At 38.6% G+C, this 128,966-nt stretch overlaps 1 protein-coding gene across 1 annotated transcript; it reads left to right on the forward strand.

The window, feature by feature from the left end:
• Window positions 1-31,478: 31,478 nt before the first annotated feature.
• Window positions 31,479-121,548, forward strand: LOC114665664 (polyribonucleotide nucleotidyltransferase 1, mitochondrial). Its single transcript, XM_028820272.2, has 28 exons — window positions 31,479-31,710; window positions 45,751-45,811; window positions 46,139-46,213; window positions 46,325-46,430; window positions 47,165-47,214; window positions 47,505-47,568; window positions 56,641-56,688; window positions 58,463-58,576; window positions 59,370-59,556; window positions 60,847-60,898; window positions 63,416-63,473; window positions 65,956-66,052; window positions 66,677-66,779; window positions 71,501-71,571; window positions 85,035-85,071; window positions 85,337-85,403; window positions 85,487-85,576; window positions 85,692-85,745; window positions 97,491-97,600; window positions 98,224-98,295; window positions 101,129-101,192; window positions 107,253-107,336; window positions 107,430-107,513; window positions 112,784-112,890; window positions 112,974-113,029; window positions 116,605-116,683; window positions 117,507-117,554; window positions 121,167-121,548. Exons 1-28 carry the CDS (start codon window positions 31,517-31,519, stop codon window positions 121,317-121,319), a joined length of 2,385 nt encoding a protein of 794 aa, XP_028676105.2. The 5' UTR covers window positions 31,479-31,516; the 3' UTR covers window positions 121,320-121,548.
• Window positions 121,549-128,966: the final 7,418 nt, after the last annotated feature.

A 128,966-nucleotide genomic window follows, 5' to 3' on the forward strand; every position in this document is an offset into this window, starting at 1 on the left:
TTTTTTTTTAAGATTCTTTGCTATTGTTAAAGCCTTAACTACCATCTAAGGCCTGTTTTCCTTGGGTCAGACTTGCCTTGGGGTGATATTTGGTTTATTTTCTATTTCGGAGGCCTCATCTCTTTGTTGTTTTGTACTGTTAGAACAATCATAACATAGTCAGCATTTTATCCCTCGATCAAATAAACTTTTATTTGATGTGGTTTTATGTTTTGTTATATATTACTTTTATTTTTATTATTATTTTTATCTTTATGTTTTGAATATTGCTTTGGTTATTTATTGTGTCAAAGGTTTTAGTTATGTGCCTTGCCCCTGTAAGATAAAGTGTCAGGGATTGTAACCACCAAGACGTGAATTTGGAGGACCACCCCTCTACCTGTATATTCTCAGGCAGAGTATTAGGTTCCACAGATTAGCATTATGTGTTGCAGTTAAAACATTGTTTTGTAAGAACTGTGGTGGATTTGTGTGTGTGTGAATGGTTTTTTAAGCTTTTAAAGTTCTTATTGCTTTGTTTTGTGGTTATTGACTTCAGGATTGTGGATTAGCTTTGTTTTGTTTCTGGTCTTTTTAGGCATTTCATTGGTACCCTTCTTTTGATACATTTGTATGTATTTATTCTTTGTAATAAATCACTATATTTTCAAAGAGCCCTTCTGATTAATCCTTTGATACTGAAGACAATAATGATAGCTTTGATGTTAGGCTAGGGTTTCACAATATAATGGTAAAACTCAATTTTTAAAATGGCAAAATGGTGTCAGAATTTGGGGATTTTTTCATACCAGAAGTAAAAAGTCAGCTTTCCATTGAATCTCCACAGTGAATGGGGAAAAATGAGCTTAGACATGCTGGAGGCATCATGAAATCATGGGCTTCATCTAAATCGAAACTTCACAGGGACCTACCACCCTTTTTGCATTGATGTGATCAGGATCTCTCTCTCCTTCCCCCCTTATTGCTTCAATGCACACTTTATGCTCTCAAGAGGGAAGTGGTGCATAGTGAAGTTATGTGATATTTGCTTCAGAAACGTTTTGGCTCCAGAGCTGTGGTCCAAAAGCTGGTATCAATGCCAAAGTCAAAATTTTAGCACCAATCCATTGCTAGTGTTTGCATTTCAGACCTAAGAAAGTAATACTCAGTTCTTCCCCCTGTCAAATAAGTGAACCAGCCACTATGGTGCAATGTCTCATGTGCTAACGTCCGAAGTTCGATCCCTGTAAGGGGATGCAAAAGTACATACACCTGATCAGCCCCAATAAGAACGAAATACGTGTTGTGTACTCTTCGTATTTTTTATATATATATATATATATATATATATATATATATATATATAATCTATACAGTAATCCCTCCTCGATCGTGGGGGTTGCGTTCCAGAACCCCCCGCGAAAGGTGAAAATCCGCGAAGTAGAAACCATATGTTTATATGGTTATTTTTATATTGTCATGCTTGGGTCACAGATTTGCACAGAAACACAGGAGGTTGTAGAGAGACAGGAACTTTATTCAAACACTGCAAACAAACATTTGTCTCTTTTTCAAAAGTTTAAACTGTGCTCCATGACAAGACAGAGATGACAGTTCTGTCTCACAATTAAAAGAATGCAAACATATCTTCCTCTTCAAAGGAGTGCGCGTCAGGAGCAGAGAATGTCAGAGAGAGAGAGAGAAAAGCAAACAATCAAAAATCAATAGGGCTGTTTGGCTTTTAAGTATGCGAAGCACCGCCGGACAAAGCAGCTGCAAGAAAGGGAGCAATGTAAAGGTAGTCTTTCAGCATTTTTTAGAGGAGCGTCCGTATCCTCTAGGCCAGTTTGTGAACAGCCCCTCTGCTCACACCCCCTCCGTCAAGAGCAGAGAATGTCAGAGAGAGAGAGAGACAGAGAAAAACAAACAATCAAAAATCAATACGTGCCGTTCGAGCTTTTAAGTATGCGAAGCACTGCGCAGGAAGAATATCGCGTGACAAAGCAGCCACATGTAAGCCCAGCAAGGAAGAGAGCAATGTGAAGGTAATCTTTCAGCGTTTTTTGAGGAGCGGTCGTATCCTCTAGGGGTGCGAACAGCCCCCGTGCTCACAATATACTTGAGGAGTTTTATTTAATACGTAATACGCACTCTGGTTGGGTAGCTTCTCAGCCATTCGCCAATAGTGTCCCTTGTATGAAATCAACTGAGCAAACCAACTGAGGAAGCATGTACCAGAAATTAAAAGACCCATTGTCCTCAGAAATCCGCAAACCAGCAAAAAATCCGCGATATGTATTTAAATATGCTTACATATAAAATCCGCGATAGAGTGAAGCGCGAAAGTCGAAGTGCGATATAGCGTGGGATTACTGTATATATATATATATATATATATATATATATATATATATATATATATATATATATATATATATATATATATATATATTATAAAAAGAAATCCTGTCCTGGAAAGCAAAAAGCAAGCCTACGATACGTGATCTTCTCGTAAGACATTTTAAAGACCCACGAGACCAAAGACACGCCCTACTTACAATCTATCAAATAGGACAATAGGCAGCAAAACATTCAGTCTTGTGAAGGATTTGAGCACACACAGATCCAGGGCTCTCAGCGCATATAAAGTGTATAAGGACAGTACAGTACGTTATAAATTAAATGTCAACATCTAAGCGAAGAAGAAAGCAGCGCGGAGAAAAGAGACTCAAATGCGTTGGACAGAAAAAAGAGCAAAAAAGAATAATCGAGGTGCAAATTCAGAAAATAAGGAAAGTAATTATCAGCTCGGAACAAGTGGAATTGAAAAAAAAGCACGTCCAATCCGGCTCAGAATTAAGACAATGAGTAAAAGAAAGTAGAACTTCATAAAGATGTTTACAAACGTTGGTGCTAAACACATGCAGAGCAGGTTAGAGACTATGAAACCAGGGAAATTAGAAAGGCTCAAAAAAAAAAAAAACTGCGCTATACACACGTGGAGAAAGTTAAAGGATATGAAAGTAGGAAAATTAGAAAATATAAAAAAAGAAAGTAAAGATCGCAGTAGCGCAAACAAACAAACTGCCTCATTTAACTATGCACCAGTCTAACTTTGGTTTTGCACAATAATTACTACACTATTGCACCTTAACACTTAATTCTACTTTATTCACATAATTGTACTTATTTATTATATTCTACTATACTGTTATCTTTCGATCTGTGACTTTTTGTTAATCTAACTGATATTCTTCTAACTTTGCACAGTTTTTGATAAAGCGGATCAGGATGCATTTCACTGCGTGTTGTCCTGTATAACTATACATGTGACAAATAAAGAATCTTGAGAATTTCAAAAACGGAGTTTACCGCACATGCATTTATTGGTTGCTTTGTTAGTGTATATATATTTATCTGTCTGCTTATGTAAAAAGCTACATTTACCCCAGGAGTCAAAAACGTTCTGTCTAGCCCTTGTACAAAAACCTAGACAAAAGCTGGGGTATCACCTTGGTAACCCCATGTACCTTTGGAACTGTGAGAGGAAAATAGCACGACTTTACAGACAGGAGTCCAATGCAGAACTCTACTTACTTTTTTACTTTGTAAAAAAAAATATTAACTGCTGATGATATAGATTGTTTTGTCTGTGCTGAAATTCCAAACAGAGAAACCTATCCTGACCTCATTAAAAAGATTCAGCATATTGGGACTCACAAGATTACAAATATTGTTTTTACAGAAGTTCTGAAATAAAAGTGAAACTAATGAAATAGGAACAATTCAAAGAAAAAAAAATCTTAAAAGTGTGTATCCGGAAAACCAAACACGGGGGTTGGCGAGCGTATATACACAGTGTTCATAATTTTCCTTTGATCTAAAAAAAAAACAATCCCCAAATTCTGACACCATTTTACCATGAAGGACAACCAGAAGAGGAAAAAGTGAGATTAACACCACCAAAAGAGCTCATGGCAATAGCTTAAGGAGCACACTTTCTGGCTATACTGGATGCAACGTGAAAACATGATTCTGAGGAAACTTGCTTTACATCATAACTAGAATGCTGATTATGAGTCTGCTGTTGAAACCCATCGGGAAAAAAATATCAGCCCAGGACACTGAAGAGTAGAAAACAAATAATCAGTGATCTCTGGTTTTAAAACATTATCATAGAGTCCTGACTCATGGTTTATAGAGCACTGCCTAACCATTAAACTACTGATATGAAATATTTTCCAAAGTTGGCTTCTATTGGGCTTTGTGTTTTGGATTTTAGATATTTGGTTCCGTTGTACTTTTTTAAAAACATGTTAAGTGCTTTTATCATAGGAAGAACAGTTCTGTAAATAAAAACAATTTACTGCTAGTACTAATAGAAATAATGATATGATCAGATTCTTATGGAAGCTTGCTCTGTCAATTACTAATAATACATTTTCCTCCATCCATGTTTGGGCCCACTTAATCCAGTGTAGCATGAACTAACACCAAGATGGGGTGCTAGTTCATTACAGGTACACTCAAAGCACAACCGCACACACTACAGACACACATTCAAAAATTGCATAAGTAGCAATGGTTAACTTCTGAGAATACCATAATTGTGGACATTTTTAAAATTTCAAATATGTCACTCGCTTTGGTCCTGGAAAATTTCAATGCCTCAGTTGTGGTCTCGGAGTCTGTGCTTGGTCAGGAATTGTCTCTGTTTAGGATGGATTTATTTTAACAAGATACTTGCTTTAGTTTTTTGTAACTTTCCTTTTAATGGCTCAAAAAGCTAAAATTCTGTTGACTCATTTTAGGCACAACAAAGCTTTTAATTATAAAAAAATAACATAGCAATCTGATGACTCCACTGTCGCTTTTTTTCTAAATATCCTTTCTGTTGAACTACGTAGCTGCCAAATCCTTACTAGCCTCTAGGTGGAAATTCCCTGATTCAGTAAACGTTCAGCACTGACCTCTGTCCTTTTATGATTTAGTCCATCTGGAACCATTGACTGCCAAAATGAACGATGCTTCTACAAGCTCCCTGTACCTCTGGCTGTTAGCAGAAGCTGCCTTCACTGCTTTACTTCAGTGCTTATCATTTCAGGAGCTTGAACTTTGATTTATTCTTCCTGCTTTCTCCCTTTTCCTTCCTTTCTTTTTGCTGCCTCTTTATTATTCCATGCAAATGAAACTCCTAAGAGTGGGATGTATGGATAAGTGATGATTGGTATTGGGTGTGGGTTGAAGATGTCCTTGCTCTGACTGACTGCTTGAAATGTAGTGCCATACTGTTAAATGTTGATTCAATGAAAGTGATTATAAGAACATACCATAGACTTAATATGAGTAATTTTTTTGAACCTGCCATGAACTGGTTTAAGCAGATTTAAAAAATATATGCTATTATTGCTGTTACCATTATTATTTTATATGCCTTTATCCCATACGAGATCAGAAACTTGTTACGGGTTGTTTCCTCTTATTTTTCGAACTCTGGTTTTCATCGGATCTCGACGTTTAAGGGTTCCCGATACCAAAAACATCAATATCTCAATGATGGGTGTGTGTCTGTCTGTGTGAGTGTGTCTGTGTGCCAAAGTTTCTTCATAGTGGTCTAGAGCTAAAACGTCTGGACGGAAAAATACCAAACTCGAAACTTAAACCTGTTATGAGATGACGATGTGTTGATTAGTTTTTTGAGCCAAATCATGCAAGAGAAAGAGACACTCTGGAGGAACCCTCAAATGCTGTAATTCTGCAATTAATTATGAATTCTCATCAACTGCAATTATAATGACCTGTTTTATCAGTATCAGAGTGGTAAATAATTACTGAAATGTTATAGAATAGTTTGGGTAACTTGGTTCATAGGGCACAAAGCCTACTGACACTCACATCCAAATGTTTTTACAATTGGAGCATAAGCAGGTTAAATGACTTGTTCAGCATCACATGGTGCATCAGCGATGGAAACTGATCAGTACAGTGTGTGTGTGTGTGTGTGTGTGTGTGTGTGTGTGTGTGTGTGTGTGTGTGTGTGTGTGTGTGTGTGTGTGTGAGTGTGTTGTGGGACAAGAATGGACATCCTGGCCAGGGAGGAAAATGGGTTATTACCTGGACGTAAGGCCAGAGAGGAACAATGGACAGAATGGCTGGCTGGGTGGAAAGAAAACTCCTTGCTCAGTGGTATAAAATAATGGATGGACCAGCAGAAGCTGGAACTTGGGAGTAGTTCCATTACCCCTAGTGGTAGGTGGCAATGGTCTTCGTATGAGAACCCAGCCGGGACATGTGCAGGGGTGTTGGGGAAATGGAGTCTGGAAGTAGAGTCCTGTAGGGGTGCCTTGAAATCGGTAGAGGGAGCTGTGAGGGGAGGGGGGGTTCCACTCTACTTTGTCTATGGAGTGGAAGTGCTTCCTACAGGAGGCAGAATGGCACAGGAAGCATTCCCAGGACCGGCATAAAAAGAAGCCCACTGCCACACATGGAGGAGTCAGAGTCGGGTGGCAGCAGGCAACACTTAGGAGAGGAGACAAAGAGGAAGAATTGTGTGATTGGTGTTCAATTATTGTATAATTGTGTCTTGTTATTGGGAGGACTGTGAAGAGGTGCCTGGGAAAGGAACACATTCCTTTATTTTACCCTATCAACATGTGGTGCTTTACTGTGTCTGCAGTTTAGGGCTCTCTGACGCCCCCTTGTGGTTATAGTGTGCATGTTATTTATATTTTTATTATTTATTTTTCCTTGTGGCACACGAAATACCAAATCCTAAGCTGGCGATGATACAACCTCCACACAGTGGCCACTGGCCAGGATAGGAATGGAACTTGCATCCTTAAATCTGAGAGGCAGCTGTGCTGTCCACTGCACAGCCATGTCTTCCCTTAAAGCATTTTTGTGATTATCCAAATTGATCTCTCTGTTGAATTGTTGATCACAGCAAGCCAGTAAATAAATGAATAACAAATACCCATAAATTTGAATTAAATTCATCAATCCTTTGATTTCACCTGATTAAAGTATATCAAACATACATTTTTTAGGATTAAAAAAACCTAACTGGTGTATAGTCAATTAAAGTATGTGCAGCGATTTTTTTTATCTTCAATTATCATTTTTCATGGGTGTTGCAAAATGACTGCCTTAGGCTGTTATTATCTTCCTGGTTTCAGAAGTCATACCCTTGCTGTTATTGCCAGGAAAAAAAAAATCTCAAAGAATGTTTAACTTGGCATCAGGTATAGTAAATGACTTAGTCAAAAGCTGCCTTTTTATACAGCTGGGGTTTATGAAGATAGAATCTGCTTTGATGGTGATGGCTTTGAACGACGCAGCTATTACTAAGAAGAATGAAAGTTTGGTGTTCAGTGAACTGTTCAGTGCACTTTTTGCTCTCACTCTGGGGAATTGGTTCTCTGATAGATAGATCCCTGCTTTAAAGATAGTATTAGAAAATTGCTGTGAATGTTCTGTTATTTATGATGCATTTTCTTTTTTGTTTAAAAATGCAACTCTAAAATACAGAAACAAACTTAAAACCTGGGATGTGAAACTATGGAGTGTTTCATGAAACCAAAATCATTAATTTTATTTTAATTACTTAGCATTATTGATGCTCTTTTAATTTTATACTGGTTACTGAATGGACATTTATAATGCTACGGCAAACAAAATGGAAAGAAAATTTTGTAAATACTAAGCAGGCCTGAGAAAGTTACAGTGCCCTCCATATTGTTTGAGACAAAGACACCTTTTTCCTTGATTTCCCCCTCTGCTCCAAAATTTAAAATTACAAATCAAACAATTCAGACATGATTAAAGTGCACAATACAGTTTTTAATTTAAGGGTGCTTGCATACATTTCAGACACACCAAAGCCAGAACACTCCCACTACCATGTTTAACAGATAAGGTGATATGCTTTGGATCTTGGGCAGTTCTTTTTTGTCTCCACGCTTTGTATTTGCCATCACACTGGGTCAAGTTCATCTTTGCCTTGTCTGTCCAAGAGACGTTTTTGCAGAATTCTGCAGGCTCTTTTAAGTACATTTTCACAAACTGTAATCTGGCTATCCTGTTTTTGTGATTAACTAGTGGTTGGCATCTTGCAGTGTAGACTCTGTTTCTGTTCATGAAGTTCTCCACTGTTAGTTGGCTCTGACACACACACAGCTGCCTTCTGAGGACAGTTTCTGATCTGTTGGACAGACGGTTGGGACTTTTTCTTTGCCAGAGTAAAGATGATTTTGTCATTGACAGTGGAGGTCTTCCTTGGCCTACCAGTCCTTTTGTGATTACAGAGCTCACCAGTGCATTCTTTCTTCTTAATGATATTCCACACAGTTGATTTAGGTGATCATAAGGTTTTACTGATGTCTTCAATGGTTTCATTCTTGTCTTTCAGCCTCATAATGGCTTCTTTGACTTTCACTGTTGCAGCTCTTGTCCTCAAGTTGAACAGTGTCAACTACGGAACCCAAAGGGTAGAAGCAAGGCCAGATATCTTATGAAGCAATGAAATACACCTGAGGAATCGCAAACACCTGTGACACCAATTATCCCAAACATTATGGTGCCTTGAAAGGGGAGGACCATGTATAAAAAGTGTCATTTCTTTGTGGTGTGTCAGAAATGTATGCAAATCCCCTTAAATGAAAGATACACTTTAATCACATCTGAATTGTTTGATTTGTAATTTAAACTGTGGAGGAGAGGGCTAAATCAAGGAAAATGTATCTTTGTCCAAACATCATGGAGGGCACAGTATGTTAAGTTATGTAATGTAATGTTATGTTATGTTAATTTAAGGTTGCTGGCCAACTTTCAAACCAATGGGTATCCTTTCAGAAAAAGTGCTGCTTAAATCCAGGCATCTAACTACAATCAGAATGCATCAGATAACTTTGAAGAATGTGGTGGATCAATATTGTGGTGAGAAGTTAAGCAAAATGACATCTTTTATTGTCTAACTAGAAAGATTACAATATGCAAAACAAAGAAACAAGAGAATTCTGCCTATCAGGTGGCATGACTTGCACACTCAGGCACAAGTGTCCTTAGCTCTCGCTAATAACAGTTTACCTCTGCCCCAAACTCTTCTTCAGAATCTAACTTCTAGCTTTAAACACCGTCCTGGGAACATTTTCAGTTGAGCCACAGGGTAAGTTCAGGGGTCAGGGACATGAGATTATCTCTTCCTTTATGAGCACCTAATGTTTCTACATCCCTGAGAAATAGTTATCTTCTGACTTAGTTGCCTTAATTCTGCAAAACAATCCTTGTCAGGGACCATGTGTTGCCATCTAATGAGCTAGAGGGAAATGAGTGACTTCTGTCAGTCCATAGCCTTACAAGCACAATTTTATGGCAGTTCTTCTGACACTGAACCTATGCTGGTTGGTGTCCTTGTCTATGGTGCCGTCAGGTGTCTTGCTTCTGTGGCACCCATTACATGTCGGGGGCTTACCACTCCTGTCCTTCCTGTAGTGCTCTCTCTGTTTCTCTCTTTTTAGTCTGCACTGGACCCAGTTCATATCTTGCAATCCATAATAACAAGTTTGACCATGGAAACACTTTTCAGTTTTGTATCTGAACAAAGTACTGTTCCAAAATAATGCAACTCTATTACTAAAATGAGTGTTGGCTATGGAAAGGTTTTATATAACATAAAGTGTGTGTGATTGTAAAATGCATCCTTCAAAAGACCACATGCACAACAGGTGATTGTGTTAAGCTATTCAAACTGAATATAGTCAGAGAGAAACCTTTGAATTGTGAAGACATTATGCAAAATATATAATCTTGGGCTGCCCAAAAAATATTCTGAAAATGACTAGAAAAATGACATGTTCAGTATCTAGTCTAGGAAATGGAAAGTTCTATTTGATATTTGATATATTTCCTTAAAATTGGGTCCCTTGAGTTTGCCTAACTAGTAGATGACTGCTTTAGGACAAACCCTTGTGTGTTCAGATGGCAAAGGAAGTTCAATACACAAAGCACAACAAAGTGCTAACTAGGAGCATTCATTAAATTGCACCCATTCAGTAACATACTTGAATGTATTGCTGCCTCTTTCTTTAAGCATTGTGTATATCCAACTGATATTCTAAGCAGTTTTGGAGAACACAGAAAAGCAAGCTGTAGATAAATGTTTATGGTAACCATTGCATTATAACAAGTTTTCTTTCATCACATTTTATGGAATGTCAATGTGCTGCAGATTTTTGCACCATTTTAGAGAAACTGTAAATGCTATAAAATTCGGCTTTTATGTTTAAAAAAAATCAATTTTAGATCCAATATTTGTTTTTATTTCCAAAACATGTTTATTGGGCTTTTGCAAGCAAAGACTAAGTGAATTTCCATGGCTGTGCCAAAAGGTGATTTTTTTTTTTTTTTTACTTCTAACAGAAAGCTGCAGGCTTAAACAACCTCTGGTTGAACAGCGCCCTCTATTGAGAAAAAATAGGTAATGAAGTAATAATATATTTGGATTCTGAAAAAACAAAATTACTACTACTCCTGCCTATTTGGTCAGTGCATACATAAGGATGCTTTTTCCCTAACTGAAAAAAAAATATTGCATTTTTTTAAAATTACATAATGTTAATGGTAGATATTTCAACATAATCACCCTCTGAAAAACCTTAAAAATAAAATATGATCCTTGTCCATTACAGTATTTGATTTTGCCTTTTTTAAAATTTGTCTTGAATGCATTTTCCTAATCCAGTCCACAGTATCGCATCCATGTTCAACAGTTTCTTATTTATACATTTTGGCATATTATTATATTCAATAAATATAAGTCATGCTACCAAAAGCTACTCCTATTGTTTTGTTATAGAGATGTTTTTATTTCTAGTCTGAAACTGAATGGTGCCAGTCTGGTTCTTTTCTATGAATGTGTGTCTTTTAAACTGTTTGCATAAAATGTACAAATGGTAATCAAGACTTTGGTATCCTTTCACTTAGCAAATGAGTTTAGCATTACTGGGAGAGCTGGAGTCCATCCCAGTTGCAATGGGTATACAACACAAATGAGCCCTGCTCTAATCATAACAGCTAGTCAAGTATTTATTACCCAAGAAGGGATTTCCTGTTATCATTTTAAGTAGAGCTGGGAAGTTGGTCCATACATTTATACTTCCATTGAACTCAATGAAGGTTACCAGATTCTAAAAAATATATTTGTTCATATAACTAAACAGCAAGGTTTTTCTTTTATATCTCACCTGCTTTATATAGCACAACTCTAACTTATCTGAGGCAAAGCTCACTTTTATTGGTTAGAAAATATCAACAATATTGCATAACCTGTGCCTCATTTTACACAACCATAGGTTTTAATTCCCAGTCTGGGGTAAGCTTGGGGTTCAAATGAAGATTTAATTATCTTTTCATTAAGAAATCAAATATAAATAGAATATTGCTCTTGAAAACAGAAAATGATAATCTGCAATACAAACTAACCTCATGTTACTGGTCTTAACTGCCACTAGGTGGTGGTATAGCCACAATATTCACATGTCTTTTACTGTTTGAGCTGTGAGATATTGTAAATATTTCTACAGCCATTTCATAATTTTAAACTAGCCTGAGTTACTTCACAGATTTAAATTTTTATGCCATTTGTAATTACAATATACTGCACTGGGCTCATAAGTGTTAATTCACTTATTACACTACACTGAATAAGTAGAGTAATTAGTATTTACAACTTGCCTTAAGAAGGGGCCAGAGTTGCCTCGAAAGCTTGCATATTGTAATCTTTCTAGTTAGCCAATAAAAGGTGCCATTTTGCTTAACTTCTGAGAGTAATTAATTACAGAGTTAGTGCCCATTCCACTTCTACAGTGAAGGATATGACAAAAAAATATAACATTTGGACTGGGCCCTCCATGACTAATATAGAATTTTAATCAATATTTTAATCAATACATGATATAATTTTACAATTTAATACAAGTATATACTTATATAAAGTTATGACAATGAATTATTAAACATAAGGATAAAAGTTCAATGTAACTAAAGGGTTAACTAAATGTTGTTTTAAGCTTAGGCATGTGAGGCTTTTTCCTCATCTTAGAGGAGCCACCAAGATAATTGATAAGGTTAAAATGAAGTAGATGAGTAACAAACACCCCTCAAGAAAGCAGGAATAAACTAATGTGAAAGCCCAAACACCCATCAATAGAAGAGTCCACAGATCACCCCTATTACAAGCGATATTCAGATTAATGGGAGGGTAAAAAGGAGTTATAAAACACTGGTGGCACTTGCTGATTGGATGAAGCTCTACATATTAGGCGTATTAAGAGTCAGATGATGTGATGTATTAGATGAGGTAGCATAACAAAAAAAGCATAAAGCAGATACATTGTTTTATGATCACTCACTCCATGGACTGAGAGATTTGTGTATACTTGTGTACTTACAAAGAATTGTTCTGCATTTTGATCTGGTCTCCAAGAATGACTTCTTTGAAAACAGAGAAACATTTTTTCCACAACACTAAATGCTACATTTTGGCAAAATTATTAATTCAGGATCTTCACTCTATCCATTACAACCAAATTTTACATATTTGGGTGACATCAAAAATCATAATGACAATGTCAAAGTGTGTTTTTCTACTACATTTCTAAATTCACAAAACATTGATATACCATGTTAAAATCAACATGCCAAAAATGTATACTGCAGATTTGCCTAAACATTAAGCCTTCTTTTTGGTGCATTTATTTCTAATTAGCAGGTCCTCAAAAAGAAACAGAAAGTGGGGTGATAACTGTCTACTTGGGTAAATCCAGAAAAAAAGCAATCTGGATGATAGTATCTGTGATCACATGTGCAAGGGTCTGAAGAAACAATGACAACCTGTAAAAATTTCAACTGTGTTTGTGGTAGGATAACAGAAGTCCACACACTATCATACTCACTTATTCTACTTCATGGTCTTTTAATGCATCTCTAATCAGGAACTGTACACCAAATGATCTTGTCTCTAATACATTTATAGAAAAAGCACACATGGACTTGCCTCTTGATAGTATTTGTGATTTTTTTTTTTCATACTTGACAACACCCAATTTTCTTCACTGGAGCCCCCATCTACTTTCAGCATACATAATTTGTAATTCAACATCTTTACAGCAGAAGACAAAATACAGTATTTGTTGAAAACACGCATTTTGACACAAAATATAATACTCATCTTACCAAACTCCGGCAGACCACAGTTTGTGAAACTTAACGACTGTGTCTCTGATGTTGATGCAAGCAACACAAGAGTACCATGAGGAACAGTCCTGTTACCTTTTCTGTTCACCCTGTCCACATCGAACTATATAACACCAGGGACCTCAATTATAATCGGTGCATACGTACAAAAATGTTGTGTATGCACATTGCCACTTTTGTCCGCATGCTGTGTTTTAGTGTGAGTTCTATGCACGGCATTATGCATGAGACCCCAAGTCATGGCACTTGCATAAATTCTCAGATGATTCTGTATGAATGGGGTGTATTGACAAAGGGGGGAGTAGAAGTCAGGGTGGGAACTTTGAGCATTGTCTGCAACTCAACATTAGAAAAAACAAAGAACTAGTTATTTACTTTACCACACCAAAGAACCTCTGTGCCTGGTCACTATTCAGGGAGAAGATATTAAAGGGATGTACTGCTACAAGTGCTTGGGAGTCCACATCAATTACAGGCTGGTAAAGGGTTAGACAGTATTCTTTTAATGTGGGTAGTGACAACCTTTACATGTTCTACAACTCTGATAGCCTGTGAGATATACAGAGGAGAAACATTTGATGGAGATTCAGGTTGAGATGGTGGGCATTCTTATTCCCCAGCTGGAACTATTAAGGGGATGGATTACAAAATTTGGAGGCCAAGTCAACACCTTGAACTCTTTGTATATTCCTCAGGCTATCACTGAAAACATCTTTGAAGTGTGACAGGGTGTATTATCCTACTGAAACAGGCCACTGCCATCAGGAAATATCATTGCCATGAAGTAGTGTAAGTGGTCTGAAAAAATCATTAGATAGGTAGCACTTGCCAAAGTGACATCTACATGAATGCCCAGACTCAAAGTTTCCTAACAGAACATCGCCCAGAGCTTCACACTACCTCCACTAACTTTCTTTCATCCCATAGTGTATCCTGTTGCAATTGCTTCCCCAGGTAAATGACGCACATGCACCTGGCTGTCAAAGTGATGTAAAATAAAACATGATTCATCAGACCAGGCCACCTTCTACAATCTGTGCAATGGTCTAGTTCTGATGCTAACATTCCCATTGTAAGCGCTTTCAGTGGTGGAAAAGGGATAGCATAGGCACTCTTACCGGTCTGTGGCTATGCAGACCCATACCCAGTAAGATGTGATGCACTGTAAGTTCTGACACTTTTCTCTCATGGCTAACATTAAGTTTTTCAGCAATTTGTTCCAGAGTAGCTGTTCTGTAGGATTGGATGAGACATGCTAGCCTTCACTACCCAAGTGCATCAATGAGCCTTGGGTGCCCATGACCCTGTCACCAGTTCATGGGTTGTCCTTCCTTGAACAGTTTTTGATTGGTACAAACCACTGCATAGTGGGAACACCCAGTCATCTAGCCATCACAATTTGGCCCTTGTCAAAGTTACTCAAATCCTTACGCTTGCCCATTTTTCCTGCATTCAACACATCACATCACCTTCAAGAGTTGACTGTTCACTTGCTGCCTAATATACCCCACACCTTGACAGGTGCCATTGTAATAAGATAATGTCTATGTCAATGTCAAGTTATTTATATAGCACATTTAAAACAACATAGGAATGCTGTGGCCAAAGTGCTTTACAGTAATAGAAGAAAAAAACATACAATTAACATAAATAACATAAATAGAAATAAAATAAATGAACATAAATAAAATAAATAATAAACAGAAATAATGTTACATAATCACAATGAAGAAACCATCAGTATTACTGAAAGTCATGGAATGCAAGTGAATGAAATGAGTCTTTAATCTTGTTTTGAACAGTTCAATTGTAGATGACTCCTTTATGTAATGAGGTAAAGAGTTCCACAGGCGAGGCGCAGCAGCTGCAAAAGCCCTGTCCCCCTTAGTTTTACACTTGGTACTTGGAACAACAAGAGACAACTGACCAGAAGATCTAAGCACGCTAGATGGCTGGTGTAAAGCACACAATTCAGATAAATAGGCAGGAGCAAGCCCATGTAAAGATTTAAAAACTAGCAACAAGATTTTAAAATCAGTTCGAAAACTGACAGGCAGCCAGTGTAAAGAAGCTAATATTGTGGAAACAGAATCAGACTTTCTTGCCCCAACCAGAAAGCGAGCGGCAGCATTCTGGACCAACTGTAACCTGCGTATCAGGGATTTGCTAATCCCAGAATACAGCGAGTTGCAGTAATTAAGGCGAGAAAAGATAAAAGCATGAGTAGCTTTCTCAAGATCACTAGAAGATAATAAAGGCTTGATCTTACCTAATAGATGAAGCTGGAAAAAGCAACTCTAAATACAGAATTAATCTGTTTCTCAAAAGAAAGGTTACTGTCAAAGATAACACCAAGATTGTGGACTTGAGGTTTGCAAAAGACAGAGAAAGAGCCGAGAAGTCCAAGACCAATTTGGGCTTTAGCTGATGGACCCAGTATAAGTACCTCCGTTTTATTTTGATTCAGATCAAGAAAATTATTAGCCATCCAGGATCTTAGTTCAAAAAGACAGTTGTGCAGTTGATTCATTGCAGAGCTGCAGACAGGAATATAAACCTGTGTATCATCAGCATAGCAGTGAAAAGAAATGTTAAATTTCCTAAAAATAGCTCCAATAGGGTGAAGGTATATAGAGAATAAAATAGGACCTAAAATGGATCCCTGAGGAACACCACATTTAAGAGGAGAAGTAGACAAAAAAGAGGAATTTAAAGTCACTGAAAAGTGTCTACCAGTTAGATATGACCTGAACCATTTAAGAGCAGCCCATTTAAGGCCAACAAGATGTTCAAGCCGCAACAGCAATGTCTCGTGGTCAATAGTGTCAAAGGCAGCGGACAGGTCATGGAGGACAAGGACTGCAGCGCCACCCGAGTCAGTAATAATACAGATGTCATTAAATACTTTCAGGAGGGCCGTCTCAACACCATGATAACGGCTAAAGCCAGATTGGTAGATCTCAAATAAATTATTGGAGTTAAGGTGATCTACCAATTGATTATAAATAATTCTTTCTAATATTCTAGCCAGAAATGGCAATTGGGAAATCGGGCGAAAACTGGCTAAAACTCCAAGATCGAATTCAGCCTTTTTTAGACAGGGACGCACCGCAGCATGTTTAAAAAATGAGGGTACAACCCCCTCACTAACAGAACCATTGATAATGGCTAGTAAAGGTGGACCCAAAACATCAAAGGCTTCAACTAAGAGGCAAGGTGGTACAATAGCAAGAGGACTGAGAGTTGATTTAAGGGTGTTAATAGTACTTTTTAACTGTGAAAGTGAGACAAGATCAAAAGATTCCAAGACAATGCCATGATTAACAGTAGGAAGTTCACAGCCAGTTGGAGCAATACCACAGCGGATTGTATCAATTTTACTGACAAAGAATGAAAGAAACAGCTCACATGAAAGAACAGTACTATTTAATCCCATCACAGAATGAAGGTGAATGGCCACATTTATTGAATTAAATAAGACCCTAGGATTCTTAGAATGATGGGATACTAAATCAGTGAAGAAATCATGCTTAGCTTTTTTAACTTGGAAGTTGAATTGAGAAGTCCTAAAAATCTGTTTAGAAATAATCAGTCCATCTGTTTTTTCATCTTTTTTCCAACGCCATTCTGCAGTTTGACAGGCGCGGCGCAGCGGTTGCATAGTTTCATTTAGCCAGGGAGCAGGGGCCTCATGTATAAACGGTGCATACATACAGAAATGTTGCGTACGAACGTTTCCACCCTCAAATTGTGATGTATAAAACCTAAACTTGGCGTAAAGCCACGCACATTTCCACGGTACCTCATACCCTGGCGTACTCAAGTTCTCCGCTCCGGGTTTTGCAGACTGGCGGCACCCAGCGTCAAAGCAGTGCTACTGTTCCTGTGTGGATTCCTTTTCTTTTTTAGATCCTTTATAAATACACTGAAATTAACCGCATATTGTTTATTAGTTTAATGCATCTGATTGTAATTAACCAGTAACAATATAATGGTCCACGGAATGGTCAGACTATTCCAAATACCATAGCTGCTTTAGCGTTGTTACTCTCACTGCACCTTAATTTTCTTCTTTCAGCTGCTCCTGTTAGGTGTTGCTACAGTGGATCATCTTTTTCCATATTACTCCCACTGCACCACTCGGAGCAGCTGATCGGAAAGAGAATTATTGGTATACAGCATCAAGCACACGCTGCTTCAGCCATATTTCCTATTTGAACTGCTTCTTACACGGCAATAGTTTCAAAACCGTTCCTGTACGGACGTCGCGGTTCAGAAAGAGTTTCATCCCAAGAGCTCTAAACGCACTCAATCAGTCCATCAAGTGCTCCTCGTAGAACTGTTTGTACTTATAAGTACAATCACCTCACTATAAACTTGTGATACAGTTATAATATTGCACAACCTGAGCCACTTTATAAAGTGGGTATTTACATATGATGATGATATCATTTTTAAGATGAAATGCAGCAAAATATGTTTATTATATTATACAGATAAAACTTTAACTTAATTTAAATAATCTATATTGTTAATAATTAAAGGACACAATGTCGCTACGGTAGCAAGGATCTGGCGCTCCGTTCATGGATTGTTCCTGCCTTGCACTGTGTGCTTCACTGGGACTGGCGTGAAGGATAGAATAATTAAACATGTACTAGGAAGATATTTCAACGTTCCTTAAAAGTTAAGGGCATCACTTTTTCCACATTTTGTTATGTTACAGCCTTATTCCAAAATGGATTAAATTCATTTTTTTCCTCAGAATTCTACACACAACACCCCATAATGACAACATGAAAAAAGTTTACTTGAGATTTTTGCAAATTTATTAAAAATAAAAAAATTGAAAAAAGCACATGTACATAAGTATTCACAGCCTTTGCCGTGAAGCTCAAAATTGAGCTCAGGTGCATCCTGTTTCACCTTGTTCATCCTTGAGATGTTTCTGCAGCTTAATTGGAGTCCACCTGTGGTAAATTCAGTTGATTGGGACATGATTTGGAAAGGCACACACCTGTCCATAATAAGGTCCCACAGTTGACAGTTCATGTCAGAGCACAAACCAAGCATGAAGTCAAAGGAATTGTCTGTAGACTTCCGAGACAGGATTGTCTCGAGGCACAAATCTGAGGAAGGTTACAGAAAAATTTCTGCTGCTTTGAAGGTCCCAATGAGTACAATGGCCTCCTTCATCTGTAAGTGGAAGAAGTTCGAAACCACCAGGACTCTTCCTAGAGCTGGCTGGCCATCTAAACTGAGCGATCGGGAGAGAAGTGCCTTAGTCAGGGAGGTGACCAAGAACCCAATGGTCACTCTGTCAGAGCTCCAGAGGTCCACTGTGGAGAGAGGAGAACCTTCCAGAAGGACAACCATCTCTGCAGCAATCCACCAATCAGGCCTGTATGGTAGAGTGGCCAGACTGAAGCCACCACTTAGTAAAAGGCACATGGCAGCCCGCCTGGAGTTTGCCAAAAGGCACCTGACGGACTCTCAGACCATGAGAAAGAAAATTCTCTGGTCTGATGAGACAAAGATTGAACTCTTTGGTGTGAATGCCAGACATCACGTTTGGAGGAAACCAGGCACCGCTCATCACCAGGCCAATACCATCCCTACAGTGAAGCATGGTGGTGGCAGCATCATGCTGTGGGGACGTTTTTCAGCGGCAGGGACTGGGAGACTAGTCAGGATAAAGGGAAAGATGACTGCAGCAATGTACAGAGACATCCTGGATGAAAACTTGCTCCAGAGCGCTGTTGACCTCAGAATGGGGCGACGGTTCATCTTTCAGCAGGACAACGACCCTAAGCACACAGCTAAGATATCAAAGGAGTGGCTTCAGGACAACTATGTGAATGTCCTTGAGTGGCCCAGCCAGAGCCCAGACTTGAATCCAATTGAACATCTCTGGAGAGATCTTAAAATGGCTGTGCACCGACGCTTCCCATCCAACCTGATGGAGCTTGAGAGGTGCTGTAAAGAGGAATGGGCGAAACTGGCCAAGGATAGGTGTGCCAAGCTTGTGGCATCATATTCAAAAAGACTTGAGGCTGTAATTGCTGCCAACGCTGCATCGACAAAGTATTGAGCAAAGGCTGTGAATACTTATGTACATGTGATTTCTCAGTTTTTTTATTTTTAATAAATTTACAAAAACCTCAAGTAACTTTTTTAGCGTTGTCATTATGGGGTGTTGTGTGTAGAATTCTGAGGAAAAAAATTAATTTAATCCATTTTGGAATAAGGCTGTAACATAACAAAAGGTGGAAAAAGTGATGCACTGTGAATACTTTCCGGATGCACTGTATTTGAGGTAATAAAGTCTTGCAGAATAAAAGTTTTATTAGACACTGATCTCATGTTCAAAAGAGCAGCCTTGATGGAAGTAGAAGAGCTTGCTGCGGGGCAAACACAGGTGAGCGTGCGAAGATTAGCAGCGTTTACTCCCCAAGAGCACACCGAGGAAGAATGATGCCGCCTAGAGATGGAGAAATTAAATCTGGGGCCTCATGCATAACGCAGTGCGTAGAATTCGCACTATAACATGACGTAAGCACAAAAGCCGAAATGTGCTTACGCACAGAAAAATCCAGATGCAGGAATCTGTGCGTTCGCTAACTTCCGTGTTCTTCAGCTACATACAGTAAATCCCGCTCAGCATGGAAATAAACGCACGTGCACACGCTTGCTGTCCCACCCCAACTCCTCCCAGAATTACGCCTCTTTGAATATGCAAATCAATATAAATAGCTCTTAAGCCCAGCATTCTGTGAAAAGGCAATGGCAAAAGTACAAGGAAAAATAGAAGAATTTCAGTGAATACCAAATGGAGGCAAAGAAAAAACGTTACTATTTGTTGGTTCAAAACAGTTATATAAGCAACAAAAGGAAGTTGATCGAGTGACATAGCGTGTCGGAGAAACTCGAAAGTTCAAGTTCACAAAGTCGCACAGTGCCTGAAATAAAAAAGTTGTCACATATCCAAAGTCGGAATGAAAAGGCGAGTCGTTTAGCCCACCGTCTGAGTGTCATATGAAAGCTTATTAGGGTACAGTGAAAAAAAAAGGCACACACTGTGAAAAAAAGCACGAAATGTCAACTTTAATCTCAAAATTTCCACTTTAATCATGTAGTTTATTTTGTCATTAAAGTAGAACATCATAAACTTCATCTTAAAATTGTTTAATTTACTAGTTTCTCAAATCCCATCGTAACTAAAGTAGCACGTTAAATGCTTTGTTTTGTATTTGATCTTATATGTGCTCTATGTTCCTGAATCACTATGTGCTCTTCCTCCGACAGGACACAGAATCCATTACGTTTGTAATATTTCAGCTCTCTGAGTAATTAAAATACTGAGAAGTATACGTGATATCATTTTCATGATGATATGCATTAAAGCATGTTATTAAACATGGGAACACGGTGGCACAGTGATTATTCATGTCTTACAGTAAGATGCTTGCTGCGCCATGCGCGACCTTCAATGAAATGCTTTATTACAGAAGTACTGTCTTTTTCAAACATACTAACCCCCAATTCCTGTCCTTACTTTTCTTTCTCCAAATACCCAATCGCCACACAATCAGCTCTGTAATAGACGTTACGCCCATCTGTAAGCTTAGAACACTGATTCTTCAAAACGTTTTAAGGAACATCGAAATATCTTCGTAATGTTTAATTATTCTATCCATCTATCCTTCCAGTGTCACGCCAGCCACAGCATGAAAACAGCACGACGCAGGAACAAACCGTGAACGAAGCTCAAGCTTGCTAGCGCTGCGGGCACCATGTAGTTAAAGTTTAAAGTTTTATCTGTATAAAATTAAAGTTTTATCTTAAAAATGATATCATCATCATACATAAATACGCGCTATATAAAGTGGCTCAGGATGTGCAATATTATAATTGTATCATAAGTACAATTACCTCACGGTAACTTGCAAGTACAAACAGTTCTACAAGGAGCACTTGAGCCGCCGGCGTGGATGTGGATCTAAGAAGGGTAACCACACAGGAACAGTAGCACTGCTTTGACGCTGGGTGCTCCCAGTCTGACAAAACCTAACGGAGAACTTGCATACGACAGGGTATGAGGTTACCGTGGAAAAGTGCGTGGCTTTACTCCAAGTGTAGGTTTTATACATCGCGATTTGAACGTGGAAACGTTCTTACACAACATTTCTGTGCGTACGCACCGTTTATACATGAGGCCCCTGGTATCCAGCGCCCATAGACCAGGGATAGAGTCCTGTGCAGGAGAAGATGGGTCATAGACGACTGGAAGCCAATGAATGTGGATTCACTGGCTGCATAACTAATAATGTGCACCTGTGGAAGTTAGAGAATATATATTGGGATATCTGGACTCTCTTCATACATTAAATAAAGTAAAGTAGCTGGTGATCCATTTTGACTATAGCCAGGGCATACTTTGTCAAGTTTAGGTCATCAGTGATAGTCACGGCAAGAAATTAAAAGCTGCTCTTCAAGGCAAATGAGAGTATGGTATGCCTTCTGCGAAATCTATGACCAGCTAATTGGTTTTACAGACATTGAAGAAGATATTGCTTTCATGGAAACCAAGCATCACAAGACAAATCTTGTCTCTGTAAGCCATTTTGTCATTAAGATGGCTTGTAATGGTAGTGTCATCAGCAATGATGAAGCTAGTGCTGTGTTTGTCCATAGGTGAATAAGAATTGTGGCTCTCTGGGGTACATGTGTTATGGAGGAAGTGATGCTGACTCTGCCAGTTACATAATTCAATATGCAGTTACAGGGAATTAAAACAAGTAGTTAGCCTTGTTGGTACAACTGTGTTGTATGATGAGGAACAGTCTGTAACTAGTATTCTGGCATAACAGTTTTTAACATTCAGGTGTGCCGGGATGGTATGAAGTATAAAGGATATGCTAACCTCCGTAGGCGGCTGGCTGTGCAAACTATCTGGAACATTTCATTTAACGTGTCCAGGCACCAGTCTCTCAAAGCATTTCATTGCAATGGGAGTGAGTGTTACTGATCTGAAGTTATTTAGACAGTCCACATGTGTTTCACTTGGCACAATGATAATTCTTGTCTTTTTGAGAGAGGAGTGGACTCCAAAGTCTCTCAGTGTGATATTAAATATGTAATTGAAAGTGCCAGTTAATTGGTTGCTGCAGGATTTTAAAATGCTCCTTTAAATCCCTTCCAAATGGGATGTCTTATGGACATTGATATCATTTAAAATTTTCTTTATGTCTTCCACAGAATGGACGATCAATCCTGTGAAAAGTGAAAAAATAGTCAAGTCAAGCCAAGAGTATTTATTGTCATTTCAATCATATACAATAGTACAGCATACAGTGAAATAACGTTCCTCCAGGACCATGGTGCTACATAAAACACAAGACAACGAAGAATCCATGACACCTAACATAAAGACACATAATATATAACAAAGTGCATGTGAGTCAAATGTGCAAACATGTGCAACCATGTGCAACACTGCAGAACAGAACACATATATCAGTGCTTCTTTATTTACGGTGAAAGGTCAAAAAAAATATGCAATCAAAAAAAGACATATTCAAAATATGTTATTGCAGTGGCATCAACAATAATGTACACAGTCCTGATGACAGTTAGAAACGAATAGTAACAGAAAAAAAAAATCAAAACAAATATTTACAAAAAACAAACCCTTTTTGTCTTCCTTTCTTCTTAGTATATTCAAGAAAAAGAAAAGTGATTATCTACAGCTACAAACAAAGGGAAAATGAGCACACAGATTACCCAATTAGCCACTCTGATCGTGTATTAGGGCTAATTCCCCAATACTGCCTCCTCCAGATAGACATTTATCATCTAGTCTAGTGATTCCCACTGGGGGGCAATTTGATTTTTTAGGGGGGGCAATTCAAGAATTTAGGTACATTAAGCAATTTGTAAAATGAAAAAACAGAAATTCACTGTTAAAAATGGTAGAAAAAAATAAACAAATTTTTATTTTTATTTTTTACAGAGACATTTATATATTAATATAAACATAGAAGTGATGGTGAAGAATCCTTTAATTTATGATTTTACAACCAGCTTGGGTTTTTCTACTTAGAAATCGTTTTTACCATTAAAATAATATGAATTGTAACAATGATTATAAAATTTTGCAATATAACAAAAATATAAAATGATCAAATTATTACCAAAAAAGCTGTCTTTAAAGTTATTTTGTATTTATGAATATCACGTTTCTTATTATATGTTTATATGTAACTGTGTTTGCTGTATTATCATATTACTTCATATTATATTTGTTTTGTTTTTTTAACAATTTCTTATTGATTTCTTTGTCAGTACTTCAACTATCCTTTCCCTCTTTTGTTTCCATGTTCTTTGGAAGCTTATTTAGACCAAATTAATGACATTATGGGCTTCCTCCACGTGAGTATGAGTTCACTTTTTGAATAGGTAATAATAAGAATAAGGTATATGTTACAGTGGGGGACATCATGATTTTAGAGAGGCCTAGGTGGGGCATGGCCAAAAAAAGGTTGGGAACCACTGATCTAATTGATCTTGGCAGAAAGACCACTATCAGCTCCTAACCCCTGGTCTTTCATAGCAGCAGGACAGCTACAACCAATCATACTATTGCCACATCAAAAACCTCCAATGGGGCACCATTATAGCTACAATGCACCATGCTCCCAGAACTCCCAATTTAACTGAGTCCCTTCACTTGTGCATGTACTCACCTGCAGATGGACAAGTCTTCTCTTTTTTCACTCTCTCTCTTTCTCTCCCTCTCTCTTTTTCTGGTAAGTATATTATAATATACTGTATCTTGGTAACCCAGGTCTTTCTTCTTGATTTACACCTGCACTGAACTCAGTAATGTTCTTTCTCTTTCAGCATTTCACTCACAAGAGTCTGCCTACAGTATATAGAGGCCATACCTCCACACTACCTTGTGCCTTGGGCTTATACATCCATGAAGCTGCATCTTACTCATGCCCTTTCCTCAGCATTTCCTTCTCTGCCTAAAGATAAGTGCTGCTCATAATGACTATTTTTAAACAGAAATAAAAATGGCTATAAATAGTTATTTTTATTTCACAATTCAATTCCTATGACATGCTCCTTCTAAAAACATACAGTAGAAAGACGAATCATGCAGGGCTGCAGGCAAATGAATGAAAGGTGGTTATTGTGATCAAAGCGGACTTAAAAAGCATTAAACACAGCTGGGAGATAAAATGTGGAGGTGATTGGATGAGTTTGGTAGAGACTAACAAAATTTTTCATGTTTCATTCAAAAGCATATTATTGAATCAAAAAGTCAGATGTGAGATAAAGAAGATAGGGTGATCATGGGGATTTTGAAAGTTCCAAACATTGATTGGGAAATCCCACATCATGCACATGGAACTGACACCATGCACATGGAACTGATTTCTCAGTTTGTCTGAAAGCTCAACAAAAGGTAAAACTTTCCTAGATCTCATGTTTGTGAACAAAAAGAATACAGAGGTTATTGATCATTTAAGCAGCAGGGATCACAACATGGTCACATTTCAAAATGCATTTGAAAAAAGTCAGAAATGTGTATCACAACAAAGACTCAGTGTACAGAAAGAATACCTATGGGGATTTGAAAACAACTAGGAAAGCAGAAAGGTAAAATAAAAACTTTGTAAGTATAAATTCAGTTTGGAGGCATCTTGAACCAGGCCCAAAACAAATATAATGAAAAGACTGAAGAAATATCTGAAGGAGGTAAATAGAGATAATATTAAAAAGTCTGAGAGTAAGGATTGTTCTTCAACAATTTTTAAAAACCATCAAAGAAATAGACAGACATACAGACATAGAGGAACACCAAAAACTACAGCAAGGAACTAAAAAGCATTCAAAAGTTTCCAAGAGAAACTGATAAAATGTTAATAAAGCTTAGACAAGCATTTTTGTAGTATTGCTCAAGTAAAAAATGGTATTAAAAGCAAGTTGAAGAAACTTCAGAAGGGTACAAGGATAAGTAACTGAAATGAAAACCAAATAGCAAATGACTAAATAACTCTCACTTTGAGATGCTGTATATAAAAATTTAATTTGGCATAAAGCCCCACAGATTTTTATGGCAGCCTCACACCATATGTATGTACTTTTCTGCTTGGTTTTGCAGACTGGCAACACCCAGTGCCAAAGCAGTGCTACTGTTTCTGTGTTGTAACCCTTTCTTTTTTAGATTTACATCTATGACTCAGTCTTTATCAAATACACTAAAATTAATTGCATATTGTTTACAAATTTAAGGCACTTGATTGTAGTCATTCTGTAACAATATAATAGTGCATGGAATGGCCAAACTGATCCAAATACCACAGCTGCATTAGCGTTGCTACTCTTAGTGCACCACTGAGAGTATTTTTACCCATGGTATCTCTGTGTGGTTTCACAGCTGCACAGCAGCTGATCGGAAAGCTCTACAGCAGGTTGTGTCGAGGAATTGGATGTTGGTATGTTTGACAGAGACAGCACTGTTGCAGTAAATTATTCCAAAATCCTTCAATGCTCATTGCTACCACTGCACTACTGTGCCCCTACATGTTTAATACATGCTTTAATGCATTTTATCAAGAAAATAATATTAAGTATACATCTTAGTATACTAAAATGTTCAAAGAGCTTAATATCATGAATGTAATGTATTTTGTGTGGTGATCACTGCCTGTGCATTCCTGTAGGCATAAGAGAATGTCCGTTTAAGAAGCATGTAGTGATTAATGACTGGGTACGAAGCATTTAATGTACTACTTTAGTTATGGTGGGATTTGAGGAACTCTAGTAAATTAAACATAGATTTTAAGATGAAGTTTACAACATTGTACTTTAATAGCAAAATTAACTATGAAATTAAAGTGGAAATTTGAAGATTAATGTTGACATTTTGAGTTTAGTCTCGATATAGACCTTTTTTTATTCAAAGTATCCCTATTTTTTTTCTTCTTTTCTGTGGCCCTAATATATTTTCATATGACACTCATACACTCACCTTTTCACGCCGACTGTGTAACATCTGACTAATGTTTCTTTTATTTTGGACACAGTGCGACTTTCTGAACTTTTTGAGTCCCATCAATTTAATTTTCTTGCTCACACCATTGCCAAAGCCACCAAACTGTACATTTTTTCTTGTCTCCACTTCACTGAATAGGACCTCAACTTCACATTTGGTGAAACTCTTCTTTTTTACACATACTTTTTCCATTGTCTTTTAGCAAAACACTGAACTGAAGGTGCTATTTATATTGATTTGCATAATCAAATATGCAAAATTCTGTGAGGAGTCAGGGTGGAGCTGTAGATTGAGATTTTTTTTTAATTTTATTGATTTTATTGTAATCACACAACATTCCATACAAATAGATCAATTTTTACAAAAATTGAGATTTATAAAAGGAAGTGTGTGAAACTTAGTTTATGCACAGTTTTATGCATGTATGTTTTTGTCTGTACACCATGTTTTAGTATGAATTCTACAAACAGTTTTATAAATGAGGCCCCTGGTGACTGTGGGGACCATTTCAGTACAGTGAACTCATTGTCGTGCTCACGAAACCAGCCTGAGATGATTTCAGTTTTGCAACATGGCGCGTTATTCTGCTGGAAGTAGCCATCAGAAGATGGGTACATTGCAGTCATAAAGTAATGGACATGGTCAGCAGCAATACTCAGGTAGGCTGTGGCATTTCAACGATGCTCAATTGGTACTAAATGGCCCAAAATGCACCAAGAAAATATCTCCCGCACCATTTCACCACCACCATGAGCATGAACTGTTTTTTAGATACAAGGCAGGATAGATCCATGCTTTCATGTTGTTAATACCAAATTCTGACCCTACCATCCGAATGTTGCAGCAGACAACCATGCCATCTTCAAAGTCAATTAAATCACCTTTCTTCCCCAATTCTGATGCTCAGCTTGAACTTTAGCAGGTCGTCTTGACAATGTCTACATGCCTTAATATATTGAGGTGCTGCCATGTGATTGGCTGGTTAGATATTTGCATTAAAAAGCGGTTGAACAGGTGTGGTAATAAAGTGGCCGGTGAGTGTATATGTATAATTAGTCATGCATGTATGCCTAGGGATCAACTTCAGGGCTTAAGTAAGATAAGTGATACCACCTTGGACAGGAAGGATGTGCTGTCACTAATTGTCTTTTCTGTTCCTTCCGAAGTACCAAGAAGAACCCTGGTGGCAACAAATGACGTCCACCTGCAGAGCTTGTAGAAGGCCCTTTCCCTTCTGGTGATGATCAAATAAAAGGAGGCATACCTGGAGTGTCAGGTTTTACACTAACCCCAGATATGGACGTGGAAGGAGTTCCCGATCTGCCTGAAGCAAATCTTTTACTCCTACAACTTTTTTTGTGTAAACCTAGAGGTTAAATTGGCTGAATTGTCTTTGTTTAGCCAGAAATAAGTTTATTTTGCTAACATTAAATAAGGTTGCCTGGCTGGCTCCCCAGTATTTATTGTGGTATATAGCGATTGAGTACAGGAAAGACAGGTGAACTGTTCAATATTTGGGGAGCTAACTGGGTCATCCCGTTTATTATTTGTCCAAAACAAATAAACCTAACGCTAATCTTGATGTGTTTGCCTTAGGCTAGGGCTAATGAAAAGCAATAGAATCAATAAGAAAAAAGAGAACAAAATTTGTTGAGAAGTTTGTTAATGCTTCAGGAGTGACAATCTCTTCTGGACACCCCGGGTTTTTATAGGCGACACACTGGAAGGGATGGAGTCAAGTGCCCTCACTGGCCGGCTTTGCATTGATGCAGGAGAAAAGGAAGAGGATACTGTTAAAGATAGTGCCCCCTCCCATTTCGGTGGGTTATTGCATACCTTGGTTAGGTGCAGGAGAAGATCCTCAGACGTCCAATGCATAACAATATATATTTATATTTGTATGTTTGTATATATATATACTGTATATATATATATTTATATTTGTATGTATATATATATATGTAAAAAAATATATATATATATATGTATATATATATACCGTATATACTCATGTTTAAGTTCTCCCGCAGATAAGTCGGGGCTTGATTTTACCGTATAATTTCCCGTATTTTATAATATCGGTTGTATAAGTTCCATCCATCCATCCATTTTCCAACCCGCTTATAAGTTGAAAGTGAAAAACTCACATTATTGGTCCAAGAGTTTATGATATGCTAACGACCACCTGAGAGAGTAACTATGAAGCACACTGACTTTTTTTTTACGCGTTGTTCCTACGTGACCACATGGTAATACCCAAACTATTGCAAAGCGACGTTTGCACTGTTGAGTGTTTTTTGTATCTCACACCCTCATACACCTTTATCATAACATTATCCCTTATCTACGATGGAGTGTTCGATCAGAAGAAAATTTGAAGCTGGTTTTAAATTAAACGTCGTTGAAGTGGCGAAAGAAATTGGTAGCTGTGCTGCTGCAACAAGTTCGATGTGTCTGAGAAGCTGGTGCGTGATTGGAGGAAGCAAGAAGATGTAAAAAAAAAAACAATAATAAGTGTCGTATTTTTGAATGGGAGTAAAAGTCAGGGTCTGATTTTATGATCGATTTTTTGGGTTTCAAGACCCAACTTATACGCAAGTATATACAATATATATACACATATGTACTGCGACGGGCAGCCACAGCTATTACCTGGCAGGGACGCCAATGGAATGGAAGGACTGGGGGAAAGAAGATCGCTGAGGCAATACCTCCACTGGGATGCTAGAGGGCAGCCCTCCTGGGTGGCTGTGGCACCACAGATTCCTGCAGGGCATGCTGGGAGCTGGAGTTTGGTGCAGCCATGTTGGATTCCGTGGGAGCAGCCAGGAGGAGCTGCACAGCCCTATAATGGACTTCTACCACACCTGAGAGTGATTCCAGGTAATCCTGATGAACCACCTGGAGCACTCCAGGAGCCGCCTCACTCCACATTAGGAGCCAGAGACGGGAGGTGGAGGACAAAGCTTGCTGGGAAAGGAGTGGAGGCAACAGAAAAAGAGAGAAAGAAGAAGAAAAAGAAAGAAGGAACTGACCATTACTGCTGGTGCTTTTTTACTGTGGTCTGTGGTGGAGAGCGGGGAAAAGCACTCTCCAACTGTAAAATAAACATTTATTGCTTTGGACTTGTGTCTATGTGCCTGTCTGTGTTTGGGTTTGGGGAGCTGTACACCCCCGGTATTCCACAATACATATACTCTATATGCTACGTTAGAAGGACACAAATTATTACTAAGGACTCCAGTACAGTCACTTTTCTCCCTCTTCCATTCTGGCAAACAGTAAAGACTATTAGACTATGTACCATGACATGACATTCCATGATATTCAGGGTCATAAGGTTACAACCACTCATACTGACAAGTGTGTGTTTGTTTCCTGCATATGTATTATACAGAATATATACAGTATGTTGCTGTCATATATTGTTGGTATTTAACTGCTGTCACTAGACTATGAGAATATGCATATAAGAATGTCATTGTACTGTGTAAACAACAATAGACTTAATAATAATAATTCATTACATTTATATAGCGCTTTTCTCAGTACTCAAAGCGCTATCCACACAGGGAGGAACCAGGAAGCGAACCCACAATCTTCCACAGTCTCCTTACTGCAAGGCAGCAGCACTACCACTGCGCCACCTGTGAGGAACTTAAACATATAATAACAAGGTGAGTACTGTTGCTGTATGTATTACAAAGGCTTTAGATACAATATAGCACTGGATAAAAATGACTGCAATAACACAGTATCATATTTCTAAGAGACAAGAACATAATCCCCCCCATGACCCTGTGTTCGGATTCAGCGGGTTGGAAAATGGATGGATGGATGGAAGAACATAACCTAGGTACTGTGAAATTATCCACTACAGCTTTAAAAACTCTGTCAAGCTGAATGAAAATTTAGAAATATCTCAAAATGCATTTTAGGATATCTGGAAATGCATTTATGGTTTCTTAAAATGAATTAGATATTACAAAAATATGTACATTTCAAAATATTTCAAATGCATTTTGAGGTATCTCAAAAAAAGATTTCAAGACACCTTGAAATGATACAGTGTTCATTTTTATATGCTGCATATCAAATGCACTCAAATAACTCTCACATGCAACTCAAGATATTACATGGCCACTTTGTATTAAAAGGTGTCTTGTTTCTGATTGTGTTTATCTGTGACACACAGCGCACTGCATCTATTAACCTGTAGGTAGAATGGGAACAGCACCCAAAAGACAAAACTGAAAAAAAAAAACATGTCATGCCACACTGCCATAAAGAAATTTTGTGTTTAAAAATGATGCCAAAGACACAACAGTCTGATGAAGGAGCTGCACCCTAACACACTGCCCCACTTTTTAAAGCTATGCAGGAGTTGGGCTGGCCACCTTTTAGCAGCTTTAGTCGATGTCATTTTAAGTAACATTTTGTCATGCAGTATGTAAGTTTTACTGACTGCACCTGCTGATCTCATCTCTGCACCATGTCAAATTACATGACTGAAAATCACACGCCATGTCACATTTACCAATTTGATTGTTGTATGGGTAGAGATAATGTCTTTGCATTCCACCTTGCATTATTGCTGATGGAGACCCTCCACTTCTAAATCCATAGTATAACAAAGTAGCTTCTGCAATTAAATTATGAAAAAAGTCTTTGAAAATTGCTTTCAATTTACTTTTTTTCGGAAATATGTAATTATTTTATGCATGAATTAACAAATATTACTTAAGCCTAGTGGGTAGGGGAAAATGTCTGCAAATTCTGTATTTTAGTAATCACTGGTTATTATTTATCCCTAAAAATGCCAACTATGTTTAAGAAATTAAAGCACCAGTAAAAAATTGATTTTACCTAATAAAATCACACAGACTGTTTTTAAAATGGCTTCTTAATTTTGTTTCATGTTTTAAAAATACAGGCAGTGTAATAGCACTGGGAGCAAAAATGCATTTTTTAATGACTATAAATGTAAGTTCAAAAACAAGCACATTTGTTAAGACTGCAACAAAGGGAATATCATGGGCCCTAGCACTGACGTGGTACACTAACACTGGGGTCCTTGGAGGATTAAAGGTTGAGAGCCCTTGCTCGCCTCGCCATACACTGCAGCCTCGTTTCAACTGCACTACCTTCGAGCAGGCCAGTTTGTGCGGGCGTGCACGAGCTCGTTACCCAGGTTGCAACGCGCGCCAATGACAGAGTGTCATGGCAGCCTCCAGGCATTACGGATGGCACCCGGTTCGCCTGCTGTCTTATCTTCAGATTCCTTTCGCGGGCAGAATGCAGGATCTATTCAGGTTGCCCTCAAAGTTAGCACGGATTCGGTCACGATGTTGTCATTGCAGTGCGTGGACGAAGCACTCGATCCAGAACAAAGTAGTAGTTAATCTCGGTGAAAGGTAAGGACTTTACATATAACGTGAAATGTACACTATTCATATTCGTGCAGGTTTGATTTCACGTTTTTAAAGTAGAAGTGTGGATCGTTTTTCTACTAAATTCTGTCCATTCAACTGAAGACGTGGTGTGCGAAGAGAACAGTTTTTCTCTGCACGGACTTTGATTTTATGACAACTTTAAAGTTGAACGCCACAAGTTACAGTATTGTCTGCTTCGCCATGCAGTGACACAGAAGTGCACTCGAGGTTAAGAATTGGCTATAGTTTTAAACTGCTACTCAGTGCAGAAAATGTTTTAAACCGTCTTCTTTTTCTAGTTTAACGTTTGCGATCGATTTATTGCGTGGCCCCACGTATTGTGGCAGCTGCATTCCACAGCAGGCACAGACTCATTTTTTTGGTTTAATCCGTAAATTGTTATGGGAAATATATTTTGCCATGTCCTTTTTTTTTCCACAGTTTATATCTGTTATTTAGTGTTGCTGTGTAAGAATACTGGTGTTAATTCCACGGTTTGTTCCTCCCTTGCACGTGAGGTTGCAGGGGTAGGATTTCTCTGAACTGTGGTAAAATATTCAGGTTAAACAGGGACAGATTTACAACCCCAATTTAAAAAAAAAAAAGTTGTGACAATATGGAACATGCTAATAAAATCGAAAAGAAGTCGCTCAGTACTACTTTGAAAACTCTAACAACACATTATGTAGTGTTTTACCTCGATTTTATTTAATTTTTTAAAAATGTACACACGTGACGATTCTGGTGACTGAAAAACGCTTCGAAAACGTTGGGACAGCCTAGAGTTTCTCATTGTGTAACAGCACCATTTCTTTTACCAACACTTATTAAACATTTGGACACTGATGACTTACAGGCGCCTAACGGTTTTCAAGACCGATCAAGTGCACCCAGAAGAGGTTCTCTGCCTTGTCTTTTTAAGTGCTGAGATTTGACTGGATTCCTCGAATCTTTTAATTGTATAGATCAATGTAGAGAGTGAAATGCTCCGAAATCCTACTGATATGTCTTTGTGAAACATTATTCTCCGATACATCTGTTGGCAAACTGGCAAGCCTCGACCTTACTTGCTCTTGAAGAACCAAGCCTTTTTAGGAGGATCTTTATGTACTACAACATGATTACCTCACCTATTTCACATAACCTTGTTATTTCAGCTTGTTACATTGTTTAAAATCCTAACCTACCCCATCCTAATTTTTGGAACATTTCAAGGGCATCAATTTCAGAATAAACCTATATCTCTAAATAACAATACAGTTGATTGGGTAAAACATGAAATATCTCTGTACAGTTTGTATTTGAATACAAGTCAAAGTAAATTTACCAATCACTCCTTTTCTTTTTATTACCATTTTCTATACTGCCCTAACTTTTTTGGAATTGTAGTTTTTCAATACAGTCATATGAAAAAGTTTGGGAACCCCTCTTAATTCTTTGGATTTTTGTTTATCATTGGCTGAGCTTTCAAAGTAGCAACGTCCTTTTAATATATGACATGTCTTATGGAAACAGTAGTATTTCAGCAGTGACATTAAGTTTATTGGAGTAACAGAAAATATGCAATATGCATCATAACAAAATTAGACAGGTGCATAAATTTGGGCACCCCAATAGAGATATTATATCAATACTTAATTGAGCCTCCTTTTGCAAATATAACAGCCTCTAGACGCCTCCTATAGCCCTTGATGATTGTCTGGATTCTGGATGAAGGTATTTTTGGCCATTCTTCATACAAAATCTCTCCAGTTCAGTTCAATTTAATGGCTGCCAAGCATGGACAGCCTGCTTCAAATCATCCCATAGATTTTCGATGGTATTCAAGTCAGGGGACTGTGACGGCCATTCCAGAACATTGTACTTCTCCCTCTGCATGATTGCCTTTGTAGATTTCGAACTGTGTTTTTGGGTCATTGTCTTGTTGGAATATCCAACCCCCTGCGTAACTTCAACTTTGTGACTGATGCTTGAACATTATCCTGAAGAATTTGTTGACATTGGGTTGAATTCATCCGACCCTCGACTTTAACAAGGGCCCCAGTCCCTGAACTAGCCCCACAGCATGATGGAACCTCCACCAAATTTGACAGTAGGTAGCAGGTGTTTTTCTTGGAATGCGGTGTTCTTCTTCTGCCATGCAAAGCGCTTTTTGTTATGACCAAATAACTCAATTTTTGTCTCATCAGTTCAAAGCACTTTGTTGCAAAATTAATCTGGCTTGTCTAAATCAGCATTTGCATACAACAAGCGACTCTGTTGGTTGCATGAGTGCAGAAAGGGCTTATTATGTATAGATACACCATCTGCAGCAAGATGTTCTTGCAGGTCTTTGGAGGTGATCTGTGGATTGTCTGTAACCATTCTCACAATCTTGCACATATGCCGTTCCTGTATATTTCTTGGCCTGCCAAACCTGGGTTTAACAGCAACTTTGCCTGTGGCCTTCCATTTCCTGATTACATTCCTTACAGTTGAAACTGACAGTTTAAACCTCTGACATAGCTTTTTGTAGCCTTCCTCTAAACCATGATACTGAACAATCTTTGTTTTCAGTAGTGATGGGCAGCTCGATACTGAGGTTTCAACACTGTGTCGAGCTTTCGAAGCACTGGAGCTCAATGCGCTGCTTCGAGGCTTGTTTCAAATGCACCCGTCACGTGATTTTGAGGCACGCTAGCGTAATGATGTCATTTATATCTGAGAAGTCAGCAGACGATTTGGTTACTCACTCGTTTGCTGCACTGCTTTGGCTCAAAGCGTAAAAGCAGTTGTCTCTGCTGCAGCGGTAAGGTGTGCTGACGTGAGATCAAATCCTAATTGGGGCTCACATTTGGTTCTTGCCTAAAGTTAAAATAAGGACTTTGTAAAAAAACAGTTATGTAGTACTTGTCTGTAAGTTAACAAATATATTTTGGAGACATTATGAACGATTTACATGGGGCACCTTTTTCCTTGGTATGGAATCGTGTCCACTTAGAATCTGTAAAAAATTGATGAGCATGTTTTGCATAAGGTAGCACATATTATAACAATCCAGAATCTATTCTACCCCATGTCGATCATATCAGAGAGGCTAAGAAACGCTTCACTAAAGCCAACGTGGTCATTACACCAGTATATGCGCAAGACACTCCTTATTAAACTTATTTTTACTATTCAGTGATTCCCAGATCAGTAGCTGATATGTATTATTGATTTCCAAAAAGCAATGTAAGTAAAAGCGTGTGCTGCATAACTAATTACAACTGTCTTTAAAACAGAATAAGTGCCATCAACAGTGTCTTCTGCAATTTTAGGAAAGCATCGGGATTTCTGCATTAATCAGACAAAAAAGTTGTAAAGAAACTGCAAATTCATCCAGAGGTGGACATAAAGATCACTCAAGTACTGACAAGAATGAACAGCTGGATAAGCACATCTGGAGCCAAACTTTCAAAAAGCACCTGACTTTGTCAACAACATCCTTTCCTTGTGAATTCATCTTATTAAAGGCTGCGGTGGGGGGTAAAAAAATAATCTTCCGAACTGCAGCACAACAGAGTAAATCATTGATGTAAATATAATTATTGAAAGACTAATCTTTTGTCGTTTCTGTATTCTTAAACCATCTTCCAGTTCCACAATCCCCCGTAGTCACTGTCACATTTAATGTTCCCTGCTCCTTAACCTGTCTTGTTACCCAAAGCATCAACACTGCGTTTCATTCAAGGCTTTGCCATCTTTCCTTTCATACACTTAAGACACACATTTCCTCTACATACGTGTCCAATAATAATAGTAAACTGGCAGGTGCCTTGTCTCCCAATACGTGAGCTTGTCTGCCACACCTCAGTTGCACTGGCACACATTACACTGGGGACAAATGCAATGGAGAATACTGACAATGTACACCTTCAGAAGTGGAATACATCGACTGTATAAGTAGAATACTTCAGATAAACAATGAGTTTTGTTAATCATAAACAATGCAACATAACTATTATATGTGTTGTTAATTTTTTATTAATTCTCACCCAACATTACAAATCAACATGGGTAATATGTTTATAATCATTCTCATTAAAATACACTGTCAAAATATATTAATGAGCAAATTAAGACACATTGGCCTTTAGGAAATATAAAAAAACGTGTGCGCTGTCCTTTAGGACAGAATGCATTGTTACTGTCATGCACTCTCTACTGACACGATGTCACAAAAAAAAAAAAAAGGAAACGGCACAGTCCATGCAAACTCATATCCTCCTTGATTTTTGATCATATGATTAATTGTGAATATCAAATAAATAAAGTCATTTTAAGAAGATGACAAGTCTGCTATTAGTCAGTTCAATTAATGCTCCTTTTATAAAGGTTGCATATACAGAATATAAAACAGAATCTCAATGATGCGGGACTTGCGAGTAGTAATGAATAATATGTGACACTGAGGAATTATAATTCCTAATAACGGGAATAAGTAAAAACTACGACTTCCTAAAACGAATACTGTAAACATAGGCATTTCAATAAATAATTTAGGAGGCTTGTGTGTGCATTTCAATATTGATTTAAGAACTAGGTGGGCCACCTGTTGTACTATAAACGGTAGCTCAAGCAGCACTTAACAGTAAATAGTCTATAACAGGACAATGACTGACTGAAACAAAGAGACTGCGCCACCGACAATGAAGGTTCACACTGTCATTCTGCATGTTTAGAAGACGCTGATTGGCTGAAACTGCTTATAGTGAATTGTCCCAAATTGGAAGTGCTGTATAGCGATCAGAAACGAAAAGACACATTTCAGCATGCTGGACAGTAGTTTGTTTTTCTACAATACAAATTCAGTACGACACCAGGGTTTCCAAACACACAAATGTGATGCTTATTACATTTTACAGTGAAACTCTTTACATACACAATATAATTAGGGATGTGTACACCCTGGGCAACTACGGCGGCCCAACCTTCCCTCGATAGCTTGATTCGCTCGCTATCCATCCAAGTTGGAAGTTTTTGTTAAATGGAGGAATTGGAAAAAAAAACTTTTCACAAGAGGGGGATCAACGACATGAAACCCAGGTGTTTTTACTGAGAGACAGTTGCAATACCATTGAGCCACCTAATCGGGATAATTAACGAGTTCCGCACAACTGAACTACTACTACTGTTCTTCCTGCAGCGGATGTAGACAATATATGTTGTTTGATATATGCACGTTAAATTGGTTTAATTGACACAAGAGTATCATTGTTGTATTCTCCTAATGAAGACGAAATAATTATATTTATATATGTATACAATATGACGTATGGTTTTGAAGAAAATTAAGCATTGCATAAAAAGGTTGAACGAATTACCCAATCTTTTTATATATTTATATAAAAGTTGATATATGACAGTATATCTTTGACACTATGTATCAGACAATCTACAATAACAATAATGAATTTTCAGCAACTACCTGAATTGTCATTTCAGGCCATCACTTAACTATATCAACTGAAGTGTGCAGTGTCAATACGAATTACAAAATATAACTAGAGAGTTAAGTGTCAGATAGACTCTCAAAAATATAGAGCTCAATGCCTTTGAGTGCATTGAGGCTTCACAAAGTCTCCTTTAACTACTCATGTCTGCTCAGTGCTTCAACCACCTTGACGATTCAGTAACCAGTGTGCATGTCTGCTCGGTGCTCCGAAGCGGGTGTCATGATGCAATCCCAGTGCGCATGTCTGCTTGATGCTTCGAACCGTGTGTCAATCCAGTACGCATGTCTGCTCGATGCTTTGAAGTGAGTGTCATTATGCAATCCCAGTACACGTCTACTCGATGCTTCGAACCGCGTGTCATGATGCAATCCCAGTGCACATGTCTGCTCGATGCTTCGAAGTGCGTGTCATGATGTAATCCCAATGCGCATGTTTGCTCAGTGCTTTGAACCAAGCTTGACAATTCTAGTACGCATGTCTGCTTGGTTCTTCGACTCATTATTCATCGAGCTCCCATTTGAAGTACATATGGCATCAGCAGAGTTCAAAAACTCGACAGAATTGACAGGCGAAATGAATGTTTGTGGATGATCAATACATTTTAAATGATTGTGCCTGATAATACTTAGTGGCAAAAAATAAAACTATAAATTATACATCATACAAATGCCGACTTGTAGAATGCATAATGCTGCAAAGAAGAGCTTTAGTAATACAGTAATCCCTCTCTATATTGCACTTCGCCTTTCACGGCTTCACTCCATCGCGGATTTTATATGTAAGCATATTTAAATATATATCGCGGATTTTTCGCTGCTTCGCGGGTTTCTGCGGACAATGGGTCTTTTAATTTCTGGTACATGCTTCCTCAGTTGGTTTGCCCAGTTGATTTCATACAAGGGACGCTATTGGCAGATGGCTAAGAAGCTACCCAGCTTACTTTTCTCTTTCTCTTGTGCTGACTTTCTCTGATCCTGACGTAGGGGGATTGAGCAGGGGGGGCTGTTTGCACACCTAGACGATACGGACGCTCGTCTAAAAATGCTGAAAGATTATCTTCACGTTGCTATCTTTTGTGCAGCTGCTTCCTGAAACAACATGCTGCACGGTGCTTCGCATACTTAAAAGCTCGAAGGGCACGTATTGATTTTTGCTTGCTTGTTTTTCTCTGTCTCTCTCTCTCTTTCTGTGCTCTTGACGGAGGGGGTGTGAGCTGCCGCCTTCAACAGCTTTGTGCCGCGGTGCTTCGCATACTTAAAAGCCAAACAGCCCTATTGATTTTCCTCTGCCTTTATGACAGTCTCTGCTCCTGACTCCTTTGAAGAGGAAGATATGTTTGCATTCTTTTAATTGTGAGACGGAACTGTCATCTCTGTCTTGTCATGGAGCACAGTTTAAACTTTTGAAAAAGAGACAAATGTTTGTTTGCAGTGTTTGAATAACGTTCCTGTCTCTCTACAACCTCCTGTGTTTCTGCGCAAATCTGTGACCCAAGCATGACAATATAAAAATAACCATATAAACATATGGTTTCTACTTCGCGGATTTTCTTATTTCGCGGGTGGCTCTGGAACGCAACCCCCGCGATGGAGGAGGGATTACTGTAACGACACCTCTCTCACTATAATACTCTCATAAATATCCATTCTTCGCTTCTTGCAACTTTTTCAAGCAACACTGAACGTACGTCATATAGTATACATCAACATATAATTGTTTTCGTCTTCATTACATACATAAAAAAAACATACATTATATATACATCCACTCTGCTAAAAACAGTAGTGGTGCAACTGTAGTGTTGCCGCCCCATAATAAGGCATGCGTGGGTTCGGTTCCCACGTCCACCCAGTGTGAATTGTTACCCAAAAGAGTCTGTTTTTTCTTTTTTTTTTTATTTAACAGCAAATTCTGCCATGGACCGAGTGGGGTTGGATTGCCATAGGCGGCCAAGTTTCACACACCCCTAGTAAAGATATATCAAACATATATATATAATATATCAATGGGCATCTTGTTTTGTTTATAACAAAACAATTTATTTGAGTGACGATTTCAACAGTTATTGTAGTTGTTGATGGCCGGTTTAGCAGTTTAAAATTTTAAATATTAAATTAATCAGGTGGAATGTGTTCTTGGGCGGCACGGTGGCACAGTGGTAGCACTGCTGCCTCACAGTTAGGAGACCCGGGTTTGCTTCCCGGGTCTTCCCTGCATGGAGTTTGCATGTTCTCCCCGTGTCTGCGTGGGTTTCCTCCGGGCTCCGGTTTCCTCTCACAGTCCAAAGACATGCAGGTTAGGTGGATCGGCGATTCTAAATTGGCCCTAGTGTGTGCTTGGTGTGTTTGTGTGTGTCCTGTGGTGGGTTGGCACCCTGCCCGGGATTGGTTCCTGCCTTGTGCCCTGTGTTGGCTGGGATTGGCTCCAGCAGACCCCCGTGACCCTGTGTTTGGATTCAGCGGGTTGGAAAATGGATGGATGGATGGAATTTGTTCTTACTTTGAGTGTTGGGGGGAGGGCTACACGGTATATGCGCCTCTGTAACTGGAAGATTGCTTAGGAATGATACAGACAGGACAACTATCATATGTGTTTTAGGAAATGTTTTATTATTGCACTGCGCTGTGACTAAGACAACTTTTTACTGATCGCCTATCCGGACCTTGAACAATGTGTTCACGAGGGAGGGATGCTGCTGGCAAATGCTTTGTCGACCACAGGTCCAGATGTGTTTATCCCGCTGCTTTTTGTTGCCTCAGCACTCAAGAGGATCTTTAATGCCGACCTTGATACATGCAGTGCTCACCTTGGAGTGTCCCGTGTGTGTCTGTGTGCCGGTGAGTGATCTGCGCCGTGTCTCTGATGTGCTCCGGATTGACACCTTTGAATGTTTGGTGCAGCAGAGCAAACTCAACCTAATCTACCAGAGTGGGTTTGTTATCATCTTATTCAATGGAGGGATTCATAGATGTCAAATGGCAATGAATAGAACATGGATTAATGTAATGTAATGTAATGTAAGTTCGTGAGCTGCCTTACGCAGTTAGTCATCGCATTTTGATGGCGATTCTAAGTGGGGATGATTCCCGAACAGATCTCTTATGCAATCCTTCCACAGTATCTCTGATAATTCTGTAGTTCAAATTGGTTATAAAGATTTCACTCCTGATAGTTTTTTATTATTATTATTATTTTTGATGAGTCTTTAATTCGGATCGAACTCGGACTATGCTCAGAATTTGGAAAGCAACCACCTTAGTCAGTTGAGCCACTGACAGCGTCTTTTCTTCGTAGCAGACTCGTTACTTTTGTGCTCTTCAAAATATTATAAAGTATTAGTAAATGAAATATCGCAGTACTTGATCGAATAATAACATGTGATTTAAGGGTTTCACCTTTTCTTTCTCAAATGCGCTTTCCTATATCATGACAAAGTACAGGGATAAACCTTTAATTTCTGTCTACTCCATTTTAATTAAGTCAGAACAAAGAAAACATTTAATGCTATTAAATGTGATCTCAAGAAAAGATGAGGGTTAATTATAATACTAATAACAGGAGCGTTAATAATGATACAGTGCAAAAGTGAATATTCATTGAAAGAGCCAGGGATCCAAGAGTGAGGCGTCTTATTTTAACTCTTGCTATCGTATAGTGCATTCTGCCTGTTGGCGTTATATATATATAAATAAAACTATTATTTTAGACATCAGACCCTAGAAGCCACTGACGAACCCTTCTCTTCGTTGCCAGTCTGTAGCAGCGAAAAAGTAAAAGCAATAAGACTATTAACAGACATCATTGAAGTAGATCATGAGTTTGTGTAATATTAATGAAAATGGCCAGGAGGTGTCACTAGAGAGGCGAGTGTCAAATGCTTCGAAGCTTCGATACGATTTCTGACACAATTGCTTCAAACGTTTTGATGCTCTGTGAGGCTTCACTCCGCCAATCACTAGTTTTCAGATCTTTTGAGAGTTGCTTTGAGTATCCCATGCTGTCACTTTTCAGAGAAGAGTCAAAGGGAAGCACAACTTGCAATTGACCACCTTAAATACATTTTCTCATGATTGGCTGCACCTGTCTATGAATTTCAAGGCTTAACAAGCTTATCCAACCAATTTGGTGTTGCAAGTAATCAGTATTGAGCAGTTACATGCATTCAAATCAGTAAAATTACAAGGGGACCCAAGTTTTTGCACAGCCAGTTTTTCACATTTGATTTAATTTCACACAACTAAATACTGCTTCACTAAAAATCTTTGTTCGGAAAACACCCAGTACTCAGATGTTCCTAGGAAATGAAAGATATACAACTTTTATCTTTTTTGTTGAAAGTAGAGTAAATTATTATGCAGGCTGAGAGGGGTTCCCAAACTTTTTCATATGACTGTATATACTGTAGCTTATATTTTCTATATGGGTTATGTAAAATTCACTGGCCAAATTAATAATACAGTTATGTAACAAAAAGTCCAGTAATCCATCAATTCATCTAGTTTAGAGCCACAAGTGACTAATGTTCATCTCAGCAACTGCAGACACAAGACTGGAGCTGAATTAATCAAATGCTAATACATAACAAATATTACACTGGGCAACAAAATATAACTTTTTTTCATATGAATCACTAAAACTGAATTTCACAGTACTTTTTTGCTGAATTTAATTTAATTTGTAAAAGATGTAAACACATATATGAAAAGGCTCCTGTCCCAAAATGTCTAAATTTGTTACGGCCTGCTACAACAGATTTATTTTATGTTTTTTTATATTTTAAGTTGTAAAATATTCGCAAACATTAGTAAAACAATCCTGAATTTAGCTTTAAAAAACATGTACACCGGAATAAGGGTTTAGTATATACTAAATATGCAGCCTAAAAATACATAAATCATTTGATAGAAATGTGTCAGCATGATAAAGTACCATTTAAAAACTCCTGAGATGTTCTGTGTCAAAACCTTTGTTAACCAGTGGTATTACTTACCGTATTTTTTGCACCATAAGACGCACCTGACCATTAGGCGCACCTAGGTTTAGAGGAGGAAAACAAGAAGAAAAATATTTTGAACCAAATGGTGTACTAATACGTTTAATAAAATATAGCAGAATAATATTTCAACCATGTAAATTCAACAGCAGTATTAAGAAACATCATCACTGTCATTAACAAATAAGGAGAGACTTTAAGGTTCAAGCACTCTTCTAGTTTTATGAAAACCCCAAGAACTCCTCATTGCTAGTGTCAGAATTTATTAAGCTCAGTTGCTCACAATCAGTTTGCAGGAGCACGTACCTATCATCACGCGGCATAACCTGTCCAAAGCCACCAGGGGACAAAGCACGTTTGGACCAATGCTCCCTGAAGTTATATCGCCAGTCTAGTCCCATCTATATCTGTAATGCCACAAAGCCCTTCATCTCGTGTTTTGTTGTGGGTTTCCAGTTTGAAAAACGAGAATGCGGTGCAAGCACAGCCCTCGATTCAAAAAATTGCTTTGCATACCTGTTTGTCTCGTCTGACAGTAGCTGAAAGGCAGCTTCAGGAAAGAACAGCCAGAAGTAGTCCAGCGGCTGGTAATCTGTCGAGTCCAACAGCAAGCCATACTATACTGTCTTGTGAAGTCCGGTAGCCAGTTTGGCTCCCACGGATCAATGTCTAGGTATTCCTCCCACACGAACCTTGCCATAGGTGCACGAATGCGCTCAGTTGGGGCGGCATCGGCTGGTGTCCCGATCAGCTGATGCCAGTTCCTCACTCTCTTGTTCGATCTCCTGATCACTCTCAACAAAAGTCTGACTCAGTGATAATGCGCAAAACAATTGTTTTCTGCACTCGCTTCGCTCCCTCGTGAGATGTCGATGCCATCTTGCCATTGTTTACATTTCGCAACTCACGCACACGCAAGGATTGGATGCCGAGTCAATGAGTCTAACATTCCTCCAAGCACAGAGGGAATGCCTGTAACGTAACAGTGAGTTTTGTCGCCCTCTACCCCTGGATGTCAACTTTTGTCAGGTAATACACATCATGGTCTGTGACGCAATATTCACTCCATAAGACAGACAACCTTATTTTGGGGAAAAAAAAGCGTGTCTTATGATGCGAAAAATACGGTAATAAAAAACAGCAGCATATATGAAGCTATCACCTTTCTTGGCATGAACAGCACATGGCTCAGTGTCTTGTGGCCTGTACATTGTCTGTATATAGTTTTTACTTTCTTTCTTTGATTTTTGTTATGATGCATAAGTTTCTGTTTGGATTCCAAAAGTGAACATTGTTCATTGGAGTCTCTTAATTGACCCGTGTATGAGAGTATGATTACGTGTGTATGAGGAACCTTGTAATGGACTGGAAACTCTTCTATGGTTGGTTCAAGGAATACACTTCGTATCTTCATAGCCATATAGTGAAAATATATGTTCAGAAAATAGACTGATGGATATTTAACTTATGCATTTCACCATTGTAACTTTATTTTAAGTATTCCTGAAATCAGAACCTTAGCAAGTTAAGTACCACGTGGTGAGTTAATAGTAGATACTAACCCAGATACAAATTGGTTTGCAGTTTAATCCTCAGCCAAATTATTGATTGCTTTTGTTTGATAATTGACTACTCCTAAGTGGCTAAGAGTGAGGAAGTAGGTACATCGATGTGTTCTGCAATCAACTGGTGCCACATACAGTATTGATTCTGGCCTTGCAACTAATGTTATCAGTATATACAGGGTAAGAATCTCCCGGCAACACTACACGCTTGAATTACAGTTTAGTATTTTATGCTCTCAATTAATTTATTTTTCAATTTTACAATAGTCAGGATTTTAAAAATTGAAATGGAAGTCCCATTCACTATAATAGATACAAAATGTCCAGTCGTTGTTTAGTTTAATAATATATGGAAGAATGTAGTGTAAAAGGCCTAGTGCACTTTGGTTGTCATGTCATTGCACTAAAATAAAGAGGTTCAACTCTCTACTTACCACCTAAAACAGAAATTAAACTATGGTGCAAAATGAGGTTAACATGTATAAAATGCCATAGAAAACTGCAAAGCAGAACAGAGTAGGCTTGCAAAAGTGAACTGCAACCTTGAACGTCTGTCTGGTTGAACGTCTGTCTGTTATATTTGTCAGAGTGTATTTTGTCAGACAGGACTCATCCCCTACATTCTCAGTTTTAGTTGTTGCCATCATGTCAGGCGTTTTAAAATTCCAAGGATAAAAAGCAACCAATACAAATAATCTTTTATCCCAACTGCTATTAATCTTTTAGATAAGTTCAACTTTAATAAACATCTGTAGGCTTAAATAATGGGATGAACAACTATCATTTGCAGCAATCACTTGGCAAGCCTAAATGTTGATTTAATTTTCATGTACAACTAGAGGGCTTTGCCCCCTGCTCACTCGCCAACCCATAATCCCCATCCCCCAATGGCCTGTGCTATACGCCAGCCACTTCGCGTCTCTGTCACTCACATATGGGGATTTCACTTTTACCAAACTACACATATTTTAAATCTCGTGGTTACGCCTCTTTATTCGGAAGAAACACTGCTTTTCCCTGATGGCAACATGAATTAGACGATCTACAAGTCTCCGACTTAAAGTTTAAATCTGAACAATATACTCGATCTCTTTTCACTGTTCCATTATTTCACCGAGTAATAATTTCTGTTTGTTTGCGCTAATGCGATCTTTACTATCATTTTTTTGAGACTTTCAAATTTTAGTACTTTCATTATCTCTAACCTGCTCTGCATGTGTATTGCGCTAACGTCTTTGAATTCTTTGCGATGTACTGCTTTGTCATGTACTGTTTGTCTTTTATTTCCAGCCCCGGGCGTGGTTAAATCTCTTGGCACAAAGTCTCGTCTCACGGGACATGAAAGTATCTCTCTGAAAAAGTCACTTCGTGTCCCAGGCTAAAAAGTCTCGTCTTGTCCCAGGATGTTTTTTTATTATAATAGAGAGATATGTATGAAGTAAGGTTTCATCATAAGTGCGCACTGGTATATTATATTTATTTGTACTCACCTTATTTTAATGTCTGTGTTTTTTGTGATGTGTTTTTAATGTCTTTTTGTGGTCTCTCTGTTAAACCTGCTGACAAACCAAATTTCACTCTTGGGACAATAAATCTTTATAGAATGGAATTGAATTGATTTGAATTGTCAAACCTTTAATAATGGTGAACTCTGATGATGAAAAACACTTAGCATATTTTCTTTTGGCATAAAGTAATTTATAGCATATTTTGTTTTGGCATTAAATAATTTAACAACTAAATATATGCCTTATATTTTACAATAGATTAAACTGTAATATAAGTGTACCTTTCAAACTCTTTTATGTATTGTAAGGGTAATGTGGTACATTTATAAGTTTGGTGAGATAAAAGTCTTTGGTTAAAGAGCCAAAATAAAGTACAAGTAATAAAATGCATTTATTTGTTACATTGGCAATGTTTTTTCCCTTTTTAATAACGACCTAGCATTATAAATAAGAGATTACATGTTATTTTGATATTACAGAAATATAGAGATTTCATCTGGAAAATTGGCTCGGTTTGCAGATGGTTCTGCAGTTGTACAGGTGAGAATTGGTCATGTAAAATTTATCATTGGAATTTTTTTTTTGTCTTTAATGCTTATCGCTTTTACATGCAAAGAAAATTGTATAAATAGGTTTTTCATGAAACATAACACCTGAACTGCTTATAAGTAAGTATCCAATATTCATTAAGGCAAAGCGTTGACAATACAGTATGCACCTAGAGGATGTGATCTAGCTCTGCCTGCAATGTGTACAAGATGATATTTATTCAGTAAGCACAGTAAAATGCCTATATATAAAACCTCTCTAAAACAAAGAATTCACTGTTGCTTTTTTATTATTAACTTTGCTTTCTCTCTCACCCAGCAAGGGGAAACATCTGTGATGGTGACAGCTGTTAGTAAAACTAAATCATCAGTTTCTCAGTTTATGCCTTTAGTTGTAAGTATTCAAGTATCTGTCATGATATTTTAGTAGGTTGTTTGACTATAGGTTATTATTATTATTATTTTATTGTTAAACTGTCAAATTTTTGCAAAAAAAAAAATTCAGGTTGATTATCGACAGAAAGCAGCAGCATCTGGAAGGATTCCTACTAATTATCTCAGACGGGAGCTCGGCTCAACAGAAAATGAAATACTTAAAAGCAGACTGATAGGTGAGCCACTATAGCATTACTGTAAGGTTATCATGGTCCTATATTATTGACCATAATACATAGTGTACAGATCATAGCATTTTTTTAAAAAATTGTTCTCAATCAAATATTCTGAATCATATTATCCAAACTGAAGACAATGGATGAAGTAAAAGCAGAAATTGGTGTGCAGTTGTTTTTTGAACCACAGGATAACTGGCCACCTGCTCTACATAGAGTGAAGGAAGGTCTTTTTGGATTATTATGAGGAAAGTATTTTGTGTTTTAACACTCCTGCCATGCAACATTTTTTTAAATTATCTAATGTATTTAAATGTATGGTTGGAGTGAGTTCTAGCCTGGTCACTGTCTGTGTGAGGTTTGCACATTCTTTCTGTGGGATTCTTCCTTCAGGTACTTTGTTTTTTCTCATTCATCCCAGTCAAGTGCATGTAAACTTATTTGATGACTTTAAATTTTCCCCATATGAGTGAGTGTCCTCTGAACTCAAAGTTGGATTAAGTGGGTCTTTAAATGGCAGGATTTGTACATATCTTCTGTATGGAAATCTTCCAAGTATTCAGAGTCCTCTATTTCTGGAATTCCAAGCTAAAGTGATGAATATGAAATATATACTTAAAATCCAGTTGCTTGATGCGTGCAATCGTTTTCTTGGTTTCTCAAAGGTTTATTGAACGCATTTATAATGTGCATATTAAAACAAGAAAATGAACTTTATTTTGTTTGTCTTTTAGATCGATCAATAAGACCACTTTTCCCATCAGGCTATTTCTATGAAACACAAGTAAGTTTTATTTCTCTTAAAAATTGTGTTAGGCAGATTTGTGTATTTTGAAAATATACTCGGATCCAATAGGAATACATGTTAAGAGATGGAAGTACCAGATTTAGTATGCTAACTTTAGCATACTAGTATAACTGGAAGATAAATGAAGATGTCAGATGATTTAGCGAAGCTTAATTTTTAAATTTAAAAACATAAACACATTACTAGTTGTTCAGTCATATATTTATATTTGTGTAACTAGTGTTTTATACAAAGTGTAAAATTGTTTTTTTTTCTGGTATTTCTAGATAGCATGTAATCTTTTAGCTGTGGATGGCATCAATGACCCTGATATATTAGCAATTAATGGAGGTAAGAAAATCTTAATTTTGCCAAATAGAATTTTCTCATAGCTTATTTAATTTATCTTTCAGTGCTGCTGTTAGAATGTCTTTAGCATTGCATTATTCAATTGTATCTTGATTTATTGATAAATAGATACTTTATTGATCCTGAGGGAACTTTAAGTACCACTAGCCAAGAATTATACTAAGTTAGATTTACACATTTAAGTACACACTATGCAAATAACACTTAGTAAGTACAGGCTGCCAAATGTAATCGCAGTACACTGGTGTTTGAATCATTTAGTCCAATACAGGTAATATAGATGGTGTGTATAATAATGCCAGTGCATTAGGAATTGTGCAGATAATATAATACCATAGTGACAGGTGTCACATAATATTAAAGTGACAGATGCTAAGTGACATAATATTAAAAATAAATAAAATAAAGTGATGTGGCTTATGCTGATAGGGTAACATGTTTAAAGTGACACATTATGAAAAAGGTTATACAGTGATGACCAAGTAATGAGATATCGGATGTAGTGCATAGCTAATATTGCTTATGAGGTAGTCTAGTCCCCACAAGAGCAGAGAAGGAACATCAGGCCCAGAACTCAACCACAACCACCCCTACTGGGAAGAGTTAGAGTCTAATGGCTCTGAGGACAAAAGATCTCTTGTATCTGCCCGTACTGCAGTTCTGTGATAGCAGCCTACCACTAAACACATTCCTCTGCTTAATTATGGTGGTGTATAGTAGCTAATATTCATTGTCCATAAAAGATAGCAGCTGGAATAGTGTCCTCCTCTCTACTGGTGTCACCAGAGAGTATATTTCCATGCCAAGCACAGATCCTGCTCACCTGATCAGATTGTCAATACATTTAGCATCTCTCTTCTTCAAGCCACCCACCTCTCGGCACACCACAGCATAGAAGAGAGTACAGTAATCCCTCACTTATCGCGGGAGATAGGTTCCAAGGCCGACCGCGATAACTGAATTTCCGCGAAGTAGGGACACTATATTTATTTAATTATTTAACGTGTATTTGGACGTTTTTAAACCCTCCCCGTATTGTTTACAACCCACCATTTACTCTATTAAAAACAGGGACAACTGCTAAGCAATATGAAATCGGTAGATAAGTTTACACTTACTGTATAGCGAAGTACAAGTAGCAGCTTGTAGGCGGTCATGACGTCGTCGACCTTGTTGCAAAGATTCCTAAAGCAGATTCCATCCAGACTACTGCCTTATCATGTCCACTTGCAACTCATTTTGCACCCTGGTTAAAGGACACTGCGGCCGTAGATCTTATATGCTTTTCCTCCTTTTTAAATAAAAAGAATCGATGTCCTGCAGCGGTGTAGCTGTTCCCTTCCTTCAACATATCCAAAACTTTTACCTTTTCTGCAATCATTTGCATCTTCTGTTGGTGCTTGGACACGGCCCCTGAAGCATTAGCACATTAATGATGAATGAGTGAGATGAGACTTCCTGGTTAATGCAACACTCCGTCGCTGAGCCAATCAGCAGCACACAGGAACTTAACTGCTTGCTCTGATTGGGTAGCTTCTCAGCCATCCGCCAATAGCATCTCTTGTATGAAATCAACTGGGCAAACCAACTGAGGAAGCAAGTAAAAAGACCCATTGTCCGCAGAAACCCGCGAAGCAGCGAAAAATCCGCGTTATGTATTTAGATATGCTTACATATAAAATCTGCGAAGTCGTGAATCCGCGAAAAGTGAACCGCAAAGTAGCGTGGGATTACTGTATTGGCAACCACAGACTGATAGAATATCTGCAGGATTTTCTTATGTATATTAAAGGAGCCCAGCCTCCTCATAAAACAGAGCCGGCTTTGCCTCTTACTGTACAGAGCCTTTGTGTTCTCTAACCAGTCCAGTCTGTCATCCAGCTGCACTCCAAGGTATTTATAGGACTTGACCCACTCCACATCAACCCCTTCAATGGAGATAGATCTCAGTGGTGTTTAAGACATGCATGTCTAAGTGCACACGGGAGTGACAGTGAAACTGCGAATGGCTCATTACATGGTTTTGGAAGTATTCAACAGCAATTGATTTGACTGACACTATTCCTCAAAGTCACTCACCAGACCCCTGTACTTCTTCAATTGTCCATCCCTGAAACACCCCACAATGGCAGTGTCATCTGAGAACTTCTATGTGTGCCATGTCCTGAGTTATAGCTAAAGTACGATTTGTACAGGGTGAAGAAGAAAGGAGAAAGAACAGTCCCCCGGTGGAGCTCCTGTGCTACTGATTACAGCCTATGATGTGTAATTCCCCAGTCTGAGAACCTGAAGCCTACCAGTGAGGTAATCTGTAATCCAGTTCACCAGGTGCGAGTTCACTCCAATCCTGGACAGCTTGTCCCTTAGTAGGGTCTGTACTGGAAAGCTTGTCCCTCATTAGGGGCTGGATGGCGATGAAGACGCTGGAAAAGTCAAAGAACATGATCCTCACAGCACTACTGTATATCCTTTGTCCAGATGCGCCCATTATTTACTTTTAAATCATCCAATAGCCAAATGACTTTAACCATTCAAATAAGTTTTGTTTATGTGTTTTTGCTCATGACAATCTTAAAAAGTATGCTGTGAACTGAAAATCTGCCTTAATTCAATTTATGCTTAGATCTATTCCTCGGTGAGATACAGAATTAATAAACTGATTAGTGTGAACTAAGTGCGTCACAATACACGGCGGCAGCCCACAAAGAACAGTAAGCTCAGCAAGTAAACATCAACAAAAGAAAGGCTGAAAGAAAGAAAAATACGACCAACAAAAAGAATGAGGTCAAAGTCCCTTGCCATTTAATATAGACTGTTCCTACTAATGTTTATGCACTACTGTTCTAGCGCCCGTTATTGTAACGGGCTAAATGACTAGTTAAATAAATAAATAAATAGATAGATAAATATATATACACACACATACTGTTGCTGCGTTTGTCAGGGGCTTCCAAATAGTTCAAAATGCAGCTGCCAGAAAGGTTTTCCAGGGTTTTTCAGCATTAGTGTTACTTGTACACAAAAAACTCTACAGTCTAAGTGTCTTCATTTTAAAAGTTTTAGTGAAATTAGAGCATACAGTTCACCCAGAAATTAAAGAAGAAAATTAATAATACAAACAACAAGAAGAAAAGAAAAACTTCTTGTCTATGATGTTTTGTTTAAGGTTTAAATGTCTTTGTTAAATTTCTTAAAATTCCTTTATGTTATCATACGTACTAGGACCACAAGTAGGTAATGCTAACATACTGGTCAGAAAACTATGTGCCTTTGTACCATTCTGTCCAACAGTTCATGTTTTTTTTTTCTAGGTGTCAAAAATCAATTGTCACAATGCGATATAGCTATACATTAAGGGCATTCCATTAACATTTGAGATAAAACATAATCTTCCGTTATATATGTTAAAGCTAAATTCTGTTCAAATTAAGCAAAGCCTTATGTGAATTTACCATTTACATTAACTTGAAATGTTAGGCTTTTGCACACACTATGGTCTGAACATACACTGGAAAGACTAAAAAGAAAAAAAAATCTGACTTGGCAGTTACAGCCACATTAACGCATTATGCAGGCATATTGCCGTTGGAATAAAAGAGCCCCGGTAGCGTTTTTTGACACAGTTCTGCTGAATATTTCGTTGAATGAAAGTACCCAATGCCAGTATGCCAGAAAGAGGATGTACAACATTGTTCATGATGGCACTCGGTTTCATTTTAATTCTCTTTTTCGCTATTACCTCCATGGGTTCCAGAGTGCGCCCAGTAACTAAGCCTGCCCTTTTTGATTTGGTGGTCCTCTCTTGAAATAATATTATCGACCCAGCACAGAGAATTGCGCTGGTCATCACAGAGTTATAGAATATGTGAAGGATGTCACTACACACATTAAAGGAACACACTATCCTAAGAAAAATAAAGCTTGCTGTGATCCTTCTTGCATAGTTCATCTTTGTTACAAGACCAATCTAATCTGTCATCGATGTGGACTCCCAAGTACTCATAGGAGTGTACTACCTCTACATTCATTCCCTGAATAGTGACTGGACATAGAGGCTCTTTGGTGTGGGAAGAGTCAATGACCAGTTGCTTGGCTTGCTGGTGTTAAATGTTGCAGAGAATTCTTTCTGCACCAAGAAACAACGTTCTCCACCTGGCTTCTACACTCTTTCTCATCCACCATATCGATACACCCCATATGTGCAGAATCATATGAGAATCATTACAAGTCACATGACTTGGTGTTATATTTATAGTCTGAGGTGTACAGAGTAAAGCGAGAAAAAGACGGGACTGTTCTTTGTGGTGCTCCAATGTTGCTCACATCAACATCCGAGACACAGTCCTTGAGCCTCATAAACTGTGATGTGCCAGACAGATAGTCCATTATCCAGGACACCACAGGCTCATCCACCTGCATATCTCTGAGCTTACCTTTTAACAGGGATGACTGGATGGTACTAAAGGCACTGTACTAAAAAACATAATCCTCACAATGCTGCCAGCTTTGTCCAGGTGAGAATAAACCTTGTGGAGCAGATAGATAATTGTATCCTCCACTTCAGTCTTTGTTCATAAACCAAACTGCAGTGGGCTTAAATGTTACATTGCAATATGACTCATATGGTCCAGGAGCAGCCTTTCAAAGGTATTCATGATATGAGATTTAAGTACCACTGGTCTGTAGTCATTAAGTGAAGAGGTGCCTTCCTTCTTTGGAACAGGAACAATGCAGGATGTTGACCACAGCAGACGCACTTTCTGGAGCCTTAGGGACTGAGTGAATCAATTTTGTATTGTGAGTCCCCATTTGCAGACAGATGACACATTCATAAGGATGTCGTAACTTCTCTGAGTAAATAACACAGTCAGAATTTCATTGTCTGAATTATAAACTGTAGTTATAACTGTAATATGCTCCTTTTTACACCATTCCTCGTTCACATAGATGACCTGGTCCCTAAAAAAAAGACATGCCAGCTGTGTATGATCTATTTGTGCAGATGCTTAGCACTTCTATTTTCCATCAAAAAAGAAGAAAAGGATGTGTAAATAGTAATAAATCTTTTGCTATTATTTCACAGGGTTTAAAGTTTGTTTTGACTTGGCTCTGCATCGCGTTCTCTTATAGGAATTTGGAGCATGGCTGCTGAGATTCCAAGATTGACTTGCGCTACCCAGTTTGTGGCAGGGTCAATCAGTGCTCCAAATATTAGAACTACATGAGCACAGTTATCCATCCATCCATCCATCCATTGTCTCCCGCTTATCCGAGGTCGGGTCGCGGGGGCAGCAGCTTGAGCAGAGATGCCCAGACTTCCCTCTCCCCGGCCAATTCTTCTAGCTCTTCCGGGAGAATCCCAAGGCGTTCCCAGGCCAGTCGAGAGACATAGTCCCTCCAACGTGTCCTGGGTCTTCCCCGGGGCCTCCTCCCGGTTAGACATGCCCGGAACACCTCACCAGGGAGGCGTCCAGGAGGCATCCTGATCAGATGCCCGAGCCACCTCATCTGACTCCTCTCGATGCGGAGGAGCAGCGGCTCTACTCTGAGCCCCTCCCGGATGACTGAGCTTCTCACCCTATCTTTAAGGGAAAGCCCAGACACCCTGCAGAGGAAACTCATTTCAGCCTCTTGTATTCGCGATCTCGTTCTTTCGGTCACTACCCATAGCTCATGACCATAGGTGAGGGTAGGAACATAGATCGACTGGTAAATTGAGAGCTTCGCCTTGCAGCTCAGCTCCTTTTTCACCACGACAGACCGATGCAGCGCCCGCATTACTGCGGATGCCGCACTGATCCGCCTGTCGATCTCACGCTCCATTCTTCCCTCACTCGTGAACAAGACCCCGAGATACTTGAACTCCTCCACTTGGGGCAGGATCTCGCTACCAACCCTGAGAGGGCACTCCACCCTTTTCTGGCTGAGGACCATGGTCTCGGATTTGGAGGTGCTGATTCTCATCCCAGCCGCTTCACACTCGGCTGCGAACCGATCCAGAGAGAGCTGAAGATCACGGCCTGATGAAGCAAACAGGACAAAATCATCTGCAAAAAGCAGTGACCCAATCCTGAGCCCACCAAACCGGACCCCCTCAACGCCCTGGCTGCGCCTAGAAATTCTGTCCATAAAAGTTATGAACAGAATCGGTGACAAAGGGCAGCCCTGGCGGAGTCCAACTCTCACTGGAAATGGGTTTGACTTACTGCCGGCAATGCGGACCAAGCTCTGGCACCGATCGTACATGGACCGAACAGCCCTTATCACGGGGGCCGGTACCCCATACTCTCGGAGTACCCCCCACAGGATTCCCCGAGGGACACGGTCGAATGCCTTTTCCAAGTCCACAAAACACATGTAGACTGGTTGGGCAAACTCCCATGCACCCTCCAGGACCCTGCTAAGGGTATAGAGCTGGTCCACTGTTCCGCGACCAGGACGAAAACCACACTGTTCCTCCTGAATCCGAGGCTCGACTATCCGACGGACCCTCCTCTCCAGGACCCCTGAATAGACTTTTCCAGGGAGGCTGAGGAGTGTGATCCCTCTGTAGTTGGAACACACCCTCCGATCCCCCTTCTTAAAGAGGGGGACTACCACCCCGGTCTGCCAATCCAGAGGCACTGTCCCTGATGTCCATGCGATGTTGCAGAGGCGTGTCAACCAAGACAGTCCTACAACATCCAGAGCCTTGAGGAACTCCGGGCGTATTTCATCCATCCCCGGGGCCCTGCCACCAAGGAGTTTTTTGACCACCTCGGTGACCTCAGTCCCAGAGATGTGAGAGCCCACCTCTGAGTCCCCAGGCTCTGCTTCCTCATTGGAAGGCATGTTAATGGGATTGAGGAGGTCTTCGAAGTACTCCCCCCACCGACCCACAACGTCCCGAGTCGAGGTCAGCAGCGCACCATCCCCACCATATACAGTGTTGACACTGCACTGCTTCCCCTTCCTGAGACACCGGATGGTGGACCAGAATCTCCTCGAAGCCGTCCGAAAGTCGTTCTCCATGGCCTCCCCAAACTCCTCCCACGCCTGAGTTTTTGCCTCAGCAACCACCAAAGCCGCATTCCGCTTGGCCTGCCGGTACCTATCAGCTGCCTCCAGGGTCCCACAGGACAAAAGGGTCCTGTAGGACTCCTTCTTCAGCTTGATGGCATCCTTCACCACCGGTGTCCACCAATGGGTTCGGGGATTGCCGCCACGACAGGCACCGACCACCTTACGGCCACAGCTCCGGTCAGCTGCCTTAACAATAGAGGCACGGAACATGGCCCATTCGGACTCAATGTCCCCCACCTCCCTCGGGATGTGGTTGAAGTTCTGCCGGAGGTGGGAGTTGAAGCTACTTCTGACAGGGGGCTCTGCCAGACGTTCCCAGCAGACCCTCACAACACGTTTGGGCCTACCACGCCTGACCGGCATCCTCCCCCACCATCGAAGCCAACTCACCACCAGGTGGTGATCAGTTGACAGCTCCGCCCCTCTCTTCACCAGAGTGTCCAAGACATGTGGCCGCAAGTCTGACGACACGACCACAAAGTCGATCATCGAACTGAGGCTTAGGGTGTCCTGGTGCCAAGTGCACATATGAACACCCCTATGCTTGAACATGGTGTTCGTTATGGACAATCCGTGACGAGCACAGAAGTCCAATAACAAAACACCGCTCAGGTTCAGATTGGGGGGGCCATTCCTCCTAATCACGCCCTTCCAGGTCTCACTGTCATTGCCCACGTGAGCATTGAAGTCTCCCAGCAGAACGAGGGAGTCCCCAGAAGGTATGCCCTCTAGCACCCCCTCCAGGGACTCCAAAAAGGGTAGGTACTCTGAACTGCTGTTCGGTGCATACGCACAAACAACAGTTAGGAACCGTCCTCCCACCCGAAGGCGAAGGGAGGCTACCCTCTCGTCCACCGGGGTAAACCCCAATGTACAGGCTCCAAGTTGGGGGGCAATAAGTATACCCACACCCGCTTGGCGCCTCTCACCGGGGGCAACTCCAGAGTGGTACAGAGTCCAGCCCCTCTCAAGGAGATTGGTTCCAGAGTCCAAGCTGTGCGTCGAGGTGAGTCCGACTATATCTAGCCGGAACCTCTCAACTTCGCTCACAAGGTCAGGCTCCTTCCCCTTCAGAGAGGTGACATTCCACGTCCCAAGAGCCAGCTTCTGTAGCCGAGGATCGGACCGCCAAGGTCCCTGCCTTCGGCCACCACCCAACTCACACTGCACCCGACCTCCTTGGCCCCTCCCATAGGTGGTGAGCCCATGGGAAGGGGGACCCACGTTGCCTCTTCAGGCTGTGCCCGGCCGAGCCCCATGGGTGCAGGCCCGGCCACCAGGCGCTCGCCATCGAGCCCCACCTCTAGGCCTGGCTCCAGAGTGGGGCCCCGGTGACCCGTGTCCGGGCAAGGGAAAACGCCGTCCAAAATTGTTTTTCATCATAGGAGGTTTTGTTTAACCGCTCTTTGTCTCATCCCTCACCTAGGACCAGTTTGCCTTGGGTGGCCCTACCAGGGGCATAAAGCCCCGGACAACAGAGCTCCTAGGATCATTGGGACACCCAAACCCCTCCACCACGATAAGGTGGCGGTTAAAGGAGCACAGTTATATTGATATGTATATTTTTTAATTTATTGCTAGTTTGTGGCTATTTCTTGTAATTTGTAATTGACCACAATAACTGGTCCAGCATAGCTGAAAAATGCAGCCCTAGACTTCATGGACATTTAAAAGACCATTGCACCATTATAATCTTCTGAAAACTAGCTTAGTTCCTCCTTCCTGATTAACTTCAATGCATTTTGCCTAGTTTGGCTAAGTTTCCAAACATCTTTGCGATTTTGCCAAACTCATGGCAAAGTAATTTGAACAAAGTTCGCTCATCATTATTCATTACTTTATTAAATGTACTAAAGAGGAAAACATTCAGTTTAATATCTGTACATCCCATTGTTTACTTGATTCATGACAATCTTCTAAAATACAGAAACAAATCTCACTTTCTAATAAAATAACGTGATATATTTTTATGTTTTTTATTTGTAATAATAGCCTCAGCTGCCCTTACACTGTCAGACATTCCATGGAATGGACCGGTTGGTGAGTATAGAGCTGTCGTTCTATTTTTTTCAGTTTTATTGTGTAGTATAAGACGCAGTAGGAAAAATTAGAATAGCTATTGCTTGTTATTATCAGTGTTATATTGCTGTTAAAAGTAGATTATTTATGTTTTTTCTTAAACAATAAAAGTAATTTGAGCTGTTCAGGTTTATTAATCATGTGTGGTCCTATTAATGCATGTCTGCAGATTTCATACCTCAACAAAAATAAGTTTGTTTTTTGTAGGGTGTATGACAGCCTAATGTAACACGGCCTTCATTACACTTTTATGCCATTTTTCATTTACTGTTCTTGAAGGTGATGAAGAACACAGCTCTCTTTCAAAGCAATGATTTTTGCAGTTTGTGTATCTTTTGCTACTTGATATTTAATCTAATTAGTTGCAGTTCTGAGAGGAGATTTATGAAAATACGGATTTATGAGAATGTTGTTCTAGCATTTATCGGATATTGTCTATGAATAAATTATAGTTTTTTTGCAAGTATATTAAAATGCATTCTGTTAACTGTAATGGATTATTTTTTGCTATTTGAGGATTTCGTGTTTTTTTCTGTCTCCTCCTAGTGTGATTCTTTTTTATTTTTATTTTAAAAAAATGTATTATTTGTCAGCTAGCCTGTTTACCATCATTACATTATTGTATTTATTTTATTGTTTTTTTTAAAATATGTTATTTTATTTAGATTTGAGTGTACACTTAACAAATTGATCTCTCTGGAGTTTGTTTCAGTTTGGTAAAAATATCTCACTTTTTTTTAAAGCTTATTTCACACCTTATGCTTGAACACAGTGGGTCTGGATGCAAGAACTCCTCTTGCAGGACCTCGTCTACCTCGTTGACAGCACTAAAATGTTCTTTGCCTATACACATCTCTGCAAAATGTCTGTCATTTTCTGGAACAATTACATTTCACTATATTAGGATGCTGTTCCTATTGAATGTTCAAACAATTAAACAGGCATTGCTTTATACAGGGAATAGTCCTAGGATGCAGCATAATTTATTTTTTTCTCTTTAAATTTTGCTGGCTAGGAATGCCCATGCTTTTACTATATCTGGATTTCCTTCTTACTTGAACTGGTTTTGCTTTCGAAACATGAAGTTTGTGCATCCCTCAAAGTCAATCTAGCACCGCCACTGATTTTATTCACTTTTCTTTTTTTTGTTTTCAACATAAATTAACATGGTACCCTTAAACAACTTTGCATCCAATTAGTGTCATAAAGTTTAAATAATAATTTCTTTGCAAAGTAGCTAACTTAGTCTTTTAAAAGTATAAATAATATACCTGCCATATTATCCGGACAATTTAATGTGTATTTTATTATTTCAGAGTTATGAAAGATTAGCTTTGAAAATTAAGACTATAATAGGAAAGTTTGAACAGCTTTCGTTTTTAATAAAATACAAAAAAGTACAGAATATTTAGATGAACCTAGCCCTTCTGGTTAATGAATTTGATTAATGCAAAGAGGTATCTTTTCGTCAGTGCCATGTTTTTTTTTTTAAACAAATTTATTTATTTTATTATGGTGACCTGTGATTTTTCTACCATTTTTGTGTTTTAGTGATTAGTCATTTTCTCATTTTCAGTTCAGAGCACACGCCAGTTCCAATTAAAATGTGTCTATACTTTAACATTTAAGCCAAGTAGCCTACATTTCTTAAACAGAAATGTGTGTTCTGTCTAAAATGCAATTTTGGCAAAAAAAAAAAAATGTTTATTTATTTATTTTGGCAATTCATGTTTAGGTGCTGTGCGGGTTGGTCTTATTAATGGAGAGTTTGTGATTAATCCGACAAGGAAGGAAATGGCATCAAGCTCTCTTAACCTGGTGGTTACTGGCTCAGCTCATAATCAAGTCGGTAAGCATACTACATACATTTTAAGCTTAAATGTTTTATCTTAATACAAAACCTTTCATTTGGCCATGGTGCTATAGTGATTTATGCTATTGTCTCACAGCTCAAGAAAACTGGGACTGAATCCTAACTCAGTCATTGTTTGTATGAGGTTTACATGTTTTCTTTCAGTGTGAGTGTTCTTTGGCTACTTTAATTTTCTTTCCAGACATGTGTGTTTAGTTTGCCTAATTGGAGGCTCTGAATTTGTCCAGTGTGGTTATGAGAATAATTATGTCCTGTATGGGCTTAATAGGAATATGTCTTAAAATGTCAAGTGCTATAATATACACATAAGGCTCCTTTTTATGGTAATGTTACTTAATTTTATAAACCTATTTATTGTAGTTCTTCCAGTAGTGAACTGCACCCCAGGTACTTTATAGTTAGAGTAACTGTGCCTGTTTACTAGTGGGGAATGAACTTGAAGTTAATAAAATTAAGAGATTCCTAAAAACTGAAACAATTTCAGGATGACAATATTACTGTACCTGGAAAAAAAATTGTGTATCCCATCCAGACTTTAAAACTGCCTAATTACACCATTCAATTTCAAGTTTTGACATCTTGTAGTGCTTTGAAAATGGTGACTATTAATAAATGTGTATATATTGATTCCTTGCATTTGAAAACTCTTTCTGTAAAATGTAATCCTTAGTATTTTGCTTTTCTAATACAATATAAAGAATGTGTGCCTTTATTATTGAGTTTCTTTGTGAGTAATCTTTTGTGTATGCTCTTTATTCTTGTGTTAAAGTTATGTTGGAAGCTTCAGCAGAAAATGTACTTCAACAGGATTTTTGCCATGCTATTAAAGTTGGAGTCAAACAGACACAGCAGATCATTCAAGGTATCCTGCAGCTGGCAAATGATCATGGTTTATCAAAACGAACTCCCCAAAAGTTGTTTGCTGTTGTTCCAGAAATGGTGGAGCTTGCTGGCCAGTAAGTTAAGAGAACAAATTCACCTGAAAAATCAGTCTTACAGTTGCACAGATAATTTTATTTTATATAGTTTAGTTCAGCTTTTTCAGACATGTTAAGTTTTATCCAAATTGAATTATTTGAAAGTGAATATCCATTTTTGTTTTTAAAAACTCTTGTTTTGTCTTCACATTATATATTTTATTTTTAAAGCTATTTGTTATATGAAAAATAGGATCATGATATACATGGGTTTTAACAGCAATTTTGTGACATATAATTATCAATGATGATGATGAAAAAAAAAATTAAAAAAATGAAATAATTATCAATTAAAATGCCTGCTTGCCTTTGTGTGTCACAAATATTGCAAAATTAATTAGGACATTTTAAAAAAAGTTTTGAAAAGAAGAACTGGCCATTTAGCCCTGCAAAACATATCAAATCTATTTACTTAAATTTCCAAGTGAACTTCCCTGAGAAGTCAAGTTTAAAGGTTCCCCAAATATCTTTATCTATGATACTACCTGATAACTTATTCTATGTATCTATTATTTTTTTCCCCACAGAAAACAATAATGTTTGTGTGAAATTTATATTGAACCAGTTTCAATTTGTCATAAGAAGATGAGTGAGAAAATGATTGCATTATGATGTTAGGGTTAATCAATTAGTAAATTAATCTTATTGTCTCAGTTTTTTATGTAGGTTTCCTTTACATTTTGCTTGATATTTCAAGATTAATTTCACATAATTATATTTAAATGAATAACTGTTAATAAAAATAAATATTAAACTTTCTTTAATATGTAATCAGAATTTGCAATTGCCATGGTCAAAATACTTATCAGTAGGCAGCTGCATCATGATGTAGTGCTGTCTGTATTCAGTTTACTTGTGTGCACTGGTGGTGCAAGGGGGGTTTTTGGCAGATACATTAGTCTTCCTCGCACTACAAATACCTGTGTGTGTGTGTCATTAATTGGCAATTTGGTATTGGCCCTATGTTAGTGTGGGAGAGCACATAACAGAGATTTTAAATGAACTGGCACCCTGTTTGGATTTGCTTCCTGGTCTTAGCCAAATTCTGCCAGGTAGGCATTGGCTCCCACAATTGAATTAGAAGGGTTTCAAAATAGTATGCTAAAATTACAGTCACTAGTTGTTATTGTAAATTTTTATTGTACATACTGTAATGTTTTTATTTTTATTTTGTCATTAACCTGGAGCCAGTACAAAGAGTACTGTATAGGTATTAAAATGCAAAAATATTTATTTATATACAGTATATATTCACTTTTATACTTGCAGGTTGGCTTCCGAGAAGATCCATGCGGTGCTTTCTGACTTTAATCATGATAAAGTGAGTTGCACATTTTTTTTCTGGTAAGAATCTGCAATTTAGGCAGTCAGACACCATTTATTAATTATTCTTAGGCAGCCAGTCATCTAGTACTGGACCTCTAGTACATTTCTGACACAATGTCTTCACATCACAAAACACACTTAAGCAACAAACAAAACTCTGTAAGATGAATGAAACATGTATACTGTATCATTTACTGTATAAAGCTTGCTGTCCATTTACTCCCATGATGGGAAACCAAAACATTTTTCCATCTGTAGCAGACATGATTAAGTGTAGGACTTAAATGCACAGTCGCAGCCATTGAAAGTGGACCTTGTTATGACTGAATATAGCTGTATTGCATCTGAATTTGTTCAATTTACAGATATTTTTTATTTAGCCTACTTTATGAAACAAACTTACGTTCTTAATTGTTTGAGAAAAAAATTCAGGTAGCCTTACACTGTTTTGCTTACTCATAATGACTTTTACCCAGTTATTTACTGGCAAATTCCAAAAATCGACAACATTTTTGAAAGCAGCTTATGGAATAAAGAAAATGTGTGTACAAGGAGTGTTTCATGGAGTCAGGTTTTCCTCTCAGTGTAGTCCCTTAAATGAGAATGACTGATAACATTCATGCAATCATTTTTTTTTTCCTCCCTTCTTGAGGTGTGCGTGCACATTCGTGTCACTCAACGGAGAGCAACTCAGTGCGATTGTTACAGTGAATGGTTAAAACATGCGGATGCCACAAAAGGAAATAACAAAAAAAATGGTAACAGGGAGCATGGCTTGTTCCAAAAAAAGGAAAGTAGACGGAGAAAACTGAAATTTTAAAGATGAATGAACAAACCAATATATGTTCATTGTTCCTGCACGTAGTTCATAACCAGTTTGTCTCATGTGTTCTGAAACTGTAACTTCAGTAAATTGTAGCAATGTGAATTGCCCACTATGAGAGAAAGCATGGATTGTTTGCCAAACATATCTGGAGCAGTGAAAAATGAGGGCATGTAAAATAACAGATCTGAGATCTCACTATGACAGATGCACCAGAATCCTCTCATATTCATGTACAGCCCAAAATGGTGCAAATGAATGTTAAGTTAAAGTAGCGTGGATTTTGGGGCAAAACAAAACCTTTTCTGATGGGACCTTTGTAAAGGGATGCACTTTTTAGTTTTATTCAAATGGTTCTGTTTTTTCTTTTACTTAAAATGTGAATGTGATAGGCCTACTTTTATTATTTTTTTTTGTTAAATTGAGTTCCTTATTTGTTTTATATGTTTAGTTTGGACAGTGGATATGCCGCAATGATTTGTTCTACAACCTGACATATAAAGTTTGCATGAGATACAGATGTACCTCGCTGTAATTTAGCTCTGCCAAAGTCTTTATGCATGCCACAATGGTTAGGATGTAGTATTCCATATACATCAATTTTTCTTTGCAGCAAGATGTCAGATAGCTCTGGTGAAGTATAAAATTTGCCCATGGTTACACAGTAACCTTGATCCAGCAGAGCATCTGTCAAAGTCAGCACCGATGACGTAGCAATGCTGTACTGATTGTATTTCGGATTAAACATTGTCCCTTTACCTGTATACAGAACCAAATTCCAAATGAATCCCATTTTAGATTTACAAAGCTTGTTAAGTTTTATGCCAAATCTTGCTCTTTCTGACACGATGTATTGTATCCATGATAGTCTGCCCTTTATAAGCCACGAGACTTTAATTGATGTTGACATCGCAGTCCGGAATGTAAATGCTCCAAAATTTTACTACAATTGCCTGGTATATCTCCCAACTTTTCTTCATTTTGGGTGCTGGATGGGTATTCTCATCAAAGCCTTCATTGTTGGTAAAGTACAGATACTTAGTGAAAGCCTACACTCTGACATAATTTCTCCAAAGAATGGCAGCACTGAGAGCACTTTTACAGCCTGAGTGATTCTCGGTACTAACGCTTATGCAAGACGCATCTGTACAGTTACCCGAGTGACACTCGGGACTAACGCTTTTAGCACGGTTTTCACAGCCTGAGTAACACTCGGGTCTAACACTAAGGAGGTTAAATTCATAGGGTCAATATGTTTAAAGTACTTACTAAAAATTGAAAATACTGTTGAAATGCTATGGTAATTATACCTTGTTTATTTTTTTATAGACATTCAGTGACTACATACTGTATATAGGGATCTGAATCATAGCACAAACATGAGGTTCAGACCTTTGATAGGGGAAAATGTTGTTGGTCAGACCTCTTTAAATTTTCATTTAAAGTACCTCTGTACTTACCTCACCGGTCTACCAGGTAGCTTACAGTGCCTTTTACCCTAATATAATGACAAAATTCAACGAAACAGAAGTATAATAATCATCCCTACCATTATTTCATGTATCATAGTGTTAACATAAATGTGCAAAGTCTTATTAGGTCTAGGGTCATTTCACCATTGATCATCATTGTTTGCATTTATACAGTTAGCAGTGGATTTTTATATTGCTGACATGGAAATATTTTTAGATTTCTAGGGATGAAGACATTAATAAAATAAGACTTGAAACAGAAGAGTACTTAAGAGGTAAACATTCTTTAATTTCTACATGTTTTTAATAATGGGAAGTGACATGAACACAATAGGTCAGTTATCTTAGCTCTACAGATGATTAAATGTATAGCTATTGCTTTTATCATTAGATAATCCAGCCGAGCTTTGAAACGTATTCTCTCTCTTTACCATTTTACTTATTAGAACATGATAAAAGTTTTGACAAAAATAGATCATTCAGCTCAGTACAACAAATAAGACAAGTACTGTTTCATAAGTTCACATGTGATCCAGCTTCAACAAACTGTCCTATAATTTACACAATTTGACCTGATCTTTTCACTTAAAAGCTTTGTGTTGGCTAGCCTCTAGCCCTTAGAAAAATTTCTTAGTTTAAATATTATACATAAGAACAAAAGAATTTTGACAACTAACAGATACCATTTAGTCCATCAAGCCTGTTTGTTTAGCTGAAACTGTACCAATATGTCCTCCATATACTTATTAACAGTCGTTAGGGTTTCTGCTTCAACTACATGGCTCAGTAGTTTGTTCCAGATTCCAATGCCTCTTTGCATGAAGATGTGCTTTCTGATTTCAGTCCTAAATGTACTTCCCTTTAATTTCAACTGGTGTCCTTGAGTGTGTGATTCACTGTTCAGTTGAAAGAGTTCCACTGGGTCTACTTCATCAATGCCTTTGAAATTTTTGAACAACTTGATTAGGCCCCCACGCAGTCTTCTCTGTTTGAGGCTAAATGGGTTTAATTTCCTGAGTCTATTGGAGTATGATGTTCTTAGGTTTTGAGACAAGTTTTGGTTGCTCTTCTCTGACCAGCTTCAAGTGCTACTATGTATTTTTTGTAGCGTGATGATCAGAATTACACACAATACTCCAGATACGGTCTTATTAGTGTGAGCTTAACATCTTTTGATTTATTTTCAACAGTTTTTACAATATAACCTAACATTTTATTTGCCTTTTTAATCATTTCTGCAAATGGGATAGATGATGAAAATTTTGTGTCAACATAAACCAATAAATTATTTTCAGATGTTGCTCCCTGTAGGACAGTTTTTTCCATCTTGTATTTATAATTGACGTTCCTTTTGCCCATGTATAGCACTTTGTACTTTCATACATTGAACTACATTTTCCAAGTGTTCACCCAGTTCCGAGGCATGTCCAGGTCGTCCTGAATTGTTATTTCTGTTTCCTCAGTGTATGCCACTTCCCCAATATTGGTATCATCTGCAAATTTCACAAGTTTACTAGCTATATTGAAATTGGTGTCATTAATTTAATTCAGAAAAAATAATGATCCAAAGACAAGCCCCTGAAGGACTCCACTGATGACCTCACTCCATGGAGAGAATTCTCCACTTCCTCTCATAAACCCATGCCAGTGGTTGATTAGTATTTTATTTTTATAATATTGTAATTTAACTCTTTATACAAAAGAGATTTAAGGGCTTTTGTGCACATAATCTTTGGCAAATTTGAGTTCTCCAGAATGATAGCTTCTATGTATTGTCAGTCAGTCATTTTCCAACCCGCTATATCCTAACACAGGGTCACGGGGGTCTGCCGGAGCAAATCCCAGCCAGCACAGGGCGCAAGGCAGGAACAAATCCCTGGGCAGGACACCAGTCCACCGTAGGGCACACACACACCCACACACCAAGCACACACTAGGGACAATTTAGGATCACCAGTGCACCTAACCTGCATGTCTTTGGACAGTGTGAGGAAACTGGAGCACCCGGAGGAAACCCATGCAGACACAGGGAGAACATGCAAACTCCACACAGTTTTTTTTAAAAAGAGTAAATTTGTCGTGAAGACAATGTTATTAGCTTTAACAACGCCAGTGGACCAAAATATTAAAACAAAGGTTTATTAACTGAAAGTCAAGAGATGTACGATCAAAAGAACTAAATACTATATACAAAAAAGATGCTACTGCTGCTTTTGGACTTGACAAAATATAGTCTTCTATCACTGCCTCTCTCCAGTCTACCTCCCTTTAATCTCTTCAATGCCTAATTTTCAGGGTCAGACCTAGATTTGTCATGTCAGATTGACCTCCAAAACCAAAGGTTTTTCCTCAGTTTTAATTAATGTAACTTGTGTTTTGCAAGGTCTTTCTATGGGAACAAATATTTAAAACTGCTTTATTAGCCATTTATTATTTGAACTTGTGTTTGAAAAGAACATTTTGTACTTGTCACCAGAAAGAACAATTTTCTATTTTTTCACATCCTTATGTTTATTTCTTGTTAGAAAAGAGTCATCATATACCATTTTTGTTAGGTTTCTCAAAAGCGTTTTTATCTGGTTATAACTATACTGTATTTATTATTCAGGTGTATACTCTGTATATAGAAAATGTTAGAAAAATTTGTTCTAGGGTTTGTCTTTTTATAATTTGAAACACTTCTTTTGTGATAGAGTATATACTGTTATTGGAAAAATATTATCAGTTTTTTAATTATTGCTTATGGTTTCTCAAAAGTAAAATTTCCAGATGCTGATTCATATGAGGTGATGGAGGCCTTTAATACAGTTTTAAAGGAGACATTCAGAAACATAATTTTAAATGAATACAGAAGGTAAGAAATGTTTTGATGAAAAGTTTTTAGAGAATTATATTTGTGTTTTTAAAGTTGATATGTGACCTGCACAGTATGAACCTTAATCTGTTCTTTTCGGATTTGAAACACCACTTATTCCTGCTTTTTCCACTCTCTTCATGTAAAGAGTATTTAGTAATCTAAAGTCTCCATTTTTCTATCCAATTGTAGATTATAGCATTTTTGCAGATAAAAAATTAATGCAAACTTGCCAAAATAACACTCTAACATAAAAGAAAGAATTATTGACAAGCAAGCAAATTAGTCTATTTAATTGTGCATGCCATTCTTTTTGGAAGACCATTTAATATATGAAGGGTATTAGTGCACTGTGTGGCAGATTTCCTGATTGATTCCATTATTTAAGAGACTGACATATTGATTGAGGTGCATATTGTTGGATATTATGTTTTTTTTGTTTTTTTTTTACAAAAGTGCCAGTTTTCAAAGTTGAAAAGGTTGTTATTCCATCCCAGGGCAGTAGTGTACTCTTTGACATCTCTGAAAATTATTTAAAGTGTAGCACTGGCTGTGCCTGTATAATTTATGTATTGTTTTTGATAAAAAAAGGTTTGTAGAATATGATATGTGTTTGCCGTGCAGGTGTGATGGGAGAGATTTGACATCGCTGAGAAACATTTCCTGTGAAGTTGACCTGTTTAAACCTCTTCATGGTTCTGCATTGTTTCAAAGAGGCCAGACACAGGTTTGATTAATTTTTTATAACTGGGTGTTTTTTTTTTTTTTAAGAAATGAGTAGATGGTAGTTGCTTTGGCAAGGACCTTTATATTAACTACTGTATTTTGATTTGTATAGTTTGTCATTTTTATATTTAAACCCACTGCTTTCTACACTGATCTATCTAAATCTTGCCATTTTTGCCCATCAGTCTATACTCAAAACCCTATAATGAAAAAGTGATAAAACTTTGATTTGCAAATTTATTAAAAGTCAAACACTAAAATCTCTCATTTATACAGGTATTCTGATCCTTTGCTGTGGCATGGTGTGTCCTCTTTGCTTTAAACATCCTTGAGATGTGTCTGGAGCTTGATTGCAAAATTGAATTCATTGGACATAGTTTGGAAAGGCACACACCTGTTCCCTCTGCATGTCAGGTCAAAAACCAAGACTAAGAAACTCTGTAGAGCTCCGCAATAAAATTGTGGTGAAGCATAAATAGGGGAAGGATATAAAACCTTTTCTAAAGCTTTAGAATGTTCCCAGAAACACAGTTGCCTTGATAATGGTGAAATGGAAGAAGTTTGGAACCACCAGGACTTTTCCTAGGGTTGGCCGTACAGCCAAACTGAGCAACTGGATTCCAGACAAGTCTCTCTGTCTGTCCTTGAGTGGCTCAGCCAAAACCCAAACTTAAACCCACCAGAACATATGTAGAGAGACCTGAAGGTGCCAGTTTACAGATGCATTTCATCCAATCTAACAGGTCTTGAGAGCATCTGCCAGGAAGAATGGGATAAACCACCCAAAACCAGGTGTGCCTAATTTGTGAAGACTCACCCAAGAAGACCTGAATGTATAACTGTTTCCAAAGTGGTTTCTCCAAAGTACTAAATTAAGGCTTTGAGTACTTATATGAATGAGAATTTTCAGTTTTTGATTTTTAATAAATTTGAAAACCTTTCTGTAAACCACTTGTTCATTATTTCTTATTAACTGTAGATTGATGGCCAAAAATGGCAAATTTATCCTTTTTAAATTAAAAAATTAAATTATACAGTACAATTAAATTTACAGAATACTTTCTGCATACACTGTATTTCAGTATTCCATATTGTGTTATCTGCTCTATTACAAAGCCATTGTGCATGAGATGGTCCGGGTTGGCTGCAGCATCCTTGCTGCTTGAACTTGGATCCAACTATAGTCATATACCGATATGAGCTAGGACAATGAAGACAATTAGCAGAAAGAGTTAGCGCAAAGTGCTAAAGTTCTTTTATTTTCACAACAGAGCAAAAAAATGCAGTGCTCTGTCCAATAAGTGACTGAATAATCCATAAAAACTGGAGATGTGACAGTTAAAAGTCAATGAATAATAATTAATCCTTCCACTAAAACGGTTAGTCCACCGACAGGTTAAAACCATTGTGAGCCACAGTGCTTCTTTCAAAAAACTGATGCTACTCCTCCACTCACTGTTATTAGTCTTCTCCACATGAAGGGATGTTGACTTACAGACACAGTCAACCATTAAACCTTGGCTAATGTCCCTTGCTGCCTTATCTTGGCGTCCCAGTAACACTGCAAGCCCTGCTTCTGTCTCCCTGGGTCTATGAGAGCCAAGTTAGAGGACCTGGTTACTTCTTCTCTTTGGGGTGCTCAACAGGATCGACTCCTGTTACTCTAGCATCGACCACACACTCATCTCAGTACCACATTCTCAACTGCCTGCCTGTATTCTCCATCAGCACTGGCTCTCATGATCCTGCTCTCTTTATCTTCCTTACTTTGGTTTTAACCTTTGTCTCTTTCCTTTTTTTCTGTCCCTGTTTCCTGCTCCAACTTACTTTAAACTGCTAGGGATGCAGATGTGCTGATTACCAACCCCAGAGCGATAATGAATTAGTCGATTGAACTGCACACATGTGCTAGTGAATGCTTGATAAGTACATATTCACAAATTATATAAATTTCTTGCTGAAACTTAACATTTTTTTTCTCCGTCACATGCTAAAGACAAAGGTAGATTGAAGAATAATCCTAAATTTTCCCAATATAAGCAAGGCAGATGAATACAAGAGTTTGTGCTGATATGGAACACACTCCAGAAAGGGCAGGCTTGAAACAGACAAAAGGGTTGGTTCTTGCATTCAAATGGGCACTGCCAAGATAATAGATTTATTGATAGCTGATTGAAATCCACACTTAGACACACTAAGTGTGCTGTTTTGATGTAATTCACTCGGATACTATAAAAATGCTCTTTTAAAAAGTGCCAAAACAACTGCTTATAAACATATATGGATTGGTGACACGGTACAACAAGCTTTAAATTGCTATATTTTCATTTAAGTGTACTGTGTCCAGCCACACACTTTTAATGGCTCTTGTCTTCTGTGAATAAAGAGTGGTGTCCCAAGTTTTCTGTTACGCATTTCTGTTGATATGTGTCTTGAGTTGTTGTCTCTTGATGTAGTGTAAGCTACCATTGAATGTGGTGGCCTGGCGTTAAGGTCAGAGGGAAGAGGGACCCGTCACCTGTGGTCGAAATTTAACATCTGTTTTTCAATCCTGTTTTTTGTAAAAATTGATCTATTTGTACGGAATGATTACAATAAAATTAATAAAAAATTAAAAAAAGAAAGAAATTTAACATCTTATTAAAGAAAGAAACATCTTCTAACAGGACAATTCAGTAATCAGGCAGGAGAAGAGCTGTTCATTGTATCTTTTAATTACTTCTTGGCAAAATGCCTTGGAGGGAGCATTCTTCAGAAGCAGTCCATTACAGCATAGTCAGAATGATCAGAATGGTCCGAGAAACACAGGATAGAGTTTCATTTTATAAACTGTTGATTTACACCCGAATGATTTATATAAAATAAAAGTCTATTATATTATTTCCTGGTTCTTCTTATACCTTTTGAGATGAGCCACCACCCTTGAAATTTCTGTGTATATAACAACTGTCCGTTCTAGTTTATAGGACATCTTCTGATTTCTTAGTCATCTCTACGTACATTTGGAAGATTCCACCAGGTGGCAGTGCGAGATATCATCACGGTGAGAACAGGTTCGGCTTTGCTGTGTTGTGAATTGCCTGAAACATCCATTAAATTCCGAGGACACCTTGCCATAATATCTCTGAAAAGGATGTTTAATGATTAAATCTATCAATCCAGGTATGTGCTCATTCCAGCTAGCATTGGGCACGAGGCAGAAGCAATCCCTGGACGGGGCATCAGCTCATCGCAAGGTGAATACAAGCACTCACATACACTCACATCATTTTACCGGCACCAAATCCCCAAATCTGCACATCTTTGGAAGGAAACCAGAGCACACTGTGGAAACCCAGCAGGAAAACATGTAAACTCCAGGCAGGGAACACCAGCGACGTGACTCCCAGCAAAACAGCAGCACTACCACTCCGCCACCGTGTCACCCCCCATGTGTGTAATTATTAACAGTAGTCATTATTTAAACGAAACTAACGATTTATCTGTAAAATGTAACATACCTACTTTAATGCATTTCATCATGAAAGTGATATCAAGTATAAATCTTAAGGATTCTAAATGTGCAGAGAGCTGGAATATCATAAATTTAACGTGTTCTGTGTGGTGATCACTGCTGTCAGTTCAGGAGGAAGCCCCAGAAGCACATAGTGATTAACAGCTGCGACAGTTTTAAGATGACGTTTATGATGGTCTACTTTAATGATAAAGTAAACTACAAGTTTAAAGTGGACATTTTGAGATTAAAGCCAAAACTTCGACTTTAATCACAAATTACACCTTTTCACTGTGTCCTTAATTTTTTTTCTCTGTGGCTCAAATACTGCGCTGTACATTCTGTTGCTGTTGTGAAGATGCAAAATAAAAATAAAAAAAAAAAAAGACGGCACAGAAGATGGTTTGTAAGGCCTTTAAAATTAATCGTGTCATTACGATGGGGAATATGCGATGCTTGAATATAAAAGCAGCACGAATGTATTTGTATGTCAGCATTTTGCTCCACCAAATTGAACTATTCATCAAACATCGAAGCAGGCACATTGATTCTGTAGAATCCTCAGAGCAGCTTTCTGTCACACGTAGATAGTAAACAGAGACTCTGACATCGCATTCCAACTTTTATTACACTGCGCCCCCTGACTTTTTGCTGGTACTGCAACTCGTGCACGTGTCATGTTAATTTATGAGGACCTGCTTAGAGAACGCATCAAATGAACGCCGGGAACGTGCGGCAGCCATGATGCGTGCGTGTACGCGTTTTGAGCATAAAGTATAAATGGTCCCATAGTCATCCTTCAGTACATTTTGTATATTACATCAACCTTTCTTCTGGTACATTCTTTATTTACTTGATCATCTCAGCATTTTTCCTAAACCAATTCTTATATTTCAGCATACTTTTTGTTGTTCACTTCTTCTTTATCTCGTTCCTGACATTTATTAACCCTTTATGCTATTTCTTAAAGATGAATGCTATGTTACCCTAAAATTATTCTTCCACACTCCCCTCACATCTTTATCCTCATATCTACTGATTACAAATTGAGTAGTGGAAGTGCTCCTCATGGGTTACAGTATGAACAGTTAATAATGTGATCTAAATGATTATTACCATGGTTTTTGTACTCCGTAAATTTTCTGTTTTAAAAGTAAATTTCCTTTTTGTTTTATCATTTGGTCATTTTGTTTGGTTGTATTTCATTTTTATTTATCTCTTTTTGCCAGGTGCTTTGTACTGTGACATTTGATTCTTTAGAATCAAGCATGAAAACTGACCATATATCAACAGCTGTTAGGTAAGAAATTTGTATTATTTTTTATTTTTATTTTTTTTCTTTGTTATATTATATGAAGCATGAACTATAACTTTTATTAATTTATCATGTGTAACTTCATACAGAATTGTCATAAACTAAGATGTGTAAATTATTCTTTAATAAACAAACCAGATTAGTGTTAAATTTTCTTTTTTATATTAAAAATAATAATGTCATTGTCAGGCATTCCCCCGTTTATAAACTTATACGGGCCTGAAGCAATGTCAAATACCAGGCTGTGCATTCAGCTTTGGTTTGGCTATTGAGGATGTTTTACACAAAAGGAGAAGGAAAATCATGTAGTGACAGGAACCATAAAGAAAATAAAAATCTTTAAACAGAGATAAGTGCAGAAAGCATTCATGTACAGCCACATTATTGTCTAATAAGGAAATGAAAAACATATGATGAATATGTTTTGTTTTTTGAACTACCGTATTGTTTGCTCCATAAGACGCACCTGACCATTAGACGCACCTAGGTTTAGAGGAGGAAAACAAGAAAAAAATATTCTGAACCAAATCAGAATCAGAATCAGTTTTATTGGCCAAGTATATGTACACATACAAGGAATTGGACTCCGATTTTACCTAGTTTTGTCCCTGATGCTGTGAGATTGACTTAAGTGTTCATGAAAGTGATGGCCTGAGGAAAGAAACTGTTCACATGTCTGGTAGTTTTGGCGTACAGTGCTCTGTAGCGCCTACCAGAGGGAAGAAGTTGAAAAAGGTTGTAACCAGGGTGTGATGGGTCTGCAATGATGTTTCTACCCGTTTCCTGACTCGAGATCTGTATAAGTCTTGAATGGAGGGCAGATCAACACCAATGATTTTTTCTGCAATCCTGACTGTCCGTTGAAGTCTGTTCCTATCCTGTTTTGTGGCTGAGCCAAACCAGACTGTGATAGATGAACAGAGAACAGACTGGATTACTGCAGAGTAAAATTGGATGAGCAGCTCCTGAGGCAGGCGCAGGAAGTACAACCTCTGCTGGGCCTTTTTACCAATTGTGTTTATGTTTAGTTCCCACTTTAGGTCCTGGGAAATTGTGGATCCCAGAAACCTAAAGTTTTCCACAGCAGACACAATGCTGTTGAGTAGTGTGAGAGGGGGTAGCACTGGGGGGCTCCTCCTGAAGTCCACTGTCATCTCCACAGTTTTAAGCTTGTTCAGCTCCAGGTTGTTTTGACCGCACCAGAGGGCCAGCTGTTCGACCTCTCGTCTGTATACAGACTCGTCACTGTCCTTGATGAGGCCAATGACTGTCATATCATCTGCGAACTTCAGGATTTTAACAGACGGGTCTCTTGAGGTGCAGTCATTTGTGTAGAGGGAGAAGAGCAGAGGAGAGAGGACACATCCCTGGGGGGTGCCAGTGCTGACTGTTCGTGTGCTGGATGTGATTTTTCCCAGTCTCACTTGCTGCTTCCTATCTCTCAGGAAGTTTGTGATCCACTGGGAGATGGGAGCTGGTACAGTGAGCCAAGTGAGTTTGGTGTGGAGGACTTCTGGAATGATAGTATTGAACGCCGAGCTGAAGTCCACAAACAGGATCCTAGCATATGTCCCTGAAGAGTCAAGATGTTGCAGGATGTAGTGCAGTCCCATGTTGATTGCATCATCCACTGACCTGTTTGCTCGGTAAGCAAACTGTAGGGGGTCAAGCAGGGGGCCTGTAATGTCCTTCAGGTAGGTCAACACCAGTCTTTCAAAGGATTTCATGACCACAGACGTCAGGGTGACTGGCCTGTAGTCATTTAACTCTGTGATGGAGGTTTTCTTTGGAACCGGGATAATTGTGGAACGCTTAAGGCAGGAGGGAACTTCACATAGCTCCAGGGATCTGTTGAAGATCTGTGTAAATATGGGGGCCAGCTGATCAGCACAGACTTTAAGACAGGAGGGTGACACACCATCTGGACCTGGTGCCTTCCTGATCTTCTGTCTTCTGAAGAGCTGACTCACGTCCCCTTCACAGATCTGAGTGCAGGTATGGTGTCAGTGGGGAGGGGCAGGGGCTTGGTAGTGGGTGCTGGGAGTGTATTTTGATTGGTGTGGGTGAGAGGTGTGAAAGAGGGATTATCAAACCTGCAGTAGAACAAATTCAGCTCGTTGGCCAGTTGATGGTTCTCTTCAGTATGGGGGGATGGTTTCCTGTAGTTGGTGATGTCTTTCAAACCTCTCCACACTGATGCAGGGTCGTTGGCTGTAAACCTATTTTCCAGCTTTTCAGTGTAGCACCTCTTTGCTACTCTGATCTCCTTTGTCAATGTGTTTCTGGCTTGATTATACAGGATTCTGTCCCCACTTCTGTAGGCCTTCTCCTTAGCCTGACGAAGCTGCCTGAGTTTTGTAGTAAACCAGGGTTTGTTGTTGTTGTATGTGTGAAAAGTTTTCATGGGCACACACATATCCTCACAAAAACTGATGTAGGATGTCACAGTGTCAGTAAGCTCATCCAGGTCTGTCGCTGCAGACTCAAAAACACTCCAATCAGTACAGTCAAAGCAGGCTTGTAGTTCCAGCTTTGCCTCGTTGGTCCATCTCTTCACCGTTTTCACCACAGGCTTTGCAGATCTTAAGTTCTGCCTGTAAGTCGGGAGAAGATGAACCAAACAGTAGTCAGAGAGTCCCAGGGCAGCACGAGGGACAGAGCGATAAGCATCCTTTAATGTAGTGTAGCAGTGGTCCAGTGTGTTTTTGTCCCTGGTAGGACACGTAATATGCTGACTGAATTTTGGCAGTTCTTGCCTGAGGTTTGCTCTGTTAAAATCACCAAGAACAATGAGCAGGGAGTCCAGGTGTTTGTGCTCCATGTTAGTTATCTGGTCAGCCAGCTGTTGTAATGCTTCACTAACACAGGCCTGAGGTGGGATGTAAACACCAACCAGAATAAACGAGGAAAACTCCCGCGGTGAATAGAATGGTTTACAGTCAATGAAAAAAGACTCTAAGTGAGGGATGCATGTTTTGATTAGTACTGTGACATCTGTACACCAACCTTCGTTTATGTAGAAACAGATTCCGCCTCCTTTCGTTTTCCCCGAGAGCTCCATGACGCGGTCCGCATGGAGAAGTTGGAAGCTCGGCAGGTATAATGCGCTATCGGGGATGTGCTCACCAAGCCAGGTTTCAGTGAAGCACAGGACGGCAGATCTGGAAAAGTCCGTGTTTATTCGGTTTAACAGTAGCAGTTCGTCCATCTTGTTGGCCAAAGAGCGGACGTTCGCCAGGTGTATTGAAGGCAGCGCAGTTCGAAATCCCCGGTGGCGCAGTTTAACAAGCGCTCCGGCTCGATTCCCTCGTCGGCGTCTCCTGCTAATTCCGTAAAGGGCGGCTGCTCCTCTGACTAAAAGTTCTGTAAAGTATTCTGTTTGAGTGAAAGACAGTGAAAAAATTTCACCAGCGAATTGACCGATGTGTAAGAGTTCCTCTCTGCTGTATGTGATCAGAGGAGGACAGCTTATCACTGAACAAACAAACAAAAACAGAGAAAGCACCAAGGAACGCGGCACCGAGGCTGCCATCTGCGGCGCCATGATGATCTAACATCTGTGTACTAATATGTTTAATAAAATATAGCAGAATAATATTTCAACCATGTAAATTCAACAGTGGTATTAAGAAACATCACTGTCATTAACAAATAAGGAGAGACTTTAAGGTTCAAGCACTCTTCTAGTTTTATGGAAACCCCAACAACTCCTCATTGCTAGTGTCAGAATTTATGAAGCTCAGTTGCTCACAATCACTTTGCAGGAGCACGTACTTATCATCACGCACATTTGGACCAATGCTCCCTGAAGTTATATTGCCAGTCTAGTCTCATCTATATTTGCAATGCCACAAAGCCCTTCATCTCATGTTTTGTTGTGGGTTTCCAGTTTGAAAAACGAGAATGCGGTGCAAGCACAGCCCTCGATTCAAAAAATTGCTCTGCATACCTGTTTTTCTCGTCTGACAGTAGCTGAAAGGCAGCTTCAAGAAAGAACAGCCTGAAGTAGTCCAGTGGCTGGTAATCTGTCGAGTCCAACAGCAAGCCATACTGTCTTGTGAAGTCCTGTAGCCAGTTTGGCTCCCACAGATCAATGTCTAGATACTCCTCCCACACGAACCTTGCCATAGGTGCATCGGCTGCACGAATGCGCTCAGCTGGGGCGGCATCGGCTGGTGTCCCAATCAGCTGATGCCAGTTCCTCACTCTCTTGTTCGATCTCCTGATCACTCTCAACAAAAGTCAGACTCAGTGATAATGCGCAAAACATTTGTTTTCTGCACTCGCTTCGCTCCCTCGTGAGATGTCGATGCCATCTTGCCTTTGTTTACATTTCGCAACTCACACACACGTAAGGATTAGATGCCGAGTCAATGAGTCTAACATTCCTCCAAGCACAGAGGGAATGCCTGTAACATAACAGTGAGTTTTTTAGCCCTCTACCCCTGGATGTCAACTTTTGTCAGGTAATAACACATCATGGTCTGTGGCGCAATATTCGCTCCATAAGACGCACAGACATTTCCAACCTTCTTTTGGGGGAAAAAAAGTGCGTCTTATGGTGCGAAAAATACGGTAAGTGGAGGTACCAACACCTCTCTGCCAAAGGTTCACTAATGGTAATAAAGTAGTTCAAACAGTATCTAATAAAATACATTCAGAAATTAAGGTAAAAGAAAAATAGAAGCAGTGTACAAAAACTTGTATAGGTGAATGTTAGCAAAAGATCATACTGTTAAATCAGTCTTGCACAAATTTCATTCAGTATTTGACTGGTTTAGTCAATGAATGTTATCAGAACCAGGGTGATCAGGGTTCAAGCCCCAATCCAGCCAGCCCAAAGCACTCACAATCCATATGAGGCTTCTAAGCTGCAAATAATTTGAATACACAATTGCTATCCCACAGTCACCCAACCAATATAGAGGCCACACTACCTGCCTTACAAAGTAATGTAAGGCAGCTTAACGGTTTTCCGGATGTTTATTCCTTTAAATCTTTTTTTTACAAACTTTGTGTACACTGAATTTCAGAGTCAATTATAACAGTCAGATATTTGATAGTTAAAGAACATTTTTAAAATTAATAAGAATATTCAAACAGATACTCAGACATAGTTTTCAAGATCATCAGCGAATTAGAATCATGGACTAACAGTCTTTTTCATTCAAGTATTCTGTGATTTCATAATAAAAGATGAAAAGGGAAAAAAATATCCTGAAAGATCAGAATTTATAGCAATGAAAAAGTACACCACTGGAAAGACAGCGAATTCATAAAGGTGTCTCAGGTGTCACAATGGTTTCAAACTGTGAGCTTGAATTTATATCCTATAGTTTAGGGAAGACGTGTTGCCTTGAATTTTTTGAATAATTTGTTAATGTATTTGTCATATTTCTGTAATCATTATAACAGCAACAATTCCTTCATCTAGTGTGGAGGCAGTGACCTTATGTAATACAGCTCAAAATGAAAATTTGTGTAGTGTATGGTGGAGGTGTCTGAACAGCACACTGGTATGGTCACCACCTTAGAACCATAGAGTAAAATCACTGCACCACCTGAGGCAGATAATTATTTTACATGTAAATGCTGTGGGAGTTGTAAGAGTTCCCATTTGTGACACTTTCTCTTCCCTCTCGCATTTTAGTTAGATTTGGGGAAAAAAGCGAATATGCCGAAGGTTCCTACTTTACTCCTACTTCTTCTTCTTCTTCTTCTTCTTCTTTCGGCTGCTCCCGTTAGGGGTTGCCACAGCGGATCATCTTCTTCCATATCTTTCTGTCCTCTGCATCTTGTTCTGTTACACCCATCACCTGCATGTCCTCTCTTACCACATCCATAAACCTTTGCTTAGGCCTTCCTCTTTTCCTCTTCCATGGCAGCTCTATCCTTAGCATCCTTCTCCCAATATACCCAACATCTCTCCTCTGCACATATCCAAACCAATGCAATCTCGCCTCTCTGACTTTGTCTCCCAACTGTCCAACTTGAGCTGACCTCCTAATGTACTCATTTCTAATCCTATCCATCCTCGTCACACCCAGTGCAAATCTTAGCATCTTTAACTCTGCTCCCTCCAGCTCTGTCTCCTGCTTTCTGGTCAGTGCCACCGTCTCCAACCCATATTACATAGCTGGTCTCACTACCGATCTGTACACCTTCCCTTTCACTCTTGCTGATACCCGTCTGTCACAGATTACTCCTGACACTCTTCTCCACCCATTCCACCCAGCCTGCACTCTCTTTTTCACCTCTCTTCCACAATCCCCATTACTCTGTACTGTTGATACCAAGTATTTAAACTCATCCACCTTTGCCAACTCAACTCCCTGCATCCTCACCATTCCACTGACCTCCCTCTCATTTACACACATATATTCTGTCTTGTTCCTACTGACCTTCATTCCTCTCCTCTCTAGAGCATATCTCCACCTCTCCAGAGTCTCCTCAACCTGCTCCCTACTATCTCTACAGATCACAATGTTATTAGCAAATATCATAGCCCATGGGGACTCCTGTCTAATCTCGTCTGTCAACCTGTCCATCACCATTGCAAATAAGAAAGGGCTCAGAGCTGATCCCTGATGTAATCCCACCTCCACATTGAATGCATCCGTCGCTCCTACTGCAGACCTCACCACTGTCATACTTCCCTCGTACATATCCTGTACAGCTCTTACGTACTTCTCTGCCACTCCCGACTTCCTCATACAATACCACAGCTCCTCTCGAGGCACCCTGTCATATGCTTTCTCCAGGTCCACAAAGACGCAATGCAATTCCTTCTGGCCTTGTCTAAACTTCTCCATCAACATCCTCAGAGCAAACATTGCATCTGTGGTGCTCTTTCTTGGCATGAAACCATACTGCTGCTCACTAATCATCACCTCACTTCTCAACCTAGCTTCCACTACTCTTTCCCATAACTTCATGCTATGGCTCATCAATTTTATTCCCCTGTAGTTGCTGCAGTCCTGCACATCCCCCTTATTCTTAAATATCGGCACCAGTACACATCTTCTCCACTCCTCAGGCTTCCTCTCACTTTCCAAGATTCCATTAAACAATCTGGTTAAAAACTCCACTGCCATCTCTCCTAAACACCTCCATGCTTCCATAGGTATGTCATCTGGACCAACGGCTTTTCCATTTTTCATCCTCTTTATAGCTGTCCTTACTTCCTCCTTGCTAATCCGTTGCACTTCCTGATTCACTATCTCCACATCATCCAACCTTTTCTCTCTCTCGTTCTCTTCATTCATCAGCCTCTCAAAGTACTCTTTCCATCTGCTCAACACACTCTCCTCGCTTGTGAGTACATTTCCATCTTTATCCTTTATCACCCTAATCTGCTGCACATGTTTCCCAGCTCGGTCCCTCTGTCTAGCCAATCGGTACAGGTCCTTTTCTCCCTACTTAGTGTCCAACCTTTCATACAACTCATCATACGCCTTTTCTTTAGCCTTTGCCACCTCTCTCTTCATGTTGCACCTTATCTCCTTGTACTCTTGTCTGCTTTCTGCATCTCTCTGACTATCCCACCTCTTCTTTGCCATCCTCTTCCTTTGTATACTCTCCTGTATTTCCTCATTCCACCACCAGGTTTCCTTTTCCTCCTTCTTCTGTTCAGATGTCACGCCAAGCACCCTTCTTGCTGTCACCCTTACTACATCTGCTGTAGTTTCCCAGCTGTCTGGTAACTCTTCACTGCCACCCAGTGCCTGTCTTACCTCCTCCCTAAACGCAACCTTGCAGTCTTCCTTTTTCAACTTCCACCATTTGATCCTTGGCTCTGCACTCACTCTCTTCCTCTTCTTGATCTCCAACGTCATCCTACAGACCATCATCCTATGCTGCTTAACTACACTTTCCCCTGCCACCACTTTGCAGTCTTCAATTTCCTTCAGATAAACTCTTCTGCATAGGATGTAATCTACCTGTGTGCATCCTCCTCCACTCTTGTACGTAACCCTATGTTCCTCCTCCTTCTTCTTAAAATACGTATTCACCACAGCCATGTCCATCCTTTTGGCAAAATCCACTATCCTCTGACCTTCTTCATTCCTCTCCTTGACACCATACCTACCCATCACCTCCTTGTCTCCACTGTTCCCTTCACCAACATGCCCAATGAAATCTGCTCCAATCACCACTTTCTGTCCCTTGGGTACACTGTTCATCACTTCATCCAACTCACTCCAAAAATCTTCTTTCTCACCCATTGCACACCCAACTTGCGGTGCATATGCACTAACAACATTCATCATCACACCTCCAATTTCCAGCTTCATAATCATTACTCTGCCTGACACTCTTTTCACCTCCAGAACACTCTTGACATACTGTTCCTTCAGAATAACTCCTACCCCATTTCTTCTCACATCCACACCATGATAGAACAATTTGAATCCACTTCCAATCCACCTGGCCTTACTCCCCTTCCATTTAGTCTCTTCCATGCACAATATATCAACCTTCTTTCTCTCCATCATATCTGCTAACTCTCTCCCCTTACCAGTCATACTGCCAACATTCAAAGTTCCTACCCTCAGTTCCACTCTCTTTACTTTCCTTCTCTCCTAATGTCTCCGGACACGTCTCCCCCCTCTTCTTCTCCTTCTTCTTCTTTGGCCAACAGTAGCCCAATTTCCGCCAGCACCCTGTTGGCTAACAGTACTGGTGGTGGTCATTGTTAACCCGGGGCTCGACCAATACGGTATGGAAATTTGTATTGTTGTCCGCATATTGATTTGGCAAAATTTAACACTGGATGCCCTTCCTGACGTAACCCTCCGGTTTATCCGGGCATGGGACTGGCACGAAGAAGCACACTGGTTTGTGCATCCCCTGTGGCATTCTACTTTACTCCTACAAAAACAGTTATTAAAGTCAAGTTTTAAAAAAAACGAGGGAAGAAATGTATCAGAAAAGAATCTCATTGCTCTAAATACAAATCCAAAATACTATTTTTGGGGTAAGCGTTTGTCTAGTGAAATGAGTAATCAGGTTTAAGTCACAATCAGCAGAGTGGATTAACAAAGAGATGATTGAATTTTCATACTATTAGCTAGCTACCACTTGGAAGGACATTCATTGAATTTTTTTTTTTACAGTTCACATATTGCTTAATGTAACCTGACAGTACAAAATAAAATCCAATTTGCTGTAGTCATGAAAGAGCTACCTTTGGCATAACTGAGACTTTTTTTTCCAGTGGAAAGACCGTAATCCATATTACTAACCGAGAATGGTAAACCAGATATGGAAGCAGGTACATGCCCGTGGACGCAGGAGACATAGTGCGCAGGCGCCACATAAAGCCCCCCCGCCCCAGAGTGAAACGGGAGAGACTACGAACGACACGCAGGCACCACACAAAGCCCCCCGCCTCAGACTTACTTACTTCGGGAGAGAAGTAATATGGAAGCAGGTACATGCCCATGGACGCAGGAGACATAGTAAAACAAGAGGAGTCAACGCCCCGCCCCAGAGTAAAACGGGACACACTACGGGGTCCACAAAGGTTCACACATCAAACCCGAGATAGTACGGACACACGTCTGAAACCGCGGAAGCAAAACTGTCTCGGCTCCAAAACCAAACAGCTCTACAACTAACACAGCTACAACAACGAGCCCACATGGACAGATATAATGAATGTAGACACCTACAACGCGCGTCTCAAACTGCGGAGGCAAAGCAGGCACGGGTTCAAAACGAAAGAGCTCGAGTGACCGAGATACAAAAACGAGCCCACCTGGATATAATTAATGAACGCAGGCGCCTACAACGCGCGTCTGAAATGCCGCAAACCAGGCAAGCACGGCTCCAAAAAGAAAGAGCTCGACTGACCAAGATACAAAGTGAAACGGGAAACACTATGGACTCCACAGTGGTCCACAATGCACCGCATAATAGTACGGAAGGAGCTCCGTATTAACAGTGGGGGGCCCCAGAGTGACACGGGCGAACGCTCCGTATTAAACGTACGTCATCCTCACACGTCCAAACTATACAGCATAGGTGAATCACATTACAGTGATGCATTATTGACAGTACAGTAAAGATCACAAGATCGCAAACAAATGGAAATTATTACTCGAAAAAGGGAAAATATAATCACCATGGACCAGGTGTCATTGAAACAAAAGCAGGATAAAGCGAGGTCAGAAATAAAAGACTGAGTAGAAAACAAAGTAAAACGTCATACAGAGGTTAAAAAAGGGGGCCAAACACATGGAGAGCAGGTTAGAGATAATGAAAACTGGAATTCAAAAGCTTCAAAAAAAACGTAGGCACGAAACACATGCAGAGCAAGATACAGAATATGAAAGCAGAAAACAACGACAGTGTCAAAACAAAGAAAGTAAACATTGCATTAGCGCAAAGAAAGAGAAATTATTACTCGGAGAAATAACGAAATGTCGAATAGAGATCGAATATATGGACACAGGTGATATGTTAGAAGTATGTACAGTGGTGTGACAAACTATTTGCCCCCTTCCTGATTTCTTATTCTTTTGCATGTTTGTCACACAAAATGTTTCTGATCATCAAACACATTTAACCATTAGTCAAATATAACACAAGTAAACACAAAATGCAGTTTTTAAATGATGGTGTTTATTATTTAGGGAGAAAAAAAATCCAAACCTACATGGCCCTGTGTGAAAAAGTAATTGCCCCCTTGTTAAAAAATAACCTAACTGTGGTGTATCACACCTGAGTTCAATTTCCGTAGCCACCCCCAGGCCTGATTACTGCCACACCTGTTTCAATCAAGAAATCACTTAAATAGGAGCTGCCTGACACAGAGAAGTAGACCAAAAGCACCTCAAAAGCTAGACATCATGCCAAGATCCAAAGAAATTCAGGAACAAATGAGAACAGAAGTAATTGAGATCTATCAGTCTGGTAAAGGTTATAAAGCCATTTCTAAAGCTTTGGGACTCCAGCGAACCACAGTGAAAGCCATTATCCACAAATGGCAAAAACATGGAACAGTGGTGAACCTTCCCAGGAGTGGCCGGCCGACCAAAATTACCCCAAGAGCGCAGAGACGACTCATCCGAGAGGTCACAAAAGACCCCAGGACAACGTCTAAAGAACTGCAGGCCTCACTTGCCTCAATTAAAGTCAGTGTTCACGACTCCACCATAAGAAAGAGACTGGGCAAAAACGGCCTGCATGGCAGATTTCCAAGACGCAAACCACTGTTAAGCAAAAAGAACATTAGGGCTCGTCTCAATTTTGCTAAGAAACATCTCAATGATTGCCAAGACTTTTGGGAAAATACCTTGTGGACTGATGAGACAAAAGTTGAACTTTTTGGAAGGCAAATGTCCCGTTACATCTGGCGTAAAAGGAACACAGCATTTCAGAAAAAGAACATCATACCAACAGTAAAATATGGTGGTGGTAGTGTGATGGTCTGGGGTTGTTTTGCTGCTTCAGGACCTGGAAGGCTTGCTGTGATAGATGGAACCATGAATTCTACTGTCTACCAAAAAATCCTGAAGGAGAATGTCCGGCCATCTGTTCGTCAACTCAAGCTGAAGCGATCTTGGGTGCTGCAACAGGACAATGACCCAAAACACACCAGCAAATCCACCTCTGAATGGCTGAAGAAAAACAAAATGAAGACTTTGGAGTGGCCTAGTCAAAGTCCTGACCTGAATCCAATTGAGATGCTATGGCATGACCTTAAAAAGGCGGTTCATGCTAGAAAACCCTCAAATAAAGCTGAATTACAACAATTTTGCAAAGATGAGTGGGCCAAAATTCCTCCAGAGCGCTGTAACAGACTCATTGCAAGTTATTGCAAACGCTTGATTGCAGTTATTGCTGCTAAGGGTGGCCCAACCAGTTATTAGGTTCAGGGGGCAATTACTTTTTCACACAGGGCCATGTAGGTTTGGATTTTTTTTTCTCCCTAAATAATAAAAACCACCATTTACAAACTGCATTTTGTGTTTATTTGTGTTATATTTGACTAATGGTTAAATGTGTTTGATGATCAGAAACATTTTGTGTGACAAACATGCAAAAGAATAAGAAATCAGGAAGGGGGCAAATAGTTTTTCACACCACTGTAAATATTGTAAGGCTTTGAAGTTTAAGTTAAGAGAATTTCAAAAACGGAGTTTACCTCACATGCATTTATTGGTTACTTTGCAAAAAACATTATTAACTGCTGATGATGTGGATTGTTTTGTTTGTGCTGAAATTCTAAACAGAGAAACCTATCCTGAATGATTGGTACAAAGTCATTAAACACATCTCACGGACCTCATTTAATAGATTGGGCACATTGGGACTCGAAAGATTCCAAATATTGTTTTTACAGAGGTTCAGAAATAAAAGTGAATCTAATGAAATAGCAACAATTCAAAGAAACAAAACTCTTAAACGTGTGTATCTGGAAAAACAAAAATGGGGGTTGGCGAGCGAAGCCCCCCGAGTATAAAATGAATGTATCATAAAATATAGATCCCTGTATTCCCATGAATGGCTAACAACTCTAGAAATTCATTAGTCATAGTTGTTTTGTCAAGTACAGAACTAGCCCAAATTCGCAATTCGGCAATATCCGTGATATGCAGTAATTAGTTCATGCAGGGGTTTTCTCATTGGGAAAAGTCTTTCCTAAGGTTTTTATTATACTACTTACAAATAGTCCATTAATGCATTTTATAAATTACCTTTTTATTTAGAAGGTAGCCCGAGACATCTTCTGACTCAGAGCAGTATTGTACCAGCTACAGCTTAGCAAATTACTTTCAGGATATTTTAATGAGGCATGCAGTGTGGTTATTAGTCTTGCAGGTAAATTGTTAAACAATTGCCTTCTTTTAAAAATCCATTAAGAACAGGTTAATTTTTTTGTGTATTCTCTGTCTGAGTGAGGCAAAATTAATAGTTCATAGAGAGTAGATGAAATATGGAAAGAAACAGGATGTGATTAAAAAAAACACCCCTTCCTCACCATTGGGTATCATATCCCCATACCCCACAAAAAAAACAATAATAAATATGGATGGATAAACTGATTTAATAATGGAGCCAGTGGCACAAAGGGCACTGTTCTGGTCCAAGGTATAAAAACAGTGTGCGCCAAAATTACTGAAATAAAGAAGTGATTGATAATAAGGATTTTAAAGCAATGGTTTTTATTATTTTTTTGACTAGTAAATATTATTTAAGTGCTTCCAAAAAATTAAAAAAAAAAATTCTTGGCAGTTTTACATTGTTAGATTTGTGCTCGTTGGCACGTTTGCAGATATAATTAAAAAAGCATGACATACTAAATATCAGAGAGCTGTTCATAGATTCCACAATTTGACACATCCTGTAATATAATTACTGTTAATACTGGATACCTTTAATATTAATAATTCTATATTAAAAAAATCAGGCTCATCTGTTGTATTCTCATTTATTGGCAGTGGTTTGAAAGACAAGAACTTTATGCTGCATTATGAGGTAAGGCATACTAAATTAAACAATTTTTTTATCTTTTTTTTTATTAAGAAAAATTAAAATGATAATGTTTGATTGACTGTTGAAAGTTATTGGGGACATATTGTGATAAATTAATTTCACAACAAAACAACTAAACTGGCTAAAGTATTTGTGCAGCGATACAGCTTAGTGACACAGTATTTGCATTGGTGTGTTAACAATTAAGGGATTTTCTTTCATGCAGATATATAGATACAAGGTTCACATTTTTTTTCATATTTTCTAGTTTCCTCCCTATGCAACCAATGAAATTGGAAAGGTCAGTGGTTTGAACCGGAGAGAGCTTGGCCATGGTATGTGAATTAAGAATAGCAGTTGTAAAACAAAATGTTATGCATTTTTTCCATTGATTATTCAGAGTAATTTATAAATACAGGTGCATTGGCTGAAAAATCTCTGAGACCTGTTATACCTAAAGATTTCCCTTTCACAATCCGAGTAACATCAGAGGTTTTAGAGTCAAATGGTAAGTTTATATGTCTCTCAAACAGAAATGTGTTTGAATGAATGATACACCAATTAAATATGATGTAATTTCATAAATTAAACTAAATATTTTTCTTCTCAATCTCACATTTCAGGATCATCTTCTATGGCTTCTGCATGTGGTGGGAGTTTGGCACTAATGGATGCAGGTAAACAGTTGTAATTTTAGTTGTTATTGGGCCTGTTTCAGATTGGTTGTGCCCTGATTCCCTGTATTAGACCCCATATCTTGTTTCATAAAAAGACTCTATAAAGTATTTTTTTACAATTAAAATGTTTGTTTTATGTTGACTTATCATAAACATTGGGGGGAGAGCAACAAATCATAGGTTATAAATAAACAATAATTCAACAAAAACAGTAATAGTAATCACCCTAATAAAAGGATGAGTGCCTGTGAGTCTGTCCAATGGCTATGTCTCAGTCATTCCAACAGATGGCATATCACACACATTTTAGTAATAAAATGCATTGCATTTGTCATTCCAACAGGTGGCTCATCACAAACATTAACACTGCTTTTACGGACTCCACACCAAATGACATATAACAGAGACCTATGCATTGCATGGTGTATTGCAAAAGTTAACACTGTGGTCTACATTGATTATTTACATTTCACCCCGTCATAGATGGGTAGCGCAGCTAGTGCAAATAATAATTTTCTAACTGGACTACAGTGACACAGAAGTGGCAACATGACTGGAACACTACACATTAAATGCATTACTAGAGACTGATTTCATTTAAAGGACAAGCCTCTATCAAAATGGTTTTCATTAAAACTTGGATTAAAACTTGCAGGTGTCATCCTCCATTATTCACCACTGTCTATGATTTAATTTATTACAGTCTACATATTTACTTCTGGCATGCTAAAATGTTCTTCACAGTTAACACAGTAGAGTGGGTCAATGGGTAAATGTTTATTAATAATCATATTTTGGTTTCATTTAATTTTTTTGATTTTATTAGGCTAGTCAGTTTATTTTTTGGGACCTACCTATTTTTGGGGCCTACCTTGGTAAGATAATGATTGTGCTGTCGCCATCACTGTAAGCTACCTATTAGGTGGTGGGTTAAATACATAGTTGCCTTTAAAAAAATGTACGTAGTGCTGCACAATTCTATTTTTTTTTTAATTTTTTGAATATTTTGGAGAAATGTGAAATGCAAAATAAAAGCTGGTTCAACTGTTTGTGGTACTCTACAACTGTTACCTACCAATACAGTTAATGTGTATTCTGAAATAGTGCACTTCAAGGACATATTTTTCAAACAAAGTCTTACAGACATATGTTGATAAAAGTAATTTAACATGTCCTTCGACATTTCAAATTCAAATACCACACTTTTGCATCAAACCCGTCCACATGTTTCTGCATATGAATTTCGCAGTGATGATTCCACTCAAAAACAAATACAATTTTTCATTTTCTTTTCCTCTTCCTTGTCATTATGAGTTGGCAAATTCACAAATGTCTTGTACTGAAAATAATTTGAAATCAGCAATCAGCATGCTGGTGTTCATAGTTACAGTCAAAGTAAAAAGTATGTGAACTCTTTGGAAATATCTGGTTTACTGCATGAATTGGTCATAAAAAAGTGATCTGATCTTCATCTAAGTCACAGGTACTGGTATACACAATGAGCTTAAGCTAATGACACACAAAAAAATCTACTCTTTTATGTCTTTATTTTACAAATGCATTCAAGATTCACAGTGGTAGTGGAAAAAGTAAGTGAACCTTGGGATTTAATAACTGGTTGACCCTCCTTTGACTAGAATAGAATAGAATGCCTTTTATTGTCACTATACACATGTACAATGAGATTAAAAGCAGCTTCTCCAGTGCAGACATACTGTATATGTAGAACACAACAAATAAATAAATGTTGCAAAACGTGGCTGCAGAGTTGATGGATAGAAGGAAGTCCAGGGGTTGGGGGGTTAGACTTTGTAGTCAGTACATGTGTGAGTTTAGAATGGTTATGGCTTTTGGGGAAAAAAATGTTCTTGAGTCTGTTTGTCCTTGTTGTTATGCACCTGTAGCACTTCCCTGAGGGCAACAGGTCAAACAGATCAGAGCCAGGGTGGGAGCTGTCCTTGATGATGTTTTTTGCTCTGCTGAGGCAGCGGGAGGTGTAAATGTCCATCAGGGAGGGGAGAGGGCAGCCGATGATCTTCTGTGCTGCATTTACTACTATCTGAAGCCTTTCCCTGTCTGCCATAGTGCAGCTGCCATACCATACTGTGATACATACGTCAGCAGACTCTTGATGGACGAGCGGTAGAAGGTCAGTAGCAGTTGTGCTTTCTGAGGACCCTCAGGAAGTGTAACCGCTGCTGAGCCTTCTTGATGACTGCTGTGATGTTGTCTGTCCAGGAGATGCCAGCGGAGATAAGGACACAGAGAAACCGGAAGGTATGGACCCTCTCCACACACTCGCCGTTGATGTAAAGGGTGGCTAAGTCGGTGCTGTGCCTCATGAAGTCGACAATGATCTCCTTGGTTTTCCTGGTGTTCAGAGCCAGATTGTTCTTTGAACACCAGGCTGCCAACTTCAGGACCTCTTCTCTGTAAGCTGCCTTGTCTCCCTTTGAGATGAGTCCGACCACTGTGGTGTTGTCAGCAAACTTGACGATAAGGTTGTTGTTGTGGGCCGGACTGCAGTCATGGGTGTAGAGACAGTACAGGAGGGGGCTCAGCACACAGTCTTGTGGGGTACCGGTATTCAGTTTGCGAATGGAGGAGAGGTGGGAGCCAAGTCTCACAGTCTGGAGCCGGTTGGTAAGAAGATCTTTTATTCAGACACGTGAGAAGGGGGAGGCCAAGAATGACCAGTTTGGTGATGAAAATGTCAGGAATGATTGTACTAAAAGCTAAGCCGTAATCCACAAAGAGCATCCGAACGTAGCTCTGCTGCTGCTCCAAATGGCTCAGCACAGTGTGGAGAGCTACGGCAATGGTGTCTTCTGTGGATCTGTTCGCGCGATATGCGAATTGGTAGGGATCGAAGTCTTGTGGGAGATAGTCCTTGATGTGCTGGAGAACCAGTCTCTCGAAGGACTTCATGATTACCGAAATGAGGGCCGCAGGGCGATAATCATTTAGGCTGGTGATGGGAGACTTCTTCGGCACTGGTATGATTGTGGCTGATTTTAGGTTGAAGATTTTGGTGAAGATAAAGGTGAGCTGGTGGGCACATGCTCTGAGCACTCTACCAGGTACTCCATCTGGGCCGGCAGCCTTCTTGGGGTTCACTGCCAGGAGTACCTGTCTGATATCGTGCCCCTTTACAGTGAGTGGAGTGGTACAGGAACCCGGTGAAGGTGGAAGCAGGGCAGGAGCAGGTGAGTGCTGCTGCTGTGATGATTCAAAGCTAGCTCCTCTGCTAGCGGCGCACTCAGATCTCCTGTTGCTGCATCACAGCCTCTGTAGTTTGTGATGTTTTGTATTCTCTGCCACACCTCCCATGTATTGTGGCAGCAATGACCTCAACCAGGCACTTCCTGTAACTGCAGATCAGTCCTGCACATCGTGCGGGGGGAATTTTAGTCCATTCTTCCTTGTAGAACTGCCTTAACTTTTCCATATTCTTTGGTTGTCTTCTGTGTATGGCTGTCTTCAAGTCATTCCACAGCATCTCAATAGGATTGAGATCTGGGCTGTGACTGGGCCACTCCAAAAGGCGGAGTTTGTTTTTCTGAAGCCATTGTGCTGTGTATTTGCTGCAATGTTTGGGGTCATTGTCCTGTTGCATCACCCAGCCTGTTCTGAGCTTAAGGTGACAGACACCCTCACATTATCTTGGAGAATTTGTTGATAAACTTGAGGATTTATTTTCCCTTCAATGATGGCAAGCTATCCAGGCCCTGATGCAGCAAAGCAGGCCCAAATCATGATGTTCCCTCCATCCTACTTTACTGTAGGGATGATGTTTTGATGTTGATATGCAGTGCCCTTTTTATGCCAAATGAAGTTCTGCTTGTTCCTCCCAAATAGTTCAATTTTGGTTTCATCACTCCACAAAACATTTTCCCAGTACTGTTGTGGAGTGTCCAAGTGCTCTTTCACAAACTTCAGGCGTTCAGCAATGTTCTTTTTTGATAGCAGTGGCTTCCTTCTTGGTGTCCTGCCATGGACTCCTTTCTTGTTCAGTGTTTAGCTGACTCATGAACAGAGATGTTTGCCAGTTTTAATGACTTCTTCAAGTCCTTTGCTGTCACTCTAAGGTTCTTCTTTACCTCATTGCTGACTTTGTGTTGTGCTCTTGGGGTCATATTGGCAGGGCGCCCACTTCTAGGCAGAGTAGCCACAATACCAAATTGTCTCCATTTATAGACAACTTGCCTAAAAGTAGACTGATGAATATCTAAAATCTTTCAGATGACTTTGTAACCCTTTCCAGCCTTATGTAGATTAACAATTCTCGCTTTCAGATGACTTTGTAACCCTTTCCAGCCTTATGTAGATTAACAATTCTCGATCGTAGCTTTTGTGCGAGGCATGATTCCCATCTGGATATGCTTCTTGTTAAAAACTCAAACTTTATAGTGTTTTTTATCAATCAAAGTAATTCTAGGCCACACCTCTGATCTTGTTTCATTAAATGTACTCCAGGTGTGCTAAATTGAGACTGCAGTGAGCTTTTTAAAAAGTCATTAGCTTAGAGTTCACTTACTTTTCCCAACCTTCAGGTTCACAGTTTGAATGATTTATTCAATATGGTCAAAAATTATCTGAAAATCTGTATATCTTTAGTTATAGGAGATTGTGTTTGTTCATTATTGTGACTGACATGAAAATACGACCATGTTTTATATGGGAATTAGACATAAATATAGATAATTCCTAGGGGTTCACATACTTTTTACTTTGACTGAATCTATTAGGTTGTATCTGTCTGCTGTGTATGCATTTTCTTTTCTTTAGCATGTACCTGTTATTTATAGTGCTGTGAAAAAAGTACTCATCCTTATTGTGTTTGTATTTTTTTGCCACATTACATCCTGGTATTAAAATGGATTTTTGGGGTTAGCACCATTTGATTTACAACATGCCTACCACTTTGAAGGTGCAAATGTTTTTTTATTGTGACGTAAACAATAATTAAGATAAAAAAAAAACAGAATTATGAGTGTGCGTAGTTATTCACCCCTGCAAAATCAATAATTTTGCTGCAATTATAGCCGCAAGACTCTTTGGAAATGTCTCTATTAGCTTAGCACCTCCAGCCACTGGGATTTTCACCCATTCCTCAAGGCAAAACTACTCCAGCGCCATCAAGTTAGATGGGTTACATTGGCGTACTGCGATCTTCAAGTCATGCCACAGATTCTCAGTTAGATTGAGGTCTGGGCTTTGACTGAGCCATTCCAAGACATTTAACAGTTTCCCTTTAAACCACTCCAATGTAGCTTTAGCAGTATGTTTAGGGTCATTGTCCTATTGGAAGGTCCCAGTCTCAAAACTCTGAGAAACTGAAACAGGTTTTCCTCAAGAATTGCCCTGTATTTTGTGCTATCTTTAAATTTTGACCAGTTTTCCTCTCCCTGTCAAAGAAAAACGTCTCCACAGCATGATGTTGTCACCATCATGCTTCACTGTGGGATTGGGAAGTGTTGTGTTTGCACTATACATCATGTCTTGGGTGATGGCCAAAAGTTCAATTTTAGTTTCATCTGACCAGATAACCTTATTTCATAGTTTGGGAAGTCTGCCACATGCTGTTAGGCAAACTCCAAATGTGTTTACTTATTTTTACTTTAAGCAATGGCTTTTTTTCTGGCCACTCATCTATAAAGCCCAGCTCTGTGGAGTATACGGCTTAAAATTGTCCTAAGGTGTCTTTTGTTGCATCTCTGTTTAATTCCCTCCCTGCCAGGTCTGTGAGTTTTGTCAGGTGTGTAGTGATGCTTTATTCTTTCCATTTTGTTATAATGGAAATTATAATGGATTTATTAGTGATATCCAACCTTTAGGATATGATGTTTTATAACCCAGCCCTGATCTATACTTCTCCACAACTTTGTCTTTGACCTGTTTGGAGATCTCCTTGGTCTTTGTGTTCATTTTTTTATATATGCAAGGTATGTTATTTTCATACCACTTCAACAATTTTAACTATATTGATTAGTCTATTTTGTAAAATCCAAATAAAAATCCATTTTAATTCCAAATTGTAATTTGACAAAACAGGGCAAACCCCTAGGGGAATGAATACTTTTGCAAATCAATGTACGTAACAGCCTTTATCTGCATGAGTGGCTTTCCTTGTTATATTTTCAGAATTAAAGGTGTAATTCACTTGTAAATTTAAGTTATTATAGTGATGTTGTCAAACTACTTATTTCATTTCTATAAAACAGCAAGAATGAGTTGTTGTACCTAAAGAACACAATTTTAAAGTGTGAAAGTTGGTGGCAAGTCAGAGTGTATCCATCCATCCATCCATCCATCCATCCATCCTCTTCCACTTATCCGAGGTCGGGTCGCGGGGGCAGCAGCTTGAGCAGAGATACCCAGACTCCCTTCTCCCTGGCCACTTCTTCTAGCTCTTCCGAGAGAATCCCGAAGCGTTACCAGGCCAGCCGGGAGACATAGTGTCCTGGGTCTCCAGCGTGTCCTGGGTCTTCCCCGGGGCCTCCTCCCGGTTGGACGTGCCCGGAACACCTCACCAGGGAGGCGTCCAGGAGGCATCCTGATCAGATGCCTGAGCCACCTCATCTGACTCCTGTCGATGCGGAGGAGCAGCGGCTCTACTCTGAGCCCCTCCCGGATGACTGAGCTTCTCACCCTATCTTTAAGGGAGAGCCCAGACACCCTGCGGAGGAAACTCATTTCAGCCTCTTGTATTCGCGATCTCGTTCTTTCGGTCACTACCCATAGCTCATGACCATAGGTGAGGTTAGGAACATAGATCGACTGGTAAATTGAGAGCTTTGCCTTATGGCTCAGCTCCTTTTTCACCACGACAGACTGATGCAGAGCCCACATCACTGCGGATGCCGCACCGATCCGCCTGTTAATCTCATGCTCCATTCTTCCCTCACTCATGAACAAGACCCCGAGATACTTGAACTCCTCCACTTGAGGCAGGATCTCGATCCCAACCCTGAGAGGGCACTCCACCTTTTTCTGGCTGAGGACCATGGTCTCAGATTTGGAGGTGCTGATTCCCATCCCAGCCGCTTCACACTCAGCTGCGAACCGATCCAGAGAGAGCTGAAGATCACGGCCTGATGAAGCAAACAGGACAACATCATCTGCAAAAAGCAGTGACCCAATCCTGAGTCCACCAAACCGGACCCCCTCAACACCCTGGCTGCGCCTAGAAATTCTGTCCATAAAAGTTATGAACAGAATCGGTGACAAAGGGCAGCCCTGGCAGAGTCCAACTCTCACTGGAAACGGGTTCGACTTACTGCTGGCAATACGGACCAAGCTCTGAATCCGGTTGTACAGGGACCGAACAGCCCTTATCAGGGGGTCCAGTACCCCATACTCCCGGAGCACCCCCCACAGGATTCCCCGAGGGACATGGTCGAATGCCTTTTCCAAGTCTAGAAAACACATGTAGACTGGTTGGGCGAACTCCCATGCACCCTCCAGGACTCTGCTAAGGGTGTAGCGCTTGTCCACTGTTCCGCGACCAGGACGAAAACCACGTTGTTCCTCCTGAATCTGAGGTTCGACTATCTGACGGACCCTCCTCTCCAGAACCCCCGAATAGACTTTTCCAGGGAGGCTGAGGAGTGTGATCCCTCTGTAGTTGGAACACACCCTCCGATCCCCCTTCTTAAAGAGGGGGACCACCACCCCGGTCTGCCAATCCAGAGGCACGGTCCCTGATGTCCATGCGATGTTGCAGAGACATGTCAACCAAGACAGCCCTACAACATCCACAGCCTTGAGGAACTCCGGGCGTATCTCATCCACCCCTGGGGCCCTGCTGCCTCCAGAGTCCCACAGGACAAAAGGGACCGGTAGGACTCCTTCTTCAGCTTGACAGCATCCCTCACCGCCGGTGTCCACCAACGGGTTCAGGGATTGCCGCCACGACAGGCACGACCACCTTACGGCCACAGCTCCGGTCAGCCGCCTCAACAATAGAGGCACGGAACATGGCCCATTCGGACTCAATGTCCCCCACCTCCCTCGGGACATGGTCGAAGTTCTGCCAGAGGTGGGAGTTGAAGCTACTTCTGACAGGGGGCTCTGCCAGACGTTCCCAGCAGACCCTCACAACACGTTTGGGCCTACCAGGCCTGACCGGCATCCTCCCCCACCATCGAAGCCAACTCACCACCAGGTGGTGATCAGTTGACAGCTCCACCCCTCTCTTCACCCGAGTGTCCAAGACATGTGGCCGCAAGTCCGACGACACGACCACAAAGTCGATCATCGAACTGACGCCTAGGGTGAAATGGTGCCAAGTGCACATATGAACACCCCTATGCTTGAACATGGTGTTTGTTATGGACAATCCGTGACGAGCACAGAAGTCCAATAACAAAACACCACTCAGGTTCAGATCAATCACGCCCTTCCAGGTCTCACTGTCATTGCCCACGTGAGCATTGAAGTCTCCCAGCAATACGAGGGAGTCCCCAGAAGGTATGCCCTCTAGTAACCCCTCCAGGGACTCCAAAAAGGGTGGGTACTCCGAACTGCTGTTCGGTGCATACGCATAAACAACAGTTAGGACCTGTCCTCCCACCCGAAGGTGGAGGGAGGCTGCCCTCTCGTCCACCGGGGTAAAACCCAATGTACAGGCTCCAAGTCGGGGGGCAATAAGTATGCCCACACCCGCTCGGCGCCTCTCACTGGGGGCAACTCCAGAGTGGTACAGAGTCCAGCCCCTCTCAAGGAGATTGGTTCCAGAGTCCAAGCTGTGCATAGAGGTGAGCCCAACTATATCTAGCCAGAACCTCTCAACCTCGCGCACAAACTCAGGCTCCTTCCCCTTCAGAGAGGTGACATTCCACGTCCCAAGAGCCAGCTTCTGTAGCCGAGGATTGGACCGCCAAGGTCCCCGCCTTCAGCCACCATCAAACTCACACTGCACCTGACCTCCTTGGCCTCTCCCATTAGTGGTGAGCCTATGGGAAGAGTGTATCCATACTTCTGAAATATATCTATACTAATAAAAGGCAAAGCCCTCACTGACTGACTGACTGACTGACTCACTCACTCATCACTAATTCTCCAACTTCCCGTGTAGGTAGAAGGCTGAAATTTGGCAGGCTCATTCCTTACAGCTTACTTACAAAAGTTAGGCAGGTTTCATTTCGAAATTCTACGCATAATGGTCATAACTGGAACCTGTTTGACTGACTCACTCATCACTAATTCTCCAACTTCCTGTGTAGGTAGAAGGCTGAAATTTGGCAGGCTCATTCCTTACAGCTTACTTACAAAAGTTAGGCAGGTTTCATTTCGAAATTCTACGCGTAATGGTCATAGCTGGAACCTGTTTTTTGTCCATATACTCTAATGGAGGAGGCGGAGTCACGTATTGCGTCATCACGTATTACGCCTCCTATGTAATCACGTGAACTGAAAACGAGGAAGAGATTTACAGCACAAGTCAAATGTGGGAACGAAGGTAAATGACGTTAATTGTTGACTGTCTTTTATTACTGTGTAAGCATACATATTAACACATGTGCAATTAAACGTGTGCATTTACGGGGTGATTTCTCAGGCTTAAAAGCTCGCCTTTTATTAAAAAGGTAAATGCAAACTCTTTTCATTCTGAAGGGCACAAACCACGTTAGATTTCAGCCGTTAAACGCGCAAAAATGTCAGTACACCAGATAAATAAGCGCAACATATTATCAGTTGTATTGTATGCTTACAATACATATAGAAATGTGTTAATCGTTAACTAATATTATGGGATGGTGTTTTTCGACTCGCGCCTTGATTTAAACAATTGCATGTCTTGGTGGGTTTGCGTAGCTTATTGTCAATATCTTTACACCTCTTTTTAAGACTTAATTTAAAAAGGTTTTCTTTTCTTCTTAATTAAAATTTAAAAGCAATACTTCACCGCTGCGAAGCCCCTCTAGCGCTGACGTCCGAGGTTCGATTACCGTAAGCGAGTGCAGTGAGTGTGTATGCCTGATGAGCCAAGAATAAGGGGGAAAGACGTGTCGCGTACTCTTTGCATTATTTGACAGTAAACTATTTTCATCCATTCTATGATCTGCTTCTCACAACTGAAGGCACCGTGGCTGATGTTACCTGACTTGCTGGCCAACCATAAGCGTTACCTGGTAGGTAACCACCCACTCACTTCACTCCCTTACGGGAATCGAACCTCGGACGTCAGCGCTAGAGGCGAAGCCCCTAAAATTGCGCCACGGCGTGTGGTTCGTTTATTTGACAGCATGTAGATCGGGGTAATTACATTCACGGCATTCGTAGTCTGATTCACAATCTGATTGTATGGGTGGTTACCTACCAGGTAACGCTTATGGTTAGCCAGCAAGTCAGCTCGAAGTGATCACTCGAGTGAAGGCAGCTTCACAAAAAAACAGATCCTTAACAAACTGTTATTAGTATATTTTCCCTCAATTTTAAAAGGTTTTCTGTTCTTCTTAATAAAAATTTAAAAGCAGTACTTCGCGGGGATTTAGATATAGATAGATATAGGTATATATATATATATATATATATATATATATATATCTATATATATATATATATCTATATACTAGCAAAATACCCGCGCTTCGCAGCGGAGTAGTAGTGTGTTAAAGAGGTTATGAAAAAGTAAAGGAAACATTTTAAAAATAACGTTACATGATTGTCAATGTAATTGTGTTGTCATTGTTATGAGTGTTGCTGTCATATATATAATATATATATATATATATATATATATATATATATATATATATATACACACATATATACATATATATATATATATACACACATAGACACATATATATATATATATACACACACACATATATACACACATATATACATATATATATATATATACACACATAGACACATATATATATATATATATACACACATATATATATAGATAAATATGCATTATACACATAGGAACTATTCATTTATTTTCAGTTAAGTCATCTGCAGCAAACTTTTATAAATGAGGGTTTCTCATTTTTAGATAGTGCAAACTGTTTCTTCTTCATTGACGTTTTCTCTTGGAGTGCTTTTTTCATTTCATTGAAAATTAAAGCAGCAGCTGCCAAAATATGTAGCTTTCTTATTAATTTTTCAACATTGTGTAAAATAAATTTATAAAGTAACATAAAAGGTTTAAATGCTGGTTATCCTTTTACACTAAAATATTACTAAAGAGATACAAAAAAAGTAAAATGGATATGTTCTTTTTCTTTAAGGAGATTAAATATTACTGAAGAAAGAAAAAAAAATTATATAATATATATATAATATATGTGCATGTATATATATATATATATATATATATATATATATATATATATATATATATATATATATATATATATATATATATATATATGACAGCAACACTCATAACAATGACAACACAATTACATTGACAGTCATGTTACGTTATTTTTAAAATGTTTCCTTTACTTTTTCATAACCTCTTTAACACACTACTTCTCCGCTGCGAAGCGCGGGTATTTTGCTAGTTTTTTATAAATGTATATTCCTTGTAAATATTATATAATGACTGTCTAAGAATTTATTTAGTTTTTTTCCAATTATGTTTTAAAGTAAATGTATTGATGCAGCTGCCTCATAATCCAATCATAGTATACACTATTTATACTGCTTATTAACCTGTGTTATCAGTTTACAACAAATGTAGAAAATGAAATTAAGAAGAAAATACTTTTTGTTTTTCAGGTGTTCCAATTTCATCTGCAGTTGCAGGAGTTGCTGTGGGATTAGTAACAAAAATGAATACGGAGAAGCTATCAGAAATTCAAGATTATAGATTGCTCACTGACATCTTAGTAGGCTATTTTTTCTTTTTTCTTGACTGTGTAATAAATTTCTGTATCGCTGCCACCAATCATCTAAAGGATATGAATACTATCTTATAAAATAAAAAATACATTGTGACATTTAAATATGTAAGATACTGGTGTAGACACTGACATATTCTGAATATGTATTATTCCATATAACCTACAGTATATCATAGCTGAAATCCAAGTAATTAAACCTCAGATCATTGAGCCTTTTTATTGTATTTTTCCTTACCTGAAATCAGTTCGCTCATTTAATTTCCAATGTTTTGATCTAACATTCTTTATGAAGTTTTAATAATTACTTGTACTGTTGTCATTTGCAAATATTTTAGTGTGTGTTTGAGATCTCTGTTTTTAAATCCTTGAATTTGGCCTAAGTTGTTTTTGCATGGCTTTATAGTCATACAAGTTTTAATAAAATGCATCCTGAGATCTTCCTTGTTTTGACAATTAGAAAATATGTGCTAAATTGACGCAGTATACATCCTTTCTCATGTCTTCTTAATCAATATAAAAAAAGAAAAAAGCATGATTTTTTGTTGTTTGAATGTTTATTTACTAATTATCTTACTTAAAGAATCTGATGCCAATATATTTAATGATAGGGAATTGAAGATTATAATGGGGACATGGACTTTAAAATGGCAGGAACAAACAAAGGCATTACAGCATTACAGGTAACTAACTATGCATTGCTTTTTAATAACTTTCACTTGTAAACCAGCTTCTGCTGAATATCAGGTACCTCATAATTTAGCCACATTACAGTAAATTTTAGCTTCATTTTTAATAGTTTTAATCATTTATTTTTAGTAGGTGCCACTTTTTAATTGCATGTGTTATTATGCAACACCGAATGACCTAGTAATAGGTTTAGGACCAGCAAAATGCACATACATTGAGCACCTTGGTAGTTTAAACTCTAAAAAAAAAAAAAAAAAAACTATGTAAAACTCAGCCTGCTAGTAAACACTTTTATTAATTTCATATTTGCAACAATTTTCAATCACATTAGTTTTGTTTTTAATTTTTTCAGTTTACATTATTTGTAATTGCTGCAGTGCTTGTGACAAAAGTATAGTACATTCAATTTTTATTGCAATATCTGAATTAGTTAAATGAATACTAAGAAAGTAAAACCTCTATATATTGTAATGTAGTCACAGAACCACACACTTTTGATTGTGTGAATCCAAGTCAGATCCTGACTTGATTTCTGCTTACAATGGTGTCTTTGTCAAGTTTATTATCGTGTTTACAAAGGAGTCAAAAAAGCTTCAAAAGATTTCATTGTTTTACACAAAAACACCACTTCCAACAAAACTGGGAGTTTTGTGTGGTTGGGTGTTTTTAAATGTACTCTGTCCACAATTCTTTAAATGATTCAGGCTGCACATGGATAAAGAAAGGAAGCTTATTCACAGATCTTCATATGCAGTATGTGGTACAATGCAGGTACCAACTTTAAAAATATAAATACTGTAGATTTCATTACAAACCTGTATGTTTTCAAAAAGGGGACAACTTGGTCATTAAAGTCAAGCTTGATTCTCAGCTAGTGAATAAAGAGATACTAGGGAAGAACCACCTTTTGAAGGGTTAAAACCTACATAATGCAGCATTCCATTCCCCTTCTTGAATAAAATAAAATTACATCTTTCTAGTCTGACTAAAAGTAATGTATTTCTTTCTGTTGTGTGCCTTTTTGTGATTTTATCAGTCCATAAGTACACAATTTATACTCACAAATTTTGATAAGGAAGAAGACATGTAAACCGTTGCACACCAGTACTTTAACCCTGAGACCCCACAGAGTTGAAAATGAACAGATGGGTTACTTCAAAATAGATTAAATTATGAAAGTTGCTGTTTAAAGTAAATGTCAGCCATATAAAAGATGACAGTCTACAAGTATTAAAAGAACATTTATACAGGCACATGTTGGTTTGATTAGCAGTATATGGAACATTATTAATAATAATGGCAAAACATTAAACATCTCAATTTTTAACTAAATCAATAAAATTAGCAACACAAAAAGAAAATTATTCTGTAAATCATATTCAAAAGAGTTTCGTTGGGTCCTTTTCATGACTAATAAGATTATACAGTTAAACTTTTATTTTGCTGTAAAGAGCGACTAGGATTTATGGTCTATTTCATATCACAGATTGCTTCAGCTCGGTGATATTTGTGAGTTATAATGCATGAAACATTCATTTCAGGTCAGCCCACAACATCTCAGTGTGGTTTAGGTACAGATGGACAATTTCATTTTAATGCTGCATTTTAATGCTGTATTGTCCAGTTGTGCTCTTGGCTCACAGACAGATAGCCTACCATCCCTTGAAGAATGGTCTGATATAGTGCAGAATTTAAGGTGTTTTCCAATTTTAGTTAAGGTCTTCCAATGCCTGATGCAGCAGAGCAACCCTAAGCCATAAACACCAACACTGTCATGAATGGCCACTGGTATGATTTCTCCATACATAACAGCCAGAATGTTCTACTTATGTCTCATCAGTCCATACAGATTTATTTTAAAACTCTTCAGGATCATTTTGGTTAACATGAACCAAACATTGACATTTGTATTTGCTTATAACAATGGTTTCTGCATTGCTACTCTGACATAGATTACATTTTTAACAATTTTGTTTCTCATGGAGTTGTAATGGACTCTGACTTTAGACAACAGGAGATAGACCTTCTTACCCCTAGATAATGCTATAGAATTGTTTATGACTTCATGAAAAACTGAATGTCTTCCTTTGAGAGAGATTTAGGCAGAACTGACACTCCTGGAAAGTAAGACTACTGTCCCACGGTTTATTGATGTGTGCAGTGTGGCTCTGGCAATAAATTCATGGATTTACAGGACCTTACAAAGAACCAGTCAACATCAGGCCAGCAGGTTTTTTTTTGTTTGTTTGTAGAACCTTCATGTTGGCAAGATGCATTTTGAGCAGAGATTATCAAAATTAGTCATAATTGTTAATTAAAACATTCAAACAACTAACCTTGAGTAGTCTTTAGACTGAGTTTACTAGGTGAGAAATACATTTTTGTACCTGAAGATGGCATTTTTTGACTATACTGAAAAAAGTGAAAGAAGCACTTAATTCTGATGTCATTATTCTCACGCCAGTGTATTGTAAAAATTTACTGGAAAATATGTAGAAATCAATTAAACAAACAGACTTTTTTACAGCACTGTATATTTACAATCTAAGTACCTCCCATCAAAATGAGTATTCGAGTAAAAATTTAAATGTACAATTAAAAAAATACGTAAAAGTTATTCCCAAGCTGAAAAAACAGGAAAGTAGGTTAGAGACGCAGTGCTTTTCCATTGTGTCTGATGAATTCTACACTGTAATATTCTTTTTCAAATCTTCTTTTCTATTTTGCACACTGAAGTAGCCCTTCACCTTTTCAAATTATTGTGGACATAAAAAGTATGCCTTTTTGAAATTCTATTTGAAACTCACTTTGTTTACATTCTTGCAGGCAGATATTAAAATCCCAGGTCTTCCCCTAAAAATTGTGATGGAAGCAATTCAACAAGCTACAGGTAAAAAAATAGAAAAAATTAAACACAACTAGTTAATATCAGTTCCATTAGTATTTGCCAAAGCTCATAAAAATAGGCTTAATAATTATTAAAGCCATCATAAATATGTTTTATCTATACTACTGGTTAAGTGTTTTAGAACAACCCCAATTTTCCTGAAATTTATTCAGGTCTATTGAATAAACTGAAATGGTACAAAAGTAAACCGTAAACTGCCATGGGGTAAAAAAATTTTAGGTTGCCAAAAACTGAAAAATAATGTAGTTTTCAGAGTTATACAAATAGGCCTTTTTCAGGGAACAAGTAATGTAACCAACAATGTACAACTTTTCTGCAGCAATGAAAGTTATTTAAGCCTTGAAAGTTGATACACACAATTCTTGTAGGTGTCCCAACTTTTGTTGTTTATTTACAAGCCCTCTGTCAATATACAAGCAGTGTTAGAACACCCTCTGAATCGTTATTTGGACAGTTTTGCACTCTATATTGCTATCATAATGGTGATAAAAATGCAAGTAACAAAGGAAGACAGAGAAGCTATTATAACCCCTGAAAATGTTGGTCTTTTCATTGTCAGTGAGTACTGTTTACTACGATATGAAAGCGAAGTTGGAAACCAGACAAAACTCTGGACCGGCGGACCTAGAATTAGAATCAGTTTCTGAGAGTTAATAGCTTGCGTGATAGATGACTCGCAGGACTGATGGTCCAAATAAGCAAGTGTCACTTTCAGCTGTGAAGAGAAAACTTCAGGCTGCAGGTTTGACAGGTTGAGTGGCAATAAGAAAGCAATTACTAGCACTGCAAAATAAAAGAAGCTTCCAGTGCCAGGAACTGTACCACCAGTCTTAGGTAAAGCATAGAAAAAATAAGCAGTTGGAGCTATGGATACTGTACTACTTTTAAGATGTGCTAGAAACTGTTGTCCTGTGAACCACCAATCATGCCATTCCTCTAAAGAAAGACCTACTCTTTTAAGAATTATAATGGTCTGTCTGTTTAGTTTTATACTGGAACTTCTCAATTTTCAGCAGTTACGTAACGGCAGTGTTTATGAGCAGACCAGATGCCCAAGCAAGTAACCCCCTAAACTCACATTCATGTTATCTCCATACTCTAAACTCCACAGGTGACCATTCCAACACCCAACTGCCCAAGCTTCTTGATATATAGTAAACAAGGGGGCTCCGCCCCCTGCTCACTTCGCTCGCCTACTCCCGGCATTTTGAACCCGTGCCCGCTGGGCAGCCACGTGTGAGGATGATGCACGTTTAATACGGAGCGTTTGCCCGTGTCACTCTGTGGCCCCCCACTGTTAATACGGAGCTCCGTCCGTACTATTATGCGGTGCATTGTGGACTACTGCGGACCCCGTAGTGTTTCCCGTTTCAGTTTGTATCTCGGTCAGTCGAGGTTTTGTTTTTGAAGCTTTTGAATTCCGGTCTTCATTATCTGTAACCTGCTGTCCATGTGTTTGGCCCCCTCGTTTAACCTGTTTATGACGTTTTACTTTGCTTTCTACTCTGTCTTTCATTTCTGATGTCGCTTTATTCTGCTTTTGTTTCAATGACACCTGGTCCATGGTGAATATATTTTCCCTTTTTCGAGTAATAATTTTCATTTGTTTGCGATACTGTGATGTTTATCGTACTGTTAATAATGCATCACTGTAATGTGATTCACCTATGCTGTATAGTTTGGACGTGTGAGGATGACGTATGTTTAATACGGAGCGTTCGCCCGTGTCACTCTGGGTCTCCCCACTGTTACTACGAAGCTCTTTCCGAACTATTATGCGGTGCATTGTGGAGCACTGCGGATTCTGTAGTGTTTCCCATTTCACTTCGTATCTCGTTTAGTCGAGCTCTTTCTTTTTGGAGCAGTGCCTGCCTGGTGTGTGGCATTTCAGACGCACGTTGTAAGGCGCCTGCGTTCATTAATTATATCTAGGCAGGCGCGTGTTTGTATCTCGGTCAGTCGAGCTGTGTCGTGTTGAATCCGCTTTGCCTTCGCAGTTTGAGACGCGTGTGAGCCCAGACAGTTTTGCTTCCGCGGTTTCAGACGCGTGTCCGTACCATCTCGGGTTTGATGTATGAACCTTTGTGGACTCCGTAGTGTGTCCCGTTTCACTCTGAGGCGGGGCGTTGACTCCTCTTGTTTTACTATGTCTCCTCTTGCGCCTTTACTACGCAGTAGTGCCACTCACAATATGGCGGCAAAGCCTGCGCCTTCCGTATTATGTCGGGTTTTACCATGCTGTGTAGGCGCCTTTGCCTTTCGTACTTTCCCACGCCTTCCGACGCGCGATGTAGGCGCCTGCACCTTCCGGGTCCGCCTCCGCTGTGTGGTGTGGACGTTTAACTGTCGTTGTTTCTGCCTTTATATTCTGTATCTTGGTGTGCATGTGTTTCGTGCCTAGGTTTTTTTGAAGCTGTTGCATTCTAGTTTTCATCATCTGTAACCCGCTCTTCATGTGTTCGTCCCCGTTCTTTAATCCCTTTATAAAGTTTTACTTTGTTTCCTACTCTGTGCTTTATTTCTGAACTCGCTTTATCCTGCTTGCGGCATGTCAGACGGTTCATAGTCTTTCTTGTTTTACTCTGGGCAGGGGGGCTTTGTTCTGTAACCTGCTCTCCATGTGTTTGTCCCTGTTCTTTAACCTCTTTATGACGTTTTACTTTGTTTCCTACTCTGACTGTTCGTAGTCTCTCCCGTTTTGCTCCGGTTTCGTCTCTCCCGTTTCGCTCTGGTCTGGGTTGGGGCTTTGTGTGGCACTTGCGCACTATGTCTTTTGCATCCACGGGCAGGTCCCTGCGTCCATATCCGGTTTACCATTCTCGTTTAGTAATATGGATATATCACAATGCTTGAAACTCCTACTTCAGGCACTGATATTTGATAAAATTAACTTTTTTTGTTTGATTTTATATCTCTAGCAGTTCAATGCTTATATTTGTATCATTTCAGGTTATTCACTGGACCTGAACTGCTTACATTTCAATAAAAACTAGAAGAATGGGAGTGTTCTAAAACTTTTTGCTGGTAGTATATAAAAACTGGTTAAGGTTTTAAGTCTGACATTCTTGTACTTTTGTACAATTGCCTTTGCCTTATAATGATCAAATGCTTTATATGGATTAAAACATTTCTGTGAATAATAAGTCTTTAGGAAACTACAGATGTGGACACATTTGATGCTATCTTTAAAGTTCCTTGAAAAGTGCTGCAGTCTCCTGAAAAGTGATTAAATGAAAAGCAATTGTCCCCTGTGTACCAGCATGCCTTTGATATGTGATCAAGTAAAGCAAAGCAAGTGTGAAGAGATGTAGTATTGCTTATTCTACAAAGATATTCTAAAATGGCCTGGTACCCTTAGAAAAGATTGTGAATAATTGGATTAGAGTGATTTTTTTTTCTTCAAACTACCTGTTTTGTTTATCACACATCTCTAATCATGCAAATAGTCATTCAGTCTATTTAAATGGAGAAAAGTAGCCGCAATGCTGTTTGGCATCATCGTGTAACTGAACTTGGACCATAAAAAGCAAAGTAGAGAATTGTCTGAGGAGATCGAAAAGAAATTATAGGCAAACATGTTAAAGGCAAAGGCTATAAAGCCATTTCCAAGAAGCTTGATGTTCCTGTGACAACAGTTGCAAATGTTATTAAGACGTGTAAGGTCCATGGGACTTTAGCCAACTTCCATGGACACGATGGCAAGAGGAAAACCAACCCCTAGAATGGGCAGAAGAATAGTAGACAAAAAGCCAAGGACAACTTCCACAGAGATCCAAGCTGAACCCCAAGGTCAAGCAAGGTCCATCATTGTCTGATCGCACCATCCATCACTTTTTGAGTGGCAGTGTGTTCAATGGAAGAAAATCCAGGAGAACCCCACTGTTGAAAGAAAAACATAAAAAAGCCAGACTGGAATTTGCTGAAATTCTTATTGACAAGTCGTAGTGTTTCTGGGAGAATGTCCTTTGGACGGATGATACAAAACTGGAGCTTTTTAGGAAGTCACATTAGCTCTGAGTCCACAGGCAAAAAAATTAAGCTTTCAAAGAAAGGAACACCACACTGTGAACATGAGGAGGCTTGGTTATAGTTAGAGGCTGCTTTGCTGCACCTGGCATGGGGTGCCTTGAGCCTGTGCAGGGAACAATGAAATCACAAGACTATCAAGACATTCTGGAGTGAAACACACTGCCAGGTTTCAGAAAGCTATGTCGTAGTCACAAGATATGGATCATCCCAACAGCATAATGACCCAAGACACACTGCTAAAAGCACCCAAGAATGGCTAAGAACAAAACATTGGATTATTCTGAAGAGGCCTTCTATGAGCTCTGATTTGAATTCTGGCGAACGTCTATGGAAAGAACTGAAACATGCAGTCAGGAGAAGGACCCTTCAAATCTGACACAGCTGGAGCACTTTGCTTGGTAAGAGTGGGCCAAGCTACCTGTTGACAGGTGCTGAAGTCTCATTGAGAGCTCCAGGAATTGCTTGTTTTTAGTGATTGACTCTGAAGGATGTGCAACAAAATATTAGGTTAAGTGTCCCATCATTTTTGTCCATGCCATTTGTGTTATTATTTTAAATTTTCTTTTGAATCAAAACTAAAGCAAAGTCTGATTTTTATTAAATATGGAATCAACAATGATGGGTGCCAGTTACTTTTGTCAGTTTCAGGTTATTTCAGAGACAATTGTGGGTTCTTCTTTTTCCATGGAGTGGTACCAAAAAATGTGTCCCTGTTAGTATATGTACACACAGGTTTTCAACTGCAACAGTTGAAATAAAGCTAATATATGGGCAAAAGAATACAGACATTAAATGGTGGATTTCTGGGTAATTCTAACATTTTGCCCATTTTAACTCTTTCTTTTTATTGTATTTGCCTTTTTAAAATATGGCTTCTCTTATGAAACTCTGACTCTAAGACCAGCATGCCAGATTGGCCTTTTCAATGTTGCAGATGACAGAAACATTTGGTGGGTACTATTAAAGGAAGCAGCCAACTGAGGACCCTTAAGGCATCTGTTTCTCAAACTACAGACTCTGATGTACTTATCCTCTTGTGCAGGTGTGCATCTGCACAACCTTCTTCTTTTCATATCTTTGTTGATCCAGTTTGCGCACCTTCTCTCGACAGTAGTGGACACCTTTGTATACAATATTCTGTTTTTTGGCAATCTCTCATCTGAAATAACAAAAAACTTCACAAAACATCAATAGGCTTCTTTGTTTCCTTGGGAAGGCTGCTTTGTTTTAGTCATTTTTGAACCAGGACATAAACTTTAGGACTGCCAGTACCTTACAGCCTAAGGAAAGATAATTGACTTCATTTATTGAACATAATAACAGGCTTCTGCTTTCGTTATATAATTACACTGTTTCTCTAATAACCAATTAGCATTTAAACTAATTAAGGATGAGCTAAGAGAGTTTATCAATAGGATATTGGAGCAATGGCCGCCAAAAAACAGGGCTTTGCAGTCATATGTGAATAATAAAATATAAATCAGTCATTTAAAGCAGTAGTAGCCATTTGCAATATTAGTAATGGCTTGCCTGTTATTTTAAGACAGTTTAAAAACAAAGGCTTTGTATATTAACCACACTGGAAAAACCAAACATATCTTAATCCTTTGTTCTCTTCATCCTATCCACTTCTTGTATGTTCAAAGGTTGAAAATTCAAATTACTCTTTGTTGTGAAACAAAATATTGTTTTGTTTTGTTTTGCTTTTTCCACATTATTTATCACTCCCCTCCTTGATGTTAAGATTTTCTCTTTCTGTATGCTTGAAAATGGCTGAATTATTAGTCTGTGGATAAATGAAGGCACAACCTGTGGCACCTAAAGGCCAGGCCATGCCACTCTCTTCTGTGTTTCTCAGTTGACCAAAGCTATTCTTGACAACTTTAACAGGCCATGTAGCAATTATATAACATTTTACTTCATTTATATTCAATTATCTTTTGACATATAAAATCTTAATCTTGTAATCCAGTATAGTGCACATTTTAATTAGCATCTTTTTTTCCTTATTAGTGGCTAAAAAAGAGATACTTGCAATAATGAACAAGGTCATTTCAAAGCCAAGGACACAAAGAAAGGAAAATGGTCCACTTGTTGGTAAGTTGGCAGTCTTGCAAGTCATACTAACATAATCTTTGAAAAATATTCATAGTTCTTTAAAAGTATTTGTCTTTTTCTTCCTCTCCCCAGAAAGCATTCATGTTCCTCTTTCAAAAAGGGCAAGATTTGTTGGCCCTGGAGGTTATAACTTAAGAAAACTCCAAGCTGAAGCAGGTACTGTATAATATTATTTATTCCCCTCAAAGAGAGCTGTTTAATGTCTTGATTTATTTACAATTAACCTATAAATTGCTAATCACATACTAACACATATGCTAAGTATGGAAAACCATTTGTACCAAAATGAAATAAGTAAAATGGCAAATTTGAAATAATCACATGCAAAAGTACAGTGATGTATGTAAATGAATCAGTAAATTGTAAAAAAAAAAAAAAAAAAAAAAAAAGTATAATTAAATAAAAGTTATCCTATTAATATAGCTATCTACAGTTGTGCTTGAAAGTTTGTGAACCCTTTAGAATTTTCTATATTTCTGCATAAATATGACCTAAAACATCACCAGATTTTCACTCAAGTCCTAAAAGTAGATAAAGAGAAACCAGTTAAACAAATGAGACAAAAATATTATACTTGGTCATTTATTTATTGAGGAAAATGATCGAATATTACATATTTGTGAGTGGCAAAAGTATGTGAACCTCTAGGATTAGCAGTTAGTTTGAAGGTGAAATTAGAGTCAGGTGTTTTCAATCAATAGGATGACAATCACGTGTGAGTGGGTACCCTGTGTTATTTAAAGAACAGGGATCTATCAAAGTCTGCTCTTCACAACACATGTTTGTGGAAGTGTATCATGGCATGAACAAAGGAGATTTCTGAGGACCTCAGAAGAAGAGTTGTTGATGCTCATCAGGCTGGTAAAGATTATAAAACCATCTCAAAAGAGTTTGGACTCCACCAATCCACAGTCAGACAGATTGTGTACAAATGGAGGAAATTCAAGACCATTGTTACCCTCCCCAGGAGTGGTCAACCAACAAAGATCACTCTAAGAGCAAGGCGTGTAATAGTTGTCGAGGTCACAAAGGACCCCAGGGTAACTTCTAAGCAACTGAAGGCCTCTCTCACATTGGCCAATATTCATGTTCATGAGACGACCATCAGAAGAACACTGAACAACAATGGTGTACATGGCAGGGTTGCAAGGACAAAGCCACTGCTCTTCAAAAAAAAACATTGCTGCTCGTCTGCAGTTTGCTAAAGATCACGTGGACAAACCAGAAGCCTATTGGAAGAATATTTTGTGGACGGATGAGACCAAAATAGAACTTTTTGGTTTAAATGAAAAGCGTTATGTTTGGAGAAAGGAAAACACTGCATTCCAGCATAAGAACCTTATCCCATCTGTGAAACATAGTGGTGGTAGTATCATGGTTTGGGCCTGTTTTGCTGCATCTGGGCCAGGACGGCTTGCCTTCATTGATGGAACAATGAATTCTGAATTATATCAGAGAATTCTAAAGGAAAATGTCAGGACATCTGTCCATGAACTGAATCTCAAGAGAAGGTGGGTCATGCAGCAAGACAACGACCCTAAGCACACAAGTCGTTCTACCAAAGAATGGTTAAAGCAGAATAAAGTTAATGTTTTGGAATGGCCAAGTCAAAGTCCTGACCTTAATCCAGTCGAAATGTTGTGGAAGGACCTGAAGCGAGCAGTTAATGTGAGGAAACCCACCAACATCCCAGAGTTGAAGCTGTTCTATACGGAGGATTGGGCTAAAATTCCTCCAAGCCGGTGTGCAGGACTGATCAACAGTTACCGGAAACGTTTAGTTGTAGTTATTGCTGCAATGGGGTGGGGGTCACACCAGATACTGAAAGTAGAGGTTCACATACTTTTGCCACTCACAAATATGCAATATTCGATCATTTTCCTTAATAAATAAATGACCAAGTATAATATTTTTGTCTCATTTGTTTAACTGGTTTCTCATTATCTACTTTTAGGACTTGAGTGAAAATCTGATGATGTTTTAGGTCATATTTATGCAGAAATACAGAAAATTGGAAAGGGTTCACAAACATTCAAGCATGAATCTATCTATCTATCTATCTATCTATCTATCTATCTATCTATCTATCTATCTATCTATCTATCTATCTATCATGAAATACAAAGTCATTATTTTATTATTATGACAGGTTTTATTTCATAATGGCCTTATTTGTAAAGACCGTTTTTATTTTGCAAGGTGACTTTTCCTAATGGCACGTTTCTGAACGGCTCTTTTAATGCTTGCACTGTTTATTTTCCATTGCCTCTTTTCATGATGGTTTTGTCACTTGTCAATCAAAGCATAGACCACTTGGCTTAGCCTGTTCCTATTGGTTAACCCTTTGCTATCGATTGCTTTTCCCTTATTGTAGGCAGTAGGCTTCCAAAGTTCTTTCATTGTTACTCTGATTTATACTGGCTAACATGCAGAAGCACCTGAAAGTTTGGATGGTTAGTTTGAATTGAAAGAGTACATTTAACAAATGATTGGCTATTTATTGGAAATACTCAGATACAGAAGTGCTCTTCAAAATGTTTACGTTGATAAAGAAGTCGTTAATCGTTTAAGACTGACTGAGTGCTGCGTCAGCAGGAAAATGCCCCTGAAGAAATTGCAAAGGCACACAAGGCTGGAAGTTCCCGATAACATGCTTCCAGATGAGCTTCTGTGCACACATTGTGCTAAACTGATCTTAAACTACACAGAATCTCTTCATCAGCATGAATATTTTGAAGATCGCTTCCCAATGTATCATCAATTCGTCTTGAAAATTGCATCATGTTGTGGACAACAGATCACTCTTCAGATTTGCAGGGACCTGCCACAAGACTAAGTGCTTTACTGACAGTAACCTGTTAAAAGGAAACAGAGTGTGGGAGCCCCTACATTCCACAAGCCTCAAAAACATTCAAGACAATAGGTAGAGACTTTCAGAGAGGGGATAGAGGGTTGCTCTTGCTGAATTGTGGAGAGTGGAATGGAGGGTGAGACAGAATGACAGTGAAAGGGCAATCGCAGCTGCACTGACAGTGTGAGATTAAGGAAGGTAACGGCATGCAACTAGCAGAGGGTCTTCTTGTACCAGGCTTTCCTGTGGATTGTAACAGTGAGAACAGTGAGATCATTAATGTTCAGTTTATTATTTAATAAACACAATCATTGCTTGGTTCAGCTACAGTATATTAAATTTTCATGTATAAATACTGTAGTATCCAAAACTATCACAACTCTTTCTACCTCAGTGTTTTGCCAGTTTGAATGTGACAAAAGTACAAGTAGTGCTAAAAGATCTTCGTGGCTTTCCACCTATATCAAATAAAAGTGATCAACAGCAAAGATTAACCTATAGGAAAAGGTTCATCCCATTGATCTTGATTGATAAGTGATGAAACCATCATAAAAAGAGACCTAAACAATGGCAATGAAAGAGCCATTTGAAATGTGCCGTTTGAAAGAGTCACATTATAAAATAAAAAAAAGTCTTTAAAAATAAGGTCATTGTGAAATAAATCCTCTAATAAAATAATGAATTTGTACCATAATAGTTAGATGACTTTTATGTAATTATGCATTTCTTCACAATTTATTAACTCATTTTTTATGCAGTATATGCAGGCCTGAAAAGAACATGCACATATAAATAAGACTTTATGAGCAACACCCTCCGAAACCCACCTCATTAATACACACCCACATCCACCTACCCTACCCTACTTATTTGCTATATGTTTCCTTGCATTCCTGTAAGTTTAATGATGTTCCTCTGATGATGATTCCTGGTAGGAGTTGATACCTTAGGAATAAAAAAAAAAAACTACTCTAAGATATGTGATTCATTTTCTCCCTTTGTGGATTTCTAGCTACAGATATGCAAACCTAGTCACATTTTAACCTGTAATTGAAAATGTTGCACTGTAGATATTGTCAGAATTTAGAGTGAATCATCGTTGCTCAAAGATTAGCTTAGGAAATTGTTATTGGTGGTTCCTATTGTTCAGCTTAGGGTACCATTTTTTCATTCTTCTGCTGTATTTAAATTTACATCTGTGAAAACAAGAAGTAGTAAGGGTATGATGATTGACAGTAAAATAAAATGTTCATTAGACTGTTGATCATATTACAATTTTTGTTTATCTCTGAGACTGGTTTATGCATCAAGCATGCAGATACTGTTTAAATAAAGATTGGTCTAGATTGATTTAGAAATAGGTATGAAAATAAATCAAAAAGTAAAGGCAATTTGAAAATTGTGCTGTAACCACAACAGATAGAATCGTAAGACAATACAACATGTTTGCAATGTCTTATGGGTAGTTTGAACAGCAGTGGAGCATCCATGTTCATTTGATTTGGCTTCAAGTAGAAAAGCGGCAGAGCGTTCAAACTACCCATAAGCCATCCTGTGTTGTATTGCATCAGCTTCTATCCTTTGCGATTACCTAGTAATTTTCAGATATCCTTTACTTATAGTGAAATGTACTTCAATGTAATTATTTTATGGTATATGTTATTGTTTATGGTTATATTTAAAAGTTAAAATGAAAGTAGTTGCTTTCACTTGTCTATGAAGTAATTTTAATTTATTAATTAAAGTGCACATCACTTTTATAAGCTTCTAACACTGTAAACATTTATAAATAGTCATATAAGCAAATAACTATCACAATTCATATGATGAAAAGTACTCCTTACTACAGTATATATTTTTAATTGTTAAACCCATCTCTAGTTGAATTATTAATTATTTTACTGTTTACTGATCATGTCGGTTGATACAGTACGTCCACAGCTACGCTAATGTTTTGTTATGTTTGCTATTAAACAAAAGGGCAGTTTTCAGATGTTCTAACATAAATTACAAAGGTTTCCCTAATAACCAATTAGCATTTAAACATGATTTATTAAGAATGAGCTAAGAGAGTTTACCATTAGGACACTGGAGTAGTGGCTGCTGAAAACCGGGCTCTACATTCATATGTGAATAATAAATTACAAGTCAATCATTTCAAATAGTAGTAGCCATTTGGAACATTAGTAAAGTCTTGGTTGTTTTCTAAGATAGAGGTTAAAAAGAAATGCTTTATTTATGAATTAAACTGAAGAAACCAATATAAGCAAATAGATGCTTGAATTATTGCATCTTTTACTTGTTACTGATTATGTCAGTCTGCAGCTACACTGATGCTTGTTAGACACAAGTCTGTTTGTCCTTATCTTGAAACTACAGCACTCTTATTTGAGATTTAGCTGTTCATTCAGTTTCATTTTTCAGTTTGCTGAAGTTGTGAGGCTGTGAATGTTTATATATTGTATTTGGTTAGGTATGTATTGTTCAGTCCGCAAACTACCCACATATGCATAAGAATGTATTAATTAGTCCAGGTTCATGGGGTTTTCTTTTATAACTCTTAAATGGTTTTCAGGTGTGACGATCAGTCAGGTAGATGAGGAGACATTTTCTGTCTTTGCACCAACACCCAGTGCTTTGCATGAGGCCAAAGAATTCATCAATGAAATGTGCAAAGATGATGTAAGTATATTTCATTAAATGTATTGCTCTTATTCAAACTTCAGAATAAAAAAATAAACTTTTATTTATTTTGTGAATCACAGCAAGAACAACAGTTGGAATTTGGGGCCGTGTACACAGCAACAATCACAGAGATTAGGTAAGAGCTGCTTCTTCAGATTATTAATAAAATAATCATGAATTTTATTTAACTAAGATACAGTAAATATTCTTTATGTATTTTATATATTTTTTACAATAAACTCAACTATGAATAATAATAGTAATAATGCATTTTATTTAATAAGTGCCTTTTTAAGCACTCAAGGTCACCTTACAAAGAATTTGACAACAATAAAAATATAAAAATAAAAGCAAATAAAAGATAAAATCAAATATTTATTGAGAGGGGACCATGGCAATTGTAAGAAAAGAATTAATCATTGTGTTTATCATGGGGGAAATATGTGGCAAACAGGACTTAACAAGGTGAATATCTATTTTTAAAAGATGTTTTGTTTTGTGAAAGCCTAGTATAATTTCTTTGTTTTATTTAGCTTATATTGTATGTGTCACCATCAAGTAGTTGTTCTAAAACATTAAACTTTCATTTTTGTAAAAGGTAGCCTAGATTGTGTTAGTTCCCTGTTATCAGCACTAAAGACATTTTTATGAATATTAAAAAATATATAACTCTGTGTGTGTGTATATGTTTGTTTTACTTATTATATAGTATTTTTGTTTTGGTGTTTCATGGTTATGTTGTGTGTGTGTGTGTGTGTGTGTGTGTGTGTGTGTGTGTGTGTGTGTGTGTGTGTGTGTATGTATTTGTCCTTCTATATACAGTGGAACCTCGGTTCACGACCATGATTCGTTCCAAAACTCTAGTCGTAAACCGATTTGGTCGTGAACCGAAGCAATTTCCCCCATAGGATTGTATGTAAATACAATTAATCCGTTCCAGACCGTACGAACTGTATGTAAATATATTTTTTTAAAGATGTCTACGCACAAATTATAGTTAATTGCACCATAGAATGCACAGTGTAATAGTAAACTAATGTGAAAACATTGAATAACACTGACACAAACACCCAGGCTCCCTGCACCCGCAGGCTCTCTCTCTCTCAGCAACAGGCAAGCACAACCCCCACCCCCACCCCCTTCTCTCTGTCTCTCAGCTGCACGGCAGCCCCCCTCTCTCTCACATTGCAGCAGTTTGTGCTATAGCCTTACAATCTGATTCCCTGTATAAACACGTTTTTTTTTTTAATGAGTTTTAAGCGCAGGGGGAAAAAAAAGGAACATTTGAACAAATCCGAACTTTATTTAAAAGCCAACCAACACAGTAACATTGCAGGATTTCATGCTAATAGCATTACAACCCGATTGATCGCTGTAAACACTCTTTTTAAATGAGTTTTAAGCACGGGGGGAAAAAAGGAACATTTGAACAAATCCGAACTTTATTTAAAAGCCAGCCAACACAGTAACATTGCAGGATTTCATGCTAATAGCATTACAACCCGATCGATCGCTGTAAACACTCTTTTTAAATGAGTTTTAAGCACATGGAAAAAAATAAACATTTGAAAAAAAGAGAAAAGTAACGTTGCAACACTTTCTTCTCACCACTCTTCACTTGCTTAGAAGCCATGGTTAACTGCAAAAGCACACGGAATACTGTAGAGCACAAAGAATTCACAGGTAAAGCACGCACGTCTGACTGAGAACAATGAACAGGGAGAGGCTGAACACGTGCTTAAATACAGTAATCGGCGCGTACGACCTGGAAGGGAAATAAAATAGAGCACAAAGAGTTCACAGCAACAGCACGCACGCACGTCTGACCAAGAACAATGCAACACGTGCGGAAATCATTGGCACGCACAAACCGAAAGGGAAACTGGCTTGTTCGTATACCGAGTGTGTGGTCGTGAACTGAGGCAAAAGTTTGGCGAACGTTTTGGTCGTAAACCGAGTTGTACGTGTACCGAGATGTTCGTGAACCGAGGTTCCACTGTATATGTTATATTTATACTGTATTTATATATGTGTATAATGTATAGTATAGAGTGCCCTGAGATTGTAAATGGAAGTGTGCCTAATAAGAGAGAATTAAATTGAATTTGTTAGTCATTTTTTTAGTAGAAGAATGATCCATTATTGTGGTCAACACTTTTAAGTTTGATTTACAGTATGTGAATTATTGAATCTTGCTGTGATTCACAAAATAAATAAAAGTTTATTTTTTTATTCTGAAGTTTGAGAAAGAGCAAAACATTTAATGAAATATTCTTACATCATCAGTCAATGGCATCAATGCCTTTGTCATTCAGAAACTGTCTACATACTCTGGCCACATGAGGCTTGGCATTGTCCTGCACCAGGAAGAACCCAGGGCCCACTACACTACCTAAGGTCTGACAGTGGCTCTGAGGATTTCTTTCAGGAACCTAACAGCAGTCACGGTGCCAGTTCCTAGCATGTGGAGGTCTGTGCAACCCTCCAAGGATGTGCTTCCCCAATCTATCACGGATTCAGCACCAAACTGGTCATGCTGGAAGATGTTACAGGCTGCATAACATTCATCACAGTTTCTCCGGACTCTTTCACATCTGTCACATGTGCTCAGTGTGAACCTGCTCTCATCTGTGAAGAGATCGGGGAGCCAGTGGCAGAGCTGCCAATTGTGGTATACTCTGGCAAATACCAATCAAAATGCATGATGATTTGCTGTGAGCACATTTCCCACTAGAGAATGTAGGGCACTCATGTCACCTTCATCAAGTCTTGTTTCTGACAGTTTAATCAGGAATATGCACACGAGTAGCCAACTGGAGGTTATTTTGTAGGGCTCTGGCAGTGCTCCTTCTGTTCCTCCTCACACAAAGGAGCAGATACCGGTCCTGATGCTGGGTTGATGCCCTTCTACGACCCTACTCTGCTCTCCTCGTGTAACACTCAGTCTTCTGGTATCTCCTCCATGCTCTTGAGACAGTGCTGGGAGACCCATCAAACCTTGCGATGGCATGTATGAATGTGCCATCCTGGAGGAGCTGAACTACCTGTACAACCTGAATTGCTGCAGGTACCACCTCATGCTACCAATAGTGAGAAGGATATTACCAAAACGCACACCTGGAGAAGAATCAGTCAGGAAGGATAAGGAGAGAGGAACTGTCTGTGACCAGCATGTCTGTTCCCTTTTTCTGGGTGTCTTGCTGTTGCCTCTTCAGTGCACCTGCTTTCACTTTCTTTTGCACCAAAGCAGGTGAAATTGATTCACAATTGCTTATGCTTCCTAACTGGACAGATTGATATCCCTGAAGCTTAACTGACTTGGTGCTAGACTGTGATGATTAAGTGTTCCCTTTACTTTTTTGCACAGTGTATATAAGCAATAAATATTTCAACTACGGTTTTCTACTAGGCAAAGCTATGAAAAGCTAATGTCATATATATTTCACTTCTATGCTTTTACAGAAGTGATTCGATTAACCTTTTTGGGAAAATCTGACAATGAGTGTATAGTTAGTATACCTAATAAATAAAAAACTGAAAAAAGGAAAAGGCACATTATGTGTTTATTCATGATACTGATTTTTATGCAGGCTGATTTACATGCTTAGTTACTAATTCTATTAGTATTGTCTCTTTCATCTTTTACATAAAGGAAAAGAAAATATGTTGTTTAAAATTTCCAGTTTTTTTAACTGTTATTCTTTTATTCAGAGACATTGGAGTTATGGTAAAGCTCTATCCAAACATGAGTCCTGTATTGCTTCATAATACTCAACTAGACCATAAGAGGGTGAGCATTTTCAGTTACTTGCTTTTATTTTTAAATGGGGCCTATTTTTGAGCTAAAGGCAAAATACAATAGTTATTGTTAATTATTATGAAGAAGTCAGTACACTATAACCGTTTTTAATAGCTTGTCCAAAAGTAATTTTTCACATTAAAACGGTAGTATTTTAATTTATAGCATTATGTTTTCCATTGCTCTGCCTAACTAATTATGTCAAATTTACAAAATACATAATAATTATTGGCTTGCTAAAATTGATAGAAGCAGTCAACATAACTGGATTATATCAGACTGATTCAGGGATCCTTAACATGCTGATTACCAAGTGTTACTGATTTATTGGAAAACAAGACTAATCCTTCCACAATGAAAATGCGAGATAGACTTGTAAATTATTCATGTTTATTGTATGTGTTATTTTTCCAAATTATCTAGTATGGAAAAATGTCAGATGTACTGTACATAGCTGCCATCAAACTGATGTGGTATGATTTAAATTGAATTTCAGGCTCTATTTTAATTTCATATTCTTATTTCTCACACTGTATGAACATTTACTGTATACTCTGTACACTCTATATTAATGTGTTAACTAGTTGCTAAGACTGAAATAAAATAGTTTTGAGGATGTATACGTTTGTGCCCTGTTTCACATTTTATTATAAATAAACGAGTTTGCATCCACACTTGAACATACATTATACAACATGTTGAAAGTTTTCCAAAAGGCAAAGTGGCAGGTTGTATAGTAATATGTCTTAAATAAATGAAAAATGATTCAGAATGATTTTGTCTCACAACCTTGACAAAATGATTTGTGTTGTAGATTAAGCATCCATCTGCTCTTGGGTTAGAAGTTGGACAGCAAATACAGGTATTTTATTACTTTACATATTAGCGTTTTGTTCGAATTCTCAGGTTCTTCTACAAATTGCCTATAGTGATTTTTTTACTCCTTGATTTGAGCTTTTATGTTAGGTATTTTTATTCTTTCAACCTTTAATGCTGTATATGTTTTGTATTCTTGATTTATTTTAATAAAACACAGTTAATTCCATGTCTCATAAGTGTTTTTTACCATTTAATTTTTTTAAAGAAATATATTTTTGTGTTTTTATATATATATTGTTTTGTTGAATGCTTTAAAAATATCTTTAGGAAGCCCCTCTTTCTAGTAAGTTAGATAATGAGAAGACAACTAAGGAGGTTACACGTCAGTCTGTCAGTGCTGATGCAACTTTGTGGTATCCACTGCTATCCATTCTGTCTGTCACTAATACTCCAGAAAGTGCTCCTACTGAGGAAAATATCCTGTATTGTTCCACTTCCAAAGAAGTCAGGTACCTCTTCATCTAGTGTCTACAGACCAGTATCACATCATGATGACCTTTAACAAGCTGGTTCTGGACTCTATGCGAGTGCTCCTGTGAAAGACCATGTGGGCCAAGTGTAGATTACCTATCAGGCAAAGACTGGAGTGGAAGATGCAATTATCTATGTACTCCACAAGGCTTATTCTCATCTAGGCAAAGCTGGTGGCTCTGTGAGCATTATGTTTTTCAGTTTCTGCAGTGCCTTCAATTCTTTCTGGTAGATAAAACATATACCTATCATTCAGTTTTCAAAAGCACTTTATACATATTGCCATTAAAGAAATTTAATTTTTGCTGAAGGTAGTAGATAGTCATTAAGTAACAAAATAAAGGAACATTTTGATTAAGTAAAAGCTACAAAACATACTGTAAGTATACTTTTGTCCTTCTACACAATAATGGTCATTGAGATTATTATTAATAAACAATAAATGGGAATGGAATAGACAATACTAGTAGATAGTGAACAAGTACTTTTTGATGAAAAGTACTATAAAACTACCAATAACAGAACAGCTGCTTTAAAAATGATATACAGTAGATTAGAATAGTTGTATTTATTTACAAAACTAATTTAACAAAATATAATACAGTATTGACAAAATTAATTCATTTATATAATAAATGACCAGCATAATAAGCAAACACAACTCAGAGGAAGTTTTACTTGGAGTCTTTGTTCCGTAACAAACGTTACCCCGTCTTATACTCTGTTATCTGGGTTACAGAGTTCACCTCGAAAACAATAAAAGAAAGCTTTCCCTACCAATCAGCTTAGTTCCTGCCACTCATGTTATGTCTTTCTCTATATCCCAAACACTCAAGCTTATTGTCTCCTGACACCCTACTCAAAACTTCCTTCCGCTGCACCATCCTTTTTCTCCAGACTTCTGCCACTCACCTCCTAAGAGGCTTGTCTGCCCCTTACAGAAAAGAAGCCCTTCACGAGGTCCCATCACTTATAGCATTCCACCCTTTCTGCTCCCCCACAGCCTATCTCCAACTGCTTGCATGTCACAATATATTAACAAAACATAATATAACAGAATTTAAAAAGAAGATTACAATACACAAGAACATTAAAATAAATACAGAATAACATTACTGTCAGTGGTTTCCAATTTCAACACATTTTTAACTTTTGTTGGAATCACGCTTTATATTGTTCATTGTTGTTCTTCCTACTCCATAAATTGAAGCAATGCTTGAGGCACTTTCGCCATTTTGTAGACATTTAATAATTAAATTTTTTGTGTGACAAATCGAACACCACACACTTGCATTTATCAGCCATAACAATCTATAGTAGATTAATTATAACAAAAGATAAAAGTTATGAAATGCTATTAAAACTGAAAGTACATAACTGACACTGTGATTTCAGAATGCGTTGTGACATGAGGTGCTGAGAAAGAACACTATGCACTTACACAAGGGAGAGTTGTTCTGATATGCAGCATAGCTCGCAGCGTACTGCATTGCAGTAGTAGTACAGTAATAGATAGGCACTAGTGTGCACAATATTTTTTTTCTTTGGCCAGATGGTTAACAGAGACTGACGGTTAATCAAGTGATGAATAATCAAGGTCTTACTGTACATCATAAGTACCTGGACAGAGGGGGAGAACTGAGAGAAAGGGTTAAGAATGTTAGTGTAAGTTAAATTTCTTCTGAAACAGGTTAAGTTTAATGCTAGCTCATAACTGTATTAATTAAATCAGTAGATCAGATCATTTAGGGACATCATTCCAAAGATGGTTTGCAGTGGAAATGCAGGCTGTGTAATCCATGCAAAATAGAGAGATATCAAATGCAACACTAACATCTAATAAAATTAATCTGCATATATGTCCAGAGTCTACTGCCATTAAGTAAATCATTAGTTATTTAAGCAAAAGCATTTTTACAAATATATTCTTAAGCCTGGGTGCCACCTGATAGTTAAAACAGCATTTTACACCACAATAATCAAAACATTAACTGATTAATCTCTTGAAACAGTGGCAGAGCATTTCTACAGTAGCATTCCAGCACTTGTAGAATCCTAGTCAAGTCACTCTGAAACTGTTATGGCAACTTATGGTGGTGCAACACTCCATTAAAGCAGTTCACTTACTTATTTCCTTTATTATGTCAATTGTCTGTATTTATCACCTTGTATTCTTTATTTTGAGGTGGCTGTTTTTAATTACGGTAAATGTTTCTCCAGTTGCAAAGCTACACAGAATTTTCCTCATAGTGAAGTGTTAACTGATAAACATTACAACATTAATGTATGGTAGAATGCCCCAAGGAGTCTTTGGGTGGTGTTTTGGCACTGGAACCCCTAAAGATTTTATTTTCAGCTGCTGCTTTGCAATAAGGAGATTGTGGAAGATTATGGGTTCGCTTCCCGGTTCTTCCCTGTGTGGATAGAGCTTCGAGTAAAAGTGCTATATAAATGAATTATTATTATTATTACTTGTTCTTACTGCTCATTGATAGAACTGGGCATTTTTTCCATCATATTTGTAAAGACCTCCATATTTTATTTAATGGATTTATTATATTTTAGTATATATTATTTTATTCAGTGAGAATACCATTGGTGAAGGTTTAAAATTAAGTTTTTTAAGATAGTGGTAAGACCAGCAATGATGTATAGAGCTGAGACATGGGCAGTAAAGGGAGCACAGAAGAAGTCAGAAGTGGCAGAAACGAGACTGTTGAATGGGATGTGTGGAGTTTAAAAAAAAAAGACAGAATAAGAAATGAGACAATCAGAGGTACAACAAAGGTGGGAGAAATATCTAAGAAAGTACAGGAAAGTAGTTTGAAGTTGTATGGCCATGTGTTAAGGCAAGACAATGAATATCTGGGTGAAAGAGTGATAGGAATGGAAGTACAGGGGAAGAGAACGTGAGGGAAGCCAAAGCAGAGATGGATGGATGAAATAAAAGAAGATTTAAAGGAATAGATTACACTATACTGAAATAAAGCAAATGTAATTTTCCATGAATTAACATTTTTATGTATGCTACTGTTACTTACATTTTACAGGTTTGCTACATTGTTTTCTAAAAAAGTAAAATTTTACAAACTGCTCCTCTAACCTTAATGCTCTATTTCCAAAGGTTAAATACTTTGGTCGGGATCCTACTGATGGCAGGATGCGGTTATCACGTAAAGTGCTCCAGTCTCCAGCTGTGACAGTTGTGAAAACATTAAGTGGCCAACACAGTATTACAGTAGGAGCAGCAAATGCACATTCTACAGACTCCTCTTGAGTCTCGAGACTGTAAATGAATGAAGAGTTTGCAGAAAAGTCTGTTCTTTGTAAAAGGTGAAGTGATGTCCAATCTGCTTTTTTACTACACACATTTAAAAGTTTTTAAATTTCTATAATGGAAGATTTATTAAGTTTAGCTCTGTGGATCTAGTTGGGTAAAAGATGTGACCCATGCACTTTTTCATAAAATATATGCTAAACATGTACAGAATAAACAATTGCTCAACGTGTTTGCTCGTCTTGTGTTATTTTTTTTTTCTTTTTGCTTGCTGCTATCTCACTTAGTGCATTAGTATAGATTGTGAAAAGCACCTCCTACAATCCCCTTGTTTATCTACCTACATGAAACAACGCTTCTACCAGTGCACCGATTCTTCTAAAATTTGTCACACTTATTCTTCAAGAAAATATGTCTAGAACTTATTTTTGTGTTAAGATATCTAGAATGCAGCATGCTTTACAATTTACAATTTTTTGAAAATCTTCCTTTGAAAAGAATTGGTGAAATGTTGAACTATCCTGTGTGGCCTCAATTACGGATTTCAAATTTACCTTGGAAGACGTCACTTCAACTTGTATGTTTTGTATAATTTCCTCTTTTACTCATCTAGCAGCCGCTCCTGACGGCAAAAAGGATCCCAAATACAAGTTAGTCAGATGTCCAGATAGGCGCGTGTGCAAGCTGCTTATACACCAGCAAACGTCTCCTACGGCCTGAGGTAAGTTATCCATAAAAATTAATAAAAAGAAATGAAAGAGTCACTTGTCTAGAAAGGAGTAGACTGAAAGGAATATTGACTGAAATACACAGAAAATGGATCATTTCAAAGGAGAGTCAGCAAAGTTGAGCACAAACCGTTATAAATCACCTCTTTCGTAATTAAAATCTGATCCAAAATATTAAGATATTTCTTCAGACATAATTTTAACAAAACCTGGTTATCTTATTATATACCATTGCATGTTGTTAATACAGTGGCAGTAGGTGTACAGTTATGCTCAGAAGAGAAACGTATTGGAATTGTTCTAAGAAATTGGAGAAATAATTTAAAAACGTGTATAACGGGCTCATAACATCCTAAAAATCATTCAGAAAATGTAGAACTTGCTCTGTACTTTAACACTGTTTGGTTCGCTGCTTAATATGTACATTTGAAAATATACACCCCACTAACAAACACTTAGACAGTGAAGGCAAGAGCTCAGGGTTGTTGTGTGCATGCAAACATGTACATTGTCACTAATTTTAAGTGTTTGTAACCTGCTATAGCCGAACACAAAGTCATAACATAAGACACACTGCTTGTACATGTAATGTTCAAATTTTATTGTCCTATTGGGGGGCAAAGCCCCCTGGTGCCCAACCCCTAGTTGCAGCCAGAGTATTAGTAAAATGTGTAAATGTACAAAAGAAAAATTTTTTACTGGAGTCAAAATCACAAAATATTCTAAATATGTAAAATAAAAATTAATAATTATTTAACGGAGTAAAAATCATGAAATGAGAATAAAATATTTACTCTCTTACCGATTGGAATATTTCCGTTAAACTGAGGTCCACTATGCTCGATGAGTATTTATAAGAGACTAAATAAACTATCCATTCATTTTAACTGGCATTCCTATAGATAAAAAAAAAAACTTTTTTTTTTATTTTGTATTTAAAATGACTCATTTAAATAACAGGAAAAATCACATGAAAACTATAGTGGTAGGCAATGGGTCATCATAACTCAACCTTCAGCTAACTAAATCACCTAAATACAAACATTGGTGTTATGAATAGATAATTTTTTAATAGTATGTTCCTGTGAAAGAAAGTTTACTCAATCAAAAATAAAAACCATGACTTTCTTGATATTTTAGTTTATAATTTAAAAATGTGGCATAAAAAGTCATATAAAATCATTGCACAAAATTGTTGCACTTTTATGTTCATATATATATATATATAATATATATATATATATATATATAAACTGTATGTGTGTGTATATATATATATATATATATATATATATATATATATATATATATATACACTGTGTATAGTAGATGTATGGACTGAATACAAATAAATCCCTGTGCTCTGGTGCACCTGCCCTACAAAAATAAAAACACCATTATTTATAATCATACTGTACATATCATAGGCATTAATATAATGCAATACACTTCAAAAAGTGGCATATTATAAATTAACAAAAAGTAAAAATGGAAATATATTATCAGTATGCAGTACAACACAAGTCAATCAGCAACACAGGGTTGTCCTCCATGATGATGGATCAGCAGTTCATTAACCTCAGAGACTGCTGTATGTGATGATTCTGCTATGAACTGGTCAGTACAGTATATGTTTAAAATTATCATAATTAACAGTATTTAGTTTTTATTTTGTTGCTATGCAGAGAAAACTAAACATTTTTATTTACTATTATCTAGTTTAATGTCAGTGGCAGGTCACCTGTGACTACAGTGGAGGAAATAAGTATTTGATCCCCTGCTGAAGTTGTAAGTTTGCTCACTTACAAACAAATGAACAGTCTAATTTTTTATGGTAGTTTCATTTTAATGGAGAAAGACAGAATATCAACTAAAAATCCAGAAAAAACACATTACACAAAAGTTATAAATTGATTTGCATGTCATTAAGATAAATAAGTATTTGATTCCCTACAACCCATCCAGAATTCTGGCTCCCACAGACTGGCTGTGTGCCAAATACAATCAATCAATCAATTACAGATACTCCTGATCTCAACTCGGTATGTGTATAAAGCACACCTGTCCACAGAATCAATTTCTTCCATTTCAACCTCTTCACCATCATGGGCAAGATGAAAGAGCTGTCAAAGGACATCAGGGACAAGATTGTAGACTTGCGCAAGGCTGGAATGGGCTACAAGACCATCAGCAAGATGTTGGTGGGATTATTTGGAAATGGAAGAAGTATAAAATGACCTTCAATTGCCCTCTGTCTGGAGCTCCATGCAAGATCTTGCCTCATGGGGTGAGGATGATCATGAGAAAGGTGAGAGATCAGCCCAAAACTACACGGGAGGAGCTTGTTAATGAAGTGAAGGCAGTTAGGACCACAGTCACCAAGAACACCATTGACAACACACTACGCCATAATGGTTTGAAATCTTGCAGTGCCCACAAGGTACCCCTGCTCAAGATGGCACATGTAAAGGTCCATCTTAAGTTTGCCAGTGAACATCTGGGCCTGTAGATGTGCCTTCTTGAGCAGGGGGACCTTGCAGCGTTACAAGATTTCAATCCAGAATTATTGTACATACGTCATGTGATATGTTTTGAAACAATCATCAATGAACAATGTTCGAGCAGATATCGAAAGATTTTTGGTAATGTTTCCTCTTTGCTTGCACATCACAGGGTAGAATGTCAATGCCTGACCCACACAATTGACCTCACTCCTTGTTTTATTATAGCCTACCACAGCGCAAGGCTTAGTGACTTCCACATTTCCCTGACACTGACATCGACAGTTGCTGCGTTGAGAACAGTGCTTAGGAGGCAGATGTCTTTCTTGTCTTCCACTTGATCGCTATCATTTTGCCTTTTTGTCACACAGTTGCTGCTGCTTGATGCATTCATATTATGGCTGTTCGGTCATACAATGCCATATGCATCAGTTTTTCTTTTGAGGTAAAATGTCAAGCAGTTCAGTTCAGGTGAGGTATAGAAATGGTCCATCATTATACAGTAACCTTGGTCAATCAAAAGGCCCTCCAGTGAAAGCACATACAATTTAGCTGTGCCATATTGATGGTACATGTTATCCCACATGGTCCCTCTATCAGTGTAAAGTGTTGAGTTCCAGGTTTGCACAGCATGCAGAACTTAGTACCGAATCGTGCCTGTTTAGATGTGATGTACTGTATCCACAACAGTCTTGCCTTGGAACCCATGACACTTTCTGCAATACTTGATCACGATCAAGAACATTCACCTTCTGCATATTTTTGATGATCGCCTGATACACATCCCACAGTTTGTACAGTTTCACTGCTGGGTGATTGGCTTCGTCATACTCATAATTATTACTGAAATGCAAGTATTTCATTATAAGTGAAAGAACAACACTCACTCATAACTTCACCGAAACTTGGTGTCTGCAACAATAAATTTGTGGACTAGTATCATCTCTGAACTGAATTACTAACTGTGCCCTGCAGTATTAGGAGTACATGTCATCTGCAGCAACTATGTCAAGCAAATGGTCTGCTCTGATTTTTCTGACACTGCTCAGCACAGAAGTTCATTTCAGCAATTGTTTTCTTCACCAGCCTATCATCAACAAATCATAAATAGTCCAAATAATCATGATCAGCAGCTATCTTTAGACTGGGGTTACGAGTAGGTGCAGGATTGTCAGCAGTAGTACAAAGCCAACACCAAACGCAAACAATCACAGAAACTTGGCAGTTCAGAATCTACTGAGCAGGTGTCAGTTTCACTGTCAGTGTCAACATCTGATGACCAACTCACATTGTCATCACTATCTCTCAATTCAAGCAATGGTTTAGTTTCAGTGCACTCTAAAACTGGCTTTATGAAATATTGTTTGCCATTTTGTTTTTAGTTGATGGATTCATCCCACTTGTGAATATTGATGAATTACCATAGAATTATCATAAAGTGTCAGAACACATAGAAATATTTATGATTTTTTGCAGCATGATGTTATTTCATGCACTAGGTGGCAGCAGAATACTGGCCCAAGCGTCATTTGGGCTTACCACAGTAAAGTGGATCATTGCATGTCACCCCAAGTCTGACTCAGGCTTAACTATATTTACATAGAATTCTGAGCCCAAGTCACGCTGGAGGTTAACACAAAAAGGGTAAGTCAGTTATTGATTAAGAAGGAATAGTGTGTTAAGCATTTGACAATATTCAGTAGTAAGTCTTCATGTTTGTTAAACATGCCAATGTTGCATTTAATGCTGTGAAAGTACAAAGCATGATTAGGTAATGAGGATGGGTGTTTTACAGTATATTGCATTTGTTAAAATGCACTATTCTGCACTGTTTTCCTTACTATTTAAATTAACTTAGTCACAGCAAGATCTTTATGAGTGTTATACGAGTGGTCAACAGGGAACTAAGCTATCCCTAGCCCCAGCAACCTGTGTCTTCGGTTCAGTTCTTCTGAAGAGTGCCCACTATGCAATGCCCCAAACCCCACACTACAGTACATTCTATCTAGCTGTAAAGGCATGCTGTCATAAGGTCCATATACAGTAGATGGCAGCATGACCTGGTATTGCAGGTATTAGTGGACATCTTGGAGACACGCTGGCAGGAGGCAAATGGATCTCACCTAGCACATAAACTAAAGTTGACTTCCTTCATTAGATCAGAGCTGGTGAACAGATCATCTCTCAGAGAGAACCAATCCTGTTATCTGGTAACAACTGGAACATGAGAGTGGAACTTGACGGGAAGCTTCAGTTTCCCACTGAGATTACAGCAAGTTTCCACCAGTTAGACATTGTGCTGTATTCCACGGTTATATTGGTTGAGTGACCAGGCCATAGGACACGAGTATGGAGGCAACTCACCAGAGGAAGAGAGAGAGAGAGAAATACACAGATTTGAAGTGAGAATACACAGATGTAGGACGGAGGGCTGTCATCAGCCCTGTTGAGGTAGGATGCTGAGGGGTCAGCTACCCAATATTTCTTCAGAGGTATGGGAGTATTCAGAGGGACCAAGCTAAAGAAGGCCCTGAAGGAGTTGGCAGAATAGATGGAGAAAGCAAGCTTGTTAGTTATGGAGGGGGGTGGGGGGGGGGGTGGTTAGTAGGGACTTGGGAGGCATCCCTGTTACTGCCCCACCACCTGAGGGATAATGGGGCAGAAACATCTACAGTGATGTGAAAAACTATTTGCCCCCTTCCTGATTTCTTATTCTTTTGCATGTTTGTCACACAAAATGTTTCTGATCATCAAACACATTTAACCATTAGTCAAATATAACACAAGTAAACACAAAATGCAGTTTGTAAATGGTGGTTTTTATTATTTAGGGAGAAAAAAAAATCCAAACCTACATGGCCCTGTGTGAAAAAGTAATTGCCCCCTGAACCTAATAACTGGTTGGGCCACCCTTAGCAGCAATAACTGCAATCAAGCGTTTGCGATAACTTGCAATGAGTCTTTTACAGCGCTCTGGAGGAATTTTGGCCCACTCATCTTTGCAAAATTGTTGTAATTCAGCTTTATTTGAGGGTTTTCTAGCATGAACCGCCTTTTTAAGGTCATGCCATAGCATCTCAATTGGATTCAGGTCAGGACTTTGACTAGGCCACTCCAAAGTCTTCATTTTGTTTTTCTTCAGCCATTCAGAGGTGGATTTGCTGGTGTGTTTTGGGTCATTGTCCTGTTGCAGCACCCAAGATCGCTTCAGCTTGAGTTGACGAACAGATGGCCGGACATTCTCCTTCAGGATTTTTTGGTAGACAGTAGAATTCATGGTTCCATCTATCACAGCAAGCCTTCCAGGTCCTGAAGCAGCAAAACAACCCCAGACCATCACACTTCCACCACCATATTTTACTGTTGGTATGATGTTCTTTTTCTGAAATGCTGTGTTCCTTTTACGCCAGATGTAACGGGACATTTGCCTTCCAAAAAGTTCAACTTTTGACTCATCAGTCCACAAGGTATTTTCCCAAAAGTCTTGGCAATCATTGAGATATTTCTTAGCAAAATTGAGACGAGCCGTAATGTTCTTTTTGCTTAACAGTGGTTTGCATCTTGGAAATCTGCCATGCAGGCCGTTTTTGCCCAGTCTCTTTCTTATGGTGGAGTCGTGAACACTGACCTTAATTGAGGCAAGTGAGGCCTGCAGTTCTTTAGACGTTGTCCTGGGGTCTTTTGTGACCTCTCGGATGAGTCGTCTCTGCGCTCTTGGGGTAATTTTGGTCGGCCGGCCACTCCTGGGAAGGTTCACCACTGTTCCATGTTTTTGCCATTTGTGGATAATGGCTCTCACTGTGGTTCGCTGGAGTCCCAAAGCTTTAGAAATGGCTTTATAACCTTTACCAGACTGATAGATCTCAATTACTTCTGTTCTCATTTGTTCCTGAATTTCTTTGGATCTTGGCATGATGTCTAGCTTTTGAGGTGCTTTTGGTCTACTTCTCTGTGTCAGGCAGCTCCTATTTAAGTGATTTCTTGATTGAAACAGGTGTGGCAGTAATCAGGCCTGGGGGTGGCTACGGAAATTGAACTCGGGTGTGATACACCACAGTTAGGTTATTTTTTAACAAGGGGGCAATTACTTTTTCACACAGGGCCATGTAGGTTTGGATTTTTTTTTCTCCCTAAATAATAAAAACCACCATTTACAAACTGCATTTTGTGTTTACTTGTGTTATATTTGACTAATGGTTAAATGTGTTTGATGATCAGAAACATTTTGTGTGACAAACATGCAAAAGAATAAGAAATCAGGAAGGGGGCAAATAGTTTTTCACACCACTGTATGAGGTTTGCCTACTAACTGAATACCTTGTAGCTGGTTGAATGGCATCACCAAAGGCAGCAGGTATTCCAACTACCTGTGCAGCTACTTAATAGAGTTATTTTAAAAGGCCAAATGGTATATATTG

Source organism: Erpetoichthys calabaricus, chromosome 15 (genome assembly GCF_900747795.2).
Source record: "Erpetoichthys calabaricus chromosome 15, fErpCal1.3, whole genome shotgun sequence".
Lineage (NCBI taxonomy): Eukaryota > Metazoa > Chordata > Cladistia > Polypteriformes > Polypteridae > Erpetoichthys > Erpetoichthys calabaricus.

What these genes read in the sequence shown, in the direction of transcription:
- LOC114665664 (XM_028820272.2), top strand. Translation starts at nt 31,517, where the DNA reads ATGGCAGCCTCCAGGCATTACGGATGGCACCCGGTTCGCCTGCTGTCT. An exon ending in ACTTTATGCTGCATTATGAG is followed by an intron (nt 85,072 to 85,336) that starts GTAAGGCATACT and finishes CATATTTTCTAG; the next exon opens with TTTCCTCCCTATGCAACCAA. An exon ending in AAAACTCCAAGCTGAAGCAG is followed by an intron (nt 107,514 to 112,783) that starts GTACTGTATAAT and finishes AATGGTTTTCAG; the next exon opens with GTGTGACGATCAGTCAGGTA.